The sequence below is a fragment of the Lacerta agilis genome, chromosome 14 (assembly GCF_009819535.1).
Source record: "Lacerta agilis isolate rLacAgi1 chromosome 14, rLacAgi1.pri, whole genome shotgun sequence".
Classification (NCBI taxonomy): Eukaryota; Metazoa; Chordata; class Lepidosauria; order Squamata; family Lacertidae; genus Lacerta; species Lacerta agilis.
Window position 1 is genome coordinate 3,217,813 of NC_046325.1, and position 123,621 is coordinate 3,341,433.

At 48.0% G+C, this 123,621-nt stretch overlaps 3 protein-coding genes across 4 annotated transcripts; 2 read left to right on the top strand and 1 right to left on the bottom strand.

The window, feature by feature from the left end:
- The first annotated feature begins 10,313 nt into the window (after nt 1-10,313).
- Nucleotides 10,314-76,950, top strand: NEURL4 (neuralized E3 ubiquitin protein ligase 4). The gene is given in 33 exon segments (XM_033170256.1): nt 10,314-10,544; nt 16,165-16,543; nt 20,328-20,393; nt 22,267-22,550; nt 26,555-26,666; nt 27,891-27,979; nt 28,081-28,153; nt 29,068-29,335; nt 30,789-30,970; nt 32,799-32,884; nt 33,990-34,152; nt 36,263-36,461; nt 45,857-45,933; nt 46,029-46,107; nt 48,674-48,849; nt 50,950-51,078; nt 53,410-53,555; nt 54,773-54,988; nt 56,920-57,018; nt 58,509-58,661; nt 60,992-61,156; nt 62,022-62,180; nt 63,384-63,563; nt 65,120-65,213; nt 69,364-69,414; nt 69,417-69,470; nt 70,608-70,752; nt 72,650-72,717; nt 72,720-72,761; nt 74,784-74,903; nt 74,906-74,984; nt 76,716-76,801; nt 76,804-76,950. Coding segments are annotated over 33 exon segments (4,566 nt in total). The 3' UTR covers nt 76,920-76,950.
- Nucleotides 76,951-81,401: 4,451 nt separating this feature from the next.
- GPS2 (G protein pathway suppressor 2) lies at nt 81,402-96,136 on the top strand. The gene is given in 15 exon segments (XM_033170865.1): nt 81,402-81,568; nt 83,631-83,737; nt 83,821-83,860; nt 83,863-83,932; nt 85,492-85,514; nt 85,517-85,546; nt 85,549-85,569; nt 87,231-87,302; nt 89,915-90,070; nt 90,196-90,282; nt 91,303-91,382; nt 92,521-92,616; nt 92,873-92,899; nt 92,901-92,957; nt 96,028-96,136. Coding segments are annotated over 15 exon segments (1,044 nt in total). The 5' UTR covers nt 81,402-81,477; the 3' UTR covers nt 96,115-96,136.
- A 2,607-nt stretch (nt 96,137-98,743) lies between these two features.
- Nucleotides 98,744-111,197, bottom strand: EIF5A (eukaryotic translation initiation factor 5A). 2 transcript variants are annotated; one of them, XM_033169458.1, is made up of 6 exons: nt 111,078-111,197; nt 104,510-104,696; nt 101,887-101,991; nt 100,514-100,645; nt 99,282-99,355; nt 98,744-99,118 (listed from the first exon to the last, which is right to left on the bottom strand). In XM_033169458.1, the coding sequence occupies exons 2-5, from the start codon at nt 104,672-104,674 to the stop codon at nt 99,293-99,295; spliced, it is 465 nt and encodes a 154-aa protein (XP_033025349.1). In that variant the 5' UTR covers nt 104,675-104,696; nt 111,078-111,197; the 3' UTR covers nt 98,744-99,118; nt 99,282-99,292. The 2 variants fall into 2 exon arrangements, with proteins under 2 accessions (XP_033025349.1, XP_033025350.1); XM_033169459.1 differs by having other exon boundaries at nt 104,510-104,699; nt 111,078-111,168.
- Nucleotides 111,198-123,621: the final 12,424 nt, after the last annotated feature.

The window sequence follows — 123,621 nt, forward strand, 5'->3', positions numbered from 1 at the left end:
ACCTTTTCCAGCCGTGGGCTGGTCTACCGTCCCTCAGACCATGTGGTGGGCTGGACTATAATTTTGGGGGGTAAATGAACGAATTCCTATGCCCCACAAATAACCCAGAGATGCATTTTAAATAAAAGGGCACATTCTACTCATGTAAAAACATCAGGCAGGCCCCACAAATAACCCAGAGATGTATTTTAAACAGAAGCACACATTCTACTCAAGTAAAAACATGGTGATTCCCAGACCGTCCATGGGCCAGATTGAGAATGTGATTGGGCCGCATCCGGCCCACGGGCCTTAGGTTGCCTACCCCTGGTCTATGCCCTCACATTGGATACAACCCACAGATCATCCTAACCTGTGAGCAGTGAGATTAATCCAGGGATTCCAGTGTTTTCTGTTTCTGTGGTGTCTTCAGGATTTGTGGTTTTATTTACACATGCAGTATATACGAACTGAGCATAGGATGGAAAGGCTCAAAGCATTAACCTCCCACCAGATTTTCCTTTTACGTTAGTTGCAGCTTTGAATCTATCACAGTGCAAGCATGTCTGTGTCTCCAACTTCCAGCCTTTCCAGCTCATCTGGACATCACACTGTTGTTCTCCTCCCCAGCAGCTAGATATTGAGTGGAGAAAGGGCCCACCCATTAGCCTGGAGGGGACCATCCCTGAGTGGGGACTGAAGTGTAGGTGGGTTCCCACAAGGCAAGACACAAGCGATAACAGAAAGAACCTTTATTGACCTACATAGCTGGGAAACAGGGGCAAAGGAACGGCTTATATACATTTCTGAAAGCCTGGGCCACTCCCACTCCCAACGCGATTGGCTGTCTAAACTTCCAAGCTGCGAATCACAACTCAAGAGTTCAAGGGCCAATGGCAGAGGCCCCAATCCTGAACTGTTCTGTGATTGGACATCATGTATCAAATCAGAACACAGGAGCTCAGAATCCTTAGTCCAGACTCAAGCTCAGGCAAACACAGACCCACTGAATGCATAACGGGAACCATCGCTTGGCAGCCTTTTGGGGTGCTGATGAGGACATTTAAATGGCCACCTAAGGCCGTTTTCATGCAAAGGTGTTTGTCTGACTAGTTCAGCAGCATCAGAACCCTCTGTTAAGAGTCGAACCCTCACTGGGTACAAGACCCCAAGAATTGGGGACTCAGGGCATCATTCAGACTGACCCGCCCAAATATACAATACAATTGCACAGAGGCAAATCCACTTTCAACTTGTTTTATTAACACGTGCACGCACAAGATTAATTACAACTCCCCACTAAGAAGCATCACCCCCCACATCTCTGGTACACGAACTGGGTTATCATGGCAAAAAGGACGAGAGCAAGCGAAGATACGACGATAATCAGCGCCATTATCATCCCGGGGTCCTTCATCATCACTGCAAGGAGGAACAGCAAAACTCCAGTGAGGATTATTTTCTCTATATATTTTTAAAGGCCCTGTTCGCATTTTTTTTTAATATACGATATAGCAGGGTGCCCTTTCACATGCTAGCTAAGCGGGAACGGTTTGGGCCGAGATAATCTGAAAGATCGTCTCTCCCTTTGCAAACCTGCCCAGGTGCTAAGGCTCATCAGGAGAGCAATTTCTACAGGTTTCATCAGCACCATGGTTAGGGGTAAAACAAGAGTCTTCTCTGTGGCTGTTCCCAGATTGCGGAATTCCCCCCCCAAAGAGAGGTCAGACTGGCTCCCTCCTAGTTATCATTCCCCCAAGCAGGCCAGGATCTTCCTGTTCAGACAGGTCTTTGAAAAATAAGGAGCAGATCATGCTGATGGCTGGGCCTATTTTGGAGCTGTGCGACAGAGCAGCAGACCCTCCAAGTCTGTCCCTATTTTCCAGGGACACCCCTGATTTAGAGAAGCCACCCCATTTTCTGATTTAATCCCGGAATGTCCCGCTTTTCCTTTGGGTGTCCCTATTTTCATTGGATAAACATTGGAGGGTATGCAGTTATCCGACCCCCGAGTTATATGAAGGCAATCCTGTATAGGGAAAGTTTTGTTTTTATTTTTTAATGTTTAATGTTTTATTCTATATGTTGGAAGCTGCCCAGAGTGGCTGGGGCAACCCAGTCAGATGTGTGGGGTATAAATAGTAAAATCATCATTATGGAATGGGACGTCCCTATTTTCATCTGAGAAATGTTGGAGAGTATGGAGTGGGGGTCAGCAAACTTTTTCCCCCCACTGTCCCTCAGACCTTGTGGGGGGCCGGACTATATTTTTGGGGGGATGAACAAATTCCCGAATTTAGAAGGCGATTGGGCCGGATCCGGCCCCCGGGCCTTAGTTTGCCTACCCATGGTACGGAGGCTACCTTGGAAGGCAGTAGGTCATATTTTCTTGGAGGTCTTAAAGCAGAGATTGGATGGCCACCTGCCAGGGATTCTTTAGCTGCGATGCATGCATTGCAGGGGGTTCGACTGTATGACCCTTGGGGGTCCCTTTCCACTTCTACGATTCTACACCATGCCTACAAAGCTCCCCCTTTCATGTTGTTTGGGCAGCTCTGGGATCCTGGCCACAGGGACCCTGCCTGCTGCAGGAATAGTTAACGGCCTTTGGCCACCTGATGTCCACTCTGCTGTTGGGAGTAACCAAGCAAGTGAGGGGCAGATTCTCAAAGGAGGGCAAAGAGGCAAAGGAAACAAGCTGGTGTAGCCCTGCTGGCATCTCACGTGCCGACTTGTGCTTCACAATCACCACGTTCTCCTCTGCTTCCGGAACTGTGCCCTGGGTTGAAGCGGGGGTGATGTCCTCGTTGGACTCCGTTTGGATTAAAGACGAGTTCTCTGTAAGTGGAGGAGAGGATGAAGACGAAGAAGAAGAAGAAGAAGAAGAAGAAGAAGAAGAAGAAGAAGACTTCTGTAACTTCCCAGATCGCCACTGGCCTCCTTACGAGGCGGTGACATTTCAGGGTAGGATTTCTACAACACTGATTCATTCTCCGATGTTCTGCGTGTGGCGAAATTCCCCTCCAGGGGGGCGGGTTCAAGAACAGAGGCCCACCCCAAGTGGTCAGGCTTCATTCAATAATGCAATCCCAGACATTTCAGAGAGTCATTGAATCATAGAGTCCTAGAGTTGGAAGAGACCACAAGGGCCATCCAGTCCAACCCCCTGCCAAGCAGGAAACACCATCAAAGCATTCCTGACAGATGACTGTCAAGCCTCCGCTTAAAGACCTCCAAAGAAGGAGACTCCACCACACTCCTTGGCAGCAAATTCCACTGTCCAACAGCTCTCACTGTCAGGAAGTTCTTCCTAATGTTTAGGTGGAATCTTCTTTCTTGTAGTTTGAATCCATTGCTCCGTGTCCGCTTCTCTGGAGCAGCAGAAAACAACCTTTCTCCCTCCTCGATATGACATCCTTTTATATATTCGGACATGGCTATCATATCACCCCTTAACCTTCTCTTCTGCAAGAGCATTTCCATTAGGACAGACCTAAACAGGCAAAACTACAACACAATTCAAAGTGTTGGTGCTGACCTTTAAAGCCTTAAACGGCCTAGGTCCTGTATACCTGGAGGAGCGTCTCCACTCCCATCGTTCTGCCCGGACACGGAAGTCCAGCTCCAAGGGCCTTCTGGCGGTTCCCTCCCTGCGAGAAGTGAGGTTACAGGGAACCAGGCAAAGGGCCTTCTCGGTGGTGGCGCCCACCCTGTGGAACACCCTTCCACCAGATGTCAAGGAAATACAGTAAACAGCTATCTGACTTTTTAGGAAAGCTTTTAATGTTTAATGCCGAATTGTGTTTTTAACATTCAGTTGGGAGCCGCCGAGAGTGGCTGGGGAAACCCAGCCAGATGGGCAGGGTATAAATAATAAATTGTTATTATATTATTATTATCTTGGCTCTTTATCCTTTGCCCAGCCACTTCCTGCTACCCCAATGTCCCACCATCTCATCCAAAAACATTCCTTGGGGATTTACTCAACCCATTTTTCTTTACTGTACATATTTGAACCCTCCTTGTACCTTATCTGCAGTTGTTTTCAGCTGCTACGTTCCTCTTTAACCATTTGCCAGTTCTGCGTATGAGCCACTGGTCTCAACGATAATTTAACAGAAATTCCACCTCACCCGTTCACCAGTAACTCAAAAAGAGAATTAAATGAAAGATGGCATATGACTCTTTCCATTGAACACATTGTAATCATCAAGTGGTGGCCAAACTCGGCCCCTCCGGATGTTTTGGGACTACAATTCCCATCATCCCTGACTAGTGCTTCTGTTAGCTAGAGATGGGAGTTGTAGTCTAAAAACAGCTGGAGCCAAAAGACATGTCCCACATTTTAGGTCAGCTTTCCCCCTCAATATATTTCGAACTACAACTCCCATCACCCAGGACAATTGGCTAAGCTGACTCAGGATGATGGGAGTCGTAGTCCAAGACATCCGGAGGGCACCAGAGGGAGGCTGACCTAGATATACCCATGATGCTTTTTGTTTCAGAGACACCTGCCTTGCTGCCAATAGACATTTCTTTTCTGTCGCCCAACAGCTGGTCTCAGTTTCGCCAGCATCTCAGAACCTTTTGCTTCACCGATATTCATTGAGCCTCCTAAGGGCATCTGCCTGGGAAAGAGAACACCAGTCTGGAAAAAAACCAATTTACGTGAAAGGGCGAGAGTGCATGGTACCAAAGCTACACACTTAAAAGGTCCGTTCAATTAGTTTTGTGCCACTGCCACCCATGGGCAGCACAGAAGTGAACCTATGGAACTCGCTGCCACAGGCTCAGAAATACAGGTGGTGTTCAGGTTTGTTGTTCCCTGCCCACCAAGCCCAACCACACCTGACCCAGGTAACTCACTAAAACTGTTCATCCTTCGCACCCCAAATCACATACACCTGTCCTGCTCTCCAGTTCTCATGGCTTGGAGGGGCAAACAAGGAAGTGTGGTAGGTTGCTTGCCTACTGCGGTAATACCGGTAAATATTCCCATAAGGTAAAGGTAAAGGGACCCCTGACCATTAGGTCCAGTTGCGGACGATTCTGGGGTTGTGGCGCTCATCTCGCTTTACTGGCCGAGGGAGCCAGAGTACAGCTTCCGGGTCATGTGGCCAGCATGACTAAGCCGCTTCTGGCAAACCACAGCAGCACACGGAAACACCGTTTACCTTCCTGCCAGAGTGGTACCTATTTATTTACTTGCGCTTTGACGTGCTTTCGAACTGCTAGGTTGGCAGGAGCTGGGACTGAGCAACGGGAGCTCACCCCATCACGGGGATTCGAACCGCCAACCTTCTAATTAGTAAGCCCTAGGCTCTGTGGTTTAACCCACAGCGCCACCCACGTCCCATTAATATTCCCATAGCTTGCCTGAAATGGTGCGTTGTCCTTTAAAAAAGCCTAAGATATACAGTAGTATATCTTGCAATGCAAACTTGGTTGGGGATCTTCATTCCAGTATCTGCCTTCTGGTCCCTTGTTCCTGGCAGGTGGCTGTGGCTACGACATTATTCAAGCCAAGATAGAGGACACCTGCGGCCCTGCAAATCTTCTGGGACTCCAGCTGTCGTCCAGCCCCATCACCAGCCCTGAATTAAGGGGCGACACTCTGCAGGTGCCCAGAGACACTCTGGCCACATTTGCACCATCAAACACCAAGATGCCACTTTAAACAGTCATGGCTTCCCGCAAATGATTCTGGATACTGTAGATTGTCATGGATGGGTCTTGCTTGAGACTGGTTAGGACCCCCCCCCATTACTTTCTTTCTAGAAGAAAGAGGTTGCTGGTAGTACTCACTACAAAGTTGTTACAGTAAGAGCCACATTTCAAACCAGTGCTTTTCTTCCAGGACAAAAGGTGTCGGTTACACTCGAGTTGTTGTTGTTGTTGTCCAGTCGTTCAGTCGTGTCCGCCTCTTCATGTGCCCATGGACCAGAGCACGCCAGGCACTCCTGTCTTCCACTGCCTCCCACAGTTTGGTCAGACTCATGTTGGCAGCTTCAAGAACACTGTCCCACCATCTCATCCTCTGTTGTCCCCTTCTCCTTGTGCCCTCCATCTTTCCCAACATAAGGGTCTTTTCCAGGGAGTCTTCCCTTCTCATGAGGTGGCCAAAGTACTGGAGCCTCAACTTCAGGATCCCCACAAAAAAGCACAGACTCCCCCATACCCCATCACAATCAGTCATATTCCCCGGGAAGTGGGATTGGTTGTTAAACCACTCCGAAAACTGTACGTCTCTGAGGGGAATAAGGATCTCCTAAAAAAAAAACACTCCAAAAAACAACCTCAGCTCACAGAATTATTTTGGGGAAGCCATTACTTTTTAGAAAACATGTAAAGGCAGCCCTGTTTAGGGAAGTTTTTAATGTTCGATGCTTTATTATATTTTTAATATTTTGGGGGGGAAGCCGTCCAGAGTGGCTGGGGAAACCCAGCCAGATGGGCGGGGTATAAATAATTATTGTTATTATTGTTATTATTTGATATATTTGTGACTTCCTTGTCTTCCAGAACGGAAGCTGCACCTACAAATACAGGTTTCCCCAGCTCAAGTTAACCTGCGAGGTCATTCCTCGTAGGGAGCCATCACCCGTGCCCTCTTTGCACGCCCAGGACCCTCTCTCTCCCCAAATACCTTTCACGATTTTTTTTTGCAAACCTTGGACAATGACACTCAATGAGGACTGCGGACGGCAGGCTGGGCTCAGCTGTGGTGGGAGCAGGCATTTCCGGCTTGTAAAACAATATATTTCTGTAGATCATGGTTCCTGGAGTCAGCTGTTGGGACAATGAACAGAACCGCACCGCAGCATTGGGCATTTGCGTGCGCGCGCATACACACACACACACGAGCCCATATGTCAGGGAGATGGACACAACTCTATGCCTTAATCCACACCTGCAATTTATTTTAGTTTATTTATTTGCATTCGTAGCCCACCATTTTCTCACTCCCTCCTCATTCAATCCCAGAACAACCCTGCGAGGTAGGTCCAGCTGAGAGGCACCCGGTGAGCTTCACAGCCAAGGGGGAGGGATTTGAACTCTGGTCCCCCAGGTCCCTGCAACCACTGCACCACACTGCCTCTCGTTGGCAAGCGATGGAGAATTCCCAGACGCACCAGGCCTGAGACGTCCTCAGCCAGCCCAAAGGCAGGAAAGGAAAGAGAGAGGCTCTGTTCCCGACATTTCAACATCGCCAGGAAGGGAGAATGGAGAAGACAGAGGAGGAACCCCGACAGCTCACCTGGACCTGGGAGCCGCATGCTCGGAGGGCGACCGCAAAAACCACACTTTCGTTTTTGAGGCTCGTATAAGGACAGTCTCCCAGGGTCAGGTCACTGGGTTTCACCAGCTCTTCGGCTCCTGGGCTTTTCTCCACTGACACAATAACTTGGGACTGGTCACATTTTACCTTTACCCAGTAAGGCCCAGTTTGCTGAAACCACCAGGTCTGGGTCAAGGGAAGCCACTGTCCTGTATGAACTCTAAGTGGGGCTGGCATCACCCCCATAGCTAAGCAAGCTAACAGCCATCCATAGCCCCCCATTCTGCACACCCTACAATGCCTTCTGTAGCCCAGAAAGGGAAAAATACCCCGACCAGCAGCTTTTTATAGCCTAATCGGCATCAGGTGATTAACAAGTTTTCTCCCTTCCCCACCTTCATCACACACCTGTCTGTGATTGCTATGGGGAGTATTTTCCTCCCATGGTATGAGATGGTTAGAGCTCCAGTTTGCAAGGCTCATTTGACAGCAAAAGAGAAACCAAGCCTTTCTTGTCATTTTCCCAGTCCTGTGGAACTCTCTGCCACTAGAGAGACAGCAGGCGTCTTATGTTCTCGACTTTTAAATGCCTGCCGTAAAACTTTCGTATTCCAGCAGGTTACGAAGGCAATTATCTTTCCGCAAGTTACCTGTTTTTAATTTTCTATATGGTTTTTATGTTACAGTTGCTGCAAACTGCTTTTTTAAAATAACAAATTAGCACTAATTCATTTAAATAAATCAGGCATAGGCAAACTCGGCCCTCCAGATTTTTGAGACTACAAAACATCTGGAGGGCCAAGTTTGCCTATGCCTGAAATAAATGATAAAATAAAATAAGGCTACACTTTTCCCCAGTGGGTGAAGATGGAGATAGGATTGATTTGTTGAAGACTAAAAAGTTGGCCGCACCCCAACTCTGGGGGTATGTTTCAGCCTTTTGATTTCAGGGGTGCTAAGCACACACCTGAAGTTGAGGCTCCAGTACTTTGGCCACCTCATGAGAAGAGAAGACTCCCTGGAAAAGACCCTGATGTTGGGAAAGATGGAGGGCACAAGGAGAAGGGGACGACAAAGGATGAGATGGTTGGACAGTATTCTCGAAGCTACCAACATGAGTTTGGCCAAACTGCGGGAGGCAGTGAATGATAGGCGTGCCTGGCGTGCTCTGGTCCATGGGGTCACGAAGAGTCGGACACGACTGAACGACTGAACAACAACAAAGCACACATCACTGTGTTGTTTTGTGGGCACTGTGTTAAAGATACAGGGCAGATCTCCCAGGTCCTAGTCCGACCCTATAACCACTACACCACACTGTCTCTCACTTTAAACAGTCATGGCTTCCCCCAAATATTTCTGGGGAGCTGTAGTTCGTTAAAGGAGATGAGAGTTGTTGGCAGGAACATGCTCCTATTCTGAGAGCTAGTTTCCCGTTTCCTGCAAGGAGAGATTGCGTGTTAAACCATTCTGAGAACTGTAGTTCTGTAGGTCTCCTAACAACCCACTGGGGGAAAAGGTCCCCGTGGGTAGATGTGTGCTCACGGGCGCCGTGTTGGCAACCCCTAACCTTGGGGATTGAGCACCAAGGAACTTGCTTCTAAGTAAGCATGCAGGCCGGATTGCAGGATAAGGCTGCAAGCCTAACTGTGTCTACTCAGAAGTTAAGTCCTGTTGGGACTTACTCACAGGTAAGTGGGGTTATGACTGCACCCTTAAAAAGAGTAAAATATTAACACACACACACGCCCACACACACACGCCCCCCACTATAGACTGGCAGCAGTTTCTTTCATGTTCACCCAGAAAGTCCTATGGGTGTTAATCTTAGGTATGCGGTGTAGCTTTGAAATACTGTACTCCACTGAGGTATCAGTGATTTTTCTTGTGAACTGATTAGAGGCTTTACTGCACCCAAGCGGTCTATAAATGTTGTTTAAAGAAATACATAATTTTATCTAAAGTGGTTTTAAAATCCCCCATTCTTCGGCCAAAAAGAGGGCATATTACAACTTGCTAAAATGAAAAAAAGGAGAGAGAAGGGTTTACAATCTGAATAAGATGCAACACAAAAGGAAAACAGGTTGGGAGGAGGAAACGAGTGCGCCAAGTCTAGTAAGTTGTGATGGGCAGGGTATAAATAAATGAATAATAATGATGATGCTGCTGATGCTATTAAAATGGTAATATCTAATACTAATAAGAATAGTTTTGCAATCTAAAAAGACGCGAGGAAATAAGTGAACTGTACTGATGTCAATAACGTAATTTTTATTGCACCTGTTGCATTTGTATTGAAGTGTGCATGCACACAAAAGCTCCTACCAAGAACAAACTTAGTTGGTCTCTAAGGTGCTACTGGAAGGAATTTATTTTATTTTATTTTGTTTTGACTATGGCAGACCAACACGGCTACCTACCTGTAATTATTACTATTATCATTAATAATTATTGTTAACGCATTGAAATATTACATTTTCCTACATCCTATTATTTAATATCAATAAGCAAAATGATTGTTGACACATTGGAATTTTAACAACGTATTAATGTCAGATAGAATTAATAATGAATGAAAAAAATAAAAAATATCATTTATGCATTTGATGTTTTAATTCAGGTTGTAAGCCGCTTTGAGGGCCCCCCCCCCGGCCTTAAAAATATAAAGCGGCATGGGAATGAAATGAACACTAACAACAACAAACTGTCATTATTAGACATTGATTTCGCGAGCGGCTCCCTCGCTGCTCCCAGTGTTTGCCCTGCTGCCGTAAAGCGCTTCTGCCGGAAAAGAATAGACGGAAAAGGGGGCACGTAGCCGCTGCGCCAGCCTGCCGTAAAGCGCGCGGTCGCGGCCGCGCTCCTCCCTCCCTCCCTCCTGCCGTAAAGCGTTCCGGGCGCCGGAGCGCCCTCCTGCCGTCAAGCGGGTCGGCGGAGGCATGCCCCTCTGCCGTAAAGCGCGGCCGTCCGTCGCGCGCGGCTGTGCGCGCTGGTGCCTCCGCCGTGGGTGGCGGGGAGGCGGCGGCGGAGGGGGCGGCCTGGTCCGGGGGGCGGGATGCTGGGCGGCGGCCTCGGCCCGGGCGGGGAGCGGCCGGGTCCCGGCTCTGGGGTCTCTTCGGCGGCGCTGCCGCTGCTTCACCCTCGCACGGGGCGGCTGGTGACGGTGTCTCGGGGCGGCCGCAGCGCCGCCCGCTCGCAGCCCGGCCAGGAGTTCAACCACGGGCTCGTCCTCAGCAGGGAGCCCCTCGCCCCGGGGGCCGTCTTCACCGTCCGCATCGACAGGAAGGTGAGGGGGGGGGCAGCGGGGGAACTGGGGTGCCCCCCGGGGGGCAGCAGGGAGGGAGGGAGGGATGCGCTTGTTGGGTGAAGATACAGCGAGGTGAAGATCAGGGTAGGCGGAGGGTGAGTGAGGGGGTTAACTGGGGTAAGGGGAAAGGTTGAAGATCAGGGTAGGCGGAGGGTGGGGTGTAAGAAGAGTGGGGTACGGGGAGGGTGAGTGAGGGGGTTAACTGGGGTAACTGGGGGGTAAGGTGAAAGGTTGAAGATCAGGGTGGGGGGATGTAAGAAGAGTGGGGTACGGGGAGGGTGAGTGAGGGGGTTAACTGGGGTAAGGGGAAAGGTTGAAGATCAGGGTAGGCGGAGGGTGGGGTGTAAGAAGAGTGGGGTACGGGGAGGGTGAGTGAGGGGGTTAACTGGGGTAACTGGGGGGTAAGGTGAAAGGTTGAAGATCAGGGTGGGGGGATGTAAGAAGAGTGGGGTACGGGGAGGGTGAGTGAGGGGGTTAACTGGGGTAAGGGGAAAGGTTGAAGATCAGGGTAGGCGGAGGGTGGGGTGTAAGAAGAGTGGGGTACGGGGAGGGTGAGTGAGGGGGTTAACTGGGGTAACTGGGGGGTAAGGTGAAAGGTTGAAGATCAGGGTGGGGGGATGTAAGAAGAGTGGGGTACGGGGAGGGTGAGTGAGGGGGTTAACTGGGGTAAGGGGAAAGGTTGAAGATCAGGGTAGGCGGAGGGTGGGGTGTAAGAAGAGTGGGGTACGGGGAGGGTGAGTGAGGGGGTTAACTGGGGTAACTGTGGGGAAAGGTTGAAGATCAGGGTAGGCGGAGGGTGGGGGGTGTAAGAAGAGTGGGGTACGGGGAGGGTGAGTGAGGGGGTTAACTGGGGTAACTGTGGGGTAAGGTGAAAGGTCGAAGATCAGGGTGGGGGGATGTAAGAAGGGTGGGGGACGTGGAGGCTGTGGGGGTAACTGGGGTAAGGTGAAGGGTGAAGATCAGGGTAAGCGGAGGGTGGGGGGATGTAAGAAGAGTGAAGAGTGGGGGATGTGGAGGCTGTGGGGGTAACTGGGGTAAGGTGAAGGGTGAAGATCAGGTTATGCAGAGGGTAGGGGGTGGGGTGACTGGGGGGTAAGAAGAGTGAAGAATGGGGTAAGGGGAGGGTAAGTGAGGGGGGATAACTGGGGTAAAGGGTAAGATGAAAGGTTGAAGATCAGGGCATGTGGAGGGTGGGAGGGTGTCAGAAGAGTGGGGAATGTGGAGGGTAAGAGGGGATAACTGGGGTAAGATGAAGGGTAAGATCAGGAGATGGGGTGACTGGAGTAACGGGGGTAAGAAGAGGGGTATGTGGAGGTTGAGTGGGGGGCAAGTGGGGAGATAACTGGGGTAAGGTGAAGGTTGATGATCAGGGTGTGTGGAGGGTGGTGGGATGGGAGAATAGCTGAGGTAGGAAGAACATTGGGCTGGGATTGGTGGGAGCTCAACTGGGTTTGTATGTAGGAAAGCTCACATTTATCCCCCCCCCCAATGTGGCAGGTGCCGGAGGGAGGGAGGAGCAACTGGGGTGCAGGTGGGGCAACCGGAGGAGTGGAAAGCGGGGTGTTTGAGGATGGCTGAGTGGGAGATGTGTTGGGGTAACTGTGGGTGGGGAGAAGGGCAGAATAAGCAAGGTAAGATGAAGAAGGAAGATCAGGGTGTGTGGAGGGTGATTTGGTGGCAACGGGGGGGTGTGTGTAGAGCGTGTGGGGCTGGGAGCCTGTGGGGTGCAGGGATGAGCGGGGTGGAATGGAGGTATATGAGAGGTAAAGGGAGGTATCTGGAGATGGGTTTTGTTGAGGTCTGTGTGGAGGAAGAAGAAAGGTAGCTTCATGGTTACATATGAGACTGTATTCATGGTCCTCACATTTGGACTGCATCTGGTCCTGACAACAACCCTGTGAGGTAGGCTGCACTAGGGGAAAATAGCGGCATCTGGGGCAAGAGGTGACTGAGAGGGAGTGGGGAAACAGGTTATGGGAAGTTGGGGCCACGTGTGCCGAGTTCAAGAGCAGTGAGGGCCGAGAATGGAGGGGATGATCACTCTCTCTAAGAGCCAGCGTCGATTGTGAGTGCCAGTGTCTGTGTACTGTAGACAAATTGGAGCCACAGGAAAACGAGAGAGGATGGCGTCTTCATTTAGGAAAGGGACTGCAAATTTAAAATCCAACATGTATCATTATGCCGTTTTGCAAATCTCTGGTGCAACCACCTATGGAATAATGTGTACAGTTCTGCTTGCCTCGCTTCAAAAAAAAAATGTGGAGTTGGGAAAAGTTCAGAAGGTGGAGAAAAGTTTTTCTCATTTTCATAACAATATTTTCATAACACCAGGAAGCTGAACAGTTGGAAGGTTCAGGGCAGACAGAGAAAAGTACTCCTTCACACAGCGCTTTGTTAAACTATGGAACTCACTGCCACAAGAGGTCACCTGAATGGCTTTAAAAATGGATTAGACCAGGGGTGGCCAACTCCCAAGAGACTGTGATCTACTCACAGAGTTAAAAACTGGCAGTGATCTACTCCCTTTTGGGGGGTTCAGGTCAAAGTTGTTGAGCTTTTTTTTTTTAGGAAGGAAAGCCCTGTTTTGGGGGGTTCACGTAAAAGTTGTTGAGCTTCTTTAGGGAAGAGGAAAGCAACGATGAGCTTTTTTTTAGGAAGGAAAGCCCTGTATTTGGTGGTTCAGGTCATTTTAGGGATGCAGGGCAAAGATGTTGAGATTTTTTAGGGGAGCCAAAGTTTTTTAGCTTCTTTGGGGGGAGCCACTGATCTACTAGTGATCTACCACAGATGTCCAGTGATCTACCAGTAGATCACGATCTACCTGTTGGACATGCCTGGATTAGACAAATAGCCTATCAGTGCCATCTAACCACAGTGGTTTAGTATTCTCTCTCCACTGTCAGAGGTGGGTTGCCTTGGAATACCAGCTTTTGGGAATCACGCCAGGGAGTTCTCAGAAAATGCTCTTGTGCTCAGACTTGTGGCCTTCCCTTGGGGGCACCTGGTTGGCCACTGTGAGCACAGGTTGCTGGACTAGGTTTGTTGGCCTGATCCAGCTGCAGGCCTCTCCTGATCTTACGTGTTGGCATGGATTGGCGTATCCTAGGAAAGGGCTTATATCTGTCTGGGGAAAAGCCCTGCAGAGGAGTTCTATGGTGCTCTCTGTCTGCTTGCAAATTTTGAAATGTTTCTGTCTGTCCGCTCTTCTCTTTGAATCCAGGGCAGCGCAAAGAAGCAAACGCAATTGCTTGTTTTGAATGAGCTCAGGTGGGAAAGCGACACAATGACCAGGAACGAATACAATATGAAAAACTTCATGGCAAGATTCAAAACTAACAAACTGAAGTCTCGGAAAGTCCTTAAATGAATCACGATGCCAGACAGCGCTCCCGCAATTACGTAGTCACTGGAGTTCCAGAGCATTTTCATGTTTATTATATCTTTTCGAAAAAAAGATTGGTTAATGAAGAAATTGCATCTCTTTCTACCAATGAGGGTTGAACTAATTCGCTGATGAGGAATTCTACAGAACAGTAGTTATTATCCGGAAAAACTGTTCAGAGTTGGACATCAGAATTGGACATTTTCTAATTATACAAAGCTTCACATCTTGTTCTCCACCGGGGAAAGTATGGCATCGTTATTCATTTAAGGACTTTCAGAGACTTCAGTTTGTCAGTTTTGATGTTTTCAATCTTTCCATAAAGTTTTTCATATTGTATTCGTTCCTGGTCATCCTGTTGCTTTTGATATTGTCCACTCATATTTTGCAACACAGCAGTTTGTTTGTTTGTTTTCTCAAATAGGAAAGTGGGCAGGTTCAGCTAAGGCAGAGCAGCCGGAAGAAATTTTTTAAATTTTATTTCCTGGCCTGGAGGAGAGTGTTTGCCTCCAAGGTGTCATGTGGGCTTTGCTTTGGAGACCCTGGACTAGTTTTCCTTCTTTCTGACCCAGAGCTGCTGTGATACGATCATTTCCTGAGCAGAGAAAGAGAGGGTGCTAATTCTGGCCCAGTACCCAATTTTTAAACATTTTCCTTCTCTCCTTAAATTAGAATTCTCCTAGGTAGCTCAGGAGAGCTGGGGAGGGGGTGGAGATTTTTTTAAAAAATAAATCATATGGTGGAGGGGGAAATGGCTCATTTTTTAGTTTTTTTTGTACATCCCACTTGAGAGCTCTTTCTCCTTAGAGGCCTTAACTCCAGGCTCTGTTGACTTGAGCCTGTCAGCTCAGGAAGTACCCCTGTGCACGTTAAGAGTGCTATTCCTTTGAGAAAGGGCTGCACCCCGTTGAGTATCACGGTTTTGTATGGTCCTTTGATTAGAATCTGTATTTGTTTCAACTGTGATATATTTCTGCTACCTGCAGTCAGGGAAGGGTGGGCTGTAAGTACGTAAAATAAAAATAAATAAGTAATAGAACAGTAGAGCTGGGAGGGAACCGTGAGGGTCATCTAGTCCAACCCCCTGCAATTCAGGAATCCTGCCCGCAGTCATCCCTGGGTGGGCTCGAATCACTAACCTTCTGGTTAACAGCCAGACGCCACTGACCCATTGCGCCACAGGAGGGCTCTACGGCTCTAGCAGCCCCAGCCAGCACAGGCAGTGGGCAAGGATGATGGGAGTTGTAGTCTAAGGCAGCAGGAGGCCACCATCTTGGCTGCTGCCCCTGTTGTAAGCAAAAGCGGGGTCTTCCGTTGCGGGGTGCAGTGACTCTGCCTTCATCTCCTCCTCCTTTCTGCCAGTGTTTGAAATTCCCCGGGTGGTTTGCTACTGACGCCGGTCCAATTGCAGCTGCGCGGAGATTTCCGGGCACCAGGTTGGCAACCGACGTCTCGCATGGAGCCAGCTGACTCGTGCGCAGCAAAAGGCGCGAGTCTTTTGCACCCGCGCTGCTGTGCAAATCGCACACCCCTTTCTGGGCATCTTAGTCCTCCCTTGTCACATCATTGAATGTGTAGGGCTGAGTGCAGAGATATTTGACTTTGCTGCAGCCGTTTTACAAACCACCGTTTAAAGACCTTTGCCCTAGCCCATAGTCAATACTATATCCATTTTCCCTGTGTGTGTTTCTCCTTCTTGCGTACCTGGGACGCGGGTGGCGCTGTGGTCTAAACCACTGAACCTCTTGGGCTTGCCAGTCAGAAGGTCCCGTTGCTCTGTCCCAGCTCCTGCCAACCTAGCAGTTTGAAAGCACGCCAGTGCAAGTAGATAAATAGTTACCGCTGGGGTGGGAAGGTAAATGGCATTTCTGTGCGCTCTGGTTTCCGTCTCGGTGTCCCGTTGCTCCAGAAGCAGTTTAGTCCTGCTAGCCACATGAAAGCTGTCTGTGGACAAAGGCCGGCTCCCTCGGCCTGAAAGCGACCCAATGGTCGCCTTTGACTGGACGTAACCATCCAGGGGTACTGTTGTAAGAAAAAGCTACAATCAAGCAATGTAGTAGAATCGATCGGTTTGGAAGGGATCCCCAAAGGTCATCCAGTCCAACCCCCTGGCAAATAGCCGTTCCGTTGTGGCAACCGCGACCCATGTTTAAGGGGCCGCTTGTCGCCTAGCTTATATATCTATGAGCTCCTAACACGGCTCTCTGCCTCCTGCAGGTTAATTCCTGGAGCGGCTCCATTGAGATTGGCGTGACGGCCTTGGACCCGAACCACCTCGACTTCCCCAGCAGCGCCACGGGCCTCAAGGGCGGCTCCTGGATCATCTCGGGCTGCTCGGTGCTGCGGGACGGGCGCTCTATCCTGGAGGAGTATGGGCAGGACCTGGACCAGCTGGGCGAGGGCGACCGCGTGGGGATCCAGCGCACGGCCAACGGGGAGCTGCGCCTCTGGGTCAACGGGCAGGACTGCGGCGTGGCCGCCACGGGCATCCCCCTCCACGTCTGGGCCGTGGTGGACCTGTACGGCAAGTGCACACAGATCACGGTGGTGCCCAGCAGCCCCGAGGAGGCGGAAGAGGCAGTCGCGCACGATGAAGGTACGGGAGAGCGGCTCGCCTGCAAGGCATCTCAGGCATGGGGGCGCTTGGCCAACCACTGCTGGGTGGCTCAGTTGGTTAGAGGCCGTGCTGCTGATAGCGCCAAGGTTGCGGGTTCGATCCCTGTAAGGGACAGCCGCCTATTCCTGCATTGGACTAGAGCAGGGATGTCCAACTCCCAATAGACTGCGATCTACTCACAATATAAAAAAACTGGCAGTGATCTACCCAAGGCCGTTGCATGGACCAAAGTTGTTGAGAAAGGCAGAGTTGTTGAGCTTTTTTCTTAGGAAGGCACTGCTGTTGTTTTCACCCTTTTGGGGGGGAGATCACTGAGGGGCAAGAGATCTACCAGGAACACCCAGCGATCTACCAGTAGATCACAATCTACCTGTTGGACACGCCTGGACTAGAGGATCCTCGGGGGTCCCTTTCAACTCTATGATTCTTTTCTTTCCCCCTTTTCTATTTTTTTGTTTCATTTTTTTTATTTTGACAAAGTAATAATCATAAATAAATAAGAATAAAAATGTGCACCCCACGCCCCCGAGACCATTCCACTGTAACCATCCAACCTCCCAGAATTTCAACGCCTCTTGCGATGGTTTGAGCCCTTTCTGTTTTGACCTGGGGTCAGCAAACTTTTTCAGCAGGGGGCCGGTCCACTGTCCCTCAGCATTCGTGGTGGGCCGGACTTTATTTTGGAAGAAAAAAAATATGAACGAATTCCTATGCCCCACAAATAACCCAGAGATGCATTTTAAATAAAAGGACACATTCTACTCATGTAAAAACACCAGGCAGGCCCCACAAGTAACCCAGAGATGCATTTTAAATAAAAGGACACATTCTACTCATGTAAAAAACACGCTGATTCCCGGACTGTCTGCGGGCCGGATTTCGAAGGCGATTGGGCCGCATCTGGCTCCGGGCCTTAGTTTGGAGACCCCTGGTTTTGACACTACAAATTTCTGTCATTTTTAACCCAATGATTTCTGTTATCTCCTCAAACACCCTTTGCCAGAAAAAATGTACATATTTACACCCCCACCACATGTAAATATAATTCCCGGTTTCCTGGCATCCCCTCCAACATAACACCGAATATTCTTTGTTTATTTGATTTAATCTGACTGGTGTTAAATGCCATCTCCAAACTAATTTGTAATTATTTTCTTTTATTCTTATAGACAACATTTTGCAACGTATGATTCTCCCATATTTTCCCCCCCCCCAGCTTTGACTATTTATCTGCCTTGTTGTCTCCTTTTCCCACACCTCTTTTAATTGATCTTCTTGATCCTCCATTTCTACTAATATTTTGTAATTTTCACTTAACGATTCTATGAGAACAGGACCACTTGTTTAGAGTCCAGGGAGAAGGTGTCCCCCTTTTCGTGCTTCCTTGAGGTAGAAAGCGTTCCTGCCCCCCGCCCCACAGAATTGGAGGCTTAAGGGTTTGTTTCTCCCTCTGCTTGCATTTATTGGGTAGAATCATGGAACTGGGGAGATGGAAGGCACTCCCGAGGGTCATCCATTCCACCCCCTTCAATGCAGGAATAATAATATTACATTTCTTATTCCCCTCGCCCCCTGCCGCATCTGACTGGGTTGCCCCAGCCACTCTGTACGGCTTCCAGCATATATAAAAACATCACACATTCAAAGACTGCCTTCAGATGTCTTCTAAAATAATTGTTTATGTCCTTGACATCTGATGGGAGGGCAACTTATAGGGCGGACGCCACTACTGAGAAGGCCCTCTGCCTGGTTCCCTCTAGCTTCCCTTCTGCCAGTTTGTTGTTGTTGTTTAGTTGTTTAGTGGTGTCCGACTCTTTGTGACCCCATGGACCAGAGCACGCCAGGCCCTCCTGTCTTCCACTGCTTCCCGCAGTTTGGTCAGACTCACGTTGGTGTCTTTGAGAACACTGTCCAACCATCTCATCCTCTGTCGTCCCCTTCCTCCTTGTGCCCTCCATCTTTCCCAACATCAGGGTCTTTTCCAGGGAGTCTTCTCTTCTCACGAGGTAGCCAAAGTCTTGGAGCCTCAGCTTCAGGATCTGTCCTTCTTCCAGTGAGCACTCATGGCTGATTTCTTTAAGGATGGATAAGTTTGATCTTCTTGCAGTCCATGGGACTCTCAAGAGTCTCCTCCAGCACCAGAATTCAAAAGCACCAATTCTTCGGCGATCAGCCTTCTTTATGGTCCAGCTCTCACTTCCATACATCACTACAGTGGTGCCCTGCTAGACGAATGCCTCGCTAGACGAAAAACTCGCTAGACGAAGGCATTCGTCTAGCGGAAGGCAGCCCCGCAAGACAAAAAAGTCTATGGCGCTGCCTCGCAAGACGAAAATTTTTCGTCTTTTTTTTTCCGTCTAGCGAAAACGCGGCTTGCATTGCCGCTTCGCTAGACGAAAAACCCGCTAGATGAAAATTTTCGTCTAGCGGGGCACCACTGTACTGAGACAACCATAGCTTTAACTATACGGACCTTTGTCGGCAAGGTGATGTCTCTGCCAGTTAGGGAACCTCCAGAAGGCCCTTGGAGCTGGATCTCTGTGTCCTGGCTGAACGATGGGTGTGGATGCAGGGCGGAATAACAGCTGAAGAAAGCCCAGCAGACAGCCATGGAGCCTCGCTTTAAAAACCTCCAAGGAGGGAGCGTCCACTACCTCCCAAGCGAGACCATTCCACGTTTCAACAGCTCTTACCCTCAGAAAGTTCTTCCTAATGTTTAGTTAGAATTTCTTTTCTTGTCACTTGAATCCCTTGGTTCAAGTCCTCCCCTCCAGAGCAGCTGAAAACAAGCTTGCTCCATCTTCCAGATATTCGAAGATGGTTTCCACACCACCTCTCCATCTCCTCTTCTCCAGGTTAAGCATCCCCAACTTCCCGAACTGTTCCTCATCAAGCGTAGTTTCCCAAACTCTTCCCCCCCATCTTGGTTGCCCCTCCTCTGCACACATTGGGTGTTAATTTTTTTTTAATCGTTGCATCCAATTATTCAACAATGATGGGAGTTGTAGTCCCAACGCTTCATCATGTCATGAATGCTTTTCCTGAGATTCCTGCATTGTGTGTGGGGTGGGGGGGTTGGACTAGTTGACTCTTGGGGTTCCTTCCAACTCTACAATTCAACAATTCGGATTAATCCCGGGAGGAATTTGCTGAGATGTCGCTGCGCAGTCGGTTCGGTCCGGCCGGTGAAACTGGGGGGGTTTGCTTTGTGTTGTTTTCCCTGGTGGCTTGGCTTACTTGCTTAAGGGAGAGACAAGACGAGAACCGAAGGCGACTCAGCGCAGTGCCTGCAATACCGGATTAATATTAGATTAGCATTGCATTACGCAAATCCACGAGGGATAAGGTTATCAATGGCTACTAGCCAATTTGTGGCTATGCTTGGAGGCAGCAATGATTCTGGGTAGCAGCTGATGGAAACCTCAGGAGGGGAGAGCGTGGATCTTGTGTTCGAATCCTGTTTGAGCGTTTCCATTGGGGCATCTGCGTGGCTGCTGTGAGAACAGAATGCTGGACTAGGCGGGCCCCTGGCCTGATTCGGCATGGCTCTCATTGTGCTCTTATGAACCACCTGGGGCTGTAGCCACTTCCTCTGTTTTCGGCAGACAGATGTGCCGTGATGTGGATCGTGGGGGTCGATCTGTTGTTGTTGTTGTTGTCCTGATTCTGTAATAGTGCCGCAGGGATCTGTGCAATGCAGTTGGAGGGCATTGCAGCTGGCGTTGAGTCGAATCCCTCACCTCCTTCCCCCTTAATTTTGCAGCTCTGGACCTGCCTTGCAACCAGAACCGGCCGGATAAATTTCCCAACAGCTTGGAGTCGGAGAACGGTGAGCATTTCCTTCCGCTCTGGAGGACTTGGGGGGCCACCCACTGCAGCTGCATGCCTGGAGATTTGGGAGGGCCTAAAGGAATAGGTGGGACGCAGGTGGTGCTGTGGTGTAAACCACTGAGCCTAGGGCTTGCCGATCGGAAGGTCGGCGGTTCGAATCCCCGCGGTGGGCTGAGCTCCTGTTGCTCGGTCCCTGCTCCTGCCAACCTAGCAATTCGAAAGCACAAAGTACAAGTAGATAAATAGGTACCGTTCCAGCAGGAAGGTAAACGGTGTTTCCGTGCGCTGCTCTGGTTCGCCAGAAGCGGCTTAGTCATGCTGGCCACATGACCCGGAAACTCTGCAGACAAACGCCGGCTCCCTTGGCCAGTAAAGCGAGATGAGTGCCGCAACCCCAGAGTCGTCCGCGACTGGACCTAATGGTCAGGGATCCCTTTACCTTTAAAGGAATAGGTGCTTCACACAGCAAACGGTGGAACTTGCTACCACAAGAGGCAGTGGCAGCCACCAACATGGGCGGTTTTGAAAGAAGACGAAGCAAAGTCACGGAGAAGGAGAGGGCTATCGATGGCTACTAGTCGTAGACAAATCAGTGCTTCCCATGGCTACCAGCCGTGATGACTGTGCTCTGCCTCCAGTTTGGGAGGCAGTTTGTCTCTAGGTTCCAGTTGCTGTGAATCACAAGGGGGGAGAGGGTCGCACTCAGGTCCTGCTAGTGGGTTTCGTGTGGGGGTGTCTGGGTGGCCACTGTGAGATCAGGGTGCTGGAATCGGAGGAACTGCTCTGAGATCTACAGTTGAAGGCCGGTATAGGTAAAGGTAAAGGGACCCCTGACCATCAGGTCCAGTCGTGTCCGATTCTGGGGTTGTGGCGCTCATCTCACTCTATAGGCCGAGGGAGCCGCCGTTTGTCCGCAGACAGCTTCCAGGTCATGTGGCCGGCATGACAAAGCCGCTTCTGGCGAACCAGAGCAGTGCACGGAAACACCGTTTACCTTCCCACTGGAGTGGTACCTATTTATCTACTTGCACTTTGACGTGATTTTGAACTGCTAGGTGGGCAGGAGTTGGGACCGAGCAACAGGAGCTCACCCCGTGACAGGGATTCGAACTGCTGACCTTCTGATCAGCAAGCCCTAGGCTCTGTGGTTTAACCCACAGCGCCACCTGGGTCCCGCAAAGGGCAGTATGCAACACATTAAATACAGGTATCTCTCCACTTCCGCAGGGCTTATGTTCCCGGGTACCATGCATCTACGCAAAATGGCATGGGGGGGGGCTCCCCCTAAGAAGCCTGTTAACTCCATCTAAACTTCTGGAACCCCTTGAAAAGGCCCCCACGTTCAGTGCAAAGGCTCATGGGATTGCCCTTGCAAAAGCTCCCAGGACTGCTACCCATTTCCCTGCTCTTTTGGCACCATTTTCGCAATTTAAATCAATTTATTTGTCGACGCTGTGCATATACATGGCCACACGCAATTTGGCCGTACATAAGTGGGGAGATGCCTAGAAATAAAAGAAAATAATAAGTAAAGGATGGGTTGCTGGCCTGATTCAGCTTTCCTTATGCTCTTTGCCCCATTGACATTGGGAACGAAACGGCGCCCTGTAATTGGGCATGCGTGAGGGATCCCTGGTGTAGAAAGGACATTTAATATTGCCACGGTGTTTGGTGGCCTTTCTTCTGTGTATGAATAAATATCTACTGCCTTCCTGCCTGCTGATCTTAGCAATTCCAGGATCCTTTGCTCCCAGTAGATGTGCTGAGCATTCTGGGACAGGAGACCTTGGGATCTATTTTGGAGAGTGTACCAAGGAGGGTCCGCCTCCTTCTTAACAACGCTCTCCTCCTCCTCCTCCTCCGGCCTGCAGGGTTCTCCAGCATGGAGCTGTCGGAGGTCGTGAGCAACGCCATCCTGTCGGCCTACAACGGGAGCCTGCTGAACGTCAGCCTGGGCAGCCCGCCCTCGGACTCTGCCTCCTGCGGAGCCCCACCCATGACCTCCAACGACGCCCTCCTCTTCCACGAAAAGTGCGGCACCCTCATCAAGCTCAGCAACAACAACAAGACGGCCGAGCGGAGGCGCCCGCTGGACGAGTTCAACAACGGCGTCGTCATGACCAACCGTCCGCTGCGGGACAACGAGATGTTTGAGGTGAGAATTGGTGGCGGAGAGAAGTCCAGAATCAGAGGCAGAAACTGGAGCAGGAGAGGAGGAGGGGGTCAAGGGGCAGAAGTGAGTCAGGCTGGGGAACAGTGTCTCCCCCTGCTACTGTGACCAGCTCCCTTCCTCCCATGTCTCCCAGAACCAGAAGAGGTGTGAAATGGGCGGAGGAGAGGTTGGCTGCATGTAGGAGCAGTCTTCGATTGTTCAGAAAAAAAGCCCTTGAGAGGAGACTTCCTGAAGTTTAGCTGCACTCTCCTTTCTTGTCATTAGGATTCATCCTGCCCCCTGGAGCAGCAGGAAACAAGCTTGCTCTGTCTTCCACATGACAGCCCTTCAGATATTTGAAGGTGGCTATCATATCCCCTCTCAGTCTTCTCCAGGCTATCATATTTCCCCCCATTTATGAAAAGGAAAATACTGTTGGTGGGTTGGGGTGCATTACTAGCCGAAAAATAGGGATGCGGGTGGCGCTGTGGTTTAAACCACAGAGCCTAGGGCTTGTCGATCAGAAGGTCGGCGGTTCGAATCCCCACGACGGGGTGAGCTCCTGTTGCTCTGTCCCAGCTCCTGCCAACCTAGCTGTTTGAAAGCACATTAAAGTGCAAGTAGATAAGAACAGTGCTACCTCGACTTACGAAATTAATCCGTTCTGAAGGTGCGCAAAGTAAGTCGAAATCTTCGTAAGTCGAAGGCGCCATCTCGGAACGGGGAAAAAATTCGGAAGTCGAAAAAAGCGCATTCAAATTTTCCTAAGTCGAGGTATCGCGCCGCCGCTTTCCCTTCGCAAGTCGAAAATTTCGGAAGTGGCGGCCATTTTTTCGCTTCCGGAGGTCATTCACCTGGTATGTCCTGGGTAGGACCTTAAGGTCCTCAAATAATAATTTGTTGGAGGTCCCGAGCCACAAGGATGCTAGGTTGGCTTCAACTAGGGCCAGGGCCTTCTCAGTACTGGCCCCGACTTGGTGGAACAGTCTGTCACAAGAGACCAGGGCCCTGCGGGATTTGGCATCTTTCTGCAGGGCCTGCAAGACGGAGCTGTTCCACCTAGCCTTTGGGTTGGTTTCAGTTTAACCCTGATGTTTCGTTCTTTTGGTGTGATTGGTGGGCTACTTAAAAATGAGGCTGCAGTTTAGATTTAATTTTAAATTGTATTTTAATCTGTATTGTAATGATTTGTTTTATGTTTTTGTTGTGATTTTATTGGTGTTAGCCGTCCTGAGCCCGGTTTGGCGGGGAAGGGCGGGGTATAAATAAAATTATTATTATTATTATTATTATTATTATTATTATTATTATTATTATTATTTATTAATTATTATTAAGAACAGTAGTTAGGCTATCCCTGTCCGGATAGGGGCGCAGATGGGTCACTGATGGAAGGCACTGGGTCTGGAAACTGAGCCTGATGAGGAACGGTTGAAGTAACTATGTACGTTTAGCCTGGGAAAGAGGAGTCGAGGCACCACTGTAGATAAATAAGAAGGTAAACAGCATTTCCGAGGGTGTTTCATTGCTCCAGAAGTGGTTAAGTCCTGCTGGCCACATGACCCAGAAAGCTGTCTGTGGACAAACGCCGACTCCCTCGGCCTGAAAAGCGTGATGAGCGCCACAACCCCAGAGTCGCCTTTGACTGGACTTAACCATCCAGGGGTCTTTTACCTTTTTACCTTACTAGCCGAAAAGCAGCGCAGGGGCGGGGGCTCCTCTGTTCATTTTTGCTTTTATCAATCTTTACTTTCAGTTTCTGCAAAGGAAAGGATCTCACCGACACTGCATGGTTAGAGGGTACAGATGAAATCAGCAAAAGATCTTAGTGAGAAATTCATGGCGCAGAGGGCTATTGATTGCTACCAGCAACCATGGCTCTGCTCGGCCTCCACAGTCGGAGGCAGCGAAGCTTTTGAACGCCAGTTGCTGGAAACCGCAGAAGGGGGAGAGTCGCTCTTGTGCTCGGATCCTGCTTGCAGGTTTCTCATAATGGGCATCTGGTTGGCCACTGTGAGAACAGGATGCAGGACTGGAGGGGGGGCCCCTTTGGCCTAATCCAGCAGCCTATTCATATTGTTGTTTAGTGGTGTCCGACTCTTTGTGACCCCCTGGACCAAAGCATGCCAGGCACTCCTGTCTTCCACTGCCTCTCGCAGTTTGGTCAGACTCATGTTGGTAGCTTCGAGAACACTGTCCAACCATCTCATCCTCTGTCGTCCCCTTCTCCTTGTGCCCTCCATCTTTCCCAACACCAGGGTCTTTTCCAGGGAGTCTTCTCTTCTCATGAGGTGGCCAAAGTCTTGGAGCCTCAGCTTCAGGATCTGTCCTTCCAGTGAGCACTCAGGGCTGATTTCCTTCAGAATGGATTGGTTTGATCTTCTTGCAGTCCATGGGACTCTCAAGAGTCTCCTCCAGCACCATAATTCCAAAGCATCCATTCTTGGGCGATCAGCCTTCTTGATGGTCCAGCTCTCACTTCCATACATTACTACTGGGAAAACCATAGCTTTAACTATACGGACCTTTGTCGGCAAGGTGGTGTCTTTGCTTTTTAAGATGCTGTCTAGGCTTGTCATTGCTTTTCTCCCAAGAAGCAGGCGTCTTCTAATTTCGTGACTCCTGTCACCATCTGCAGTGATCATGGAACTATATGCATATGTCCTTACTTAAACAGCTATTGAAGTATCGCCTCAATGCAGGAACACGCCAGGCTGGCAGCTGCATAGTTACTTAGAAGAGAAAATTCTGGCAATTGCAGATTTTTCCCCAGGAAAAAAACCCATCTAGAACTGTCCAGATTTCCCTCTTCTTCACTGAAGCGTCAAGAGCCGTCCCTCCCTCCCTGGTTGTCCCAGAGCAGTGGCAGCTGATCCTGCGTCCCTCTCGATGTTGCTAGACTCCAGCTCTCATCAGCCCCCATGCCAGCATACCCAGTGGTCGGGCACGGTGGGCATTGTGGTCTAGCAAGCCTTCCCCAACCCTGAGTCGCTCCAGCTGTTTTGGACCGCAGCTGTCCAGCTGCACGCTGTCCGGGGGTGGGAGGCTGATGGGAGTTGTAGTCCAAAAGAGCTGGAAGGACGCAGTTTAGGGGAATGCTGATTTAGGTGCCTGAAGTGGGGAGGAGATGGACAGACGGCATCAAGAGAGATACAGGTCCCAGGGTGTCAGGATCATGCGGGAGCCTCTCGCGAGTAAATGCACTTGCTAGGCTGGCTGTGTATGGGTAATATTGATTATGTATATACTAGCTGACCCGGCCAATCGTTGCCGTGGCTGAATTGTTGTAATTGAAAAGGATGTATAGTGGAAAAGAGGAAATGCATGGTTTGTCAGACCTTATTTTGCGGAAGTGTTGGATGTTTGCAGTCTGTGTTGATGTTTATTTCTGTCGGACGGGGTTTTGAAGGGGCCGCCGGAAAGTTGCTGCTTCTTGCGGTGGGAGAGGCAAGCTTGCAAACGGCGGACGGAGCTTTGCTGGTCCGCGCGTGGGCGGCAACGTTTTGGGACGATCTGCCTTTGTATTGGATGATGGCAGTGACGTCCGAAGAAGAGGGGGAGGCGGCAGAGACGCCTATACTGTGTTATTGCTGCTAACGTCCACTGGAAGGCGCTGGTTTTTTTTTTGCACAAATACACGGATTTACCTGGGAAAGGTGTTGTATTTTTGCAATATAGGTAGCTAAGAACCTTCCCGTATGGCCGAGGAATGTTGTGTCCAAATTTGAAGGCAATAGGTCAAGCGGTTACGGAGCAAGGACTTCGCATCTGTGCACCCATCTTGAACATATAGATATATATATAGATATATATATATAGAGAGAGAGAGAGATTTACAAGCCTACTGCTTTCCACAGCCTCTTGGTTGCTCCTCTCCCCCCCCACCCTCTGCTCCAAACCCCCCTTTCTGACTGTCCCGTGACACAGGATGAGACAGGCCAGGGTTGGGGAAGAGGACTAGGTCCCTGGGCGTGGAAAATGGCTAACGGCCCTGCTGCTTCTTCCAGATCCGAATCGACAAGCTGGTGGACAAGTGGTCGGGATCCATTGAAATCGGGGTGACTACCCACAATCCTAACAACCTGGAGTACCCAGCCACCATGACCAACCTGCGCTCAGGTAACCCCCCCCCCCTCGCTCGACCTGTTGGGGTTTGTGGGAGAGGAAGGGCAGGAGAGGCGGCTGCTGCTTTTAACAAGGCCTCGGTAGCACAACTGCAGCACGGAGAGTTTGTTTATTTTCAGCAGTTCCATAAGGTTTGGACACCACTTGGTTGTGAGAAAAACGGTTAAAATTGTCGTTAAAAAGATAGTTGTTTCCACTACTCGAAACATTCCCAAAATTTGAAATCAGCAATTTAATCTGATGGGAAACCAGATTAAAGCACACAGCCTTCTAGATAACTGGGTGGGCTTGTCTAAACAGAAATGTTTTTATCAGGTGCCTAGAAGAGTATCAATAGGCAGTGAGTTCAAAAGTGTAGACGCTTCCTCACTAGGAGACTGCTGTTTCTTTCATAAGACAAATGAAGGCAGCCCTGTGTAGGGGAGTTTTTTTATGATATTTTATTGTGTCTTCAATATTTTGTTGGCAGCTGCCCAGAGTGGCTAGGGGCAGCCCTGTCAGGTGAGTGGCATATAAATATTGAAATTATTGTGATGATTGTGAAGCAGGTATTTATGTGGCACCCACAGATCGAAGCAGTCAAGTGGGCATAGATGGGGCGGTGGTGATCTCACAGGTAAACTGGTCCCAGGGTGCTAAAGGTCTTATGAGGAACGGCTTAGGGAGCTGGGTATGTTTAGCCTGGAGAAGAGAAGGTGAAGGGGTGATATGATAGCCATGTTCAAATATATCAAAGGATGTCATCTAGAGGAGGGAGAAAGGTTGTTTTCTGCTGCTCCAGAGAAGCGGACACGGGGCAATGGATTCAAACTACAAGAAAGAAGATTCCACCTAAACATTAGGAAGAACTTCCTGACAGTAAGAGCTGTTGGACAGTGGAATTTGCTGCCAAGGAGTGTGGCGGAGTCTCCTTCTTTGGAGGTCTTTAAGCGGAGGCTTGACAGCCATCTGTCAGGAATGCTTTGATGGTGTTTTCTGCTTGGCAGGGGGTTGGACTGGATGGCCCTTGGGGTCTCTTCCAATTCTATGATTCTATGATTTATACACCTTGAATCTGATGTGGTAGCCGATTGGCAGCCAGCGCAGATCTCTGAGCCCAGGTGTCATATGCTGGGAGTGTCTATCGTGCTGCAGTAGCACCAGGGACCTGCATTTGACTCCGGATCCCTTGGCAGCCAACCAGGGTCCTGAGTCCTCCCTCTTGTCAACCCCACCCAGGAACTATCATGATGAGCGGCTGTGGCATCCTGACCAATGGGAAAGGGACACGGAGAGAGTACTGCGAGTTCAGCCTGGATGAGCTGCAGGTGAGCTGAGTGTGGCCCCATCCCCGGTCCCCGTGGGGACTTCCCCCTTCCGCTCTCCCCAGACAGACACCCACCCTCTTATCGCCTCTCTGTTTCCGCAGGAAGGAGACCACATCGGCTTGACCAGGAAGTCCAACAACGCGCTTCACTTCTACATCAACGGCATCGACCAAGGTCGGTGTGCTCACGGGGTCTAGGAACTTTAAATGAAAGCTGCGCTGGGGTTTTTAAGGATTAGGGCGATGTCGAGGCGGCGTTGAGAGGGAGGCTATTTTATAAGTTTGGGTGCCTATGAACTGCTCACACAGGGGAATGGAGTTGGACCAGTTTGGTATTAGCAGTTTTTTTTTTAACAATCTACAATTGCACCTAAAAGTAGTTTCAATACTTGCCAGGTGAACAGAGGGGGAATTGACTTCATTTTGGGGTAGAGCTTTGAACAGTATCTAATTCATCTCTTGCATGTGCTTTGAATGCTTTAGACCAGGCATAGGCAAACTCGGCCCTCCAGATGTTTTGGGACTACAACTCCCATCACCCCTAGCTAACAGGACCCGTAGTCAGGGATGATGGGAATTGTAGTTCCAAAACATCTGCAGGGCCGAGTTTGGCCGTGCCTGCTTCAGGCACATTGAGCCTTTAAGGATAATAATTGCAGGGGGAGAAAAACAATTCATATCCCACTCTGTGTGTTTCTGTGCTGATGGTTTTCTTAGGCCCCATTCACACCATACGTTTAAACCACTTTGAACAGTCATGGCTTCTCCAAAGAATCCTGGGAGTTGTAGTTTGTTCTGGGTGCTGATAGCTGTGAGCAGACCCCCTATCCCTTTCTCAGAACTACAATTCCCAGAGTGCTTTAGGTCAATCCCTCGTTCCTGTGTGTGCTTATCTTGATATTTCCTGAGACTTCGGAAGTTCAGGATGGTAACGCCCTGAGAGCTGGTTTCTGTTTTGCCAGTGGTAATTTGGACGGACTTGAATTGAACTCCGAACTGAATGCAAATCAAGCTAGCTCATTTCGTAAAGGGTCAGACGCAAGGGGCACTGGAGGGGTCCAGATCCATTCTCTCCCCGCTTCCTTCCAGGCGTGGCGACCACCCTCACCCCGCTCGTGGTCTATGGTGTGGTGGACCTCTACGGCATGGCTGTGAAGGTCACCATCGTGCACAACCACAACCACAGCGACCGCCTCCGGCGCAACAACGCCATCATGAGGGCCCTCTCGCCGGACGTTGGGCGCCGCGCCATCGATGCCGCGGGGAGTGAGCCCGAGCCGGAGCGCCTCCTCTTCCACCCGAATTGCGGGCAGAAGGCCGCCATCATCAACGAGGGACGAACCGCCCTGCGCCCCCAGTACGTGCCGCAAAGCCCTTCTTCCCCTGGGGGCGGAGGGGTCTGGTCTCGCACCAAGACACACAGCTGGTCTTTTTAACGCACTAACCGGCTCTCCAGGTTTGGCAGATGGGGGTCCCTTCCAGCCCTACCTCCAGCTGTTGTTTGACTACAACTCCCATCATAATACTATAATAATAATTTGTTATTTATACCCCGCCCATCTGGCTGGGTTCCCCAGCTTCCAACAGGATATTAAAAACACAATAAAACATCAAACATTAAAAACTTCCCTAAACAGGCCTGCCTTCAGGTGTCTTCTAAAAATCAGATACAGTGGTGCCCTGCTAGACGAATGCCTCGCTAGACGAAAAACTCGCTAGACGAAAGGCATTCGCTAGCGGAAGGCTGCCCCGCAAGACGAAAATGTCAATGGGGCTGCCTCGCAAGACGATTTTTTTTTTTTTGGCGCGAAAACCTCTGCGCTCCATTGCCACTTCGCTAGACAAATAATTCGCTCTACGAAGACACTCGTAGAACAAATTATTTTCATCTAGTGGGGCACCACTGTAGTTGTTTGTTTTCTTGACATCTGATGGGAGGGTGTTCCACAGGGCAGGTGCCACTACCGAGAAGGCCCTCTGCCTGGTTCCCTGTAAGCTCACTTCTCGCAGGGAGGGAACCGCCAGAAGGCCCTCGGAGCTGGACCTCAGTGTCCGGGCTGAACGATGGGGGTGGAGACGCTCCTTCAGGTCTGCTGGGCCTTTGAGGCCGTTTAGGGCTTTAAAGGTTAGGACCAACACTTTGAATTGTGCTCCGAAACGTCCTGGGAGCCAATGTAGGTCTTTTAAGACCAGTGTTATGTGGTCTCGGCAGCCGCTCCCAGTCCCCAGTCTAGCTGCCGCATTCCGGATTAGTTGTGGTTTCCGGGTCACCTTCAAAGGTAGCCAAACGTAGAGCACATGGCAGTAGTCCAAGTGGGAGATAACCAGAGCATGCGTCGCTCTGGCGAGACAGTCCGCGGGCAGGGAGGGTCTCATCCTGCCTACCAGATGGAGCTGGTAGACAGCTGCCCTGGACACAGAACTGACCTGCACCTCCACGGACAGCGGTGAGTCCAAAATGACTCCCAGGCTGCACACCTGGTCCTTCAGGGGCACATTTGCCCCATTCGGGACCAGGGAGTCCCCCACACCTGCCCACCTCCTGTCCCCCCAAAACAGCACTTCTGTCTTGTCAGGATTCAACCTCTATCTGTCAGGGATGATGGGAGTTGTAGTCCAACAACGGCTAGGGACCCAAGTTGTAGAAACCCTTGCGGAGACAGTGCTTGAAGCAGAAGGACCGGTATTCTGACCCCTTCATAAGGCGTGTTGGTAAGCAGGGCTCTTTCCCAGAGCCGGCTGCTCTCAGCCCTGATCGGAGAAGCCCCTCTACCTGCGGCCGCTCTTTAACGGCGCTCTCATCCCTCCAGCGCCACGGACGATTTCAACCACGGCGTGGTCCTGAGCAACCGGCCGCTGCGCAACGGCGAGGTCTTCCAGGTGCGCATCGACAAGATGGTCGACAAGTGGGCCGGCTCCATCGAGATTGGCGTCACCACCCACAACCCCACTTACCTGCAGCTGCCGTCCACCATGACCAACCTGCGGTCAGGTGAGAGGCCCCCCTCGCCGCTGGCGCCTCCTAGTGGCCGTGGTGGGAACAGCACCTCTTTCAACTTGTAGCGCTCTTTTTTTTTTGTAAATTTATTTATTTGGGTTTTTCAAATTAAAATTTTACCATCACATATCAACATACAATATAGAGAGAAGATTCCACAGAATCTCCCGGGCTTCCCCCCTCCCCTTTGTAGGTCCCATCGCTAGTCCTTTCCTCCTGCATCGATATATATAAAAATGTAAAAGGGGTGCATGTTTGTTCGTGACAGCCTTTCTCCTAAACCGCTGGACCGATTACGCTCAAAATTTCACACAAGGTTCCGTGGGTATAGGGGAAGGTTCTTGGACAGGTGGATCGTGGAAAAAACACACCTAACCCACCTAAAATGGTGAATTTGTGCCAGCCAATGAGCAGCTCCAACCCATCCTCCTCCTCTCCAACATCCAATCAACAAACACCTCAACTACCTCCGTCATAGGCTAACTTTTGCCGCCATTGCCGCCTCCAGCCTACATTTTGCGGAAGTTCAATGGGAGGCAGGCAAAAACAGGGGGAAAGACAAACAGGAGGCAGGCGGAAGTTCAACAGGAGAAGCTATGGGGAGGCAGGCAGGAGTTCAACGGGAGAAGCTGTGGGGAGGCAGGCAGGAGTTCAACGGGAGAAGCTGTGGGGAGGCAGGCAAAAATGGGAAATACGGAGAGGAGGTAGGCAGAAGTTCTATGGGATAAGCTGTGGGGAGGCAGGCAAAAACGGGAAATACGGAGAGGAGGCAGGTGGAAGTTCAACAGGAGAAGCTGTGGGGAGGCATGCGCTTTCTCTTTTACATCTTCCTTTTCCATTTCACAAAATGAGCCACAGCGACGCGTGGCCGGGTCAGCTAGTCTCTTATAATAATCCAAATCTTTTGCATCTCCATTATGTCCAAAATTCACCATTAAACTACAAGTGTTATCCCAACCCCACTAACAATTTTAGCTGTTTACAATGGTTTTTAAGATGGATTATAAATTCCCCCCGTTCCTTATTAAAATTTTGGTCTTCCTGATTTTTCCGGCCATTTTTGCCATTTCAACATAATCCATGACTCCCAGGCTGCGCACCTGGTCCTTCAGGGGCACAGTTACCCCATTCAGGACCAGGGAATCCTCCACACCTGCCCTCCTCCTGTCCCCCAAAAACAGTACTTCTGTCTTGTCAGGATTCAACCTCAGTCTGTTAGCCGCCATCCATCCTCCAACCGCCTCCAGGCACTCACACAGGACCTTCACCGCCTTCCCTGGTTCTGATTTGAAAGAGAGGTAGAGCTGGGTATCATCCGCATACTGATGAACACCCAGCCCAAACCCCCTGATGATCTCTCCCAGCGGCTTCATGTAGATGTTAAAAAGCATGGGGGAGAGGACAGAACCCTGAGGCACCCCACAAGTGAGAGCCCAGGGGTCTGAACACTCATCCCCCATCACCACTTTCTGAACACGGCCCAGAAGGAAGGAGCGGAACCACTGTATAACAGTGCCCCCAGCTCCCAACCCCTCTAGCCGGTCCAGAAGGATGTTATGGTCGATGGTGTCAAAGGCCGCTGAGAGATCCAGCAGAACCAGGAAACAGCTCTCACCTTTGTCCCTAGCCCGCCGGAGATCATCGACCAGCACGACCAAGGCAGTTTCAGGATCTACATGGTCCCGTTTTTTTCTTTTCATTTTGCTCATCATCAGGGCTGGAAACCTGTTTGGTTTGGGGACTTCCTTGTAAATGAAATCCTTGGTTTCGAAGCCTCCTTCTCTGTCCTTTCTCACTTGCCTCCCTGCTCACCTTCCGCCAGGTACCTGGATGATGACCGGGAACGGGGTGATGCACAATGGAACAACCATCTTGGACGAATACGGCCACAACCTGGACCGCTTGAAGGTGAGTTTTTTTGGGGGGCAACATGACGACAATAATAATAGACAAGAAGTATTCAGAACTTGTGGGGTTTGCTTCTGCACATGGTCTACGTTGTATTTGTGATGCTCTGTTGCGTTGTTGTTAATTATTGTCTGTAAGCAGCTTTGCAATTCCAAAGCAGCGTAGAAATGTAGAAAATCAAATCAAACAATGCGAAACCCCTTGCATTTGAGAAGGGAGATCACAGAAGCAGGTATGACTGGTCTCCAGATTCGAACTCACCAAAGGTTTCCTATCTGCAAGTCCAGTAAAGCTGAGGACATCTCTTGCTGCTTGGGGAAAAAAATGGGCTTATTTTATTTTTTAGAGTAGATCTTTTTCACGTATAATAAACCTAATTGAAAATCATCTGTTATTTCTTAGAGAAAAGCGCGATAGCAGCTTAAAGTTAGAACCGCCACTCAGAACAACTTTTTAACGCATACTAAGGTCTCCTTTCTCAACCTTGGGTCCCTAAATGTTCATAGAGCATACCAAAAGGATCCTCTAGTCCAGGCATAAGCAGCAAACTCCGCCCTCCAGATGTTTTGGGACTACAACTCCCACCATCCCTAGCTAACAGGACCAGTGGTCAGGGATGATGGGAGTTGTAGTCCCAAAACACCTGGAAGGCCGAATTTGCCTGTGCCTGCTCTAGTCCCAACTCCCTGCTGTGACCAACTGAGCTATCCTTGTTGTTGGACTACAACTCCCATCGTTCATGGCCCGTGGTCAGGGATGATGGGAGTCGTAGTCTAGCAACATCCAGGGACCCAAGACCGGGAGAGGCTGTGTCTGTTCCATTAGGCCTCTCCAGATGTTTCGGTGAATAGGCAGGTTCACAGGGGGGAAAGGCTTTCAGTGGCTACTAGCAATGCTTCTAAATCGCACAGGAAGGAGAGAGCGGCTCTTGAACTCAGATCCTGCTGGCATGTTTCCCGCGATGGGTGTCTGGTTCGCCACTGTGAGAACAGGATGCTGGACTAGGTGTGCCTCTGGCCTGATCCAGCGGGAATCAAATTCTGGAATCCCCCCCCTTCTTTTGTCCTGTCTGATTTTTCTTCCTCCTCCCCCCTCCCTCCCTCAGGCAGGAGACACTGTGGGTGTCGTGCGCAAGGAAGACGGGACGCTGCACTTCTTCGTCAACGGGGTGGCACAGGGCCCTGCCGCGTGGAATGTCCCGCCCAACATCTACGCCGTGGTGGACCTGTATGGGCAGGCAGCTCAGGCTACCATTGTGGATGACACAGGTAAGTAGGGAAACAGGATTGGGGGTTCAAACTAAATAAAAAAATTCCTTCCAGTAGCACCTTGTTGTTGTTCAGTCATTCAGTCGTGTCCGACTCTTTGTGACCCCATGGACCAGAGCACGCCAGGCACCCCTATCCTTCACTGCCTCTCGCAGTTTGGTCAGACTCATGCCAGTCGCTTCGAGAACACTGTCCAACCATCTCATCCTCTGTCGTCCCCTTCTCCTTGTGCCCTCCATCTTTCCCAACATCAGGGTCTTTTCCAGGGAGTCTTCTCTTCTCATGAGGAGGCCAAAGTACTGGAGCCTCAACTTCATGATCTGTCCTTCTAGTGAGCACTCAGGGCTGATTTCTTTGAGAATGGATAGGTTTGATCTTCTTGCAGTCCACGGGACTCTCAAGAGTCTCCTCCAGCACCATAATTCAAAAGCATCCATTCTTCGGCGATCAGCCTTCTTTATGGTCCAGCTCTCACTTCCATACATTACTACTGGGAAAACCATAGCTTTAACTATACGGACCTTTGTTGGGAAGGTGATGTCTTTGCTTTTTAAGATGCTGTCTAGGTTTGTCATTGCTTTTCTCCCAAGAAGCAGGCGTCTTTTAATTTTGTGACTGCTGTCACCATCTGCAGGGATCATGGAACCCAAGAAAGTAAAATCTCTCCCTGCCTCCATTTCTTCCCCTTCTATTTGCCAGGAAGTGATGGGACCAGTGGCCATGATCTTAGTTTTTTTGATGTTGAGCTTCAGACCATATTTTGCGCTCTCCTCTTTCACCCTCATTAAAAGGTTCTTTAATTCCTCCTCACTTTCTGCCATCAAGGTTGTGTCATCGGCATATCTGAGGTTGTTGATATTTCTTCCGGCAATCTAAGTAGCACCTTAGAGACCAACTAAGGTTGTTCTTGGTATGAGCTTTGGTGTGCATGCACACTTCTTCAGATACGATGGACTTCCATTTCATGCGGCTCAATGTGGTGCCTTCCATAGTTCTAGTTACAGGTGTGCATGCACACGAAAGCTCATACCAAGAACAAACTTAGTTGGTCTCTAAGGTGCTACTGGAAGGAATTTTTTTTAGTTTGTTTTAACTATGGCAGACCAACACGGCTAACCCTACCTGTAACTAGGATTGGGCGTGTGTGTGGTTTTTTGCGGTGGCTTCAGGCAATGTTGGGAAAGGGGTGCGAGAGTTCATCGCGAGCCTGATCCGTAATTGGAGGAGTTGGTCTTCTTCTTCTCTGGCGACCCCTCGTAGCCGAGTAAGATTGTCTTCCATAAACACGGTTTTAACAATGAGTCCGTAAGTGACTGTGGAGGCCAATTCTGCATCCACACATCCTTCCACAGTGGGGACATTGGTTTCCGGGTGGGAGTCGATCACCGTGAGGGTTTGCCAAACGTTCCTTCCTCCTAGCACGTTTCTCCCTTGCGTCCTGAGTTCGAGTGTCTTCAAAGCCCATGACACCTTTGGTAAAGGCTGCTCTCCAACTGGAGCGCCCGCAGTACTCCAGTACTCCAGTAGCCAATGAAAACAATTGCCTATATAAATGGACTATTCCACGATATTCTAATTTTTTGAGTTTCACCTGTAGAACAAGAGAACAAGAAGAACGTACATTTAGAGAAGATTGGAAAACGTTTATTGAATATATGGGGGGAAATTGTGTACACTTGAAAACGTTGGCAGCGTTAAGATAAACTCAACAGTGTAAACAAGTTTTGATGGATGTAATAATGGAATACTGAATGGTTTAGTTTATGTAAAATATGCAGGGATTTAATGATATGCAAAATGAGCCATGGAAAGAGAAGAAGGGAAGTCATGGATATTTTAAGGATGTTTAAATGAGTACAGTGGTACCTTGGGTTACGGACCCGATCCGTTCCAGGGTGCCGTTCGCACCCCGAAAAGTCCGTAACCCGTGCGGCGATATCGCACATGCTTCTGCGCATGCTCGCCGCGCGAAACCCGGAAGTAAACACTTCTGGGTTTGCCGCGTTCGGAACCCGAAAAAACGCAACCCGAAGCACACGTAACCCGAGGTATGGCTGATTTCTAAATTGTAAAACAGAAATTTGACCTCCTCCCGCCCGTTCTTCCCCAGATCTCCTTCCGCTCCCCGACGACCTCTCGGAAGGCAACAACCAGCTGTCTCCCAGCAGCCCGTCCTCGGTGGCCTCCGGGAGCGACCTGCGTTTCCACCACCTGCACGGCAACAACGCCGTCATCACCAACGGGGGCCGCACGGCGCTGCGCCAGAACTGCCGGAGCGAGTTCAACGACGCCATCGTCATCTCCAACCGGTCAGTGGGCGACGGGGGGGACAGGCAGCGGTGCTCCTCTGTTGCAGTATCAGGTTAACACAGGGTTAACTCTGCACAGGAAGTGACGTTCCTTTACACTGGATGCTTTTGTTTCTGTTGTGTTGTATTGCTATTGTGTTTTCTGTGTCGCAGTTCTGTTTTGTGTGTGCTGCGGCCAAGATGGAGGAGTCAAGAGCTCCCGGCTGATGTATATATTTTCTGCAATAAAGGATGTCTTTTGCCGATCCCAAAACGACGCGCCTCCTTTTGGGGAATCGCGCCGCAGCCTGAGACCCAGAAGCACGGGAAACGGTTTGCACCCAGCAGATCTTTAAGAGATCCGAGTTTAAATAGCAGGGCTGTCCTAATTCTGTACACGCAAGAAAAATTCCCCTGTGTTGCAAGTCTAAAGCAGAATATGAAAAAAGGCAACACGTAGACCAATGATAGGGCAAAATGTTTCTTGTAATGTCAAATAGTATACAGCAAACTTTTGTAATGTCAAATAATAAGCAACGAAGACAGCATTCCGGGTAAGTACACTGTTTCGGTATGTCTTCTTCAGTTCGTAACTATAAAGAATAGCAAAACAAAATATATACATATAAACAATTATATCATATAAGGGATAATGCTCAGCATCAACAAGAGTCCAGAAAAAATACAGTCAGAGAAAAATTACATTATTAAGAGAAATAAAAAAATCATACCTTGATAAACAAACTTCTTGCGTGGAGTAGTGGTCATGGCCGTATGTAACCACTACTGCCTGATACAAAAAGCACAAACCTAATATACACAAATTCAACCACAGGTGATGTCTAGTCAAATTAAAGAGCAGAAAGGCATTTAAAGAGACAAATCCCACAATTACACTTCACAATTAAACAAATTAAATAAAACAATTCAAATCTAATTCTGAGTTCAGCCCTTGTGGATGAAGAGTCTTGAACAACAACAACAAAAAATTGTGATTCTTTTTGTCTAAGTCGTTTAACGTAATCTCATCTGGTACTAACATTCCTTTTATTCACTCATAAAACTGTAAACAGCAAGTCTGAATCTGAATGATTGTAAGATAGAAAGTGTTCCACCAGGGGTGCTTCTAACACTGCATTTAGGTATTAGAAAGAGCGTGTGCCTACCGACCAGAGCCTATGTAAAATAAATTACATGGACACCGAATTAGGTAAACTACTTCTTTCGTTTGGCAAGTGCTGAAATGATGGATAGTGAACTTGAATCTAGTCTTCTTGTCTTAAGGATATCCTTAAGGCTTTGGCTCAGAACGAAACCTTTCTGTGTTCAGGGCTGGTGGATGCGTTTGGCTGTAATACTAAACTGTGGTTTAATGTAATGGGGAAGAGTTCTTTTTTTTTTTTTGACAAAGTAATGGAAATAAATAAATAAGAATGACAATGTGCACCTAACCCCCAGGACCATTCCATTGTAACTATCCAACTTCCCAAAATTTCTTTTTTTAAAAAAACATTTTTTAAAAATTCGTTTTCACTTTTTGCTTTTATCATCATACATAAATCACACACATTTTACAAATAGGATTCTCAGAAACTTCCCTCCACCCCTCCATGGTTTTCCCAGATATTCTTTTCAAATTGCATCATATCATATTCTCCATATTTTTCTCAATTTTTTTGTCATATTCTCTCTCTCCGTTGCAAGTGCTTTCAAAACCCTGCTAGTGTTTTCAGTTGTTTACAGTGTTCTTTCGAGTAACTTTTAAAAAAAATCCCCATTCTTTGTTAAATTTATTGTCCTCTTGATCTCTGATTTTCCCAGTCATTTTTGCCAGTTCGGCGAAGTCCACCATCTTTTATCTGCCATTCTTTTGTAGGTAGATTATCCTCCTTGCATCTCTGGCCGAGAATTTCCCAAAATTTCAACACCTCTTGGGCTGGCTTGACCCCTTTACGTTTTAACAGTACAAATTCTACAAACACCTTCCGTATCTCCTCAAAATCTTTTTTTTTTTTTATAAGATTTTATTATTTTCCAATAAGACAAAGAGAAAACAAAATACAACATCAACACAAAACATAAGAAACAATAAAAAACAAAATCAACATTGAACATAATCAACAATAAACATAATCAACATTCGAAACAATAACAGCAATAAAAACATAAAAAGAACATATACAAACCTTAACCAATATCTATCTTTGTATATTTCTTGTTTCTAACTTCTCTGTTTGGGGACTTCCCCCATTCCCTCCACTGTCTTCAAAAAAAACAAATACTTCTTCAAGGTAGCTTTATATATTGTTCGATTCACATTTACCCAAATTTTAATATACTTAGCTTTTACTTAGTCAAATATCTCAATAACTATGTATCTTATCTTGACGACCTATCTTAACATATTTTGACACATACATCTTTCACATAATAACAATTCCTCTTACCATTCATATCTTACACATATCTACCAAAGCCGATGTTCTGTCTAATTCTGCTCAAATATTCAGTTTAACTGATTTAACTAAATAGTCTTTAAATTTTTTCCACTCCTGCGACGCCTTCCCCTCCCTCTGGTCCCGGACTCTGGCGGTCAGTTCTGCGAGTTCCATGTATTCCATCATCTTCATCTGCCATTCCTCCACCGTTGGTATCTCTTCACCTTTCCATGTTCTTGCCAATAGAATTCTGGCTGCTGTTGTGGCATACATGAAAAACACTCTATCCTGACTGGGTATCTCTTCATTGGTTATGCTCAGAAGAAATGCCTCTGGTTTCTTACAAAAGGTAACTTTCATTACCTTCTTAAGCTCATTATAAATCTTATCCCAGAAAGCACTTACCGCTGGGCACAACCACCACATATGAAAAAAGGTACCTTTCGCATGTTTGCATTTCCAACATACATCTGACATTTTGGTATTCATCTTAGCAATCTTAACTGGTGTCAAATACCATCTATAAACCATTTTCATTATGTTTTCTCTTAAACCATGACAAGCAGTAAATTTGATACCTTTTTGCCACAATCTCTCCCAGTCATCCATCATAATATTGTGTCCTACATCTTTTGCCCAATCTATCATTGAGGATTTAACCAGTTCATCTTTTGTATGCCACTCTAGCAGAAGATTATACATTTTGGAAAGGTTTTTGAAGTTCGATTCTATCAGTTCTGTTTCCAGTTTTGATTTTTCTACTTGAAAACCAACTTTTTTGTCCATTTTAAATATTTCATAAACCTGATGATAGTGCAGCCAGTCGGGGACCTGACTCTTTACTTGATCATAGCTTTTTAGCTTAAAAGAGTCCCCTTCCTGCTGCAATATGTCCATATATCTTAACCAGTTTGCAGACATATTCGGTCTCTTATATGCCTTGGCCTCCACTGGAGAGATCCATCTAGGAGTCTTTCTCTCAAACAAGTCTTTGTATCTAGTCCAAACCTGATATAGGGATTTTCTAACAATATGAGACTTAAAAGTTCTGTGGATTTTAACCTTGTCATACCAAAGGTATGCATGCCAGCCAAACATATTATCATGTCCCTCCAAGTCCAACACATCAACGTTCTCTAATTTAAACCAATCCTTTAACCAGCAAAAGGCCGCAGCTTCAAAATAAAGCCTTAAGTCCGGCAGGGCAAAGCCTCCTCTGTCTTTAGAGTCTGTTAAAATCTTAAATTTTATTCTTGGCTTTTTGCCCTGCCATATGAATTTCGATAGGTCCTTTTGCCATTTCTTAAAACAGTCTAGTTTGTCCAAAATTGGTATGGCTTGGAATAAAAACAGCATCCTTGGTAGGACATTCATTTTAACCACTGCTATTCTTCCCATTAACGATAATTTAAGTCTTGTCCAGATCTCCATATCTTTTTTTATCTCCATCCACAATTTTTCATAGTTATCCTTATACAGGTTCAAGTTCTTATTTGTGAGATTGATACCTAGATATTTTACAGATTTAACAAAATTGAGGCCTGTGGCTTCTTGAATTCTTTGGATCTGTTCTGCACTCAAATTTTTACCTAAAACTTTGGTTTTCTGCTTATTTAATTTGAAGCCAGCTACAAGTCCAAATTGTTCAATTAATTCCAAGGCTCTGGGGACACTGCTTTCTGGTTCTTGCAGGGATAGCATCAAATCGTCTGCGAAGGCACGTAATTTGTATTCCTTCTCTCCCACTTTAATTCCTTTTGTCTGTTTATCTTTCCGAATCATATTTAGAAGGACTTCCAGGACCGTAATAAAAAGTAAAGGGGAGATAGGGCACCCTTGTCTTGTTCCTTTCTCTACTTCGATCTCCTCCGATATCACACTGTTTACAATGACTTTTGCTCTTTGTTCTGTGTAGATGGCCTTAATGCCATTTAAGAATTTTTCTCCAACTCCCATCTTTTCCAAATTCTTTTTCATAAATATCCAGGATACTTTGTCAAAAGCTTTCTCTGCATCAACAAACAATAGTGCTGCATCTGTATTTATGTCTCTCTCCAATTTTTCTAAAATGTCCACAATAATTCTCGTATTATTACTTATTTATCTTCCTGGCAAGAAACCTGCTTGGTCTCTATGTATATGGTCTTTCAACACTCTTTTCAACCTTGTAGCCAAAACATTTGCAAAAATTTTATAGTCCACATTCAAAAGGGATATTGGACGGTAATTTTTCATTAGAGTCTTATCAGTATCTGGTTTTAAAATCAGTGTGATAAAGGCTTCTTTCCACGTCTCTGGTGCCCTATCTCCTTCTAATATTCTATTGCAAATTTCTCTTAACGGCTGTGATAGCCAGTCTTTCAATGTCTTATAATATTTTGCTGTTAATCCATCCGGTCCTGGAGCCTTCCCCAATTGCATATTGTTTATTGCATCTTCTATTTCTTGTGTCGTTATTGGGTGGTTGAGAGTTGTTAATTTTTCCTCTGGGACTTTTTGCAATCCGTTCTTTTCCAGAAATCGGTCTATCTCTACTTCATCTATCTTCTCCTCCTTGTACAGTTGCTTATAGAATCTCTGAAAGCACCATCTGATTTCCTCCGGTTTCTCTACATTTTTTCCATTTACTACCAATTTACTGATGACATTTGCCTTTTGTCTTTTCTTTAATTGCCAAGCTAGTAGTTTTCCACATTTATTTGCAGATTCAAATGTTCTTTGTTTCATCATTTTCACTTTCCATTCGATATCTTGATTCATGATATTCGCATATTGGGATTGCAAGTATTTAATTTCTTTTTGGATTTTGACACATCTGGGATGTCCTCTTAGTTCTTTTTCCTTTCCTTTGATTAATTTCAACAGTCTCTCCATTTCTGCACTTTGTTGTTTCTTCTTTTTTGCCTTTTCACTAATGAGGAATCCTCTCATTACCGCTTTACTTGCATCCCAAGCAATCCTTTTCTCCACTTCTGAGTTCCAATTGATTTGAAAATATTCTTTCATCTTTTTCGCCGCTCTTTCTACTAGCTTGGTATCTCTCATCAATGCATCATCCATTCTCCACCTGAAAGAATCCTTGGAAATCATTTTTAGGTTTACCTGCACCGGATTGTGGTCTGAAAGCGTTTTAGGACCGATTTCTGCTTTTTGTAATTTTGGAGCCAATTCATTCGAGATCCAGATATAATCTATCCTCGACCATGACTGCTGAGATTCGCTGAAGTACGTTGCCTCTGTTTCTGTGGGGTTTTTTAATCTCCAAGAGTCCACCAAATTCAAATTGTCCACCATTTCAAAAAAAGTCTTTGGGAGTTTCCCATCATTTGTTAGTTTTGTTCTTTGAGATCTATCCATTAGTGTGGAAACTGCCCCATTAAAGTCTCCAAGGCAAACTACCTTATAGTCCAAATAATCCAGCAGCAAATCATGTATTTTTTTGTAAAAAATCGACTTTCCATCATTTGGTGCATAAAGTCCCAGAATCAAAAATTTTTCGCCTTGTACGTTAATTTCAATTGCGATGTATCTCCCTTCTTCATCTTTAAATAGCTGTCTTGGGCTGTATTTCTCCTTTGCATAAATCACTACTCCTCTCTTCTTGACCTTGTCCGATGATATGAACTCTTGGCCTAATTTTTTATTCTGTAGCAATCTTCTGTGACGCCGGACTATGTGGGTTTCCTGTAGACATATTATATCCAAATTCTTCTTTTCTATGCTGTATAACACTCTGCGTCTCTTTGGTCTCTGATTTAATCCCCGAACATTCCAAGTCATTAACTTGAGCGCCATTTCTTTGTTTATTCCTCTCCTCCAGTTGCCTGTCCTTTCTTATCTTGTTCTGGATCTTGGCTTGGTCCTGGTAGTCCCGGCGGTGGTGGGAATACTTCTGGAAACTTGTAGAGCTGTGCTGGGTCCAGTGGAGTTCCTTTGAAATGTTCCAGATGCTTGTCCAAAAACTTTTGCTTTTCCGCCAAGGACCTTATTCTTATCTTTTTCCCTTCAAACGTAAATGCCAGGCCTTCTGGGAATTCCCAACTGAAGGAGATTTTTCTTCTTCTTAACTCCGTCACCAGGTCGTTATAAGGAGCTCTTTTATCTAAAAAGAATCTGGGGATATCCTTGTAAAAAATTACTTTATTCTGCTGTACCACCAGGTTGTTTCTGTAGTGTAGATCCAGGAAGTAGTCTCTGTCGTGTCTATCGTGCAGCACAATCAAACAGTCACTGACTGTTTTAGTGCTTTTCTTTCCTCTGGAGCCTCTTGGTCCAAATCTGAAGGCCTTCACTATGCGTGCTGAGACGTTTACCTCTTCTAACTCCCAAAAAGTTGAGAATAGTTCCACAATATAGGCTTTCAGGTCTTCCCCCTCCAATTCTGGAAGACCCCTTAGACGGATGTTTCCTTCTCTCTGATGTAGTTGCAGAAAAGCAAGAGACTCTTCCACAGTTCTCTGTCGTGTTCCAATATTTTCTATCTGCTCCAAATCTAAATTGTCCAATTTTTCCTCCACCTTTTTTATTTTTTCTCTGACCACTTTAATTTCCTCAGAGTCCTTTTTTAACGTAGTCACCTCCTGCCCAATTTTATTAATTTCGTCTCTGTTCTTTCTTACATTTTCCTCAATTTGACCAATCGATTTTTCTAATGTCTGGGTGGAGGTTTTAATATCGGCCTTAATATCCACTTGGAGTTTTTCTATTGCAGAATTAACTGTTGTATTCACTGATGCACCAATAGTATTCACCGATTCTTGTGTTTGCTTCAACCCTTCGGTGACACTTTTCAAACCTGCTGCAATTTCTGCCACACTTGCAACCAATTTCTCCATTTGTTCCTGAAGAGTTAAGGAAACAGAGCCTTTCCTTTTTTCAGAGCCAGTTCCTTTAGATCTAGTTTCCATTCCCTGTGGGCTCTGCAACTGTAATCTCAAGGTCACTCCAGTTGCTGTAGTAACTATCTCAGACATTCACAGCAGAAGACCAACAGTCCCAAAAGTAAACACCAGGTGGCCTGCAGCTAGCTTCTGAGAACAAAGAGGCTGCTGAGCCAGGAGTCCACAACAGTCCATTAATCCAGCTTTTAGGCAAAGAGTTCAGATTTTTCAAAATTGTAAGTTCCTTAAAGCCAAGAAGAGTCTATTTTAAATAGCCCAAGCCAGTAACTGTTTCTCACTTGCAATGTAACCACCAAGTCTTTAAAATAGCTTGTATCTGGCTGTAAAAGAGTCAAAGTATCTCCACTGGTAAACAGTCACTGTAACACTAGAGTCCCAACAAAGAAAAAATGGCAACAATATATTGCAGCCCGCTACTGACCCGGAATCCTAGTCCAGAGGGGGAGCGGTGTCTTCTTTTGCCATATCAACTATTTTTAAGTCTTTAAACAACCTTTAAACAACTTTTAAGTAACTTTTAAAAAGTTTGGCAGAGTTCGCAAAACTTTCCCGTTAGCCGCGGCTTTGATCTTTTAGCGCTACCAAGCTCGCGCAAACAGTTCAAAGGGAACAGGCTTCCTTTTGAAGTTTCCTCTGCAAGCAGTGCTCTTTAAACTTGTAAAATAATCCAGTATTTTAACTTACAGAGTTTCTTTGGAAGTTTCTATGTAGGAAGTGCCGGGTGCTCAGGTCTGGCGGGATCGCTGCTTTGATCCTCCGCAGGCAGTCGCTTCTTCAGTCCCGTGCTGGGGCTCCGCTCGCCCGATTCTCCCCCTTACGAGGGTAAATCAGGAGCGGAGACAGCACGTCTGGGACCCACGAAGCCGTCGGTCCACGGGACGCTCTTCCCGTGGCTTTAAGGGACCCGTGGCGCAGGCACGGAGCTCCCTATCGCCTAACGGAGGACGGAGCCGTCGGACTCCCGTCCGCCATTGACTCGGCACCTAACCGGAAGTCAAAATCATTCCTCCTGCTTATTCCCCGTCTTACCTTAATGGCACGTGTTAATTTATCACGAATAGCTATATCCCACACCTCTTTTTACCATTCTTCCATTGTATGTTCCCCTTGCCCCTTCCACTTCCTAGCTATAATAACTCGTGTAGCTGTCAATAAATTGGTGAGCAAGTCCTTCCTAACCTGTGAATCTTCCACCCCATCATAAATCGATAACAATGGCACCTCTGGACTTTAGGTCAGCTTTATCCCAGCAATTTCTGTTATCTCCTTAAACCCCCTTTGCCAGAAAGAAATGTACATATTTACACACACACCCCACTACATGTGAACATAATTCCCGGTTTCCTGGCACCCCCTCCAACATAACACCAAATATTCCTTGTTTATTTGATTTAATCTGACTGGTGTTAAATGCCATCTCCAAACTAATTTTCTTTTACAGGTAGGTAGCCGTGTTGGTCTGCCATAGTCAAAACAAAACAAAAAATAAAAATTCCTTCCAGTAGCACCTTAGAGACCAACTAAGTTTGTTCTTGGTGTGAGCTTTTGTGTGCATGCACACTTCTTCAGAAGTATCTGAAGAAGTGTGTATCTGAAGATTGGTATCTGAAGAAGTGTGCATGCACATGAAAGCTCATACCAAGAACAAACTTAGTGGGTCTCTAACATGCTACTGGAAGGAATTTTTATTTTTTATTTTGTTTTTATTTTATTATATCCTTATAGGCAACATTTTGCAATGTACGATTCTCTCATATTTCCCCGCAGCTTTGACTATCTATCTGCCCTGTTGTCTCTTTTGCCCCCACTTTTAATTGATCTCGTTGATCCTCCATTTCTACTAATATTTTATAAATTACACTGCTTTCCCCTTTAATAACTATATTTTCTTCATCATCTCCCCTTTTTATAGACTCCCCCCCCAAATTTTGTTTATTCTTTGCAGTTCTTGTTTTCCCTTAACCTCTTCCTTGTCCGTTGCTCCAGATGTATACAGTTAAACCAAGTTATTTTTCTACCTGCCAGAGCTTCTCTGGAAAGAGTTCTTACGAGGGACCTTCCTTTTATTCCACTGCAGGCCCCTCCGAGACGGGGAGCTCTTTGAGATCGTCATTCAGAAGATGGTGGATCGCTGGTCTGGCTCCATCGAAGCAGGTGAGGAATAAAAGGAGCAGAATAGCCTTTCTTTCTTCCTTTGGAGGGGCGGCAACTCTTCTTTAACCCCCCGCTCTCTTCCCCCACCTTCCCAGGAGTCACGGCCATCCGCCCAGAGGACCTGGAGTTTCCCAACACAATGACCGATATTGATTACGACACGTGGATGCTGAGGTGAATAATAATTATTATTATGTACTGTATTTTTTGTCCATAAGACACACTTTTCCCCTCCTAAAAAGATTATAGATTACGACACGTGGATGCTGAGGTGAATAATAATAATAATAATTATGTACCGTGTTTTTTGCTCCCTAAGACACACTTTTCCCCTCCTGAAAAGTAAGGGGAAATGTCTGTGTGTCTTATGGAGCGAATGCATGGTCCCTGGAGCCGGATTGCCCAGGGGCCAAAAGAGGATCGTGCTTTTTATTTTACAAAGAGAAAAGGGGGTGTTGAAAGGACCCCGCTCAGCAGCTGATCAGCAAGAGATCGGGAGAGATATAAAGAGTCCCGGCTCCCTTTTGGCCAGCCCCTTTACCCAGGCCTCCATTGTTGAATGTGCTGCAGAGTGAGCTGGTTTGTTTCCCCAGCGACATGTGACTGGCTGATTAGATTATCTGTCTGGAAACTGTAGAATTGACTGTAGGACTAGAAGCTGCAGAACTGTGAGTTGGACCCCATAAAAAATGGGGCTTTTCCTCTTTGCAAAAAAAGCTGCACCACTTTCAGCTGATCCTCAAAAGAGCCGGGCTTTTCCCTTTGCAAAAAAAGCTGCACCACTTTCAGCTGATCCTCAAAAAAGCCGGGCTTTTCCCTTTGCAAAAAAAGCTGCACAACTTTCAGCTGATCCTCAAAAAAACATGGCTTTCCCCCTTTCCTCCTCTAAAAACTAGGTGTGTCTTATGTTCAGGTGTGTCTTGTGAAGTGAAAAATACGGTATTTTGTTTATGTCCCACCTTTTCCCGAAAGGAGCTCAAGGCAGTGTACATAGTTCTCTCCCCCCCTTTTTATATATTCACAACAGCCCTGAGAGGTAGGCTAGGCTGAGAGTGAGTGTCCAGCCCAAAGCCACGCAGCTTCGTGGCCGAGTAGGGGTTTGAACCCCGGTGTCCCAGATCCCTGCCTGGTGCTCCGGCCCAGTGTTTCTTAAAGTCGGGTCTCCAGCTGCTGTTGGTCTACAACTCCCATCATCCCTGGCCGTTGGCCCTGCTTAGCTAGGGGTGATGGGATTTGTAGTCCCAACAACAGCTGGAGACCCGAGTGTCCTGATCTGGCTGCTGCAGGGCTGCTCTTACAAGCTGCAGGTGCCCCCACCCCAAATCTGGCTCGGCAACCAGGGCTGTTTGGCAGTTTTCACACACACAGAAGCCGGTAGGGCCAGGAATCTTGGCCCTGGTGCCAAAAGCATCAGTCGGATTAGGGATACTGATTTGAGGCTTTGAAATGAACAGAAGAATATCATTTGCAAATCACACCCATTCGTGGACTTCTTCTCGGGCGACCCCTCGTAGCCGAGTAAGATTGTCTCCCATGAACATGGTTTTAAGTGACTGTGGAGGCCAATTCTGGATCCACACGTCCTTCCACAGGGCAGACATTGCCGCACCTTGGATCCCAAACGCCCTGCGAGTCAAACGTTTTGGCTCCCGAATGCCGCATACCCGGAAGTGACTGTTGCGCTTTGCGAACGTTCTTTGGAACCCGAACGTCTGACGCGGCTTCCGATTGGCTGCAGGAACTTCCTGCAGCCAATCGGAAGCCGCACCTTGGTTTCCGAACGTTTTGGAAGTCGAACGGACTTCCAGAACGGATTCTGTTCGGCTTCCGAGGTATGACTGTATTAGGAAACAAAGAATATACTTATCTGTATGTTAGCGTATGGTAAGGTAACAGGGATGAGAGTGGCGCTGTGGTCTAAAGCACAGAGCCTAGGGCTTGCCGATGAGAAGGTTGGCGGTTCGAATCCCCGCGACGGGGTGAGCTCCCGTTGTTCGGTCCCTGCTCCTGTCCGCCTAGCAGTTTGAAAGCACATCAAAGTGCAAGTAGATAAATAGGTACCGCTCCGGCGGGAAGGTAAACGGCGTTTCCGTGCGCTGCTCTGGTTTGTCATGCTGGCCACATGACCCAGAAGCTGTATGCCGGCTCCCTCGGCCTATAGAGCGAGATGAGCGTCGCAACCCCAGAGTCGGAAACAACTGGACCTAATGGTCAGGGGTCCCTTTACCTTTACCTTTTAAGGTAACAGTATTGTTCTTTTCAGTGTGGTGTAGAGCCAGTGTGGTGTAGAGAGCCAGTGTGGTGTAGTGGTTAAGAGTGGTAGACTCGTAATCTGGGGAACCGGGTTCGCGTCTCCGCTCCTCCACATGCAGCTGCTGGGTGACCTTGGGCTAGTCACACTTCTCTGGAGTCTCTCAGCCCCACTCACCTCACAGAGTGTTTGTTGTGGGGGAGGAAGGGAAAGGAGAATGTTAGCCGCTTTGAGACTCCTTCGGGTAGTGAAAAGCGGGATATCAAATCCAAACTCTTCTTCTTCTTCTTCTTCATTCTCAATTCACTTTTTTCTTTTTCTTTCTCACTCTTTCTTCCTATAAATGAAATATTCATAATGAAATATTAATAATAATAAAAATACACTAGTGCCTGGGGTGGTTAGTGCTGGAGCTGGGAAGGGGAGCCCACAGCAGAGGAAGGAGCGTCACACAGACTCACCTTCCCTCTTTCTCTTCCTCCCTCCCAGCGGCACGGCCATCATGCAGGACGGCAACACCATGCGCAACAATTACGGCTGCGACCTGGACTCCCTGACCACCGGGTCGCGCATTGGCATGATGCGCACGGCCAAGGGCGACCTGCACTACTTCATCAACGGCGTCGACCAGGGGGTGGCCTGCTCGGGGCTGCCGCCAGGGAAGGGTAAGGGCGCCGAGGGGCTGGGAGGGAGTTGTGAGACGCCTGCTTGTCCTGGGTTCAAGTCCCGCCAACGGCATCTCCAGGCAGGGCTGCGAGAGACTCCCGAAACTTTGGTGAGTCCCTGCCAGTCGGGGTAGACAAGACTGAGTTCCGTCTGCTCAAGGCAGGTCCCAGCGCTGTGCAGCCAACATCCCTGCCAGTGGCAACTGTGATGGGAAGGTTCTTGCAAGAGAGGAAGGCCCAGGAAGAGGTACAAAAAACATTCAAGTTACAAGAAAGGAGATTTGGACGAAACAACAGGAAGAACTTTTTGACAGTAAGAGCTGTTAGACAGTGGAACGGACTCCCCCGGGAGGCGGTGAACTCTCCTTCCTTGGAGGTTTTTAAACAGAATTTGGATGCCCGTCTGTCATGAATGCTTTAGCTGAGATTCCTGCTTTGCAGGGGGTTGGGCTGCATAAACCTCAAGGTCCCTTCCAGCTCTTAGTATTCCATGATTCTATAAGTCTAGCTAGACAGCTGGGACTGGCCAAACGTCCCTGAATATTCCAGCATCTGCCACACTCCAGATGTTTTGGACGACAGCTCCTGTGAGACCCAGGCAGCTCGTGGTTGGCGAAGGGTGGAATATTCTAAGCCAGGGCACCCAGGGAGGCTGACAGGTCTTGGGACCTACCAGTGGGTGTTTGTGCGCATAATTAGGAACCTCTATGACACATTGGTGCTGGATGCCGTGGAGAGATGAGATGAGGGGCGCTCCGTGGCTGGACTCGGAAGTTGGCCTTGCGTTAGCTCCTTCTCCCGGGGGTGATTTTTGATGAAATCGCACCTGCAAGTCGGGGTTGGTGGTGGAAGGAGGAGTCGAGACTGAGATGGCTCTTGCGTGCTTGTTTATGGAGTGGGGTTCTGGAACAGTTCAGAAAAGGGGTGTGTTTCTGGCTTAGAGATGTCATTAAATGCTACTCAGTATTGATCCAGAGTAGATTCCAAGGTATTAGTTGGCAGAGTAAAAACCTAAAACACGTTGCAGGATTCCCCCCCAAAATAGACCAGAGGCAATGAATATTTCATGGTCACACATCCAATACACTCAGGATTGGCACTGTCCATAATCCAGTTGCAGCAGACTTAACTTAAATTTACAATAACTTATAATAAGTCTAAGCCCATGGGTAGGCAAACTAAGGCCAGGGGCTGGATCTGGCCCAATCACCTTCTAAATCCAGCCCGCGGATGGCCCGGGAATTGGCGTGTTTTTACATGAGTAGAATGTGTGCTTTTATTTAAAATGCATCTCTGGGTTATTTGTGGGGCGTAGGAATTAGTTCATTTTTCTTTTCTTTTTCTTTTTCAAAATATAGTCCAGCCCCCCACAAGGTCTGAGGGACAGTGGACTGGCCCCCTGCTGAAAAATTTTGCTGACCCCTGGTCTAAACCTTAACACTGAGCATATGATGGACAGAACACCACACCAGAAGGAAGAGAGATAGAAACCCAGGCTCCTTCTGGCCTTGTTATTCTAGTCAGCACGACCTTGACAAAAGAGATAGCAGAACCAGTTTAAGCCAGCTGTACTCAGCTTCTCTGAAGGAATAACCCAAGCATCAGGAACCTTCTGCTTCTTTCTTTCACACAGAGAAGCTTCCAGAACCCTCTTGAATTAAGTAGAATAAGAAAGATCTCTACACATCAGATCAATACTTTCGTCACTAAGAAATGCAAACTGAGAAGAGAATCTGCAATATGTATCTAACATATTTTTGTATAATTGCAGCAGGTTTCTCCCTGGATTCTTTTCTATGTGCTATGGCCAAATGGCTAACGCAATAAACTCTGTTGTTGTTGTTGTTGTTGTTGAGAAGAGAATCATTGAGTTGGAAGGGACCCCAAGAGCCATCTAGTCCAACCCACTGTAGTGCAGAAATCTCAGCTAAGCATCCATGACAGACAGCCTTCTCTCCAGGCTAAAAATGCCCAACTCCCTCCACCGTTCCTCATCTGGCTTGGCTTCCAGACCCTTGGTCATCTTTTGTGCTAAACCAGTCTTTCTCTCCCTTCTGCCTCCCCCCCCCCGCCAAAAAAACCCCACCCTGTCCGCTGCAGAGGTCTACGCCGTGGTTGATCTGTACGGCCAGTGTGTCCAGGTGTCGATCACCAGTGCCACGGGGCCCATGGACAACAGCCTGTCCACCAGCAACATCACCGAGAAGTCGTTCCCCATCCATTCGCCAGGTGAGAATCGTTGCTCAGGTGAGAGCACCTGCTTCCATCCTCGGCAGCATCACCAGGCAAAACTGGGAACATTCTCTGCCTGGAACCCTGCAGAACATTACTGGTGGACTCAGTACAGGACCACTAACTACAGGTGAAACTCGAAAAATTAGAATATGGTGGAAAAGTCCATTTATGTAAGCATGACATGCAAAGCGAGATATGTCAAGCCTTTGCCTGCTATAATTGTGATTATTATGGCGTACAGCTGATGAAAACCCCAAAATTGAGATTGTTAATTTGGGGTTCTCATCAGCTGTATGCCATAATCCTCACAATTATAACAAATAAAGGCTTGACATATCTCGCTTTGCATGCCATGAGTCTATCTCATATATTAGTTTCACATTTTAAGTTGAATTACTGAATGAAATGAACCTCTCCATGATACTCTAATTTTTCAAGTTTCACCTGTATAACTTTAACTATAACTCTTACTCTAACTATAATAATTTTTATTTGTAACCTGCCCATCTGACTTGGTTGCCCCAGCCACTCTGGGCCGCTTCTAACGGAATTAAAAGCCTAATAAAATATCAAACGGATAGTACTTAACACCCACCAGATTGGCAAAGGTGTCTTTTACAACGTCTAAAAAAGAAAAAGGTACATGTTGGAAGTGTAATGAAAATAAGGGATCTTTTTTTTCACACGTGGTGCTCCTGTAAAACAAATAAGGAATATTGGGAAACTATATATATGATGAAATAAAAAAGATATTTTAAAAAACTCTCCCCCAAAACACCTGAGATTTTCCTCTTGGGGATGGTAACAACAGAGGCCTCCAAGAAAACAAAAGAGTTTGTTACTATATGCAAAGGTGGAGAAAAAGTGTAGTACCCACTAAGGAAGAAAGGCAGTGTAAAATGTTCGAATATGGACATGATAAGAGAAAACGAAGATAAGGAATGTAAGGAGGAATGGATAATGTTTATTGAATATTTTAAGAAACAGTACAGACAGATATATGGCTGATCATGTCTCAAGTGAACCCAGCAGGGTTGAAATAGAGTATTTAATAGATAACAAATTGGATGATTAAAAAGATGTGGATTACGCCGAGTAGTAGAAAAGCAAAAGGAACCAGAAAAAGTGTGGAAGGGAAGTCATATGGGATATGTATACACGCGGCATTTAGTACAAAGTTGTAAGTGGGACAGAGGGAGGGGAAGGAAAGGGAGGGGGGCTAAATATGCTCCCTGTTTTTGAAAATGCAAATTACCATATTTTACGCTCCATAAGACACACTTTTTCCCTCCTAAAAAGGAAGGGAAAATCCCTGTGCACCTTATGGAGTGAAGATTTCGTTCCCGCTGCCTCCCCCCACCCCCCGCTGCATTCGGCGGGAGGTGGGGGGAGGCAGTGGCGATGTTGCTGGATCATGCCAGCACCTCCGTTCCCCAAAAGTAGCTTCTTTCGGCGAATGGAGGTGCTGGCACGACCCAGCAACATCCCCTTTGCTTCCTGCTGCCTCCCCCCATCCCCCGCCGTGTTCGGCGGGAGATGGGGGGAGGCAGCGGAGATGCCTGCTTTTGGGATCGGTGGGCAGCAGGGAGGTTGGTGGAGGAAAAAAAATTTCCCTGGTTTTTACCCTTTAAAAAACAAGTGCATCTTGTGGTCCGGAGTGCCTTATGGACCGAAAAATACGGTAAATGAAAGAAAGAAAACATCAAACATTAAAAACTTTTCGATACAGGGCTACCTTCAGGCGTCTTCTAAAAGTCAGATAGTTGCTTATTTCCTTGACATCTGGTAGGAGGGCGTTCCACAGGGCGGGCGCCACCACCGAGAAGGCCCTCTGCCTGGGTCCCTGTAACCTCGCTTCTCACAGGGAGGGAACCGCCAGAAGGCCCTCGGAGCTGGACCTCCATGTCCGGGCTGAATGATGGGGGTGGAGACGCTCCTTCAGGTATCCTGGGCCTTTGAGGCAGTTTAGGGCTTTCAAGGTCAGCACCAACACTTTGAGCTGTGCTTGGAAATATATGGCCCTGGCGGCCGCTCCCAGTCCCCAGTCTAGCTTCCGCTTTCTGGATTAGTTGTAGTTTCTGACTCACCTTCAAAGGTAGCCCCACGTAGAGCACATGGCAGTAGTCCAAGCGGGAGATAACATCCTCTCTCCTTCCGCCACCACCACAAGCCGGCTTGGAATCTTTTCCATCCTTTGTGCCTGCTCATCTTGTTGCCGCCATGCTTTGGGCGAAAAAAGCAGCCCCCTAACCTTCCTCCGTTCCCCCGGCGTAGTTGTGTGTTCCTCCCCTGCCGTGCCCATCCTTTCTTTTTCACTCCCTCCAGTCCCCGGCGTCGCCCACCGTTTCCACAGCAGCTGCGGCAAGAACGTGGCCTTCCAGGACGACGGCTGCCGGGCCGTGCGGGTGGCTGGCTATTGCCACGGCATCGTCTTCAGCATGAAGGAACTGAAGACGGACGAGATCTTTGAGGTGAGGATTGCGTGCGCGAGGAAACGCCTGCGTGTGGGGAGGAGGAAAGAGCTGGGCAAATTCAGCGGCAGCATTCCTCTTCCCTCGTTCTGAAAAAAATTGTAGCTGTGGCTGTTATCCACAGCCAGATCCTCTCTCTGCCCTTCGTCTCTCCCTCTTCTCCACCAGTTCCCTTTTTTTAGAAAACTTAAGTTTTTGGAACTGAATTTGACTGGGGAATTGCATGCCAGTTTGTTGCTTATCATTTCCCCCCTGGTTTCCCCTGACCCATAAGATCAGACCCTGTTTTGTTGTTTTTCTTCACTTGAAATCCTGTTTACATTTCTCTCGGATCTGATGTTTATACTGTCATTCTTCTGGTTTTATGGCTTGTTTCAATGATACTGTTTGCATACTGCACAGCACTAACACCCGACGGCCCCGATCCACCATGGTTCGGCTCTACCTCCATGGTCAGAGCCAGCAGTGTTTCCGAATCCCACTTGCCAGAAGCCACAGGAGGAGAGAGCTGCTCTTGCGCTCGGATCCTGCTGGTGGGTTTCCCTTTGGCGCACCTGGTCGGCCACTGTGGGAACAGGATGTTGGCCTTACTGGTCCCCTTGGCCTGATCTGACTGGTTCTTCTGGTGTCCTTAGTAGATTTTTAAAAGCGACTTACAAATGCTTCTAAATATGTACATAAGTACAGCGCTACCTTGGTTCTCAAACTTAATCCGTTCCGGAAGTCCGTTCCAAAACCAAAGCGTTCCAAAACCAAGGCACGCTTTCCCATAGAAAGTAACGCAAAACGGATTCATCCTTTCCGGACTTTTTAGAACAACCCCTAAAACGGCCATTTCACATGAATTTTACTATCGAACGAGACCATGGATCCATAAAAAAGAAAGCAGTAAACCGTGTGCTGCAGCCGCACAATCCATCAGTAGCTGAACTGGGTTCCACAAAGTCACAAAAACAAAAAAAACGGAGCCACAAAAAGGCAAAAATAAATAGGAAAAACAGACAGACCTCAGTGTAACACTCAGAACGGAAGCGTGGCATTCAAATCGGAAGCGTAACACTGAAAACGGAGCACATTTGGCTTCTGGAAAAAGTTTGCAAACTGGAACACTTACTTCCAGGTTTGCAGTGTTTGGGTTCCAAGTTGTTTGAGAGCCAAGGTACCAGTGTAAATGCCCCGTTGAGCTCTCTCCTCCTGCCTGCTCCCTCCCCCTCTAGGTGAAGATTGACGAGCTGGACGAGAAGTGGGCGGGCTCTGTCCACGTGGGCTTGACCACCCTGCTGCCCTTGGACACTCCTTACACGGTGGCGGGGCTGCCGTCGTCCCTCCTGGACCTCCGCTCCAAGGTGACCTGGCTGGTGACGGGCTCCGAGGTGCGTCGGAACGGCATCCTCCAGAAGCAGAACTACGGGTGCTCTCTGGAGCGCCTTGGGGTGAGTGCAGAGATTTTGTTTTTCTGGGTGTGGGGGGACAGGGAGAAAGGCCTGGTGGAAGATTACGGGAGAAGATGTATTGCTGCGTTATTATCCTTCCTTGCTCATGTGAGTGAATTCAGCAGAGTGCCACCCTTTGCAGCTTTAATAATAATAATAATAATAATAATAATAATAATAATAATAATAATAATAATAATAATTTTTTACTTATATCCCACCCATCTGGCTGGGCTTCCCTAGCCACTCTGGGCGGCTTCCAGGAAATTTATTTATAAAAACAAGAAAACACCAAGCATTAAAAGCTTCCCGAAACAGGACTGCCTTCAGATGTCTTCTAGAAGTTGTGTAGTTCTTTATCTCTGTGACATCTGAAGGGCGGGGGCCACTACCGAGAAGGCCCTCTGCCTGGTTCCCTGTAACTTTGCCTTTTGCAGCGAGGGAACGAGCAGAAGACCCTCAGAGGAGGACTTCGGTGTCTGGGCTGAGCAATTGGGGTGGAGACGCTCCTTCAGGTATACCGAGAGCCAGTGTGGTGTAGTGGTTAAGAGTGGTGGACTCATAATCTGGTGAACCGGGTTCGCTTCCCCGCTCCTCCACATGCAGCTGCTGGGTGACCTTGGGCTATTCACACTTCTCTGAAGTCTCTCAGCCCCACTCACCTCACAGAGTGTTTGTTGTGGGGGAAGAAGGGAAAAGGAGAATGTTAGCCGCTTTGAGACTCCTTCGGGTAGTGAAAAGTGGGATATCCAATCCAAACTCTTCTTCTTCTTCTTCTTCTTCTTCGGGGCCACAGCTGAGACGAGGTGGATTTAACATTCTAGAAGCAATAATCCAGGATTCTTTAAGGCAGAGTGGATTTTCACTTATATCACCCCTTTTCTCCTCCTTAAAAATAGCAATTGCGCACACATTGTTTTGCGAAGATGTAAAAGTGGTATTTACTTCCATAACCTAGGCCTTTAAGCAGCAGTTATAACAGCAAACCGAAGGCAGGTTTATAACTATCAAAGTCTCAAAAGTACAAAATGGTGTCTGAGCCGCAGAGCTCAGACTTGGATGTGTGGTCAGCTGGGAGGCATGATGGAGAGAGAGGGAGGGAGGGAGATATGCCTAGGCAGGAAGGAAGTACAGTGGTACCTCAGTTTTTGAGTGTCTCGGAAGCCAAATATTTTCGGTTCTTGAACGCCGAAAACCCAGAAGTAAATGCTTCCGTTTTCAAATGCGCCTCTGAAGTTGAACAGCTTCCTCTGTGTTTGTTTGTTTTTTCCAATTTTCTCCATTGACTTTGCCAACTGCCCTTTGTGCCTCGGTTGTCAAACATTTTGGCAGTCGAACAGTGTTCCAGAACGGATTGCGTTCGACAACCGAGGTACCACTGTGTGGAGTGTTACATAAGGTTACCAGATATTTTTCAGTGAATCTGGGGACACTTTTCAGCTTCAATGGATTTTTTTTATGGGGACTGATTTGTAAATCCAGGGACTGTCCCCGGGAAATGGGGACATCTGGTAACCTTAGTGTTACAGCTTCTTGCCAAGACAGACAAAGGAAGCGGTCTCACAGAGTTCCCTCTAGCAACTTTTACGGAAAATCTCTTTGAGCCTCAGCCCCTTCACATGCCCATCTGGCAAAGCATGAATTGTTGGTTTGACGGCAGTTTTTGCCCCACACTCTGGGGTCCTCTCACCCCTGCTGCCTTTGGAATAAGCAGAGAGGAGAGGCCAGGAGGACCCTGCAGTTGGGTTGGGTTCGTTGTGGGCGCATATTTGTTAAACAGAAAGCAGTCCTCGGGTACCATGGCTTGTTCTGTTTTTGATGCCCCAACTCCCGGTAGGGTTTCAGGCAGCCTTAGCCAACCGGGCACCCTCTGTGTATTTGGGGCCTTGAATCCCTGCAGACCCGACAGTGACCCTTTCCCTTCCGGACAGGTGGGAAGTCGCGTGGGGGTGAAGCGCTGCACCGACGACACCATGCACATCCTCATCGACGGAGAGGACATGGGGCCGGCGGCGGCTGGAGTCGCCAAGGTAAAGAGCCGGGCGCAGGCTGGAGGTGGCCCCCGCTCCCTCTGTTATTCCCCGAGGTTTCGGTAACTCTGTGCCACAAACTTTTGTGTCCCACGACCTTCCACTAGGATTATTAACCTGCTGGTGCCAAAATAGGCTTCCGAGTGGCTTGCAAGTATAAGGACAAACCTACTTTTGCGCATGGCTTTTCTTTCAAAGTAAGTCAGGCCGACCTGTCGGGAGGCCGGTTTCCAATCCGGTCTCCGTCATCGTGAGCTGACAAGAGCCTCCTTGTAAACGTGCCTCACTGCCCTCGTTGCCCAAAGTGCCGCCGCTGATATATCCACAGTGGCGTCATAAAAAATATTCGGTAACATAGGTAAAGGGTAAAGGGACCCCTGACAATTCGGTCCAGTCATGTCCGACTCTGGTGTAGCGGTGCTCATCTCGCTTTACTGGCCGAGGGAGCCGGTGTACAGCTTCCGGGTCATGTGGCCAGCATGACTAAGCCGCTTCTGGCGAACCAGAGCAGCGCACGGAAACGCCGTTTACCTTCCCGCCGGAGCGGTACCTATTTATCTACTTGCACTTTGACATGCTTTCAAACTGCTAGGTAGGCAGGAGCAGGGACCAAGCAACGGGAGCTCACCCCTGTCGCGGGGATTCGAACTGCCAACCTTCCAATCAGCAAGCCCTAGGCTCTGTGATTTAACCCACAGCGCCACCCGTGTCCCTTATTCGGTAACATAGATGGGCGCTATCCTTTTTTTAAAAAAAGGCTTTTAAAAATCATTTTTAGTATTAGAATCATAATCATTTTACAAATAGGATTCTCAGAATCCCCAAACTTCCCTCCACTCCTCCATGGTTCCCCCAGATATTCTTTTCAAACTGCATCGTATCATATTCTCCATGTTTTTTAAAAACTCAATTTTTATCATAGTTCTCACTTCACTGCAAGTGTTTTTAAAATCCTGCCAATGTTTTCAATTGTTTACAGTGTTCATTCAAGTAACTTAATTCCCCCCCCCCCCCCGTTCCTTATTAAATTTATTGTTCTCTTGATCTCTGATTTTCCCGGTCATTTTCGCCAATTTGGCGGTCTGTCATCCATAGGTTGTGCTCTATCCATCAGGTCTCTTAGCTAAGTTTTCCCATCTCTTCCTTCACCTCCTTCCTTGCAATCCATAAACACATAAGAGACCCATGAGACTCAGGCCATCAACGTTACTGAATATTTTTTATGACTGTACCGTATTGTGAACTCCCATGAAAGAGACTGTCTCTCTTCCTTCAAATAATACGATTCATATTTCTGTATAATAACGTATGCAAATGTAGCTGATTATAGTCAGTGCATCAGATTATTGTATTTTTTGCACTTTCTTTCTCCCTCTTTTTTTCTTCGTTCACTATTATCTTTTATCAACTGAAATTAATTTAATAAAGTCTTAAGATAATAAAGTATTATGATTCCTCCCTTCCTCCCCCTGCCTGCCCCTTCCCCGCAGAACGTCTACGTCGTGCTCGATCTCTACGGGAGAGTCACGTCCGTCTCCATCGTCAGCTCCACCGTGCTGGAAGAGGCAGACGGCACCAAGCCCCCCTCCGTCACCTCGGAGCCCTACAGCGAAGAGGAAGAGGAGGAGGAAGCGGCTACCCCCGTGAGTGCTTGCAATGAATCATAGAATCATAGAGCTGGAAGAGACCACAAGGGCCATCCAGTCCAACCCCCTGCCAAGCAGGAAACACCATGAGCGTGTCCCAAATATCAGGCAGGAGGGAGGGAGGGAGGGGGCGGCATAGGGAGGGTCCTCGCTCTCCCCCCCTAAAATTATTATTCTTTTATATATAAATGAATTTCTTTATTTGGTTTTTCAAATTGAAATTTTACAGAGATATATCGAACATAAATCTTAAAAACAAGATTCCAAGGAATCACCTGGACTTCCCTTTGTGGGTCCTGTTCAGGGGCGGAGCAAGGGGGTGGGGGGCAGACCGCCCTGGGTACCGCCCTGGGGGAGTGACACTCGGGGCGGTGCCCTACCCCCGCGATTGGCGCCACTGGGGCACCGCAACTTTTAAGGCTGCAGTGCGTGAACAGCGTGCTGCAGCCTTAAAACTTGCCGTGCTGCCGCATGGAAGGGGTGCCAGCCGCTCGTGCCTGCCATCTTGGGTGGACATGCGCAGTCCACCCAAGATGGCGGGCATGAGTGGCCGGCATCCCTTCCGACCATGCAGCGGCGGCACAGTAACCCGGATGCTGCACGCTGTTTGTCGACAAAGCGGCTGGCTACGCCCCTGGTCCTGATATTTATCATTTCCTTCTGCGTCTTTTACGATAGCCCAAATCTTTTACATCTCCATCGCGTCCAGAATTCACCCTTAAACTACAAGCGATATTCCAATCCTACTCATGATTTAACTGTTTCTAATGGGCTTTAAGATTTCCCCCATTCCTTATTACAATTTTGGTCTTCCTGATTCCTGATTCTTCTGGTCGTTTTAGCTATTTTGGCACAGTACATCAACTTTGTCTGCCTTTCTTCTCTGGTAAGGAAGTAAAAATAATAATAAAAAATCTTAGGAATGTTTGTTAAATTTGTATCCTGCCCTTCACCTGCAGTTCTCAGGGCGGTGCACAACTTAAAAATCAGGCGGAGTCGGGAGCTCGGCAGAGGAAAACGGGGTGCATTATGGCCATGCAGGAAAACGCCCCAACCAGGGTCCCTCTGCCTCATTTGTCTGGGTCTCCCATACAGTAAGGTTACCAGACGTCCCTGTTTCCTGGGGACAGTCCCCGGATTTACACATCAGTCCCGATACAGCAGGTGGTGCTGTTGGTTAAATCACAGAGCCTAGGGCTTGCTGATCAGAAGGTCGGCGGTTCGAATCCCCATGGCGGGGTGAGCTCCCATTGCTCTGTCCCTGCTCCTGCCAACCTAGCAGTTTGAAAGCACGTCAAAGTACCACTCCGGCGGGAAGGTAAACGGCATTTCCGTGCGCTGCTCTGGTTCGCCAGAAGCGGCTTAGTCATGCTGGCCACATGACCCGGAAGCTGTACGCCGGCTCCCTCAGCCAGTAACGCGAGATGAGCACCGCAACCCCAGAGTCGTCCGCGGCTGGACCTAACTGTCAGGGTTACCTTTACCTTTACCTTTAAGATGTTGCAAGCCTTATGCCAGCCTCCCAGGTGCATTTGACTACAACTCCCATCAGCCCTCAGCCAGAACAGGCTGTTCCCCCGTCGGCCTCCAGCGTCATACGGCTGATGGGAGTTGTAGTCCACCGCATCAGGAGGGCGCCGGGTGAGGAAAGCCTCGCCTGCGGTGGCTGGCGTCAACTCTCCAGGGCTTCAGGCCCGGCGTGTGCGTCATAGCCCAGTCCTATCTGGGATTGACCGATAATAAAAGAAATCACAATAATGGAAATTAATAATAATAATAATAATAATAATAATAATAATAATAATAATAATTTTCATTTATACCCCGCCCTTCCCGATTTAAAAACCGGGCTCAGGGCGGCTAACAACAAATATAGAACACTGATTAAAAACGACTTAAAAAACAGCATGAAGTACAGCATAAATGTAGCATCGCCAGGGCTAACTGGCCAAGTTAGTCCTGCTAGGGCCAGCAAGGAGACCAGGGAAGAGTTTAAATGTGGGGTCTCAGAAAGGGTTTCTTCATAGAAAAAGGGAATGGAGGATCGGGCTAAATTGAAGGCTAGGCGGAATAGCTCTGTCTTACAGGCCCTGCGGAAGGAGATCAAGTCCTGCAGGGCCCTAGTCTCATGGGAGAGAGCGTTCCACCAGGTCGGGGCCATCACTGAAAAGGCCCTGGCCCTGGTGGAGGATAATCTGGCTTCTTTGGGGCCCGGGACCCTTAAGCCGGGACTTTCTCTAGGCGCCTCTCCCACCGAACTGCGTCCCTTCCCCTGTGCCTCTAGCTGGCTCTTCCCGCCCGCCTGACTCCGTCTCTCTCTCTCCCAGTGCGAGAACGAAGCGCCGGCGGCCACGTCCTCCATGGAGTTCCTCGAGAACCACGGCAAGAACATCCTTCTCTCCAACAACAACCTGACGGCCACGCGCGTCTCCAGCTACAACCAGGGCATCGTGGTCGTGGCCCAGCCTCTGCCGCAGCAGCAGCTCTTCCAGGTGCATTCGAGGAGGAGGGCAGGTGTTTGGGGCCCCCGAAACCTCTGGAGGGCCTGGGGTTTGTGAAGGCCGTTGTAGGATAACAAATAAATAGCAAATAGATCAACACTGTCTATGGGGAGGGTTGCTGTTTCTGTTTGCTGCTGTGCTGTGTAATTTTTGTGGTCTATGTTTCAAACCAAAAAGCAGAGACATCACCTTGCCGACAAAGGTCCGTATAGTTAAAGCTATGGTTTTCCCGGTAGTGATGTATGGAAGTGAGAGCTGGACCATCAAGAAGGCTGATCGCCAAAGAATGGATGCTTTTGAATTCTGGTGCTGGAGGAGACTCTTGAGAGTCCCATGGACTGCAAGAGGATCAAACTTACTCATCCCTAAAGAAATCAGCCCTGAGTGCTCACTGGAAGGACACATCCTGAAGTTGAGGCTCTAGTACTTTGGCCACCTCATGAGAAGAGAAGACACCCTGGAAAAGACCCTGATGTTGGGAAAGATGGAGGGCACAAGGAGAAGGGGACGACGGAGGATGAGATGGTTGGACAGTGTTCTCGAAGCTACTAACATGAGTTTGGCCAAACTGCAAGAGGCAGTGAAGGATAGGCGTGCCTGGCGTGCTCTGGTCCATGGGGTCACCAAGAGTCGGACACGACTGAACGACTGAACAACAACAATATTTCAAACCGCCCTGCGACCCTCAGACTGAGGGCTGTACGGAAACTGAATAAATAAAAAGAAATCAGAAGTGTCACAGCAGTGTTAAGACTGTGGCGCATGCATTTTGGGGGGTGTTTTCTCGCATGATGTCTCTACCCCCGCCCCGTGGCCAAACCTCTCAGCTCACATCCTGCCCAATGTCTGTCTTCAGTTCCAGATTGACTCCCTGAATCAGCAGTGGACGTCTTCACTCTCCCTGGGCGTCATTGGCAGTTCTCCCGAGCGGCTCAATTTCCCCGCCACGGCCTGCTCCCTCAAGCGCTCCACCTGGCTGCTGCAACGCGATTCGGTCTTCCACAACTCCCTCAAGGTGAGGGGGGGGAGGGAGGCGGTGGGCCGGGCTCCTTTCAAATACATTCTGTAGCTCCCCCCCAAAAAAACCACATTTATTTATTGTGTTGACATTGTTTTAGAACATGGGTAGGCAAACTAAGGCCCAGGGGCTGGATCCGGCCCAATCGCCTTCTCAGTCCAGCCCGCGGACGGTCCGGGAATCAGCGTGTTTTTACATGAGTAGAATGTGTGCTTTTATTTAAAATGCATCTCTGGGTTATTTGTGGGGCAGAGGAATTCGTTCATTTCTCCCCCCCCCCCAAAATACCGTATTTTTCGCTCCATAAGATGCATTTTTTCCTCCTGAAATGTAAGGGGAAATACCTGTGCGTCTTATGGAGCGAATGGTGGTCCCTGGAGCTGAAATGCCCAGGGGCCAAAAGAGGATCATGCTTTTTATTTTACAAAGAGAAAAGGGGGTGTTGAAAGGATCCCGCTCAGCAGCTGATCAGCAAGATATCGGGAGAGAGAGATAAGAGTCCCGGCTCCCTTTCAGCCCCGCCCTCCATTGTTGAATCTGCAGAGGGAGGTTGTTTGTTTCCCCAGCGACATGGGACTGGCTGATTAGATTATCTGTCTGGAAACTGTAGAAAAGACTCCCTTTCCTTTGGAAGCTGCAGAAATGTGAGTTGAACCCCATAAAAACGGGGCTTTTCCTCTTTGCCTTTCCCCCTTTGCAAAAGGAGCTTTACTTTTCCCCCTTTGCAAAAAAAAAGCTGCAAAACGTTTAGCTGATCCTCAAAAAAACCAGGGCTTTTCCCTTTGCAAAAAAAGCTGCAAAACGTTTAGCTGATCCTCAAAAAAACCAGGGCTTTTAGAGGAGGAAAACCAGGAAAAAATTTTTTTCTTGTTTCCTCCTCTAAAAACGAGGTGCGCCCTATGGTCCGGTGCGCCCAATGGAGCGAAAAATGCGGCAATCCGGCCCCCCAGAAAGTCTGAGGGACAGTGGAGCAGCCCCCTGCTGAAAAAGTTTGCTGACCCCTGCTAGTCTATATAGCTCCATCCTTCTTTCAGACATGGTGATATACCATCAGTATATTGCGATGTCCAGCTGGTGATTTATCACAGTGGAGTTCATATGGTTGGCTTCGCCGGCCATGTGCGCAGAACCTCCGCCCTTGCGGAGCTGAGTGCCGTCTCTCCAAACACCCGGCTTCTCCTCCTCCTCCCCGCACTCCAGATCTGTGAGAACTACGGCCCCAACCTGGACACCTGCCCCGAGGGGACGGTCCTGGGCCTCCTGGTGGATTCCAGCAGCTGCCTCCATCTCTACGTCAACGGCATGGACCAGGGGGTGGCCGCGCAGGACATCTTGAACCCCTGCTACGTCCTCATCGACCTCTATGGGCAGTGCGAGCAGGTGAGAGCGGTTTGGGTTTCCCCTAAGGATGGATTTGGGACAGAGAAAATAAAGTCCTCTGCGCAGCTCATAGTTAAACTATGGAACTCCCTGCCACAGGAGGCAGTGAGGGCCAACAACTTAGTGACTTTAAAAGAGGATTGGGCAAATTAATGGAAGACGGAGCTATTGAGGGCTCCTAGCCAGGATGGCTATGTGTTCTGCCTCTGAAGATGGTTCAGAAACTTCAGCCGGTGCAGAATTCAGCGGCCAGGTTGCTCACCGGAGAAAGACGGTTTGAGCACATTGCACCGATCCTGGTCCGACTGCGCCAATTGGTTTCCGGGCCCAATTCAGAGTGCTGTTTTTGACCTTCAAAGCCTGAAACGGCTCAGGACCGCAATACCTCAAGGACCGTCTCTTTCCATATGAATCGTCCCGGACCCTGAGATCATCTTCTGAGGCCCTCCTTCGCATGCCTCCTCTTCGAGAGGTCCGGAGGGTGGCAGCACGAGAACGGGGCCTTCTCTGCAGTGGCTCCCCGTCTGTGGAATGCTCTTCCCAGGGAAGTTCGCCTGGCTCCTTCATTACACACCTTTAGGCGCCAGGCAAAAACGGTTCCTTTTTAACCAGGCCTTTCGTTGATTTGATTGACATCCTATGCCCTTTTAAAATGTGGTGGTTTGGACCGGGGGGGGGGGGCGGCGTTATTGGGTTGCTTTTATTTTCATTATATATTTTGTGGTTTTATATTTTGATTTTGTTCTGTGAACCTCCCTGAGACCTCCGGGTATAGGACAATATATAGGAATAGGAATAATTTATTATTGGCCAAGTACACTTTCCAACATACTTGGGATTTGTTTCGGCTACATTGCAATGTAAACATACAGACACTGCTCCTCTCACAATACAAAGAAGCAAAGAAACCTCACCCATAATTTACCTCCCCTTCAGCTATACAACTACGAATTTAACAATTTAATGGCACAAGGGATAAAAACTATTCTTCTGCCTGGCCGATTTTGTATATGAAGTCCTGTAGCGACGTCCAGATGGAAGTAAATCAAGCAGAGGATGACCGGGATGTAAAGGATCTGCTACAATTCTCTCTGCCCTCTTCCTAACTCGGGTAGCATAAATTGTCTCTATTGAAGGCAAGCCAACACCAATTACCCTTTCTGCAATTCTCGTTGGAGCCTTTTCTTGTCTCTCTTGGAGGCTGTACCGTACCAAGCTGTTATAGAATTACAGAGAACAGTTTCAATGATGCCTCTATAGAATCGGATCAACACTTCCTGGGGCAATTTAAATTTCCTAAGTTGACGCAGGAAATACAGCCTCTGGTGGACCTTTTAAATAATACTATTGATGTTGCTTGACCAAATTATTATTTATAATAATAATAATAATAATAATAATAATAATAATAATGATAATAATAAACCTCCACGATCAGAGGCAGTAATACTTCTGAAGACCAGTTGCCAGAAGCTCTGGGAGGGGAGAGGGCTTCCTCCTCTTCCCAGATCTCTGCCCTTCTCTTCCCTGCTTCTCAAGCACTGCCTTCTTCCCAGGTTACCATTGTGACGAACGACACTCCAGCCGTGGGCGCGGAAGGAGCCGACCCCCACAACCAGGGCGACATGGAGAAGGCAGACATGGTGGACGGTGAGCAAACAGCCCCCTCCCGTCTCCCCTTTGCTTTCCTTTTTTTAAAAAAAAATTATATTAATTTTAAAGAAGAAAAGCATAAAAGAATCAAAATCACAAAATACAAGGGGGAAAAAGAAAATACAAAAAAAAGAATAAGATTAAAAAAGTGAAAGTACAAAAACAGAAATTCTTCTTACCATAACGTAACTTTCACTACAAAATAATTTTTTTGGGAAGCTCTAGAACACGGCCTTGTTTAGTGCATTTCTTAAAAGTTCAATGGCTGAGATAAATGGGAAGCCTTATCTTTTTTTAAAAAAATAAAATAAAAAAATCCTTCCAGTAGCACCTTAGAGACCAACTGAGTCTGTTCTTGGTATGAGCTTTCGTGTGCATTCACACTTCTTCAGATACACGAAAGCTCATACCAAGAACAAACTTAGTTGGTCTCTAAGGTGCTACTGGAAGGAATTTTTTTAATTTTTTATTTCGTTTTGACTACGGCAGACCAACACGGCTACCTACCTGAAACTATAACTTTCACTGTGCATCTTAAATGACTTCCCCCGTCCTGTCCCCCCCTTCTGAATTTCAAATCCCAAATCTACCGTATTTTTCGCTCCATAGGACGCTTCGGACCATAGGGCGCACCTCGTTTTTAGAGGAGGAAACAAGGAAAAAAATATTTTTCTGGTTTTCCTCCTCTAAAACCCATGGTTTTTTTTTTAGAACCAGCTCAAAGTTTTACAGCTTTTTTTTTTTTTTTGCAAAGGATCAGTTCAGATTTGTGCAGCTTTTGCAAAGGGGGAAAAGCATTGCTTACAAAACAGTAAGCACCAGTACAGACCAGTAAGCACCAGTAGAAGCCAGTACGCACCAGCAAGTAATAGGAAGCAAGAGGAAAGCAAACCAGTACAAACCAGTAAGCACCAGTAAAAACCAGTACAGACCAGTAAGCACCAGTACAAACCAGTACGCACCAGCAAGCAGTAGGAAGCAAGAGGAACGCAAACCAGTAGAAACCAGTAAGCACCAGTACAAACCAGTACAGACCAGTAAGCACCAGTACAAACCAGTATGCACCAGCAAGCAATAGGAAGCAATAGGAACACGAACCAGTACAAACCAGTAAGCACCAGTACAAACCAGTACAGACCAGTAAGCACCAGTACAAACCAGTACGCACCAGCAAGCAATAGGAAGCAAGAGGAACACGAACCAGTACAAACCAGTAAGCACCAGTACAAACCAGTACAGACCAGTAAGCACCAGTACAAACCAGTACGCACCAGCAAGCAATAGGAAGCAAGAGGAACACAAACCAGTACAAACCAGTAAGCACCAGTACAAACCAGTACAGACCAGTAAGCACCAGTACAAACCAGTACGTACCAGCAAGCAATAGGAAGCAAGAGGAACACAAACCAGTATAAACCAGTAAGCACCAGTACAAACCAGTACGCACCAGCAAGCAATAGGAAGCAAGAGGAACACGAACCAGTATAAACCAGTAAGCACCAGTACAAACCAGTACAGACCAGTAAGCACCAGTACAAACCAGTACGCACCAGCAAGCAAGAGGAAGCAAGAGGAACACGAACCAGTACAAACCAGTAAGCACCAGTACAAACCAGTACAGACCAGTAAGCACCAGTACAAACCAGTACAGACCAGTAAGCACCAGTACAAACCAGTACGCACCAGCAAGCAATAGGAAGCAAGAGGAACACAAACCAGTATAAACCAGTAAGCACCAGTACAAACCAGTACGCACCAGCAAGCAATAGGAAGCAAGAGGAACACGAACCAGTACAAACCAGTAAGCACCAGTACAAACCAGTACAGACCAGTAAGCACCAGTAGAAGCCAGTACGCACCAGCAAGCAGTAGGAAGCAAGAGGAACGCAAACCAGTAGAAACCAGTAAGCACCAGTACAAACCAGTACAGACCAGTAAGCACCAGTACAAACCAGTATGCACCAGCAAGCAGTAGGAAGCAAGAGGAACACGAACCAGTACAAACCAGTAAGCACCAGTACAAACCAGTACAGACCAGTAAGCACCAGTACAAACCAGTACGCACCAGCAAGCAATAGGAAGCAAGAGGAACACGAACCAGTACAAACCAGTAAGCACCAGTACAAACCAGTACAGACCAGTAAGCACCAGTACAAACCAGTACGCACCAGCAAGCAATAGGAAGCAAGAGGAACACGAACCAGTACAAACCAGTAAGCACCAGTACAAACCAGTACAGACCAGTAAGCACCAGTACAAACCAGTACGCACCAGCAAGCAATAGGAAGCAAGAGGAACACGAACCAGTACAAACCAGTAAGCACCAGTACAAACCAGTACAGACCAGTAATCACCAGTACAAACCAGTACGCACCAGCAAGCAATAGGAAGCAAGAGGAACACGAACCAGTACAAACCAGTAAGCACCAGTACAAACCAGTACAGACCAGTAAGCACCAGTACAAACCAGTACGCACCAGCAAGCAATAGGAAGCAAGAGGAACACGAACCAGTACAAACCAGTAAGCACCAGTACAAACCAGTACAGACCAGTAAGCACCAGTACAAACCAGTACGCACCAGCAAGCAATAGGAAGCAAGAGGAACACGAACCAGTACAAACCAGTAAGCACCAGTACAAACCAGTACAGACCAGTAAGCACCAGTACAAACCAGTACGCACCAGCAAGCAATAGGAAGCAAGAGGAACACAAACCAGTATAAACCAGTAAGCACCAGTACAAACCAGTACGCACCAGCAAGCAATAGGAAGCAAGAGGAACACGAACCAGTATAAACCAGTAAGCACCAGTACAAACCAGTACAGACCAGTAAGCACCAGTACAAACCAGTACGCACCAGCAAGCAAGAGGAAGCAAGAGGAACACGAACCAGTACAAACCAGTAAGCACCAGTACAAACCAGTACAGACCAGTAAGCACCAGTACAAACCAGTACGCACCAGCAAGCAATAGGAAGCAAGAGGAACACAAACCAGTACAAACCAGTAAGCACCAGTACAAACCAGTACAGACCAGTAAGCACCAGTACAAACCAGTACGCACCAGCAAGCAATAGGAAGCAAGAGGAACACAAACCAGTACAAACCAGTAAGCACCAATACAAACCAGTACAGACCAGTAAGCACCAGTACAAACCAGTACGCACCAGCAAGCAATAGGAAGCAAGAGGAACGCGAACCAGTACAAACCAGTAAGCACCAGTACAAACCAGTACAGACCAGTAAGCACCAGTACAAACCAGTACAGACCAGTAAGCACCAGCAGGTAATAGGAAGCAAGAGGAAAGTAAACCAGTACAAACCAGTAAGCACCAGTACAAACCAGTACAGACCAGTAAGCACCAGCAAGTAATACAAAGCAAGAGGAAAGCAAACCAGTACAAACCAGTAAGCACCAGTAGGTAATAGGAAGCAAGAAGAAAGCAAACCAGTAAGCATCAGCAAGTAATAGAAAGCAAGAGGAAAAGTAACAGCCCCAAATGGCTGAAAAACTCAATTTCCCAGGATCCTCAATTTCCCAGGATCCTACTCTGCAAGGGGCCTGGGCGGGGCAGGAAGGGAGCTAGCTCCCTTATCTCCCTCCCCGATCTCCTGCAATCAGCTGTTGAGCGGGTTCTTTTCAACACTCTCTTTCCCTCTTGTTAGCCTTTAGCTCTTTCTAAAACAGAAAAAGCAGGAACTGCCTTTCCCCCCTGGGCAATTTGGCTCCAGGGACCATGCATTCGCTCCATAAGATGCACAGACATTTCCCCTTACTTTTCAGGAGGAAAAAAGTGCGTCTTATGGAGCAAAAAATACGGTATATTGGCAATTTCTAGGGAAAAACAATCTAAACCAAAATTTCTTTCAATCCTAATCTAACTTTAAACCCAATTCTCGGATAAATTCTGAAAACCTATAATTTCTTCCCTGAGCTTTAATAAATATTACATTGTTTTTTTCCCAAATATAATATAATTCCCCCCCCCCCAATCTTCTTCCACCGTCTCTTCTTCCCTGGTCGCGGAGTCTCCCTGTCGGTTTGGCGAGTTCCATGAAGGTGCAAGTTTTGATAGCCAAAGGTGGCACAGATCACCTGGAGGTGCGGGTGTCTGGCTCACCTGTATTGAACACCTATATTTGCAGGTATCAAGGAGAGCGTCTGCTGGACTCCCCCTGTAGACCTGAACACCATGAGACCTGTGAATACCACGCTCTCTGTGCCCGCTTCAAAGACCTCCTGCTGCTGCCCGGTGAGCAAAATTAGGCACATTTGCATAATTTATTCCATGCTGGCCGGTCCTAGGAACATGCACAAATTATATTTATGCTGGTATTTATTTATTTATTATTTTTAAACTGTTTAGGAGAGAGCCTTCTCCAGCCAGTTCCCTTTGGACGTTTTGGACTACAAAGCCCATCAGCCAGCGGGGCTCAGACAGATGGGAGTTGTATTCCAAGACATCTGGAGGAAACCAGATTGGGGGAGGCTTTCTTCAAAAAAGAGGAAGGGTGTGTGGAAATCAGACACCGCTAATTGAATACTTCAATTAATTACTTTTTTAAAATAGAAGCATCGCTTCCAGGTGGGCCTGCCAGGAACTATGCATCCTTACAGAACTACAATTCCCAGAGTTCCCTGGGAAGAGGGGTTGATTGTTAAACCACTCCCGGAGGGGGGAAGGAGGGGTCTCCCAACAGCTCTCAGCACCCTTAACAAACTACACTTCCCAGGATTCCTTGGGCAGAAGCCATGACTGGTATTACAGCGTTTTAAATGCATGATGCAATTGTGGCCTTACCTGCCTATTTCATGAAATTTGTATATCGTTTGGTTGTATTTGGCCTGAAAATAGTTTACAAAACAGATAAAACAATAAAATTATCTGTAAGCAAAATTAACAAAAATTGGAGGCGTTTGAAATTAAAATGGACTAAAAACCGATTGGGGTGGATCTACACACAGGAAAAAACACGCAATAAGTAAGTAAGAAATTAAATCCTTAAAACAAAATGGAAAACTACTTTGGAAAATTGCAGATTTTTAATTTGAATTGCTCCTGCAGTGCCATCTGCTGTTGCATGTTATAACACACTCAAAACACTGTTTTTTGACTAAGGCAGCTGAGTCCTCGCAGCAGGTTTCTAACCTCCTGGGTAAACACAAATGCTTTTGAGTGATGTCAATAGGCAGGGAGTTCCAAAGTTCAGGCGCTGCCGCACTAAAACAGCTTGCTGTTTATTAGTTTTCAAAATGCGAATGCTATATAGCCTTGCCAAAGGTTCTTTTTCTTGTGCCATGGTAGAACACGCAGGGCGTATTTTGGTTCCCCTCTCCTGTTTTTTTTTCCTGACCTGGGCTGCTTCTGTGCCCCAATCTCTTTCGCCAGACGACTACTTTGTGGAAGACCCCAAGTTCAGCCTCTGCTACTGCGAGTCGTGTCACAAGCTCCGGGGCGACGAGGCCTACTATAAACGGGGGGAGCCTCCCCGGGACTATGCTCTGCCTTTCGGATGGTGCCGTTTCAACCTCAGGTACTGAGGCCGGATTGGAAAGCGGGATGGGGTAGGGCCTAACACCGAGTAAACTGGCAAAAATGTATACAGCGGTACCTGAGAGCCAGTGTGGTGTAGTGGTTAAGAGTGGTGGACTCGTAATCTGGTGAACGGGGTTCACTTCCCCGCTCCTCCACATGCAGCTGCTGGGTGACCTTGGGCTAGTCACACTTCTCTGAAGTCTCTCAGCCCCACTCACCTCACAGAGTGTTTGTTGTGGGGGGAGGAAGGGAAAGGAGAATGTGAGCCGCTTTGAGACTCCCTTGGGTAGTGATAAAGCGGGATATCAAATCCAAACTCTTCTTCTTCTTCTTGGTTCTTAAACTGAATCCGTTCCAGAAGTCCGTTCCAAAACCAAAGCGTTCCAAAACCAAGGCGCTCTTTCCCATAGAAAGTAACGCAAAATGGATTAATCCGTTCCAGACTTTTAAAAACAATCCCTAAAACAGCAATTGAACATGAATTTTACTATCTAACGAGACCATGGATCCATAAAATGAAAGCAATAAACAATGTACAGTGGTGCCCCGCTAGACGAAAATAATTCGTTCTGCGAAAATTTTCGTCTAGCGGGTTTTCGTCTAGCGAAGCGACAATGACAGCCGCGCTTTCGCTAGACGGAAAAAAAAAGACAAAAAATTTTTGTCTTGCGAGGCAGCCCCATAGACTTTTTCGTCTAGCGGGGCAGCCTCCCGCTAGACGAATGCCTTCGTCTAGCGAGTGTTTCGTTTAGCGGGGCACCACTGTACTGCATTCACAAAATCAGTCAATCAATCAATCAGTAGCTGAACAGGGTTCCACACTGTCACAAAAACAAAACAAAAAGAGCCGCAAAAACAGACAGAACCCCAGCGTGACTCTCAAAATGGAAGCGTGGCACTCAAAACGGAGCATGTTCGGCTTCCGAAAACAGTTCACAACCTGGAACACTTACTTCCGGATTTGCAATGTTTGGGTTCGAAGTTGTTTGAGTACCGAGGCGTTTGAGAACCAAGGTTCCATTGTAAATCTAATCAAACAAGCGCTGGAAATGTAAAGAGAAGGAAGGTTCTTTTCATCACGTGGTGGTCTTCTAGCAAGGTTAAAGCTTCCTGGGAAATGAACGGATACAAAAACTTGTGGAATATGCAGAAATGGCAAAACTTACCGGGAAGAATAAGAAATCAAGACAACAACTTTTATAAAAGAATGGAAATGGTTATTAAATATTTACAGATAAATTGCAAACAGATAAAAACATTGCAGGATTATTGTAATAACCTGCAGTTTCATAACAGTATATATTTGAAGTAGATGAATAAACGAGCGAATTAAGTTAATTTGGATATGCAGAAGATACTAAAAATGAATTTAAGGCAGGCATAGGCAATGATTATCCTTAAAGGCTCAAAGTGTCTAAAGCAGGGCATAGGCAAACTTGGCCCTCCAGATGTTTGGGGACTACAACTCCCATCATCCCTGACCACGGGTCCTGTTAGCTACGGGTGATGGGAGTTGTAGTCCCCAAACATCTGGAGGGGCCGAGTTTTCCTACGCCTGATCTAAGGAACCGCAGTCAAGGAAGTCAAGTTTTGAAATGTCGAAATGATTGTAAAATTTGTGAAATGTATAAATCTGAAAATCATAAAAAGGAAGGGGGGGCACACGAGGCGTTGCCTAGAAGCACAACCACAGAGCTGTGAGTCTCCCTAGGCTGAAGTGAGACAGAGAGAATTGCTTCCGTCTGGCAGTACAACACCAGAAGACTCCTGCTGGATCAGGCCAGTGGTCCAGCATCCTGTTCTCACAGGGTTTCACACTTACTGCATCCCTTCTTTTCTGTGGGTTTGTTCCTCTCCCCCTCCCCAAAATAACCCTTTCCCCTCCTCCTCGGCAGGGTAAATCCCCGGTTGGAGGTGGGCAGCACCTGTAAGAAATGGCACATGGCCTATCACGGGACGAGCATCGATCCGTTCGGCGCATGCTGGATCAAGGAGAACTGGTGCCAGGTAAAGGGGGTGCAGACGTTGTGTTTGCTGGGGCGGGGGGTGCCAACTTCTGCCTCTGCAACACCTTCGTCACTGTCCCCTACGGGGCAGCTCCTCCCACCTTCTCGACAGACAAGCCAGATTTTGTTCCTGGGAAACTCATCCCATGAGAGTTCATGGGGAAAAAGGAGCACACCTACTTTGAATTCTGTCGTTTTACATATAACAACCACCACCTGCTCCTTAGGTAAAGGTAAAGGGACCCCTGACCATTAGGTACAGTCGTGTCCAACTCTGGAGTTGCGGCGCTCATCTCGCTTTACTGGCCGAGGGAGCCGATGTACAGCTTCCGGCCACCATGACAAAGCCGCTTCTGGTGAACCAGAGCAGCACACGGAAACGCCATTTACCTTCCCGCCGGAGCGGTACCTATTTATCTACTTGCACTCTGACGTGCTTTCGAACTGCTAGGTGGGCAGGAGCAGGGACCGAGCACGGGAGCTCACCCCGTCATTGCGGGGATTCGAACCGCCGACCTTCTGATCGGCAGGCCCAAGAGGCTCTGTGGTTTAGACCACAGCGCCACCCACGCTCCTTAGCAGATCTTAAATTAGGCAAATAAAACCTCAGATGAGCAACAACACATACGACATACAGTGGTTCCCTTGGTTCTCAAACAACTTGGAACCCAAACACTGCAAACCCGGAAGTAAGTGTTCCGGTTTGTGAACTCTTTCAGAAGCCGAATGAGCTCCGTTTTGAGTGTTACGCTTCTGATTTGAATGTTATGCTGTCTTGTTTTTGGGTTGACTGGCTCTTTTTTGTTTTTGTGTGGAACCCAGTTCAGCTACTGACTGATTGGTTGTGTGACTGCAGTACAGTACATTGTTTACTGCTTTCATTTTATGGATCCATGGTCTCGTTAGATAGTAAAATTCATGTGAAATGGCTGTTTTAGGGGTTGTTTTTAAAAGTCAGGAACGGATTAGTCCGTTTTGCGTTACTTTCTATGGGAAAGCGTGCCTTGGTTTTGGAACGGGCTTCCGGAACGGATTACGTTTGAGAACCAAGGTATGCCACTGCACTGCTCTGTGTCGTGATTTATTTAACAAAATAAATAAAGGCAAAAAGGAGAATCCATGTGTGAAAAACTCAGCACACATTAACTCAGACCTTGGAGGGCAGTGCAAGCTACCTGAGCAGGGGACCCTCTGCCGATCTAGACATACCCAAGAGATTGTGTAGGGCAGGGGCCAGCAAACTTTTTGCGGGGTGGGGGGGCTGTCGGACCTTGGGGGGCCAGAATATATTTGGGGGGGGGGGAATGAATGCATTCCTATGCCCCACAAATAACCCAGAGATGCATTTTAAATAAAAGGACACACTCTACTCATGTAAAAACAAGCTGATTCCCGGGTCGGATTGAGAAAGCGATTGGGCCGGATCCGGCCCCCGGCCTTTGTTTGACTACCCATGGCTTCGGGTCTTGCTTTTTGTGTCGTTATTATGATTATTGATGAGATTTATACGCCGCCCTTCATCCAAAGACCGCAGGGCGGTTCACAGCACAGACACTGAAAACAGAGGCACCAAATACAGGTGAAACTTGAAAAATAAGAATATCGTGGAAAAGTCCATTTATGTAAGCAATTGTTTTCATTTGCTACTGGAGTTTAATAGATGAGATAGACTCATGACATGCAAAGCGAGATATGTCAAGCCTTTGCTTGTTATAATTGTGATAATTAGGAGATTGTTAATTTAATTTGGGGTTTTCATCAGCTGTACGCCATAATCATCACAATTATAACAAATAAAGGCTTGACATATCTCGTTTTGCATGTCATGAGTCTATCTCATATATTAGTTTCACCTTTTAAGTTGAATTACTGAAAGAAATGAACCTTCCACGATATTCTAATTTTTCGAGTTTCACCTGTACATCCCATAACAATGGGAACAAGCAATTGGCGCTCCCCCCCCTCCAAGCGCATCGGGAGAGGCCGATTCCACCATGCGTCTCTTCCTCCTCGCTTTTCGCAGGAAGCACGTCGATCCTGAGCTGCCGCCCGGTCAAGGCGGACCCGCAAGGCGGCGGGGGTGGCGGCGGGGGTAGCGGCGGCGGCAGTGGGGGGTACCACGAGCCCGAGGAGAACAGCTCCACGGCCGCGAGGATCTGCAGCGCGTCCTGCTGTCTCCCACGCTGCGCTACGCCGGACTGGAGCCTTTCGCCACCAAAGTGCAGTAAGTATCTGGTGTGTGTGTGTGTTGCTCATGCTGGGATCTTCCGCGAGGAGCTTGGGGGGGGGCACACCAGTGTGGCATAGTGGCTAGAGCAGCACTTCTGAAGCTCGGGTCCCCCCGCTGTTATCGGACTACAACTCCCATCATCCCTGGCTGCTGGTCCTGCCTGCTAGGGATGATGGGAGTTGTAGTCCGACAACAGCTGGGGGGCCGGTTTGGAAAATGTTGGCGTTGAGCGTGTTCGACCCTAGGAGCTGGGAGACCAGGGTTCGGCTCCCCCAGCTCAGCCATGAAGCTCCCCTGGGGGGGCGTCACTGCCTTTCTCTGCCTACCTACCTCACAGGGTCGTTGTAACCAGCAAGGAGGAGAAGCACGTGGAAGCAGTAAACAGAATAAAAAGGGAGGGAGGGAGAAATGGGCTTCCCCTCTCCATCTCAAGGAAGCAGGCGTTTGGCAGCAGACGAGAGCAAGCAGGGAGACTGCCAGGTGGATTGAGAAGCAGGGAAATGAATTCTCGAAATCCAAAGTTTAGAGATCTCCCCCCAAAAAACCTGGTAACTTGAAGACAGCTGATAGGATCAGGCCAATGGCCCATCTGTTCCCACCAGATGTCAAGGAAATAAACAACTTTCTGACTTTTAGAAAACATCTGTTAAGACAAAACAAAATAGAAAATTCTTTCCAGTAGCACCTTAGAGACCAACTGAGTTTGTTCTTGGTATGAGCTTTCGTGTGCATGCACACTTCTTCAGATACACGTGTGCATGCACACAAAAGCTCATACCAAGAACAAACTCAGTTGGTCTCTAAGGTGCTACTGGAAAGAATTTTCTATTTTGTTTCGACTATGGCAGACCAACACGGCTACCCACCTGCATCTGTTAAGGGACGCTTTTAATGTTTGATGTTTTACCGTGTTTTTAATATTTGTAGGGAGCCGCCGGGGAAACCCAGCCAGGTGGGCAGGGTATAAATAATAAATTATTATGATTACTATGATTATTTCACAGTGGCCAACCAGGTGCCATTATAGGAAACCTGCAAGCAAGATCCGAGCACAAGAGCTTTCTCCCCTCCTGTGGCTTCCAGCCACTGGCATTCAGAAACATCACTGCCTCTGACTGTGTAGCCAGAGCAAAACCATCCTGTTGGTAGCCGTCAGGAGGCAATTTCTGGAAACCTCAGGATGGGAGAGCGCTCCCCTCTTGCGGGTTTCCCCTAATGGGCATCTGCTTGGCCACTGTGAGAACCGGAGGCTGTTCTTGCTGGGCCACTGGCCTCATCCAGCAAGCTCCCCTTACGCTCTTACGTTAAATTCTCAGTTGGGGAACAAGCAGGAGACCTGGTGGAAGGCACATTATGAATGACCTCAGCCGTAGGGATCCTGGACCGGAACGACCACTGCGGGGTCTTAAATGTTGGGTTTTATTTTTCTCACTGTGCCCTCCCTCCCTCCGCTGGCTCTTCCCCTCACCTTAGAACAGGCATAGGCAACCTCGGCCCTCCAGATGTTTTGAGACTACAATTCCCATCATCCCTGGTCCTGTTAGCTAGGGATCATGGGAGTTGTAGTCCCAAAACACTGGAGGGCCGCAGGTTGCCTATGCCTGCCTTAGAAGGTGACGACTCTCCTCCTTCGTAGGAGGTTGGCCGGCCGATTTGTGGATTGCAGGGGGCCGGGTGACCCTTGGGTGCTCCTCCCCCTGATTCTGCCCGCCCTCTCTCCCGCAGATTCAAAGACCCAAAGTCCCACCGGCAGCACTCGGCCCAGGTGGCCTTCCAGGTGTGCGTCCGCCCCGGTCCTACAAAGTCTGCGCCCAGTCGCTGGCGGCCCCCGAGCCCCTGGACCCCCGCTTCAGCAGCGCGGACATCGAGTGGGTCACCAAGGAGAAAGGTGCTACCGTCCTCTACGGGCTCCTCGTCCGCGTGGAGTGAGGACCTCCGCCCAGGAGCCAGGAGCGCTTACGATGACGACACTGCGGCGTGCAGCGGGGAGAGTGGCTGTTGCCAAAAAACAAAACCCCCCCCGACCCCCCCCCTGCTACGCACAGACTGGGGGGGGGAGACGACAGCTACGGCAATCGACAGGCACAAGAGACTGCCCCCCCTCTCAGTGGGGCAGAGGACGGCGTCGCCCCCCTGTGGCCACTGACGGCTGCTTCTACCCCCCCCCCAATTTTGTTTTCCTTTTTTGCACAGAGACAAGCTAAACTTGGGGGGTTGGGATGTTTGGGGAGTGTTGAGTTGAGCCTTGTATTTAAGAGCATGAGGGGAGGGGGGGTTGGGGTAAGCGGGGCGGGCGGGGATCAGTTGCCACAAAAGGACTTCCGCAGATTTTGGGGGGTGTGGGGGCTCTTTCTGGAACGCCCAGGGTTTCTATACCGGCAAAATTAATCTTTTCCCTCCCTCCCCCAAACTCGCCCTCCCTTTCCCCCTCCCTGCAGTGTCGATTCTATTCATTGGGGAGGATAAGGAAGTGGGTTGGGGTGGTATCGGCTCCCTGTTTTCCTTCGACGGCTGCATTGCGACAGGGACATTTCAGGAGGGTAGCATGAAGGGGCAGGGAGTGGGGTTGGCCCAGTCGCTGCCCCTTCCTGGAAGAGAGCGCAGAGGAGCAGAATCCTACCCACCCCCCAAGCGTGGGTGTCTTTGCTCCTTAGTATGCGTGCGTGTTTTTAATGGGGGTTCCAGCTTCTGAAAGTCATGGAATAAGGGTGTGTGTGTGTGTGTGTAATGCAGCCTGTGAACAAGCACTTACCCTGTGGAAGGTTTCAAGGGTGGGTTGCTGGGTTGGGGGGGGGAAGAGACATGGATTTCTCAAATTTCACACCTAGCTTCTCGAACTCGACACCCGTACCACGATTTCTCCAGAGAAAGAGAACCTGTGATCCCTCCTCTCTTCCAACACCCCCCCATACAACAAGCACATCGACCCATGCCCCCCCCCAAATAAATTTCCTTGCTCTTTTTATCCTGAAGGAGCCTGGCACTCACTTCTCAAGTGTGTGTTAACACCCATTTTCCCTTTCAAGCCTATTGATATTCCCCCCCTCCTCTCCCTTATTTATTTAAAACCTTGTGTTGGTTGTCAAATTAAAATTTAAAAAATGTGAATTTTCTTGAGGGGCGAAAGGGTACATGGCTTTTAACGCCCACCCCACCCCCCCTTTGATTTATATATTTTAAATGGTATTTATGCTGCTTTTTCACTTTATTTGTTGGAAAATGACATGCATTGGGTTTTGTTTTTTTTACTTCTGTAAAAAAACTTTTGTTTCCCTTTTTTTTTTTGAGCAAAAGTTTAAAAGGTTGTACAGTGCGTTTCTCCCCAACTTCTTGCAAGGGTTTATAAACCAGAATTCAGCTGGTTCAGTGTCGGTGTCTCTTTTTCCTACAACCTAAGAATTGCCTGCTGGATCAGGCCAGCAGCCTACTCAGGCCGCATCCTGTTCTCACAGCGGCCAACCAGATGCCTCATTGGGGAACCTGCACGCAGGATTTAACACAAGAGCCCTCTCCCAGCCAGCAGTTCCCAGCAACTCGTACCCAAAGGATCGCCGCCTTCAACTGCGGCAGGAGAGCACAGCCACCGATAGCCCTCTCCTCCTCCAGGAATTTGTCTATCCTTTCAAGCCACCCAAGGCCTCCTGTGGCAGGTAGTTCCGCAGTTTAAATGTGTCCTGGGTACGTCTTTCTCCGTTTCCTAAATCTTCCACCGTTCATCTCCATGGGATGCCCACGGTTTCCTGTGTTACGAGGGAGGAAAACTTTCCCTTTGCCGCGCTTAATTTTAATAAGCTTCTATCGTGTGTCCCTTAAACTAAAAAGGTCCCAAATGCTGCAACTTTTGCTTTGCATGGGAGCGTTGAAATACCGCATTTTTCGCTCCATAAGACGCACTTTTTCCCTCCTAAAAAGAAAGGGGAAATATCTGTGCGTCTTATGGAGCGAATGGTGGTCCCTGGAGCTGAATTGCCCAGGGGACAAAAGAGGATCGTGCTTTTATTTTACAAAGAGAAAATGGGGTGTTGAAAGGATCCCGCTCAGCAGCTGATCAGCAAGAGATCGGGAGAGAGATAAGAGTCCCGGCTCCCAGCCCCATTGTTGAATGTGCTGCAGAGGGAGGTTGTTTGTTTCCCCAGCGACATGTGACTGGCTGATTAGATTATCTGTCTGGAAACTGTAGAAAAGGCTCCCTTTCCTTTAGAAGCTGCAGAAATGTGAGTTGATCCCCATAAAAATGGGGCTTTTCCTCTTGCTTTTTCCCCCTTTGCAAGAGGAGCTGCAAAACTTTTAGCTGATCCTCAAAAAAACAGGGCTTTTCCCTTTGCAAAAAAACTGCAAAACTTTTAGCTGATCCTCAAAAACAGGGCTTTTAGAGGAGGAAACCAGAAAAATATATTTTTTTTTCTTGTTTCCTCTAAAAACGAGGTGCGCCCTATGGAGAGAAAAATACGGTACGTTATTTTGGGGGTGGCGTCCGGTTTTCCGGGAGCCGCAGAAGATCGTGGATGTAACGAAGGGCCGAGTTGTGGGGTGATCCCCTTTGCTCTTTCTCCAACCACCATTGGGGAAGCGAGAGCTTGGAAGCAGCATCAGAAAGCTGCCTTACATCCCAGCACTGACCGGCAGCATCTTCTCACTAACCCTAACCCGGGGATTGGAGCTGGGACCTTCTGCACGCCAAGCAGCTGCACCGCCACCCAAGCCACAGCCCTTCCCCATGATTTGCAAGAAGGCATGGACATCTCCATAGGCGCCGAGCCTGTGTCACTCCTTGCCACATGGCGGGCCCGACTCTGGCTGCAGGGAGACTTTGCGAGCCACCCCCAATCTCTGAGTGGCACAAGGTTTCGGGGAGTTCCAGGCATGCTTACCACCCAAGGTTTGTGGTTGCTTTTGGAAAAAGAGTCACAGCGGAGACTTGCCATGTCATTAGGATAAACGGTTTATTTACAGAAGCATCACCCTGGGGCTATCAATGCCTTAGCTAACACTTGCTGATTCCAGAGGATTAGAAGTGTCTAGCGCACAGTTTACACACCCATGGGTCTAGCTTATCGCTTCACATAGGAGAGTAGCCTAGCTTAATAAACTTTCGACACCCCAAGCCTTAATGAGATTCTAGCAAAATATAATATTTATACGGTACCTACACTTATTGTGAAAATAAATATTATGGGGGTGCCAATTATAAATATTATGGGGGCGCTGTCCCTAACTGGACCCAGGGGTTTAGGGGAGTCCAGCACCCACAAACACATCAGAATATATACTTAAATGTAAGTCCCACAGGGTTCAGTGGGGCTGATCCTCTCTCTCACTGCCTCCCAGGAAAGTAACAGGCGTTTGTAATGTGTGTATGTGTGTATGTGTTTCTGATGGGGAGGAGGTCAGCTTCTCAAAGGGGAAGAGGAATAGAGAAGGGATTTATTCATAACAATATTGTCATCAAACGCCCCCTCCCTGTTTACCAATGGGTCCCAGGTCTGGTTACAACCATTTAAAATCCAGGAAATGGTTCAAAGCAGACTCCAATGCCAGGAAGTAGGATGAGGCCCCAAAACACAAACAGACACGTGTCTCAGGTGTGGGAAGGCCAGCGGGCAGAGAGGGTGTCGCCAGCAGCACTTGGCGCTCCTTTTGCCTCTCGGACTCCTGGGTCCCTTATCTGGGGTTGGGGGGGGGACGCGACCTGCCCTCCTTCCCTCAACACAGATGAGGGAGCGGGGCTTCATAAGGCTCCCTCCCCACCCCTCACACCGACAGGAAACCCCCTAGGCCAGCCCCACCACCCCACTTTTTATATCGAGGGTTGTCACAAGTGGCAGGGCTCGTCAGCCCTCTCGGATGCCTGGGTCCCTTCCCCTCTGTGCGGGAGCGCGCAGGACTCCTGGGTCCCTTCCAGTCAGCTGGGGAGGGGAGGCGCCTGCCCGAGGATTCCTGGGTCCCCTCTTAGTTGGGGGAGAGCGGAGAGCTCTTTCCCGGACTCCTGGGTCCCTTTCTCAGTTGGGAGAGAGCGGGGATCCCTTTCCCGGACTCCTGGGTCCCTTTCTCAGTTGGGAGAGAGCGGAGAGCCCTTTCCCGGACTCCTGGGTCCCCTTCAGCCAGTTGGGGGGAGCATAGCTGTCAACTTTTCCCTTTTCTTGTGAGGAATCCTATTTAGAATAAGGGAAAAGTTGACAGCTATGGGGGGGGAGGGTGGAGCCTGCCCGGACTCCTGGGTCCCGTTCTCAGTTGGGGGAGAGCGGGGATCCCTTTCCCGGACTCCTGGGTCCCCTTCAGCCAGTGGAGGGGGGGTGGAGCCTGCCCGGACTCCTGGGTCCCCGGCAGAGAGGGAGGCGGGGCGGCTGTGACCCGGAAGAGGAAGCCGCTCGGGTGTTGGCGTCGCCTCTCCCGGGCTTCTCCTCCTTCCCCGCGGCCTCCGAGGAGCCTCCTTCTCCGCCTTCTCGCCTTCGGGTCCCGGGCGCCCCGGGCAGCCGGAGAGGGCGCGATGCCGGCGCTGCTGGAGCCGAAGCTGAGCTCGGCCATGGCCCGCGCCTTGCACCGGCACGTCATGGTGGAGAGAGAGAGGAAGCGGCAGGGTGAGAGAGAGAGACACTGGGGGGGGGGGTGCATTTGCATGCATTTGCATTCGGATTTGCATGCATTTGCATTCGGATTTGCATGCATTTGCATTCGGATTTGCATGCATTTGCATTCGAGTTTGTATCCCGCCTCCCGCCTGCAAGGCGCTCAAGGCGGCGCGGAATCCCCGCGACCACAACCCTGCGAGGTAGGCTAGGCTGGGAGGAGGCAGCGGCCGACCCCCAGGGAAATCCCAGGGGGAAATCCCAGGACTGCACAGTTGGAGGGGACCCCAGAGGGTCATCCAGCCCCACCCCCTGCAATGCGGGAATCTCAACTGAAACTCCCAAGACCTTCCAACCTCCAAGGGAGAGAGCCCAGCATCTTCCCAGGGAGATGCTTCCGCTGTCAAACGGATCTTACTGTCAGAAGTGTGGCCAAATTGCGGAAGGTGTGTATCTGAAGAAGTGTGCATGCACACGAAAGCTCATACCAAGAACAAACTCAGTTGGTCTCTAAGGTGCTACTGGAAATTTCCTATTTTGTCAGAAAGATCTTCCTGATGTTTAGTCCGATCTCGTTCCTTGTAACTTTAATCTCTCGGTTCAAGTCCAACCCTCCAGAGCAGGAGAAAATAAGATTGCTCCATCTTCCATGGAAGGGCCTTTCAGATATTTGAAGATGGCTGTCAGGTCTCCTCCCAGTCCCCTCTTTTCCAGGCTTTGTTGTTCAGTCCTTCAGTCGCGTCCGACTCTTCGTGACCACATGGACCAGAGCATGCCAGGCACGCCTATCCTCCACTGCCTCCCGCAATTTGGCCAAACTCATGCTAGTCGCTTCGAAAACACTTTTCCAGGCTGTTGTTGTTCAGTCGTTCAGTCGTGTCCGACTCTTCGTGACCCCATGGACCAGAGCACGCCAGGCACGCCTATCCTTCACTGCCTCCCGCAGTTTGGCCAAACTCATGTTAGTAGCTTCGAGAACACTGTCCAACCATCTCATCCTCTGTCGTCCCCTTCTCCTTGTGCCCTCCATCTTTCCCAACATCAGGGTCTTTTCTAGGGAGTCTTCTCTTCTCATGAGGTGGCCAAAGTACTGGAGCCTCAACTTCAGGATCTGTCCTTCTAGTGAGCACTCAGGGCTGATTTCTTTGAGAATGGATAGGTTTGATCTTCTTGCAGTCCATGGGACTCTCAAGAGTCTCCTCCAGCACCATAATTCAAAAGCATCAATTCTTCGGCGATCAGCCTTCCTTTTCCAGGCTAAACATACCCATTCCCTCAACCGTTCCTCTTGAGGCTAGTTTTCCAGACCCTTGACCATTTTGGTCGCCCTCCTCTGCACACCTTCCGGCTTGCCAATATCCTTCTTAAACTGTGGCACCCAGAACTGGACACAGTATTCCAAGTTGGGTCTGACCAAGGCAGAATAGAGCAGGACTATTCCTTGCCTTAGGACGCGGGTGGCGCTGTGGGTTAAACCACAGAGCCTAGAGCTTGCTGATCAGAAGGTCGGCGGTTCGAATCCCCGTGACGGGGTGAGCTCCCATTGCTCGGTCCCTGCTCCTGCCAACCTAGCAGTTTGAAAGCATGAAGTGCAAGTAGATAAATAGGTACCACTCCGGCAGGAAGGTAAACGGCGTTTCCGGCAGGAAGGTAAATGGCGTTTCCGTGCGCTGCTCTGGTTCGCCAGAAGCGGCTTAGTCATGCTGGCCACATGACCCATAAGCTGTACACCGGCTCCCTCGGCCAGTAACGCGAGATGAGCGCCGCAACCGCAGAGTTGTCCACGACTGGACCCAACGGTCAGGGGTCCCTTTACCTTTATTGCTTGCCTTGATCTGGACACTAAACTTCTGTTGATGCAGCCTAGAATAGCATTGGCCTATTTTGCTGCTGCATCACACTATTGACTCATGTTAAGCTTGTGGTCCACTGGTTCTTCCTGTCTTAAGTAGTGCAGAACCTGAACAAGTCTTGAACTGAGTTGAGGCCCCTTGGAAGTTGCATTTCGGGAAGGTTAATTCCTCTTGGCTTTTGTGCCTCTCCCCCCCCTGCCCCCCCCCCCCCGGTCCTGCAGAGGAGGAAGAAGTCGACAAGATGATGGAGCAGAAGATGAAGGAGGAGCAAGAGAGACGCCGGAGAAGGAGATGGAAGCGGATGTCCCTGGAGGAGACGAAGGAGCAGGTCTGTGGGGCGGCCCTGTGTTTCGGGAGGCCTCCGTCCCTGGAGACGTCCCGGCTCACCTCCGACCCCTTTTGCACCCGTAGATCATGAAGCTGGAAGAGAAGCTGCTCGCCCTGCAGGAGGAGCACACCAGCTTTTCCTTCAGCTGAAGAAAGTCCTCCACGAGGAAGAGAAACGGCGTCGCAAGGAGCAAAGGTTGGCGAGATCACAAGAGTCTAGCAATGCATGCTGGGAGGGGGGGAATCCTAACTGTGTGTTTATGTATGTGGGTTCTGATCCGGCTGTGACCGAGCCTTAAGCCTGTGTTTGGCCGGTGTGAAAATGGCGAATACCATGCTTACAGGTGAAACTCGAAAAATTAGAATATCATGGAAAAGTCCATTTACGTAAGCAATTGTTTTCATTAGCTACTGGAGTTTAATATATGAGATAGACTCATGACATGCAAAGCGAGATATGTCAAGCCTTTGCTTGTTATAATTGTGATGATTATGGCGCGCAGCTGATGAGAACCCCAAAGTTGAGATTGTGAATTGGGGTTCTCATCGGCTGTACGCCATAATCATCACAATTATAACAAGCAAAGGCTTGACATATCTCGCTTTGCATGTCATGAGTCTATCTCATATATTAGTTTCACCTTTAAGCTGAATTACTGAAAGAAACGAACCTTTCCACGATATTCTAATTTTTCGAGTTTCACCTGTATTTGTTATTAGGCAAGAAATTGAAAATAAAACTGCCGATAGCCTGTTCTGGGGTGTGAGCGTGCTTGGAATACTGGCCTCGACATAGGGCTGGGCGATGTTATGTTGCTTTGACTGTATACTCTATATTTGATTTTCTTCAGATTGTTTTATTTATGTTTTAGATTTATATGCTGTAAGCCAGGGGTCGGCAACCTGCGGCCCATGGGCCATGAGGGTTGTTCACATGGCCCACGAGCCAGCCCCAGCCTAGCCGCCTGCTCGGCGGGTCCCTGTGCGCTGCGCTAAACTGGCACAGCGCAAAGCGGGGCTTCGCTTCCACAGTGCCGGAAATCGCGTCTGTGCATGCACAGATGTGATCCAGCCCACAGAGCGATCTCTGCAGGATGAACTGGCCCAGGCGAGGTAAACCTTGCCGATCCCTGCTGTAAACCGCTTTGAGCTTTTTAAAAATATAAAGTGATATAGAAATTAAAATAATAAAATAAATACGTTGATCTATCGTCCAAAACCGGTTTGAAGTCCATGTCACGATACAGCCGTACCTCGGAGGTTGAATGCCTTGCGACTCGAACGTTTTGGTTCCCAAACCCGGAAGTGAGTGTTCCGGTTTGCGAACGTTCTTTGGAACCCGAACGTCCGACACGGGTTCCGCAGCTTCCGATTGGCTGCAGGAAGTTCCTGCAGCTAATCGGAAGCCGCGCTTTGGTTTCTGAACGTTTTGGAAGTCGAACGGACTTCCGGAACGGATTCCGTTCGACTTCCGAGGTACAACTTTAGCAGTTTCGTAATTTTGACCTGGCAATATTTTGAATTGTGTGTGTGTGTGCACTATGCAAAAATCACAATGTGTGGGAGACCGTGAAGGCAGCCGACTCTTCTCTCGATTCCTGTTGACTCTGCCGGCTCAGCTCTCCCCTTCCTTCATGCAAAAGTGGCAGCGGATGGCGAGAACAGGCGCCGGCAAAGATCAGTTTCTTTCTCAGTTGGGTTTCCTCCCCGCCATTATTGCAGGCGATTTATTGACCTCCTTCCTCCTGTCCACAGCGACATGACGACCCTGACGGCAGCCGCTACCAGCAAGGAATGGCCGTCCACGCAGGACTCACATTCTCAACATGCAAGGTGTGTTTTCTTTTTGACCACGCCGGTGGGGAATCGAGAGGATTCGCGTAGAGTTTGGCCACGGGTCAGGCAGGTGTGCTTCAAACACCTCCTGGAACGACGCTCAGGTGCATGCCTCCTCCTGGAAAGTTCGTGGAAGCTCTTGGTATCCAAACGCACACACTTCCCCTCTCGCTTTCCCCTCCCCCCTTGCAAACCCAGACACTCCACTACCGAGGGGCTCCCCTCTCCCGATCACAGTGGAAATGGAGAGCCCCGTGGCCCTTAAAGCGATGCATCCTTTCGTTGCTGTTTAAAGGAGAGCTTTTATCTCCCCACCCGAAGTCGCCTTGTGCTTAATCAGGCCGCCAGTCTCCACCTGCGATCCAGTTTTAGTGAGAGATGTCGGGAATTGAACCCGGACGTTCCGCGAATAGAGCAGAGGCTGTGCCTCCGAGTGTCTCCCTTGTTAGGATTGCTGGCACGGGAAGGGGAGGGTAGAGGAAAGAAGAGACTTGACCCTCCACCCCTTTGGGAAGGAGTTTGCAGATGACACCAAATTGCAGATGACCGAACCCAAAGGGTGCTCATGAATGGCTCCTCTTCATCCTGGAGAGAAGTGGCTAGTGGGTGCCACAGGGTTCTGTCTGGGCCCAGTCTTATTCAAATCTTTATCAATGACTTGGATGATGGGCTTAAGGGCATCCTGATGAAGTTTGCAGATGGCACCAAATTGGGAGGGGTGGCTAATACCCCAGAGGACAGGATCACACTTCAAAATGACCTGAACAGAAATTAGTATTGTTTTTGTTATCTTAACAGATGTAGAGAACTGGGCAAAAAACAGATGAATTTAACAGGGAGAAATACAGGATGGGTGACACCTGGCTTGAGAGCAGTACATGTGAAAAGGATCTAGGAGTCTTGGTAGACCATAAACTTGACATGAGTCAACAGTGTGATGCAGCAGCTAAAAAGCCAATGCATTCTGGGCTGCATCAATAGGAGTATAGCGTCCAGATCAAGGGAAGTAATAGTACCACTGTATTCTGCTCTGGTCAGACCTCACCTGGAATACTGTGTCCAGTTCTGGGCACCACAGTTCAAGAAGATACTGACAAGCTGGAACGTGTCCAGAGGAGGGCAACCAAAATGGTCCAAGGCCTGGAAACGATGCCTTATGAGGAACGGCTTAGGGAGCTGGGTATGTTTAGCCTGGAGAAGAGAAGGTTAAGGGGTGATATGATAGCCATGTTCAAAATATCAAAGGATGTCATCTAGAGGAGGGAGAAAGGTTGTTTTCTGCTGCTCCAGAGAAGCGGACACGGGGCAATGGATTCAAACTACAAGAAGAAGATTCCACCTAAACATTAGGAAGAACTTCCTGACAGTGAGAGCTGTTCGTGGATTTGCTGCCAAGGAGTGTGGTGGAGTCTCCTCTTTGGAGGTCTTTAAGCAGAGGCTTGACAGCCATCTTCAGGAATGCTTTGATGGTGTTTCCTGCTTGGCAGGGGGTTGGACTGGATGGCCCTTGGGGTCTCTTCCAACTCTAGGATTCTATGAGAGGGGAGGGCGGAGGAAAGAAGAGACTTGACCCTCCACCCCTTTGGGAAGGAGTTTTCTCGCCCTCTGGACAGCTTGGAGGGGGTGATGTCAATGGGATTCCTTCCCTTTCTCCGCAGGGAGCCCCGGAGGCCACAACCGGGCCGGCACCTTGATATCCGCCGATCGAGCCAAGCAGATGTTTGGACCCCAGTGATTACAGTGAGTGCCCCCCCCCAGTTGTCCGGGAAACACCAAATCTCTTTTTTTTTCAACACTGAAGTCATAGTATTCCTCGAAGGATTTGTTAATTTATTTGACAAGAGGGGCACGGTGCTTAATCAGCAGAAAGCTCCTAAGCAGTTTTGCAAAATACAATGTGAATAAACTACCACTTTCCGTGTATAAGACTAGGGTTGTTTTTTTTAACTTTAAATAAGGTTAAAAATCTGGGGGTCTTAGACGCTGATAGTGCATATGCCGCTTTTCTAAATTTGGGGTCCCCAAAAGTAGCGGGCGTCTTATACACGGAAAAAAACACGGTATTTGTTAAAAAAAAAAACCCTGATAATATAAAACGTTAAAACCAAATTGATGTAAGATTTATCAGAGCAGGAGTAAAAGCCGTATGTCTAAAACAAATGATAAAGTATAAAAATCGCACGTTAAAATGCCACTTCTAGGCAGACTTGCCCAAGCAAGCAATAAATGTGCCAGGGGCCGAGCGCACTTTCCTTTTCCTCCTCGGAAGCTTTTCATATTTTGCTTTTCATGAGCAGAGTCAAATGTTCTTCTCCAAATGTTCCCTGACAAGATGGCAGGCGGTGGCAGCGCTGCCTTTGCTATTGTTGTGGTGGTTGTTATTTAAATTCACAGGTGAAACTGGAAAAATTAGAATATCGTGGAAGGTTCGTTTCTTTCAGTAATTCAACTTAAAAGGTGAAACTAATAGATGAGATAGACTCATGACATGCAAAGCGAGATATGCCAAGCCTTTATTTGTTATAATTGTGATGATTATGGCGTCCAGCTGATGAGAACCCCAAATTCACAATCTCAACTTTGGAGTTTTCATCAGCTGCGCGCCATAATCATCACAATTATAACAAGCAAGGGCTTGACGTATCTCGCTTTGCATGTCTTGAGTCTATCTCATATATTAAACTCCAGTAGCTAATGAAAACAATTGCTTACAGAAATGGATTTTTCCACGATATTCTAATTTTTCGAGTTTCACCTGTATATACTGCCCTCGATCCCACGGACCACAGGCCCATTTACACTAGTATAAAACCACAAAACCACATAACATGATAAACTAGGGTTGCCACAATTTTTTTTATTGCGGGGGTGGGGGAGTTGTTTTTGGCAAAATCTCAACAAAAATTGAGGTATTTTTAAGGGGGTCGGCACAAACAACGCTGCTGACATGGGTTGTCACGCGCCTGGATTCTCCTAGGTATTTTTCCAATTTCCTCCCAGTGCTGCTTCCGACTGCAGTTTTCTGAGTATGCCCCCCCCCCAAGATAAACAAGACAAACGGTTAGTTCTTCCCTCACAAAATGGCTCCCCTTTCAAAATGGCGGGCGCCGGCAGCCCTGCCTTTGCTATTGCTGCTGTCATGATAGTTATTTATTAAATTGAAATTTTCCTCCCATAGTTATTTATTAAATTGAAATTTTCCTCCCGGTGGTTATTTATTCAATTGAAATTTTCCTCCCGAGCGCCACAGGTCCGTAAACGGTACGGAAACACTAATAAGTGTTTAAATAAGACACAAATAAGACAAAGCGGTTAGTTGTGAGGTAGTGGCAGCAGGACACCCGGGAGGCAGATTTGGTGTGCCTCACGGTAATCCTCCCCCCACACACACTTTATTACCTCACACAAAATAAAAATACAAAAGTTAAAATACAAAAATTCACAATCTCAACTTTGGGGTTTTCATCAGCTGTGCGCCAGAATCATCCCAATTACAACAAGCAAAGGCTTGACATATCTCGCTTTGCATGTCATGAGTCTATCTCATAATTAAACTCCAGTAGCTAATGAAAACAATTGCTTACATCAATGGACTTTTCCACAATATTCTAATTTTTCGAGTTTCACCTGTATATCTCTTCAATTGTTCACTGCCATATCATAGCAAGTTTTAGTTTTAATATTGTGTATTCTATCATAGGTTTTCCATCTAACTTAAAGTTCTTCCTGAAGTTATTCAAGTGCAGCTACAGATTTTAAACCATCGTTGCTGTTTTTCAGATTTTGAAGACTTCCCATTTTGAAATAAATGCTTCCTTTGTTTTATCCTTTGTTCTTTCTGATAAATTGTCTAATTCCGCATATTCCCATCATTCTCTGAGTCCGCTCTAGTCTAGAAGGGATTTTGCCACTTTCCCAATTTGTCGCAGTGGGTATTCTTGCCGCGCGACCGTAGCCTAGAGAAAGATTTCCTTTGCCTTTTTAGGAATAATTGAATCTGTGATTCCCAGTAAGTAGGCTTCTGGTTTCATGTTACCTCGCGGTGATCCTAAGGGACGTCTGTGTGTGCATTTTGTCTCTCCAGTGTGAGAGCCAGTGTGGTGTAGTGGTTAAGAGCGGTGGACTCATAATCCGGTGAACTGGGTTCGATTCCCCGCTCTTCCACATGCAGCTGCTGGTGACCTTGGGCTAGTCACACTTCTTTGGAGTCTCTCAGCCCCACTCACCTCACAGAGTGTTTGTTGTGGGGGAAGAAGGGAAAAGGAGAATATTAGCCGCTTTGAGACTCCTTCGGGTACTGATAAAGCAGGATATCAAGTCCAAACTCTTCTCTTCTCTTCTTCTCTTCTCCAGTCTCGCCACTTTGCCACGCCCATTCCCCCCAGCACGGCAGAGCACGGCCAGTACCAAGGCGGGCAGTCCGGGCACAGCCCTTATGCCGTGGGGCAGAGCCAGCACACGGTGCCCGTCAGCTACGCCAGCAGCCAGTCGATCCGAGGTGAGCATGGAGCCCACGAGAGGGGGGTGGGCGACTGGGTGCTGCGCCACAGCCCTTTCCCTGTGCAGCGTGGGAGGTGGGGGCAGAACAGGGTGGTCTTTCACCCCGCTCCCTTTTCCTTCCAGGGCCTTCTGCCTTCCCCACCATGCAGTACTTGCCGCAGCAACAGACCGGCTACACAATCCACAGCCACTTCCCCACTGCTCAGCCTGGTAAGTCTGCTAAGGGGGGTTCGCAAATCCTAATAATAATAATAATAATAATAATAATAATAGTCTGCAGTTGTTTAGTCATGTCCGACTCTTCGTGACCCCATGGACCAGAGCATGCGGGGGTTGGCAAATCCTAAAATAATAATAATAATAATAATAATAATAATAATAATATAATAATAATATAATAATATAATAATAATAATAATAATATAATACATTATTATTATTAATACCCCCCCATCTGGCTGGGTTTTCCCAGCCACTCTGGGCAGATTCCAACAACATATTAAAATACAATATTCATAATCATCAAATTAAAAGCTTCCCTAAACAGGTCTGCCTTCAGATGTCTTCTGAAAGTCAGATAGTTGTTTATTTCCTTGACATCTGGTGGGATGGCGCCACCACCGAGAAGGCCCTCTGCCTGGTTCCCTGTAACTTGGCTTCTCGCAGGGAGGGAACCGCCAGAAGGCCCTCGGAGCTGGACCTCAGTGTCCAGGCTGAATGATGGGGGTGGAGACGCTCCTTCAAGTATACAGGACCGAGGCCGTTTAGGGGTTTAAAGAATCTCTGATCCCGTTTTTCGAATTCTTCCTGTCATCTTATCCAATTCTGCACAGTCCATTAATTTCATCTGCCAATCTTCTTTCGTCGGTAATTCTTGTTTCCATATCTGCGCCAATAATACTCTTGCAGCTGTTGTCGCATATAAGAGCAATTTATTATCTTGTCTCTTAATATCCTGTTATGACTTTCAGTGGCACCCTGGGATTTTCAGTCCTGAAAACAAACTTGTCCTGTGCCACTTGGTGATGCATCAGCGGAAGCGACCCAAGTGAAGCAGTGCCTGGGAGCTAAGATTGAAAAACCAGATGGAGGGGGCTTTGTTTTGAGATGGCAGGGGAGCTGTCCGAAACGGAAAGAGAAAACGAACTAGCTCCACTCCACGCTTCTTTCAAGGCCCTGTTCCTTTCCTTCCGAGGCTCACACTTAGCTCTTTAAACCTCCCCTTTCCAGGTTTCATTCCTCCGAGCACAGCCATCCCTCTGCAGAAACAACTGGAGCACGCGAACCAGCAGTCGGGATTTACCGATTCGGTGAGTTCGCACCCGGAGCATCGCTCTCGGAAAACATCCGTGCTCTTTTGTAGAATCGTAAAGTTAGGAGGGACCCCCGAGGGTCATCAGCCCCCTGGAACGCAGGAATCTTTTTGCCCCAACGTGGGGCTCGAACCCACGGCCACGAGATGAACAGCCCTATGCTATGCTCTACCGACTGGGCTATATTATTACTTATTATTATATTATATTACCGACTGGGCTATGCCACAGAGGTCCTACGAGATGGCTAACAATATTTTTAAAAAACCAAATGGCAGTGGTACGTCATCAGGGAAGCAGCCGCAAACCCAAGGAGTCGGCATGACACCAGTGAACTGCCAGCACCCAAGCAGGGCACTGCTAACAAAATCTCGTGGCAAGCGCAACTTGGTTCGGTTGCCCAGCCTCCTCCAAAATCCCCTGGGCTGAGTGGCTTTTAGGGATGGAGCGAGGGGAGTCTCTCTAGGAGCAGAGAGCTGCCATAGAAAAGGCCCCATCCTGTCCCTCTTCTGATGGGGGGGCGGATTTGTGTCCTGGCCTCCACAGATGATCCGCTTCTGCAGGGTAGGGTCACACAATGAGGGTCTGGCGGGGCGGGAGGAGAGGCAGACATCAGCACAGCGCAAAATAAGAGTTTCGTTTTGGGAAACGCCGGCTTTCAATCGCGCCATACATTACAACAGCCGCTGTTTCCCCCCAGAGGATCCTGGGAGTTGTAGTTTGTAACAGGTGCTGCGGGTTGCTAAGAGACCCAAGTTCCCCCCCTCCCAAGGAGCTACAGTTCCCAGAGATCCACGGGAAGAGGGATTGGTTGTCCAACCACTCTGATATGCCTCTCTGAGGGCGATACGGGTTTCCTAAAAATATAGACCCTCAGCTCCCAGAATCCTCTGGAGGAAAGCCATGAGTGTATAAAATGGCATCGCAGCGGTGTGAATACAGCCATTCTTGACTGTTTCTAACCACACGGGGGGAAGGGGTAGATTTTAAGTTTGGCCTGGGAAAACGTTTGCCTGCCGGGACTCGGCCGTGAAATAACCAGCGCATGTGCAGAGTGCATTTCCCTCTCAACTTGAGAGGCGGAGATGTCCGGTCTAATCCCTCTGCTCTCCCTCTCTTGTCCTTTCCTCTCCAGTCGACCTTACGTCCGATGCACCCCCAAGCCCTGCACCCCAACCAGGGCCTCCTACAAGCCCCCCAAATCCCTGTCCAGATGCAGACAGCTGCCAAGGTAAGCTCAGAATCTCCGCCCTCTTCCTGCTTCCACTCCCCCCTTTCCAGCGCTTCCCAGTTATGTGGATCTCCACGCCCGTAATGTGTTGTCGTGGTTCCTCTTGTTTTTGCCGTTCTGAATTTTGCCTTCCTTTTGCGTGTCCCAGGTGGGCGCCTCTCCCCCCTCCGTTGCGACGCCCAGCCCCTTTCCATCCTGCTCTCTCCTACTTGCTGATTTTTTCCCCCCACCCCACCCCGCTTTCTCTCCCTTATAGCCCAGTTTGGCGTACACCCACCCGGCCCCGCCCAGCCTCCCCAGGCAGCTTCTCCCACGGAACCGCCCCACAGCAACCCCACACAGTAAGTATTTCGCTGGGTGGGTGGGGGCGGCGCTCTATCCCAAGCCTTGCCGTGCCATGGTGCTCAGTACCTCTGAGCGCATGCAGAGTGGCTCTCCTCACTAGTGAGCCAGCCGCAGGTGGCCTCCGTACAGTCTGAGGTTTGGGTCATTCTGCAGATGGGGAACCCCCACTGAAAAGGCCAATCCACAGCACACCTCCACCGCCAGGCAGACGTCGGATGTCAAACTTAGGTGCATCAATTTATGCAGGTGTCGCTGTGGGTTAAACCACAGAGCCTAGGGCTTGCTGAAACGGAGGTCGGCGGTTCAAATCCCCGCGACGGGGTGAGCTCCTGTTGCTCGGTCCCTGCTCCTGCCCACCTAGCAGTTCGAAAGCACGTCAAAGTGCAAGTAGATAAATAGGTACCGCACTCCGGCGGGAAGGTAAATGGCGTTTTCGTGCGCTGCTCTGGTTCGCCAGAAGCGGCTTAGTCATGCTGGCCACATGACCCGGAAGCTGTCTGCAGACAAACGCTGGCTCCCTCGGCCAGTAAAGCGAGATGAGCGCCGCAATCCCAGAGTCGTCCGCAACTGGACCTAACGGTCAGGGGTCCCTTTACCTTTACTAGAATACAACACTGCATTTGTTTTACAGCAGTGCCTTGGTTCTCAAATGGAAGTCCGTTCCAAAATCAAGGCACGCTTTCCCATAGAAAGTAATACAAAACGGATTATTCCGTTCCAGACTTTGGAAAGCAACCCCTAAGGCAGCCATTTAACATGAATTTTACTAACTAATGAGACCATGGATCCATAAAATGAAAGCAATAAACAATGTACAGTACTATAAAATAATAAGACAGTATTGTAGAAGATAAAGATAAAAAAATAAAAAAATTCTTACCTACGCTGAAGATAGCCATTGTTTGGATGGGGGGGGGTTATCCATTTCTGCAGTCACACAATCAATCAGTAGCTGAACTGGGTTCCACAGAGTCACAAAAACAAATTAAACTAAAAAGCCTTTTAAAAAATGCAAAATAAATAGCAAAAACAAAAGCGCCAAACTTAATCCGTTCCAGAAGTCTGTTCGACTTCCGAAATATTCAAAAACCAAGGGGCAGCAGCTTCTGATTGGTGCAGGTTTCCCAGAAACTAGCCGGCAGCCGCATCGGATGTTCAGCTTCCGAAAAATGTTCAAAAACTGGAACACTTCCAGGTTTCCGGAATTTGAGAACCAAGGTGTTTGAGAACCAAGGGAGCATTGTATTTTATTTTTAAAAAATACAACTGTATTTCTGACTCTCCCTCGGGAAAGGAGTTCAGGCAATCTGTTTGCGGTTTCAGGATTTTTACTCTACCTTTCTGTTAAAAAGGTAAACCGATCAAACAAACACGACAGCACGAAAGTACCAGTAGGATTCTGGAGCCTAGTTTCGGTATGAAAACAGCAGCAGCGGTTAAACAAACCAAATCACAACATCGCCAAAGGTGTGATCAGTGTGGGAGACCTGGCTGGCTTCATTTTATTAAAAAATAATCCGCAGCTTCTTAACAGGAGGGCAACCTCGTTGTTGTGGTCAGTGTTGTAGTCTGAACCCTCTGCTGCTTTGAACCGTTTCCGCGTAGACTGGAAGGTGGGGTGGGGAGGGACGGAGAGAGAAACAGAGAGGTTTACAGTGCTGGCTGCTTGGCAAGGCTCCAGGGGAAGGGAGTTCCACAGGCCGGCACCAAGAATTCCTCCCTGCTATGCCCTTGGCGGCTGGATTTAGCACACAGATGATAAACTCATGAAGGCACACTCGATCAGGCTGGCAGGAGGTGATCTTTTGGCCAGGGAGAGCTTTATATATGTATACGGAGGCCCAGCGCAGGAGCACCATGTCGTGCGCAAGAGGAATCCATGCAGAGACATGCACCCCAAGGGCCCTCCAGACACCCAGGGATTCAGCAGCCTGAAAACCGAAGGCGGTAACCCCTTGTCTTGCTGCGCACATTGATTCGTGCGATGAGGGCAGGCTGGTTGGAAAAGCAACTCCAGGGGTTGGGCCCTCCAAAATTTCCAGTTAGCACTAAGAAACAAGCCCCTGCATAAGATGAGGGAGTGCTGTACAGTCATACCTCGTGTTACGGCCGCTGCGGGTTTACGTTTTTTCCGGGTTGCACTCACGCTGAACCTGGAAGTACCGGAACGGGTTACTTCCGGGTTTTGGCACATGCGCAGAAGCATTAAATTGCATCACGTGCGTGCACAGACATGGCGCTGTGGGTTGCGGACATGCCTCTGTCACAGATTACCGTCCATAACCAGAGCATCCACTGTACAACCTTCCGGTTGTGACCGTTAATTCATATACAGTGGTACCTTGGTTCTCAAAACTAATCATTTCCGGAAGTCCGTTCCAAAACCAAGCGTTCCAAAACAAGGTGCGCTTTCCTATAGAAAGCAATCCAAAACGGATTAATCTGTCCCAGACTTTGGAAACACACCCTAAAACAGCCATTTAACATGAATTTTACTATCTAAAATTTACTATCTTACTATCATCAAATTTACTATCTGACTATTAATAAAATTTACTATCTTACTATCATGGATCCATAAATGAAAGCAATAAACAATGTACTGTACTATAAATAAATAAGATAGTACTGTAGATAAAAATTAAAATTATTTTTTCTTCTTTCCTGTACTGGTTATAGTCATTCTTTGGATGCAGGGGCTTGTTATCCATTTCCGCAGCCACGCAAGCAAGCAATCAGTAGCTGAACTGGGTTCCACACAGTCACAAAAATTAACCGAAAAAAGCTCAAAAACAAAAAATGAATAGCAAAAAACAAAAGCGCCAAACCTAATCCCTTCCTGAAGTCTGTCTGACTTCCGAAATGTTCGAAAACCAAGTCGCAGCTTCTGATTGGTGCAGGCGCCCCGGAAACAATAGCCGACAGCCGCATTGGACGTTCGGTTTCCGAAAATGTTCGAAAACCGAAACACTTAACTTCCGGGTTTTCTGTGTTTGGGAACCAAGGTACCACTATATACTGAAAACTTATTCCCTTTAACATCTCTTTCTCTCTCCCCTCTTGCAGTCCGGTTTCCAGGCCTCCCCGCAACCAGCACCTCGGCACCCATTCATTCAGCACCCGCAACAGGGCCAGCGCTTCTACCACAAGTGAGCCCACCCCCCCCCCATCTCATTGCTTCGACACCCCCCCCCAACTCAGCCCAAATCCCAGCGCAAAGGAAGAAAATATACTTGGGACGAACCATGCGTGTGGCTTCATTCCCCCCCCCTCTCTCTTCGCTGTAATTTGTGAAGACAGAAATTGCACTCTAAATAAAACTTTGTATAATTTGAGTAGCGTTCAGTGTTGCATGCTCTGTTTCCCTCCCCCCCCCTTTACTATCTTGCCCCAATAATAGAAATCGGGAGAGTCTGGCTAAACATTAGGAAGAACTTTTTGGGGGCAGCAAGAGCTGACCGGAAGCTATTGGACTTTCATTTGTATTTCTAAGTGGAGGGAGGGAAGCAAGGTCCCTCAAATCAACCGTATGCAAAGCCAGCAAAACGTTTGCACACGCCGCTCATAATTTAGTGCGACACTTCTCCCGAGCTGGTGCCCATCAAGTTCTGGACCGGATGCCTTGGCTAATGCCCGGTGGGAGTTGTAGTCCAAACATGTCTGAAGGCCACCAGCTCAAAGAGTATAAACAGTTTTCGAACTTAGGGAGAGGTCAGTGGGAAGAGACCTAAAGTCTTGTTCAGCTGAATCCTGCCAGGGGCAAAGGGTCCAAGTGCTTTCCTGTTGTCAGTCCCCCCCTCCCTAGCCCCGTTCTAGGAAAAGCAGCTTTTTTGTGTGTTTGCACCCGCAGTAGCTGTAGTTCAAGCGAATTCACAGGTCAGGTTAAAAGCGAAATGTTAATAAATTCACTGCCCGTTCTAAGCGGCGCTACAAATGTTCTTCGGATGGCAGCTGACCTACGGGTCGTGTTTTCCACTCCTGCTTCTGTACGTAAAACGACTGCCCTCCATTTTATACAGAGAAGCAAAAAGCCTCCTCCCCCCTGCGCCGGTTTCACTAAGAGACATGGGACACAAACAGCCACTGGCCTTTGGTTTGTGACATTTCTCCGTTAAACACACTGCAAACACATTGGACCCTCGCCAGTAAGTTTGAGCGTAACGTGACAAGAAATCTTTCTTTCCTCTCCCCTCCCCCAACTTGGTCATTAACACATAAGATCAGGGAAATTTAAGGGCTTCTGAGAACTGTCCTTTGACGACAGCCATCAAAAACAAATATTCCAGGTAGTTTGTTGAACAAAATTCTATGAAACTCCCAATGCAGGAGGGAAACCTCACGGGATCAGGACAGAAGAGAAGCACATAGCTTTATGAAAGCTACTCCGCATTTTTATATAGTAAACAGTGTAAAACAACAACACAGAGAACTGAAATTAAATTTAAAAATTTGAATTGCCCCTTCTTCGCCTCACCTAGCACCTGTCCCCGCAGTGAGTGCAGAGCTTCCTCTCTGGGGAATGTCGATCAGCTACTGGCCCCAGGAGAGGCTGCCACCCAGTTGCAAATGGTGGTACATTGCATTGCAGGGGGGTTGGACTAGATGACCCTCGGGGTCCCTTCCCGCTCTACAATTCTATGACAATGCAGTAGAATTTAATGAACTTGCCGGTAACGTAACCCCCACCCCGGTCCCTTACAAATTACACACGCACAGCCAGAAAAGGGTTTTTCATATTAAACTTGTTTTTTTTATTGAGGTTGATTAACAAATGTGTTGGATTAACAGGGGGAGAGGGAGGAGGGGGGGGGGGAGGCCACTGCGCTGACCTGTGAACAGCAGAGGGGAGTAAATATGAACCAAGGAAATGGGCAGTGGGTGGGGGGGCTAGTTTGTTACCTACCCCAGAAGACCCCCGTACCCTGAACAGCTCTTAGGTGGGGGGGGGGGTGCGCAGTTACCCAGCCTGGGAAGAAGGGCTTGAGGCGGAGAGATGTGTGTGCTAGAGACTTTCTAGCTAGCTCCAAGGACAGAAGGGGCTCAGGAGGCAGCGACAGCACTGGTTGCCAGGAGAAAAGGGGGGGGGGGGTCTTGAACATGATTGACGGGGATCAGAGCCCAGGTGGGATGAGGGCGAGGGGCAACAACCAAAGTGTGTCGTTCGCCAGGCAGCCGCGAGCGGGTTTCTCCTCCCGTTTGGGGGGGCAGAGTTCCGTGCCTTTGGCAGGAACACCCCCTGCCCCCCACTTCCAGATCTGGGGAGGGGGGGTCCTTCTGTGCTCTAGAAGGGAAGGGATTAAAGAAGGGAGTTTTAAGCAAGCTCAGCAACTAGAGCAGTGATCCTGCCGCCGCCGCCCCCACAAAAAAAACCACATTTAATGGGTTAACCTCCAAAGCACAAGAAAGGATGCTGTCCCAAAAGAATTTACTGAATTGCCGCAACCACCACTATGCGGAGGGGGGTGGGGTGGGGGGAGCGTCCAAAGGCAGAGGGTGCCAGGCCTCCCCACCCCACGTTGCCTCAACAGAAAACGCTCACGAGAACAAACACATTCGACAGGGTTAAGAGTGCGACTCTTCGCAATTCGCAACGTTAATTTTTTTATAATTCTCTTTTTCTTTTTTGCTCAGTTTGTTGTTCTGGGAAAAGAGGCAGCTCCCTCCTCAGCGCCGCCACCTCTTAACAGAAAGCGTTAAAACTTTAGAGAGAAAAAATCAACACAAGTCTCCTGCAGTTTCCCCTCCCCTCCTTCTATCCGTTTAAATATTATTCTTTTTTTTTTTCCTTTTTTTAAGTGCAAATTCTCAACTTCTCTTGCCAGAAAACAACTGTAGTGTTACTAGCACCCGAGAGAGGGGAGGGGGACTGGGAGGACCAGGGTGAGAGGGGGACCAAAACAAGTGAAATAATAACAAAAGGAATACAATTAAGCGTCCAGCTTTTCTGCTTTAAAAAGACCACAAAAAAGTTTCTTTTCTTTTGTTTTAATTCAAAAGGGATTGAGTGGGTGTGGGAGGGTTTTGCTGTTTTGTCCTTTTCTGCTTTTTAGAGGGGGGGGGAGAGAAAAAAAAAGAGAGATTTGGGTGGTTTGGAGCCAAATCTGACAGTCTGCGGGTTGCGATCCTCTCTGGTTCATAACAAGTTGAAACTGCTGCCCTGCAAGGTGGGAGAAAAAGAAGAGAAGCTGGTGACAGTGGTTGGAGAAGGGGCAAAAGGGCAAAGAGACGATTCCTCTCCCGTCTCTCGCAAAGGCCTTGCATGTTTCCCTTCCATCTCGAGCGAGGAGGGCGGCATCCTTCCGACCTGGGTCTGCACTCACCTGTGGTTCCTTTATTTAGCCATGGCCTTGATAGCAACTGCAGCTTCCTCGGTCATTGCAGACAGTACGGTGATCTGAGGAGGCAGGAAGCAAGCAAGAATCAAGAGCTGGAAGGGAAGGAGGGCCCTTGCTAGGTCAGGCCCATGGTCCCCTCTAGTCCAGCATCCTGTTCTCACAGTGGCCAACCAGATGCTCATTATGGGAAACCCACAAGCGGGATCCGGGTGCAAGGACAGCCCTCTCTCTTCCTGTGCTTCTCAGCAACCAACATTCAGAAGCATCGCTGCCTCCTGACTGTGGAAAGCAGAGCCCAGCCGTCGTGTCCAGGGCCCGCTGAGGTCCTGCTAGCTAGCCCATGATCCACAATGGGCACCCGGGCTCTGCTTGGAGACCTCCGGCGAAGGAGAGCTCGCCCACCTCCCGAGGCCGCCAGTATCGCACATAGGAAGCCGTCTTCTACTGAGTCTCACTGGCCTGCATGGCTCTGGGGCGCCTGCTCTGACTGGCAGCAACGGTTCTCCAGGTTTTCAAGCAGAGAAAAGTATTTTCCCACCTGAAGATGCGCCTGGGACTTTTTGCAGGGGAAGCAGGTTTTCTGAGCTGCAGAGTGACTCCAAGCCCTGCCATCTGAAGCAGCAGCAGCAGCAGCAGGGAAGAAGCCTGCTCCGCCTGCTGTGCAACACCCCACCATGCGGCTGAGGACCAGGGCCCGTTTCCCCTCCTCCTTCCTTAGCTCATCTCCAACGTCCTCAAAGACACAGCAGCGGTGGGGCATTTTGCCTTATGCACACTCAGATCAACGCCAGGCATGCTCTCTCTCCTTCTCCACTCCACCCGCAAGAAAAATCTTCCCATTTGGTGGCTGGCAACCCCAAGCAAGGCACTCTATGGCCCTGGGCAGCTCAACTTTGCAACTTCCTCCCTAACAAAGCTTAATTTGTTTCCACTGTTGCTTATGTTACACCAGACGGGATAACATGGTGCTTCCAGAATGTAAAGGCTTTTGGTATCATTTCTGCCTCTGGCTGGGATTGGAATTTGTTATTCTGCCTTATTTTCACCCTGCTTTTCTGCCATCACCTTTCTTTGCCATCCCAGGCCTCTCTGGGCTAAGGAATGCTGCTGTTAAATACACACACACACACACCCCACACAAAAATCACTTGGGCCAGGGGAGGGAGGGCCGGCAGCGCCAGGCCTCTTCCCCTCCGGCCCCCAACGTGTTCTCTTACCAGGATTTCTTCGCCACAGTCATATTTCTGTTCAATCTCCTTGCCCAGGTCTCCCTCGGGAAGGCGTAGATCCTCCCGGACTTCCCCGCTGTCCTGGAGCAGGGAGAGGTACCCATCCTGGATCCCAATAAGCTGGAGGAAAGAAAGGAAGGAGGGCAGAACAGTCAGCGCTGAGCTATCGGGCCACCCTTCCTGACTTAAAAAAAAAAACCAACCTCATTGAAGTAGCATTTTAGCAACACGAGGACGGGGCCTTTTCTTTTTTTTATAAACAATTTTATTATTTTCCAATTAATTCAAATTACATCCAATAAAACATCTACAAACATACCGGTACACACTTAAATCTTTGCTCTGCCGAGCTGCGACTCCCCTCCCTCTCGTCAGCAGGTTTTCTAGTTCAATCTTATCGCGCAGTTTATTGTTTCAATCTATTGAGCTTTGTCAAAGGTTTATTCCAACCTTACTAGTGTTTTCATGCTTCCTCGGTTCAATCTTATATAATCCACAAATTTACTCCAATCTCTTTGAAACCTTGAATCGTCCTGGTTTCTGACCCTGCTGGTCAGTTTTGCAAGTTCCGCATACTTCATCATCTTCGTTGGTAGAGGACAGGGCCTTTTCAGTAGTGGCTCCCTGCTTGCGGAATGCTCTCCCCAGGGAGGCTGGCCTGGTGCCATTGTTGTGTATCTTCAGGCACCAGGCAAAAGAATTCCTCTTTAACTGCCCATTGGCTTTTAACTATCTATGGCCTTTTAGAGTGTTTGGGATGTTTTAGAGAATTTCACTCTCCCCCCCCACCCCCCCAAGGTTTTAATGCAAGCAGTTTTTTAAAGCTGCTTTGAGTTGCCATGGCAAAAAAGCAACTACTGATTTTAACAGACAATAATAACCTGTTCCTGTTCACCTTGGCATGGAAAGGAAGGAGTGTCTGTTCCTCCAGCTGCCTTGGCCTGCCACTTTTTTGAAACTACCCCAAGTTTGCAACAGCAGATGATTTGTCAGGGAACAATCCCACGCCAAGAGACAAAACTAACAGTCCCTGGGGCACATCCAGAAGTAGTAAGAATCATATATGAACGCTCAAAACTGAGGGAGAGGGTCCAAAACAGCTAAAAAGATTTCTCTGGAAGGGCAGAAGCCTGCCTCCATTGCCCATCGCAGCTGCAGTGTGGCAGGGCCACTTTGGCTATCCTTGCTACAGCATCCAACGCTGGCACTCTACCCAGTTTGCAAGCCAGGCAGCCTATAGTGGGTGCACACCAACCAGCCCCACGGAGCTCATCAGGTTAGCTGCCAACCCTCTCCTTTCGGGATTCCCATTTCTGAAGTTGTGGGGGGGGGGAGAACCCCACCCAGCTCCACCCACCTACCTGGAAGTCATTTCTCTTAATGTTGGGCACATCCATGTTGTGGGTGGAAGGGCAGATATCTTCATATTTTTTCCCAGTGAAGATGTCTATGCCAACAAGGTGCACCTACAGTGGGGGTGGAGAGGAAGACAGGATGTCAACAGAGACACGTAAAAAAAAAAAAAAGAAAGCACTCAAGTGTTCCTGCAGGAGAAGACTGGAGGAAACAGGCAAGGACCTTGTTCTGTCTCAGGAAGGGACACCGGCCCCCTTCTCAACAGATGCAGTCCCTCTCTCTATGGCAGGCAGAGACACAGGCACAAATGCACCTAGTCTGGAACTGGAGGGCACACTTTGGTCCACTGCAACCAGATCCCTTGGCACCCCACTGGCACCGTATCTACCTCCGCTCAATCTGGACTCTCTGTGCCTCGCACACCAGTCTCCTTGTCAAGCTGCCAACTCCCTCAACAGCTAGGTCTCGCCTCCAGGTCTTTCCCTTTCCTTCCTTCCTTCCCTCTCTTTCTCTCTCTCTCTCGTTTCCACATTAGTGTAGCAGTAAGGTGTGGGTTATTTCTGCACTCAATATTTACCTTTTTATTTTAAGAAACAAATAAATCAGGAATACCAACAGCCACGTTTTGCAGTCTCTTCTCCACTGGCCTTTCACCTTTAACTTTTCAGGTTATCTAATTGAGAGACTGAACTTCCACAAAGTTCAAAGCATTACTTTAACACACACACATTTTTTTGGTTTCTATTTCTAATCCATCTAAGTTGAAAGACTGGGGGGGGGGGAGATTCCAACAGGTACTAAAGTGATTATCCCACAAAAGGTTGTCCCCAAGAACCTGATTAGCCCCAGCCACTAAGAGGTCAGTCCACAGAAACATGCCTTGCAACCTAAAGTGTCCAGGTGTCATCCAGACACTCTCCAAAAGCCACCAGAATGCTTTGCCTATCGGTAAGTGACTTTAAAATGTCACTGGCGTGCAAAGAAAGCAGGTCTCTTGGCTCTTCACAGGAGAGGAGAACACAGCCTCAGTAGAGAGACTGGGAAACTTTGGGTATTTTTGTACACCACTTAGGGTACAAAGCAGGCTTGGTTCTTAGCCAGGGTTCCTCAACATGGTGCCCCCCAGATGTCTGGGGCTACAACTACTGTTGCCAACAGAGCCCAAGAGATTAAACATGTATGTTGCCTTGCATTTTTGGCAAAAAAAGCAGGTCTCTCAACACATTTCAAAGCATGTCATTCCTTGGAGCTAAGGGCTGGAAAACGATCTCAGGAGATAGAGAAGCTAAATGGCAGCATGCCTCAGAGGTCAGGTGGCTGAAAGGTGACCAGCACGGGCCACGGAGGAGAGAGCAACGCTTTGCAGACCCAAGAAGCCTCACAGAACTTTTTCATTCCACCTTGCGCCTTACTTTTCAGCATTCCATGTTGCAAACCGCCTTGAATTCACTGGAAGAAAGGCTGTTTATAAATGTAGACAATAATCTCAGCCAGGAAGGGCTGCATGCAATGGAGAAGAGAACAACAACAGGTTCAAATTGTGCCAGGACAGAAAGAGAGACAGACACAGGGAGAGGAAGTAAAGAACCAACCCTCTGGGCTCCAGGTTTATTGTCTAAGCCCAGCACCTTCTCCAGACCTGGTGCCCTCCTGGCATTTTTTGCGATACGTACCCCATCTTCTAAGGCAGTGACTTTTTCAGGTCACTGCCCCCTTGGGTCTGTAAACTCATCCCCAGTGCCCCCTACCCTATAAAAAGCATTATTCAGACTAGCGGTTTGCACCGCCCACTAAGGAAGATAATAACACAATAAAATTTAAAACCAGAACAATTAACTGCACATTTATTAAAAATTCAACTTACAACTATTTAGCTTAATTCAAGAAAACTGATTAACCTGATTCGGTAATAGTCGTACCTCTTGTTACGAATGCTTTAGGATGCATACAACACGGTTACGTGGACTGTGCCTGGATCAAGGAACTGCTCTTTTTTTAAGTTCTCAGAGTTCTTAACCTAGCTCAAGGTTTGTCAGTTGGTCTCTAAGGTGCTACTAGAAAGAATTTTCGATTTTGTTTTAACTGAGAATCAATCACTGTCAGTCCATTATTTGAAAATAAAAGACTCGAGAGCCATCTTGCCCCAAAAAGGCGAGTAGACATTCCGTTTTGGCGACTGTAACCTTGGTTTAAGGAGCAATCTGGTCCTTAGCTCATATATCTGAGTTTCTAACACTGCTGTACGTGAACACGCACAAACTGCTGCTGGAGTACCAACCACAGGGCTGCCATATTTCAAAAAGTGAACATCCGGACACAATGTTGAGGGTTTTTGGGTTTTTTGCCAAAGTTGTTAAGTTTTTGAAATTGAATGTTTTTTTAGGGGAAACAAAAAAAAAAATCAACACATGGACTGCCATACGTCCAGGTTTCCCCACGCATTTTAGTTGATTCTCGAAAATCCCGCCAAGGCACCATTTTCAATGGATGAATTCCGGCTGCGTCTGGGAAATTCCAGACGCATGGCAGCCCTAGCCAAGCATGCAAATTCACACCAAGAGCTGTCCCAAAAGAAGACCACAAAGGCAAATGAGCCACCAGCCGCCATGGGCAACGACGCACACTCACTTTGGCATGACCGTGCTTGCCGGTCTTGGAAGTGGACATCTCCACAATCTTGCAGGGACGCCCTTTGAGCACCACAAAGCCGTTCTTGCGGAGAGCGGAGCACTGCATGGGGAAGGTTGCGGAGGCCCCGGCATCGCCGGTCTCGAAGTCTAGGTCATCAGCCATGGTGGAACAGATGTTATGGAAACTGCTGGGGAGATTGGGGAGGAGAGAAAGACAAGGAAGAAAGGTTAGGCAAACTCATCGTCATCACCTTGAAAAATAAAAAGGTTGTTGCTGCCAATCCATTTGTCATTTTTAGCGCAGAACAATTTCTCAGCTTTAGGCCGGAGTGAGTCAGGGTGGGTCAATGCCTGGCTAACCGTAGGAATGGATGAAGTAGGCGCCGTTCACATGATCACCCTGTGCATGCATAGAATTCGGCATTGAACGGTGCTCACAGCAGGGATCCATAAAAAGTAGGTACAGATCGATCCCCTGAAGATGAGGCAACAATGGCTACTGACCCTGACGGCTGGTGCTCTGCCTCCAAAGTTAAGAGGCAGCGACACCTCTCAATACCAGTTGCAGGATATGCAGGGAAGAGAATGTCCTTGCCTTGTGCTCTGGTCTTGCTTGCGGACTTCCCACTGGGGAATCTAGTTGGTCACTGCAAGGAAAGAATTGCTGGGCTACATGGGCCCCCTTTTGGCCTTATCCAGCTGCAGGCTCTTCTGATGCTCTTGCCGGAAAATGTCTAAAACTTAAGTATAAGGTGAAGGATTTCTGGTTGCTTAGCTATGCTAACAAAGTGGCACCCCTGAATTAAAATTTCTGAAAGCTCACGGCAACCAGGAATGGATTTTTGTGCAGCAGGACTGTGAGCTCAGTTCAGTTCCAAGACAACAAATTCCTGGGCTCAGAATTCTAACTCTCTTAAGATATTTCTTTTGCACCCAGTTCTAATTGACAGATTTCTAGGTTCTATTCAAAAGAAACAGTTCCTGAAGTTGGCCTATATCAAAGAATATTGCATGCCAAGAACCCCACCTTCCTTTTAATCAGGTTCTGGCTGTGGAGAGGAAATACACAGCCACTGCCTCTGAAGTGTCACAGAAGAAGCACTCAGGTCACATTCAGTTACCAAGGCTTATACACAAAGCCTCCCCCCCCCACAAAAAAGAATCTTCCACAGCAAAGACTCTGAACTGTTTTTTGAGTCAAGAAAATATCAAGTGGCAATGAATTCCACAGGTTAACCACTTGCCATGTAACACTCTTTACCTTGTCAATATTGCACCAGCCAATTTGTTTCATTAGATGAGCCAGTTCTCCGTTAACAACACTCTGGGCAAGAGAAGAAGTGCAGGCTCATAGCTTCTTTCTAGTTATAAGCATGGCCATAAGGCTCCACGCTTAAGTCACCGCCAGCTTATGTGAGGGGGGGGGGGGGAGAGAGAGGAAGCACTTGCATGCCTGCAGTCTTAGGCAGACAAACACACGCTTCAGCATGAGAACCAAGGCGGTACAGCCGACAGGATTAAGGGAGTCCAAAAATCCAGCTGTCTGGCTCTGCAAAGGGGGGAGTTTGCACTCCAGGAAGTCCAGAGCTCTGCTTGCAATCTCTGCGTGCCAAGAGGAAGCTGCCATGGCAGCAGCAGCGGAACTAATCCAGAGTTTCCAGTGTTGTGCAAGGCGGGCACCTAAGAATTTAATGCCTGCTCATGGGAATTTGACATTTTTCCAGCACTGTGCACAAACGAGTCAATTCTCACCTGTGACAAGGGCTTAGCTGCCTCGCAATAGCCCTGTTTCTGTGCTGCTTGTGCGTGGTGCATTTGGGGGTTCATGTGGGAGCAGGGCCACACTTTTGGTTCCACACACACACCCCAAATCACACCGGTTTCCTTCACCAATTTCTCTTTCTATGTTGCCTTGACGCCTGAGCTGCTGGTTATGTTTAAGAGTTCTGCACAACTCGGCGTCCAAACTGCACGGAGGTCGCCCATTAATTCAAGGATGTGGAATGTGCAACTGCTGAAATAAGCTGGTGTGATGTCCAGGGCAGCCATAAGCTATTTTGGCAAAGGTTCAGCAGGGGCAGGGGGGGAGGGAGAGCAATGGAAGTGACCAGCTTCTGTGCCTTGACAGTAAAACTACACCAGATTATGAGCATCACACTCTGGAAGACGTGCTGCCCCTAAACTAATGCTGAGCCACGGGCAGAGATAGAAAGGCACCTGCCTTGGAGAACAAGCAAAGCTGCCTGTTCATCCTCCCCATCGCCACTTCAAAACTTACCTCGACTAGTTGTTTAGTGCATTTTTATGGAAATTTAGCATAGCTTTTAACAAGTAAAAAGAAATCAAAAAAGTAAGCATTCAGAGTCTGAAGGTATTCTGCTAACCTTTCCCTAACGCAAGTCATTACAAAAGCAAGGGTTTAAAATCTTGGGATGCAAAGTAATTTAGGGCTGGGGTGGGGAGAGGGGAAGAGAAAGCTATAAAGACCATTTGTGTTCTCACTCTGTATAATGAAAAACCTTCACTTGTTGAGGCTTGCAAGTGAGACCCTTAAGCCCCAAGGACTGTGATGAGCAGTTAAGTCTATTCCGGAGTTTTGCCTTCTATTTAAAAACAAATAACACTCACAGCAATGGCTTCAGCATGCAGATTCCCACCCACCAGGTTTAAAAGGTCCTGAGTAGATACTCCAGGTAGAGCTCAGCAACGCACATTAACATCCCAATCCCTGCTAAGGAGAAGGACCCCTCAGCAACTACGTTTTGGAAAGGACCGAGGCACACACACTTTTTTTTCCTAGCTGTCAAGTCTCCCCAAATTACCAACTCGCACTCTGGGGATGCCTCTCAGCGGGCCACGAGATCCCTGACAAAGGCCAGGCCCCGCCTGATTTCGTGCAGGCACATGGCTCCCAAGTTGTCCGGAACCCTCCCCATCTTACATCAGAGCTGGAAAAACTAGACTGGATTCCTGAGGAGGTGCTGCAGGCTCACCCTAGCGTTAAGACAAAGCGGAGCAGAGGCGGCGGCTGCAGCCACAGCTGCTCTGCTCAGCTACTACATGGCCGTCTGGCACTCCCTCCCAAGCCGGGAGAAGCATGTCGGTTCATTTACCCTCTCCAGAGATCTGCTGAGCTTGTTTTAGTTCCAGCCGCCGCCACCCCACCTCCTCCTCATCCAAAAACCGCTTCTGACCCGCACTATGCTCCGATAATTGATTAGGACAACTGTTAACTGCAATAGCTGAAGCAGCATGACATGTCCCTTTGCAGCCGGCAACGGGGTGCGCCTGAGAGGAGGTCACCACGTGCTTCCGATTTTTGTCTGCAGCCGTGAGGAGCAGTGGGAAAGAGGGAGGGAGCTGCAGAGAAAGGCAGGAAGTTTTAGCCCCGCTTCGCAAGTGAGCAGGCAGAGAGGCCCTCCATGCCACATGTTTGGAGGGAGACTCCCTCTCTTCCTGCCAACACCAAGCATGATTCAGCTAAGCTGCCACTGCAGAGAGTGCCACACGTGGCCAAGGAAAGGGGAAAAGGGGGGGAGGATTACCACAGCATCTGGATGGAAGAAATGCCCTTTACATTTATGGGCAGTGCCTCTGTACCCCGTCCCCTCCCCTCCCCATTTCAGAGCTATCTTAAGATTCCATGGGGAAATATCCCCAGCAAAATATGGGAGATTCAGTTACTGCATTCTCCATTTCTCATGTAAGGGCAAAATTCCTAGCAATTCCTGCCATAAGGTTCTCAATCACCAAGCAGAGATTCAGCGGCAACACAGCTGCTCCAGGAAAGGCCTCTTTCAGTCACAGTCATTCACACCCAGCCCAGGGTCCCCGTTACTCAATGGAAGCCCAGCCACTGCCCACAGCTCTGCCATCCTGAAAGGGGATCGGAAGCCGTCCCCAGAGGGGAAACGAGGTGCTATGGTGAATGGGATCCCGGCCTCTACACCAGGGAAGCAGGAGATACCACCAGTAAGGCTGGTATTGCAAAGGAACATGCACCTTCATATCACCTTTCTGCCTCCCCTTGCATGGGAACAAGTTTGGAAGTTGCAACCCTGGACTCATCTCCCTGCCTCCCCTGCTTTCCAGGCAGCTTGGCCTGCTACTTGAAAGTCTTCAAGCCATGCCGAAACCAGCTGGGGAGACAACCGAGCTCCATCCCTCCCAGCCAGGAGAGAAGGATCTTCCTCCTCCCAACTTCTTAACCATAAATGAGTTTGCCTACTTTCTTCAACAAAACTGCAAAGATGGAGGAATGGTTCATGGTATTCAGGAGCTTTAGAAAACATTAGCTATACCCTCATGCATTCAGTAATATATTTATAACCACTTTGGAGCTATGCCGCCACTCTTCACCCTCTCCTCACCTACAAGGGGTGGGGGGATTCATCGCAACAGCTCCTTCCTCGACCTACGCTAACTTTCTCCTTGGCCTTTTAAAAGGTGGGGTATTTTTGCTACTGTGGCATGTATTTTTTGTGCTTTTATACTGTAAACTGCCATGTGATCATCAGATGAAGGGTGGTATAGAAATCTATTAAATGTAAAAATATATCCTGGGTTCCATACTTAAAGACCCAAACTTCAGTGTCAGGGGGTTTCTCCACCCCTTTGTCAGTTCCTGCAGGGCTACTACTCTTTCACACATGTACCCAAAGGGTAACCATATGCTTCAGCCACTCTCCACAGCTCATTCTCCAAGGAACCAGCCAGCCAGGAACACCAGACAGCATGTCTATGAGATCCCCAACTGCCATTTTCCTGCACCAGCACTACTCCTCCAAACCAGACCTTGCAACCCCACTCCAGGCCAGATGGAAGTCAATCCTTTCTGCTAACCTGGTGCAGTTTCTCAACCCACTCAAGTACCACTCCCTTCCTTCATCAAGCCCTAACTGGGGCCAGCCCTTGTCTGAGGGTGGGGAATCATCAAATTCTCCCCCAACAGCTAACCTGAAGCTCCTTTCCATTGCCTTATCTAATGCAATGCTCCCCAATCGACATATATATATATATATATATATATATATATAACAACACCTTAGAGACCAAGTAAGTTTATTCTTGGTATAAGCTTTCGTGTGCATGCACACCTCTGTGGGCAATTCCAGCTCTCTAACAAAACCTTACTTTGATACCTACCAGCCATCTCCCTAAGCCGTAAACTGGGGCAGAGCTGGTGACCCTAAACAAAATGTCAATTCATTCTGCCTAATGTCTCAACAACCAAAATTGATCTGTAAAAATGTTACATGGGAAAATGCAAGAGACATTGTACACTTGTAAACCAAGAAAATCTCTAATAAAAAAAAAAAAATGTCAATTCTCTGGGGGAGAACCGTCCTCAAAGCTCTATTTCTTGCAGAGCAGCCCTTCGAGGGATATTCCCACCACACCCATCCCCTACCTTCCCAAGTTCAGCTGAGGACAAGACTCCCCTTGCAGAGTGCAGGAACCTCAGCGCCCCTTCCCCTCCCCTAAGGCAGCCCCGACCCCCTTGTTGAAACAGATCCCACCCCCACCCGTGTCCTCAAATACCTTCTTCCCCACAATCCCAAAGCCAGCAGGGCGTAAAGCCCCTACAGCAGGGAGTGGACTTCATACAGGAGCCGCACACCCTTCCCTAAAGAAAACCACCCTTTTCTTTCTTTCTTTCTTTCTACTCCCGCTCAGCCCCCACTCCAAAACCAATGCCTCCTGGTGCGGGATCCTAAAACGTAACCCTGTGCAATTGCAGGAAGCGACCCCCCTCAAAGGCCACTGGCCCTGCCCCAAATCAAAGGGTCCCCACCAACCCCTCCCCTTCCTTCGCGCCTTGCTTCACCCCAGTCCCAACGCCAGAGCTAAAAGAACCCCAAAACCTCAAGTTATATAGTCCACCCGCAAACCCCAATTACCAGGAGACTAACCCCCTCCCATTTTTTTTTAAAAAAGGTCTCTGGGACACTCTTAAGGAGCCCCCCCCCATATGAAAAAGGAACACCAGGCCTCACCCTGTCCCAATGGGCTCCCCGCTCCCCCCCCCCCAACAACCACACACACTGTGTAACCAAAAGGGAGACCCAGTGCGAGGTAGGCCTCGGCCAGGCATGACTCGCCGCCGTCGCCGTGTACCCGCCTCCCTCCTCTCCCGCTCCGTGAGTCAGCCCAGCAGAGAGGGGCCCGGCCTGGCCTCCCAGCGCAGGCCGCGGCCTCGCTGCCTCCGCCGCCTCCTGCACGCGACACGGGGGGCGCGAGGCTCTCCTCCCCCCCCCGCCGCCCCTCACTTCTCCCCCGCTCTCTCTCTCTGTCTCTCTCTCCCTGAGGGGAAGGAGGGGGGAGGGGAAGGTGCGCGCGGCGTCTCGTTCCGTGAGGGGGGGAAGGGGAGCCACGCGGCGGAGGAGGAGGAGGAGGCGGCGGAGGCGCCGGTCGGTGAGGCTTCCCCTTCCCTCCCTCCCCCCCTCACTCCGCGCCGCGTCGCAACGGCCGCTGCCGCCGCCGCCGCCTTTCCCCGGCGCGCGCGCACACACACACACACACGGGACAGCTCCGCACACACACACTCACGCGCGCACCAAACTCACCCGCCCGCGAGCTCAACCGCCGCCGCCGCTGCCTGCTGCAACCCAGCCCGCAGTGCGCACGCGCACTTATCGCCTCCTCTCGCCCTTTCCCCCCCCTCCCGCCTCTTCTCGCGCTGTCGCTTTTTTTCCCCTCTCTCTCTCTCTCTCTTTTTTTTTTTTTACTTTTGCCGCACGCGCACTGGGAGGAAATGCTCGGCTCAAAAAAAAAAAAAAACAAACCCGAAGGCGGCCGCAATGGGTGGGAAGGAAGAAAGGTGGAGAGGGGAAGGGAAGGAGGCGGAGCCTCGTCTTCCGACGCCGTAATGCGCCTGCGCCCTGGGTAGGCGCCGGAGCGGCTCTGGCGTGCGCGTCTAAGGGGCGAAGGAGGCTACGCATGCTCGCGAGGAGACAGGCGGTGTGGAGTTCTACCGCGCATGTGCATGGGGGTCGGAAAAGAACCCCAACTAGGAAACGTTTGGGACTGAGTTTATGCAGCGCGCAAGCGCACAGAAACTGCGTTCCTTCCCCCCCACCCACTATTTGTTTTCCAATGCGCATGCGCCAGTGGTCCTTGCCCGTCCGGTTTGAGTTGCGCCTGAAATCCCAATGAGACTTGCTTCCCTACCAAGTAAATGTTTGTAGGTGCGCATGCGCTTCTGCTCCGCATGAGTTCTGGACGACTCTCTTGCGCTCGTTTGCCGAAACTCTCACACCATAGAGTGCACGCGCGAGGAGGAGCAGAGCGGCACGCCCCAGCCCTTTGGCCTTTTTTAGCCTCCCACGCGGTCTTCGGCGGCCATCTTGGCCGAGAGAGTTGTCCGCCATGGTTACCAAGGCAACCGCGGGTTGCAACCATTCAAACGTGCCCAAATAAAGCGCGTGCCATTCTAAAAGGTGAATACATAAATAAAAGAGCGAAAACTTTATATCGGCGACCCGCCATTCCCAACAACCAGAGCTCCCTGTTTAATAACATTATAATTTGGTTAGGATAACTATGCTATGTTTTCCTTCAGTGAAATTGTCATTTGCTAGGTCTGAGGCCGTAACTCACATTTGCCATCTTTTTGCTCGCTTAAGTTATTTTTATTGATTATAGATTGGTAATTCTTTATTGTGGTTGATAAGTGTGAACTGCTTAATTATGATTTGCTGATGTTTATTTTTACTGTTTACTATTAGATTCTGCTGTGTTGTTGAATGTTGCTTTGATAATAAGTTATTTTGAAAGTTACTGTGTTTTTTATATTGGATCAGATTGTTACTGTTAATGCTTGATGTTTTATTACGTTTTCGTGTTGGAAGCCGCCCAGAGTGGCTGGAGCAACCCAGTCAGATGGGTGGGGTATAAATAAATAAATAAATTATTATTATTATTATTATTATTATATTGTTATTATTTTCTAGTTTCATCACTTTGATCCTCTTGACTGAGTTTCCTGATCCTGATAGTTTCCATTTATTCCCGCAGTGAACTCCACCCACCAATTACCGCCCAGTCAGCCTGACATCAATACCAAGAAATATTCTAGAGCAGATTATTAAGCAAACGGTCTGTGAGCACCTAGAAAGGAACGCTGTGATAACTAAAAGTCAGCATGGGTTTCTGAAAAATAAGTCATGTCAGACTAACCTGATCTCATTTTTTGACAGAATTACAAGCCTGGTAGATGAAGGGAATGCTGTGGATATAGCCTATCTTGATTTCAGCAAGGCCTTTGACAAGGTGCCCCATGATATTCTTGTAAAGAAGCTGGTAGAATGCGGGCTAGACAATGCTACCATTCAGTGGATTTGTAACTGGCTGACTGACTGAACCCAAAGAGTACTCATGAATGGCTCCTCTTCATCCTGGAGAAAAGTGACTAGTGGGGTGCCACAGGGTTCTGTCTTGGGCCCAGTCTTATTCAACATCTTTATCAATGACTTGGATGATGGGCTTGAGGGCATCCTGATCAGGTTTGCAGATGACACCAAATTGGGAGGGGTGGCTAATACCCCAGAGGACAGGATCACACTTCAAAATGACCTTAACAGATTAGAGAACTGGGCCAAAGCAAACAAGATGAATTTTAACAGGGAGAAATGTAAAGTACTACACTTGGGCAAAAAAAAAAAAAAAAAAGGAAAGGCACAAATACAGGATGGGTGACGCCTGGCTTGAAAGCAGTACATGTGAAAAGGATCTAGGAGTCTTGGTAGACCATAAACTTGACATGAGTCAACAGTGTGATGCAGCAGCTAAAAAGCCAATGCAATTCTGGGCTGCATCAATAGGAGTATAGCGTCTAGATCAAGGGAAGTAATAGTACCACTGTATTCCCCTCTGGTCAGACCTCACCTGGAATACTGTGTCCAGTTCTGGGCACCACAGTTCAAGAAGGATACTGACAAGCTGGAACGTGTCCAGAAGAGGGCAACCAAAATGGTCAAAGGCCTGGAAACGATGCCTTATGAGGAACGGCTTAGGGAGCTGGGTATGTTTAGCCTGGAGAAGAGAAGGTTAAGGGGGGATATGATAGCCATGTTCAAATATATCAAAGGATGTCATTTAGAGGAGGGAGAAAGGTTGTTTTCTGCTGCTCCAGAGAAGCGGACACGGAGCAATGGATTCAAACTACAAGAAAGCAGATTTCACCTGAACATTAGGAAGAACTTCCTGACAGTAAGAGCTGTTCGGCAGTGGAATTTGCTGCCAAGGAGTGTGGTGGAGTCTCCTTCTTTGGAGGTCTTTAAGCGGAGGCTTGACAGCCATCTGTCAGGAATGCTTTGATGGTGTTTCCTGCTTGGCAGGGGGTTGGACTGGATGGCCCTTGGGGGTCTCTTCCAACTCTAGGATTCTATGATTCACCGTGGCCAATGAGCAAGCATGATGGGAGTTGTAGTCCCAACATTGGCGGGGGGGACAGGTTGGCCAGCCCTGCTTTACAGGGAGCAAAGCCAAAGGAGTAAATGTAGACAGGGTTTCCCAAACTTGGGTCTCCAGCTGTTTTTGGACTGCAACTCCCATCATCCCTACCTAGCAAAACCGGTGGTCAGAGATGATGGGAACTGCAGTCTAAAACAGCTGGAAAACCCAAGTTTGGGGAACCTGGTGTAGCAGAAATAATAACATCTTATTCTACCTGTTCATGCCTCCATATTTCCCCCTCTCACCCCACTGTTTTGGGGGTGGTAGTTTTAGATTGTAACCCCCCTCAGCTAGGGAACCCATCCTATCAATTCTTTCTAAAGCAGGATACATGTAAAACAGTGGTTCCCAAACCTCCCACCCACAGGTCACTTGAAAATTGCTTAGGTTCTTGGTGGACCACTAAGTGATTTTTCAGCCTGTTGCAATTGCAGGTGCTAAATACTGTATGATTCTTAATTGCATTTTTACACACACCTCGTGGAGCACGTGTGAAACTCATGGAGGCAGTTCATGTGGCCTGCAGACCACAATTTGAATAGCCTCAGCATAGTCGACACTATATAAAAATATATAGATTATAGTTGATTTCATAATGTACTGCTGCTTTTGTGGCTAATCGTTTAGGTTTAGGGTTTTGTTTTGTTTTGTTTTTTTGCTTGTGTGTTTAAATAAATGTATGTTCAAACCATCTCCACCCCAGAAAATGTGCCAGAGCAGCTTGCCAAGTAATCAACGTAAACCCTTTCCCTGCCTTTAAGGCTTGCAAAGACGTGACACAAAAGGAGGGAGCAGAAGCAGACTCAGGTCCCAGATTTTTAATGCTGCAGGGTTCTTATAATGATTAGCTTATATGGAAACAGGTGGCTCATACTTCAAGAAACAGAGCTTGTCAGCCTCTGAAAAACAGACTGGTGACCCACCTAAGCAGTGGCAGCTAACCTGTGGCCCTCTAGATCAGGCTTCCTCAACATCGGCCCTCCATATGTTTTTTGGCCTACAACTCCCATGATCCCTAGCTAGCAGGACCAGTGGTCAGGGATGATGGGAATTGTAGTCTCAAAACATCTGGAGGGCTGAGGTTGAGGAATCCTATTCTAGATGTTGTTTGGACTCCAGCTCCCATCCTGCCCCAGTCCACATGGCCAATGGTCAGGATGATGAGAGCTGTAGTCTAAAGGGAAGCAGGGTTTGTTCCAGGGTGGATAAAAATCAATGATTTTTTTTAAAAAAAAAAATTTTTAAAATTGGATTTTTTTTTATTTAAATCGGATTTTTTTTATTTAAATCAGATTTTTTAAAATAAAATGCTTTTTGGGTAAAATATATTACCATCCAAAGGTTATTCAATCATGAAATAAAGATTAGTTTTTTAATTATGTAGAATAAGGCTGTATATGTTTAAATTTTTTGGTAAATAAATTCAATTAATCCATTCACAATGTCATTTAGGCTCTTCCAGAGGTTTTTGTATGATTATTGGGCAGTTTCTCTGCCTACAAGATATTATCACAGGTGCTTGGTTTACTTTTGCATTTCTCAAAACTGAATTCGACTCAGCAGAGATCACATGCCTCTTCTTCAGAGCAAAAATGTTATAACATGAACAGAGTTGAGAAAAAGACCTTAATCCTATTGTTCTACAAACCTATGAATACAGAATCAACCCCTTCAGTGTTAAGTTTCAAGGAGTTCAGTGAATAGAATAGAAACAATATTTTTCTGATTGTTTGGAGTGGAATGGATCTAATAAATCTATTTAAATTGTTATTATTAAGGTAATGATTATTTTTTCTCCTTCCTAAGTACAACAGAAAAGTTGTCCAAATATGAATGATTAACCTATTAAACTGGGGATAAGAAAACTAATATGAAGAGTTGTTATTCTACAAATCTTCATCTACTTGCATATTAAAGTTATACCAGCAAGAATTAGTCTTTATGTAGAAGACTGTGATTTAAATCAAGCCTTACTGACTAGTGATTTAAATCGTGATTTAAATCAGTTTGATTTAAATGAAATCCACCCTGGTTTGTTCCCATCAACCCCAGTGCAGATGGTTCCTAGTTCTTCTTCAAAGGGAAGCAGGAACGGATGGAAAGGCCTCTATGCTGGGGAGCAGGGGCCCAGTCTAGCTGGTGAGAGCGGCAGCAAACAGACATTTTATTTCTATTTCTTTATTTCTATTTTGCATTTACATTTCAACTTTTTCTCCAAGGAGCTCAAGGTATGGCATGTACATGGTTCTCCCCTGCCCTCCATGTTTAATTCCCACAACCCTGCAAGGTAGGCTAGGCTGAGAGGCAGTGCCTGGCTCAAGGCCACACAGTGAGCTTCAAGGCTGAGTGGGGATTCGAACCCTGCTCTCCCAAGTCCTAGTCCAACACTCTAACCGCTACACCACACTGGCAGCTCCTTACTATCTGCGGCTTGCTTCTTCTCTTCCCCATTCATTGCTCTGAATACTTTTTTTTTTTTTTTAAACTCCTGGTGTTATGAGTGAAACATCTCAGCGATTGTACTGTACTTGCAATATCATTAACACATATAATAACACACAGCTCTCTAGAGCGGGGACAAGAAAACTTTTTCAGCAGAGGGCTGGTCCACTGTCCCTCAGACCTTGTGGGGGGCCGGACTATATTTTGGAAGAGAAAAAAAAATGAACAAATTCCTATGCCCCACAAATAACCCAGAGATGCCTTTTAAATAAAAGCACAGATTCAGTTGAAAATGATGGATTACAAGGAGCTCGCAGAAATGACCGGGAAAATCCGTGACCAGAGAGACGACACGGTGGATAAAGAGTGGGGAAAATTTAAACTGTATTAAAAAGATTATTGTAAGATTGAAAATTAGATATATTTTGAGAATAAGATAGGCTGTAGAGGGGAAATTAGAAGTTTTTGATATAAGATTATAATTTTTGATAAGAGATAGAAATAATTAATTAGATGAGGAAATATGAGTTAAAAGATAAGAGATATTAATGGTTAAGTAGTTGTAAGAAAATAGATTGGAATTAGTAAGATTAGGAAATTACGAAAAAGGTATTCACAAGGGACGCAGAAGGAGGGGATAGGAGGAAGTCCTACTAAGATGTGAGGAAAATTGAATTATTTTTGTTAGAAGTAATAAGTTGTAATTTTTTGTTGTGTTTTTTGTTAATGTTTGTTGTTATTGTTTGTTGTTTGCTTTTTTGTTATGTGAAAAAACTTAATAAATATCATTATAAAAAAAAATTTACTCATGTAAAAACACCAGGCAGGCCCCACAAATAACCTAGAGATGCATTTTAAATAAAAGGACACATTCTACTCATGTAAAAACACGCTGATTCCCAAACCGTCTGTGGGCTGGATTTAGAAGGTGATTGGGCCGGATCTGGCCCCCAGGCCTTAGTTTGCTTACCCATGCTCGAGTCTAGAGACTAGAAGTACAACATGCAGGATGCAGATGGAGGCACCAGGGGGCAGCTGGAGCAAGGTGTGAATCAGACAATCAGCCAAGTGAATAGAATTATAGGATTGTGGAGTTGGAAGGGAACCCCAAGGGCCATCTAGTCCTTCCCCCTGCAATGCAGGAATAATAGCTAAGTAATTCCTGGCAGCTGGCTTTCCAACCTTTGTTTAAAAACCTCCAATGATCAGACACAGAGGAGGTCAGAGACCTGCACATTCCTATAGTGAAATAACAACAACAACAACAACAATAATAATAATAATAATAATAATAATAATAATAATAATAATAATAAAATTTATTTATACCCTGCCCTTCCCCGCCAAACCGGGCTCAGGGCGGCTAACACCAATAAAATCACAACAAAAACATAAAACAATTCATTAAAATACAGATTAAAATACAATTTAAAATTAAATCTAAACTGCAGCCTCATTTTTAAGTAGCCCAGCAACCACACCAAAAGAATGAAACATCAGGGTTAAACTGAAACCTACCCAAAGGCCAGGTGGAACAGCTCTGTCTTGCAGGCCCTGCGGAAAGATGCCAAATCCCACAGGGCCCTGGTCTCCTGTGACAGACTGTTCCGCCAAGTCGGGGCCAGTACTGAGAAGGCCCTGGCCCTAGTCGAAGCCAACCTAGCATCCTTGTGGCTCGGGACCTCCAACAAATTATTATTTGAGGACCTTAATGTCCTACCCGGGACATACCAGGAGAGGCGGTCCCTTAAAAGGCAGATATTGGCAGGTAAAACTTTTCTCATCCTCTTACTTCCTCTTTCAAAAGCACACCTCAGTCCCTCTTTGCAGATCGACAACCCTCCTTTCAATGAAATGACCCTCAAGACTGCATATACAACAAAGACCACAAACACAAACCACAAACTCTGAGCTTGCACAACTCAGTTGCCCTTAGCCCCTGACAGTTGGAGTTCTGTGTTATTTCTGCCAGGGAATCTTTCATACGTGTGAAACTCCCAGTTTGTGGGGCGAGCAATGCAAACAGCTGGTCTCAGCAATCTGTATCGGCTACATCAGTTTCCCCAAACTTTTTGGGGGGCCCGCCCCCTTGGCTCCATACACCTATCCCCAGTGCCCTACTACGCTATCCTATGAAAAGCATTATTCAGAACAGCATTTTGCACAACCAGCTAAGGAAGATAAGAACACAATAAAATTCAAAACAGTTGATTGCACATTTATTCAAAATCCAATTAAATTTATAACGTTGTTGTATGTGCTGGAAGCTGCCGAGAGGGCCTTGGGCAACCCAGTCAGATGAGCGGGGTACAATTTTTTAAAAAAAATAATAATCATTCTTACTTAGTTTAATTAGTTCCACAAAATGAATGAACTTGATCCAGCGAGATCAGCTTTTCAAAGTCCGATAAGTCATTTAAACCTCCAATGCCCCCCTTTACCCCCCTTGCCTCTTAGCAACCCCCCCAGGCAATCCCAGCACAACCCAGGGAGCAGCAGCACCCACTTTTAGGAACCACTTGATTACATCAAGGCTCAAATCTGCACAGCAGCAGTTTAATTCCCCTGGGCTTGGATTCTGTTCTGACCACCGCTTCGTCAGCCTGAAGCACTTGTGTATTATTAAATAAAAAACAAAATAAAAAAAAATTCCTTCCAGTAGCACCTTAGAGACCAACTAAGTTTGTTCTTGGTATGAGCTTTCGCGTGCATGCACACTTTTTCAGATATTGTGTATTATTAGTTTGCGTATTATTAGTTTGCTTTACCTTGTATTCTGTGTCTCATCGTTGATGTCATTCTAGAATTTCATTTTCTCCAAAGGACACTGGAACGTCTTGAATGTCCTTGCTCCTCCCCCTACATATTGACCTATTTCAATTTTACATTTTTACATATTGACCTATTTCAATTTTACATTTATTCAAGGCACAACATTTCATTTCATTTCACTTGCTTCCGCACAAAGCAAGTTTATGCTTGCAGCCTGCTGAGCCTCATGACAGCACAGGGAAGGAGGGGGCTAGATGCTTCCCATTTTACTGACTGGGACACCGAGGCTAAACGAAGGCATCCAGCGGTAGGCAACCTAAGGCCCGTGGGCCGGATGCAGCCCAATCGCCTTCTCAATCCGGCCCACGGACGTTCCGGGAATCAGCGTGTTTTTACATGAGTCGAATGTGTCCTTTTATTTAAAAGGCATCTCTGGGTTATTTGTGGGGCCTGCCTGGTTTTTTTACATGAGTAGAATGTGTTATTTTGTTTAAAATGCATCTCTGGGTTATTTGTGGGGCACAGGAATTCGTTCATTTCCCCCCAAAAAATATAGTCTGGCCCCTCATGGCCGAAAAAGGTTGCTGACCCCTGGATATATGGACAGGGGTTGATGCCATGGGCTGAAATCACACTCCTAAGTCTTGTTTCCCTGAAGTCTTTTGTCATCAAGACTCTGCTGGAGCTTCCTAGAGAGAAAACACTGAAAAATTAAAATGAGAAAGAAATCACACTTCAGACCCAAAGGGGAATATTCACTCAGCAGGAAAGGTTCTCCACCACAGCTGAGGAAAGAAACATTGGAGCAAGTGGAAGGCTACTTTTATTTTATTTTTACAGGTAGGTAGCCGTGTTGGTCTGCCAGTCAAAACAAAATAAAAATAAATAATAATAAAAATCCTTCCAGTAGCACCTTAGAGACCAACTAAGTTTGTTCTTGGTATGAGCTTTCATGTGAACGAAGGCCATTTTTTGTCAACAAGCCATTGTAGGCAGTCCAATCCTGTGCCTATTTACTTGGAGGTAAATCCCACTGTGTTAAATGGAGATTACTCCCAGGAAAGCAATTACAGTACTCGGGCACAGCAGTTCTAAGCTGGCAAAGGCAAGCCTACCTCTTGTGTAACTTAAGCTGCTTCCTGATTGCTCCTGGCCAGGGGGGTGGCTAGACAGGGTGTAAACCATAAATCTTCATTTTCTGCCTTTCCATTGAATTTAGTTACACCTGCGTGCTGTTGCTGTTTTTTTTTGGGGGGGGGTAAGTTTCACCAGGCTATGTGGGCTGGGCCAATGAATTAAAGGAGTTAGGATAACTTTGGCTATCTCTTTCTGCACCCTTGACCACCTCCATTTGCCCTTTTTACTTATTTTATTTGTAAATAAATATATGGTATGCCGCCGTGTCATTCAAAAAAATCAAAGTCGTTTACAGCGATAAAAGCATAAAGCTGCACAACAAAACCATTTTTTAAAAAAAGTCAATTAACCAGTGTGGAAGGATGTGTTTTTAATTGCTTGCATAGTTTACACCAGTGTAGTTAGATCTGACTTTCAATCATACAATGCTTTTTTAAAATACAATTTAAATTTCGTCCATTCTTCTTCCACTGCGTCGTCCCTCTGGTCACGGAGTTTCCCGGTCATTTCTGCAAGCTCCATATAGTCCATCATTTTCATCTGCCATTCTTCTATCGATGGTAATTTTTCTGTCTTCCAGTTCTTAGCTATCAAAATTCTAGCTGCTGTTGTGGCATACAAAAATAAGGTTCTATCACTTTTAGAAATGTCTTGGCCTAGGATGCCCAGTAAAAAGGCTTCTGGTTTCTTCTTAAATGTGTTTTTCAACACTTTTTTCATTTCATGATATATCTTTTCCCAGAAGTCTTTTACCTTAGGGCACGTCCACCACATATGGAAGAAGGTTCCTTCTGTTTGTTTACATTTCCAGCATTTGTTACTTTGTCCATGATACATTTTTGCCAATTTCACCTATACATCATCTTCATTATATTCTCTCTTAACAAACTACATGCTGAAAACTTTATATCTGATTTCCATAATTTTTCCCAATCTTCCAACATGATGTTGTGCCCCACATCCTTTGCCAGCTAGAAGGAAAGATAGGGTACAGAGCAGGGCCATCTTAAAGGGATCAGCCACTGTGGCGCAACGATCCCTCGGCGCCCCCCGCGTGCCGCCTCTCCGCCCGCCTCCCTCCCGCGCTGGCCGCCCCTCAGGAGGTGGGGTGGGTGAGCGGGGGACGAGGGCGTGGCGCTGGAGCGGCGCGGGGCTTTGCGTGCCCTTCCCAGCGGTCCAGCTGGGGCTCCGGAGGGCGGCCGGCTTGCAGCCGGACCGCCCGTGGGGGCAGCGGCGGGTTGGGGAGGGGGTGCCCGGTATGCCGGCGGGCTCGCGGGGGCGCCCCTGGGGGGCCCGGCGCCCTGGCGCGTCGCGCCACCCAGCATCTATGACGACTACAGAGTAAATGATAGGTGATTAAGTTAAGTTAGATGATGTGTAAGTTTAAGAGAAATAGATAAGATTAAATAATTAGGTAATTATGTTTTTAAAAAGTGATTAATATGTTTAGATATATAACATGTTTAGAAATTATAAACAAAGCTTAGAAATTCAAGAAGTTTAGAAGTTACTAAAGAATATTAGACAAGGGATGGAGGGAGAGGAGATAGGAGGAAGCCCCACTACAATGTGAGGAAGGAGTATTTGATAAGAGGTAGATATATGTGTTTATTTTGTGTGATTTGTATTGGTTAGTTTGTGTTTGTTAGTTTGTAGTTTGTAGATTGTTTAATTTTTGTGTATAAAATACTCAATAATATACACCAGTGTAACTTCCGCTAGCTTAATTCAGGCATGCACGGCTCTCCCACAGCCAGTTTAAGCAGATATGCTGGTTTAATACCAGCTCAGGGTGGGGTGATGAACCACAGCAGCCTAACCTCTCCCAGCATAATTCACCTTAAAAACCAATTAAGCTCTGGATCTCCTAATTTCTTGCAATGCCAGTACAAATACAAATATATACTGTAACAATAAATGACCTACCCACGTGTTGCTGACACAAACCCTCTACACTAACACTATGCAATAGGATAAAAGAACATTAACCCCCTCTCTCCATCCCCCTTTCTCTTCCCCAAACTGCAGGATGTCTGACAGTAGTGTCTGTGAACTGTGAAAAAGACTGTATGAATCGAAAACGGGGGACGCAATGTGTAATTTTCCTTGTTTATTTGTTTGTTTCTTATCGCGGTAAAATATTTAATTAAAACTTGATTTTTAAAAAGGCCCAGGAGGCAATTCGAAGGGAAAACCGATACTGTACTTCCTATGACAGGCGCCAAGAGGCGGCACAGAGGAAAAATAAGAGTAACCTTTTTGTTACACTGTCCCAACAAAGTTCTTTCAAGATCTGTCCCCGGCTGACCTGGCGTCTGATTACATTGAGAGCCGCAGCTTTGCAGAGTTTCTTGCAAAGCAGCAGAACACCTTATTTTTAGTTAATGGTTATACAAGGAAATGGGGTTGTTGGACTTTTACCTTGCCTTGATAACAAAAAGAGAGAGAGAGAAGGAGATTAGAATGCACACTGATTGCGACGAGGGTGGTGCAGAGAGGGAAGAAATCAGAAATCGAAAAGAGGATGAAAATTGAATAATCAAGTTGACCCTGAGAGAGAGGGGGGGAAATTGTAGGTTACAAAGGTGAGAGACCAGGTGAGAGACTGCCAGGTGAGAGACCTTTATCCAGTTCCTGGATGAAGAGATGATTCTGTCTCATCCGAAGTGGCTGAATCTTATCTTCAGGTACAAATAGTAGTAGCCTACAAACAAGCAGACATCCCCTCTGCATGTTTACTCGGAAGCCAAGCATCACTTGGGACTTGCTCCCAAGTAAGCAACAGCTACAGAACTGAATGCACAGATTTTTCAGGACTGGTACAGAAGAAAGAGTTTAAAACTGTTTTGCAACTGCAGATCACCCACTTACTTCTGAGGAATCACAGGTGCAAATCAGTTAGGTATCTGCATCATGTATATGATAGTTCTAGATAAAGATGGACATAGCATGCATGCAAGCCCAAAAGGATAAAGCCAATGCACACCTATATGCGTGTCAGTCGATTCTCGTTTATTTTATATGTGTGCTTATATTGTAAACCGCACTGCGATTCTCGGATGAAGGGTAGGGTAAGAATAAATAATAAAAATAGGCGGATATACGTGTTAAATTGTATACAGAATACATATATAATATATGCACACACACGAATGTGAATGTAAGACAGCAAGTGACTAAGAAGCACGCACAAAATGCAAAGACCTGCATGGTTCGTGCTTGCCAAAAGATGCAGAGATGGCAGCTAATACGGTAACAAGCAGGCTCTGGAACCAACAGCGTGGGTTGTAGCTTTTGCAAACC

Bases quoted from the DNA above. Each gene is read 5' to 3' on its own strand.
- EIF5A (XM_033169458.1), bottom strand. From the start codon at position 104,674: ATGGCTGATGACCTAGACTTCGAGACCGGCGATGCCGGGGCCTCCGCA. The intron at 101,992-104,509 runs GTGAGTGTGCGT...CCCCCACTGTAG, and splicing joins GCAAGCACGGTCATGCCAAA to GTGCACCTTGTTGGCATAGA. The intron at 99,356-100,513 runs GTAAGAGAACAC...CTGCCTCCTCAG, and splicing joins ACTGTGGCGAAGAAATCCTG to ATCACCGTACTGTCTGCAAT.